The sequence below is a fragment of the Pseudochaenichthys georgianus genome, chromosome 15 (assembly GCF_902827115.2).
Source record: "Pseudochaenichthys georgianus chromosome 15, fPseGeo1.2, whole genome shotgun sequence".
In the NCBI taxonomy this organism is placed as follows: domain Eukaryota; kingdom Metazoa; phylum Chordata; class Actinopteri; order Perciformes; family Channichthyidae; genus Pseudochaenichthys; species Pseudochaenichthys georgianus.
In genome coordinates this window covers 12,036,540-12,180,718 of record NC_047517.1, presented here as the reverse complement: position 1 = coordinate 12,180,718, position 144,179 = coordinate 12,036,540, and the positions used below count along the sequence as shown (strand labels likewise).

At 42.0% G+C, this 144,179-nt stretch overlaps 4 protein-coding genes across 7 annotated transcripts in view; 3 read left to right on the top strand and 1 right to left on the bottom strand.

The window, feature by feature from the left end:
- Positions 1-37,305, top strand: part of LOC117459795 (placenta-specific protein 9-like) — a 50,817-nt gene extending 13,512 nt beyond the window's left edge. For both annotated transcript variants that reach the window (XM_034100919.2, XM_034100918.1), the window contains 2 exons: positions 35,877-35,968; positions 36,579-37,305. In XM_034100919.2, the coding sequence (XP_033956810.1) occupies positions 35,877-35,968; positions 36,579-36,722 (236 nt within the window). In that variant the 3' untranslated portion in view covers positions 36,723-37,305. The remainder of the gene's footprint in view (positions 1-35,876; positions 35,969-36,578) is intronic.
- Positions 37,306-64,340: 27,035 nt separating this feature from the next.
- nvl (nuclear VCP like) lies at positions 64,341-84,200 on the top strand. Of its 3 annotated transcripts, none has more exons than XM_034101453.1 (24): positions 64,341-64,428; positions 65,824-65,892; positions 66,255-66,325; positions 67,141-67,193; positions 67,351-67,441; positions 67,729-67,792; positions 69,352-69,561; positions 69,812-69,911; positions 70,376-70,452; positions 70,576-70,710; positions 71,073-71,174; positions 71,323-71,440; positions 73,705-73,849; positions 73,981-74,440; positions 75,194-75,415; positions 75,736-75,840; positions 79,161-79,223; positions 80,867-80,986; positions 81,173-81,272; positions 81,391-81,497; positions 82,523-82,599; positions 82,908-82,999; positions 83,678-83,775; positions 84,034-84,200. In XM_034101453.1, exons 2-24 carry the CDS (start codon positions 65,836-65,838, stop codon positions 84,076-84,078), a joined length of 2,712 nt encoding a protein of 903 aa, XP_033957344.1. In that variant the 5' UTR covers positions 64,341-64,428; positions 65,824-65,835; the 3' UTR covers positions 84,079-84,200. The 3 variants fall into 3 exon arrangements, with proteins under 3 accessions (XP_033957344.1, XP_033957345.1, XP_033957343.1); XM_034101454.1 differs by having other exon boundaries at positions 69,809-69,911; positions 75,197-75,415; XM_034101452.1 differs by having other exon boundaries at positions 69,809-69,911.
- Positions 84,201-89,611: 5,411 nt separating this feature from the next.
- degs1 (delta(4)-desaturase, sphingolipid 1) lies at positions 89,612-99,035 on the bottom strand. Its single transcript, XM_034100796.2, has 3 exons — positions 98,819-99,035; positions 94,243-94,985; positions 89,612-89,931 (listed from the first exon to the last, which is right to left on the bottom strand). The coding sequence occupies exons 1-3, from the start codon at positions 98,898-98,900 to the stop codon at positions 89,785-89,787; spliced, it is 972 nt and encodes a 323-aa protein (XP_033956687.1). The 5' UTR covers positions 98,901-99,035; the 3' UTR covers positions 89,612-89,784.
- Positions 99,036-136,070: 37,035 nt separating this feature from the next.
- ogfrl1 (opioid growth factor receptor-like 1) overlaps positions 136,071-144,179 on the top strand; it is a 13,282-nt gene continuing 5,173 nt past the window's right edge. Inside the window, 3 exon segments of the mRNA XM_034100036.2 lie at positions 136,071-136,383; positions 139,371-139,457; positions 139,573-139,651. Of these exon segments, the coding sequence (XP_033955927.2) occupies positions 136,195-136,383; positions 139,371-139,457; positions 139,573-139,651 (355 nt within the window). The 5' untranslated portion in view covers positions 136,071-136,194.

Sequence of the window (144,179 nt, the reverse complement as noted above, 5' to 3'; positions counted from 1 at the left end):
CAGGTCCAGCCATCATTCATCCTGAAGAGAAAAAAAAAACAGTTTCAGAGAGTGTAATGAAGACATGGCTCAGTACTTGCAGGAAATCCATATGTGTATAAGTAATATGTTAATGACATACTTAACAGCTCAGACGATTATGTGCCTTTTAGGGTTACCATTCGGATCCCTCCAACCATGTAGTCAGCAAGTGGATATGTATCCGCCAATTCTGCAAGCTCGATCAGGGCAACCTCTTTACTGGGTGATGGGGTCAACTGAAAAGCTCTAAAATGGTCCCTATACCATGCACATAACACCCTTACAATGAAGCTTAACTGGTCCTTAACAATACACATTTGAAGAATCTCAGCAAATTCTGGCAGCCCACCAGTAGAGCCATGAGCAACTATCATTCCGTTTCTGTAGTTTAAACCATTACTTGAGACATTTTTGGCTAGATTAACCTCTGTCACATCTGGGTATTTCCTCTTGATTGATAATGCCACTTCCTCATTAAGGACATCAACAGGCACTGTTGATACACTGGTGACCTCCAAGCAGGATTTCTTGAGACTGGATGAATGCATGTAATAGCCAACCATTAACTGATGTTTAGCTGACAGTGAGTATGTCACATTCTTAAAGCAGTTTGTGTGTCTTGCTACTTGCTTGAAGAAGCTGTGCTTGGACTCAAATCGCATGGTCCATAACCAACTAAAGGCCCAAAGCAACGGATCATTTCTGGATAATGCTCTATGTAGTGGTGTTTAGGCAAGATTCTTGCATCAGGAAAAAGTTCACAGTATCTATGCCTATGATCTGAAATCTTACCCTCTAGATATGCAATAGTTGTATCTGTGTGGACAGGGGCAACAGCAAGCTCTACAATATCTTTGAGGTCTAAGACAACCTGCCATGCCGGTTCATCTTCAGGTATCAAGTGACCTATCATAAATGGAAGTAGTCTGATCAAACTCCAGTTTTCATGAGCATTGCCACCAATTGTCTTCTTGGATGTGAAAGTGCGCTGTATTACATGGGGGCGATTAGTTTTATCTCCCCACTTGTAGGGAAATTTTAGAATTGTTGCATTCAGGCTTTCTAAAGTAAAATATTTTTTTGAGATCAAAAGACCTAAGCAGTATGCAAGCTCAACTGGGATGACACCTTCAAATAAATCGTGTGCAATATCTGGAGGATACCCTTTGGTGACGTTAAAATAGGCAAGGTGCTCTGAAAAAACACAATTTCTTTTTACTCCACAGCAGCTATTTCCATTTTCCTTTGCCGATTCAATATGCTCTTCATGGATTTCTTTGGTTCTAAGACTGAATGTGCCTGACTGAACGTGTTCACTCTGAATCTCCGACTTCTTTCCTGTACAAAACCTGCAAAAATAGTCTCCTGAGAAACTCTCCACAAAGCCACCTATTCCATGCGCTCCCAAATTGTCTGCTATTACACACTGGACTGTGCCTTTCACAAACTCACCAAGACTTGAAATGAAAACACCCTGCTTTTCCAAGGTAACCAAATCCTGTAAAAGGGGGTTTAAAACTTTTCCATAGCCATATGTCTTTATATCATCACTCTTGCACAAAAGAGCTAAGTAAATGGAAGACAGTTCTGAATGTGACCCAGGGGGTAGGTTACTTAGAATCCAGTATACACCACACAGCTTGTGTGTTTTTTCGAGATGTTCCCAAGGGATTACAAATTTCAAAGTCATCCACATACAGCGTTACAGTGATTCTTAACCTCTCCCCTGATAAAAAAAGATTTTCTTTGAAGTGCTGACCATCTCTTGTGGACTTGTACTGCTGCTGGTTATCTACAGGGCCTTCATTTACCTGTGTTCTTTGGGTTTCAATAACCTTGTCTATGACATCATTGTGATCTAGCAACTGCTGCAAAGATTTAAGTAATGGAATATACTGAAAGGACCTTTTTGTCTTTGAGTCAAGAATAAATTCAATTGGCTCTACAACATTAAAATGTTTTGTATAGTACTTCTTACGTTTATAGGCTGTTCCCAGGGGCCCGTTTTTCTCTATAGCTTTCCCCAGAGGATTACCTGTGCATACGGCAGTAGAAAGTTCTTTTATAATAGACTCATCAACTTGCAATTTATGATTCTTGAATAGATCAGATACAATATTGCTAGTCACCGGTATTGCTGCAGAGCTTATTAAGTAGTGAAGTTCACCAAGCACTTCATCAACTGCTGAGGTTGGAACATGAACTAGATTTTCTAACTTCAATAAAACAGATGCAACTTTATGTTCAATTAATTTAGGCAATTCCTCTATAGGAACAATATCACTGTCTGCATCTGTGCCCGTACAAACTTCTAAGTCATCATCTGATTCTGCATAACTACATACGTTGTCTGTAGAACTGACTGCCTCTGCCAAGGGACCACCTAATGTAACAACACCAGTTTTTAAGTCCTTTAGAGTATGGGGGTTATGTTTCCTATACTTATGCGAATTGAATGTACCAAGAATATTTGTTTGGAATGTACAACCTAGAAACATACATGTCACTGTTTCATTCCTCCTCAAATGTGTATTTATATGAATGAAATATTCTTTCTCTGTTGCAGTTGAATTACATGCGCACAACTGACAGTGAAATGTCGACAATTCTATACACTGCTGTGATGTTTGTTTGGCATGGACTCTGTAAATGTGACTTAAAAGATTGTTCCAAGTCTTAAATGTGCATGGACAAGTGGCATAGGCGCATGGATATCGAAAATTACGACCATAATGGCCATGTCTTAGTTTGAAATGCTTCAACAACAGGAACCTAGAAGACACTGACGTACCACAATCTTTGCAGTTCCTCATGTACTGTTGTAATCTGAAAATCAAAGAAAAATATTTGTATTATATGTTATGGCAACCACCATAACATAGCCTATATGCGCCTATATGTTTTAGTAATTTACTGATGTAAATCAAGCAAAGTCAAGCAGTTCTTAAGAATACAATGTGCACAAACTTCAAACTTGATAACAAAAACAAAAAAAGATGCTGATTACTTACCACCAGTAAGAAGAGGTTGCCCTGCTGCCAGCAATGTCAAGTCTATGGTTTGTTCAGAGGGCACCTGTGAATAACAGACATGATTAGGTTAATCTGAAGTAGCATGTCAACTCCAAGTGCAATATAATTTGGGCTAGAACCTATTATTTTAATTGCTAGACTAAATTAGGGTAATCCTATGCCGAATGTGAATTATGTTTAAGATTATTTTTACATGTTGAAGTTAAATGCATCAATCTGGTGCACTTTGAGAGCAAAATTAGGAACTAAATCTATGGATACATCTCTGAACAACACCCATGTGAAACAGTACTGTAAACCAGTACATCGAATATTCGTCTGTGAGTTTTTGCTTTAAGCTGTGCGGAGTGTGCGCGCTCCCGCGAGGTGCATTGGACATGCATAACACGGCGCCACAGTTCACGAGCCCGAATTCCCCCCCCCCCCCTTGTACAGACCAACGGGTAATAATGGACTTTGACGGAAATGTTAAGATCCAGCGAAAAAGTCTAGCGCCACCTGTAAACAGATGTACTTTTTCTTTATGTATCTTACTAAGTTGTTTGTTGCTGTTTCCTGGCTGCTAGTTCAGTGACTTTTGGTCGCAGTGCTGCTTCTGAAGTGCCGCTCCGACAGCACTACACCCTGCATTCCAGTAGTTATTGCTCTACTAGCCCTTACATACATCTAGTGTTGTATTATTATTTCTAATTGATATAACGTGCAGGCACTATGACATCTTTTTAAAAAAAAATGGAAATATGGCGTTAGAGTTCATGGCAGCAAGGCAACGTGCACGACATATGCCAAGAAGCTAGCTAGCTAGCTAGCTAGCCGCTAGTTGTGAAACACTTTAACATCAATTTAGCTGACTTCACGGGTCAATATTCACGGTAGGTGTATGATATTACCTATACCAACGATGTTTCATATTTGTAGACCCCGTCAATACATTAATTAATCTAGATAGGACTACTTACCATGGGGGTTGTCTCCCTCGTGTGTGCTGCGGTCTTCCCTCGTGTGTGCTGCGGTCTTCCCTCGTGTGTGCTGCGGTCTTCCTCCGTGGTGTGCCTCGCGCGATAGATTACGACGTCATGCGTCTCAAACTAGCAGGTGTCATTAAACCAATGCATTCAATTCACGTCAGGTCAAACTAAGTGAATCTTGCTCATTTAAAAGCCATGCTTTTTAGCTGGTATAATTAAATCCAATTATGTTTCCCCCCTTGCATCAACGTAAACAAATCATGTTAATTTAAAATCACATAGTAATATGTTGGTTCTATTAGATGTAAATATGTTCAGTTCAAAACATATATATTTCTCATCAAACAAACTCAAAATAGATAGACTGGAGTAACTCAGACCTATAATCGTTTTTTTGAGTGTAGTGCCTTTGTTGTTTAGTTCTTTGATGTGTTGATTAGGGCAGTCTCTTTGAAGTTATGTTGTCTGGCCCCTGTCCCCTCACACCCCTTTGTAGTCTAGTCCTTTGATGTGTGTTATAACAGGTAGGTGTGAAAATCCCCCCTGTGTAGTGCCTTTTGTTGTCTAATTCTTTGATGTGTTGATTAAGGCAGACTCTTTGAAGTTATGTTGTCTGGCCCCTGTCCCCTCACACCCCTTTGTAGTATAGTCCTTTGATGTGTGTTATAACAGGTAGGTGTGAAAAGCCCCCCTGTGTAGTGCCTTTTGTTGTCTAATTCTTTGATGTGTTGATTAAGGCAGACTCTTTGAAGTTATGTTGTCTGGCCCCTGCCCCTCAGAGCCCTTTGTTGTCTAATCTAATTAGCCTTTGATGTTTGCCCTTTGATGTGAGGTGTTATAACAGGCAGGTGTGATTTCGCACTGGTGTGTTATAAGCCTTTCATGTTAATCTAGGTGTCTCTTTGAAGTTATGCGTGAGACTGTCTACCCGCCCCCTCCCAGCCTCCCCCCTTTTCTCCACCCCTTCCTTATGGCTATGACGCCAGCAGATAGTGGGGGTGGAATTAGATGAAGATAGAAATACACTCAAACTAAATTAAAAAACACAGTCATTTCCACTTACCAAGTCACCTTTCAAAAAAGAAAAATGGCAAGAGACGCCTCGAATTGGGTTCAATCAGCCTGTGACAACTTACCGCCACCCGTCCGGAGCGCCAGTCAAGAAACGAAGTCCAGACCAAAAATCAAAAAAGATGCGTGTGAAAGGGATTACACAAACGCATCACAACCTTTTTTGATTTTTGGTCTGGTAAGCATAACTTTTAGGGATCCCCCAGATAAACCCCCATGGACAGTGGAGTCTCCCCCTGTCTTGTCACATAGATTATACGATCTGTGTCGTATTAGAAAACTCTGTGCTGTAATTTCTCCAATTCACTGTACAGTTTCAGCCAGTTTGTGATTTTGACGCTATTTCAGTGAAACAAGTCTATTTTGAACATTTGACAGATTTATGCTTAAATTCTCTGAGAAAGTTACTGAAAGATACACTTTTGTATTTAAAAGCTGAAAAGTAGATAATGAAGTATTTGTGTCCGTAGATTTTGTTAAGAATCTGACTCTTAATGGCAGTTTGTGATTTTGAGGCTATTTCAGTGAAACAAGGCTGTTTTGAAAACATTTGACAGATTTATGCTTAAATTCTCTGAGAAAGTTACTGAAAGATACACTTTTGTGTATAAAATCTGAAAAGTAGATAATGAAGTACTTTGTATTAGTAGATTTCGTAAAGCATCTGACTCTTAATGGCAGTTTGTGATTTTTAGGCTATTTCAGTGAAACAAGGCTGTTTTGAACATTTGACAGATTTATGTTTAACTCTCTCAAAAAGTTACTGAAAGATACACTTTTGTATTTAAAAAGCTGAAAAAGTAAATAATGAAGTAGACTTTGGCCCTTTCTCATTTCATCAAATCCCCCTCCTCGACTCCTCGGTCCTCCGGTAGTGACCCGGAAATGAATTTCAGCGCGCCATGTTGAAGGACATCTCATTTCTCTAAATGCACTTCGAGGACCGAGGATCGAGCGTCGAGGAGGCTCTCTGGAGGAGCTATAACCGAGGATACACTGATGGTTCCTCCACGGCTGCTTCGTGGATGCATTTCCGGCAACAGAGATGTTTCAAAGAATCGTGACGCACGGCCGGACTTATCTCAGCCAATGACAGCTCTGCATGCATCCCCTGGATATTATTTTATTAACTGCTTTCATCGCGACGCGATGTTTACAGTGAGGACAGCTGTGAGGTCCGTGCAGAAAGCAGAGCAGTGTGTATAATATGTATCACTCAGTATAACAGGCCTACTCTCTTTATTTGCTTTAGTTTAGTAGATATCTACAAACAAAGAGTCGATATTTTTCTAAACCCATTTAGTGCTTCACAATAAAATACACCACGGCTGTAGCCTGTTTTAGGAGCTGTATGTGCGTGTGTGGTGTAGGTGTGTGGTACAGTGTGTGCGTAGATGCAGCGGACAGACAGGTGTCAGTTGGTTTGGTGTCCTCTGCTTACTTTTAATACTTGTAAATAAAATCTTTGGCCCGTAATTTATTTCCCACATTGTAGCGAACAGAGGGGAGAGGGGGGGGATATATCCAGTCTCTGTGTTACGTTATTATGAGAGTGCTCTGCTTGATTCTGAAATTGTATATATTTATATAAATATATACATATCAGGGTTTCCGCTAGGATTTTTTCTCGCCGGTCAAATGTCCGGGCAGAATTTATTTTACCGGACTAATTTGAAACTTACCGGTCATATTTCAATAATAATAATAATAGTTGTGTAGCAGAGTTTCCGTTAGCAGGTAATTACCGGACTATGAGCAGATATGCTTCAGTTTAAAACTCAGTTCACGGGGCTCATTTGTATATTGCTTCAGTTTATAATCGTAACAGATCGAAAAATTCTGATTCATTTTTCAATAAATGATTCCACAAACAACAAACAACATAATTATTACATTCAAACAAACTACTTGTAGTAGATAACGTACATTATTCAGAAGTTTACATCAACTTTGGATAATAACACGGGAGAAACGGATCCTCTCTTTTCCCCTCTCTCTCTCCTGACAGCCCGTCAGTTTCTCATGCAGCTCCTGCAGCCCGCTAAACAGAGGGCGGGGCTTCAGGTGATTATGCAGAGCAGCGTGTCTCCGTCAGACTCAGCAGCTGATCTGATCTCTCTCTCGCTCCGGTTACACTTCACTCGCGTTTATGTCCATATCGATCAGATCCAGCTCTCCTGATCGGCCTTCATAGAGAGCACCGATCAAACTATTAAGAGGGAATATCGGCCGATAATGACCGGCGGCCGATCGATCGGAGCCTCCCTAATTATTACCAGACATTTTGACCGTCAGGTTTTGAATTTACCGGTTTTTTATAAATTTTACCAGCTAAAAACCGGTAATTACCGGCTAACGGAAACCCTGATACATATATATATATATATATATGTGTGTGTGTGTCCGCATCTGTAGCCATTATTGTCTCATTATACCGCACTGTGAATGAATCAAAGTAAATATATAAGTGGTCATGAACACATCTGTCCATCAGACAGAGGGCTCTGTGCCTCCTGTCATCATTAATGGACGTCTCTTTAAAATGACCGCTCAGAGGAGAGGAGTTCTCATTTCTCTAACCGCCTGCTGCTTCCCCTCCTCTCTCCTCGGTTCCCCTCCTCGGCTCCTCCGCTCGCATCTCCTGTGGGCGTGACTAAGTATCGAGGATAGGAGTCGAGGAGGGGAGTCGAGGAGAGGAGTTAGAGAAATGAGAAAGGGCCTTTGTGTCCGTAGATTTAGTTTGTGTTTTATTAGATTTCGTAAAGCATCTGACTCTTAATGGCAGTTTGTGATTTTGAGGCTATTTCAGTGAAACAAGGCTGTTTTGAAACATTTGACAGATTTATGCTTAAATTCTCTGAGAAAGTTACTGAAAAGATACACTTTTGTGTATAAAAGCTGAAAAGTAGATAATGAAGTACTTTGTTTGAGGAGATTTCGTTAGGATTCTGACTCTTAATGGTCCTCTCTAAATTTGATTCAGGGTTTGTTTAAAATGATTTGTGCTTTGTGTGTACACACAGAAAACACTGAAAAACACAACAAGAAGGACTGTAATACACATGTATCAGACACGCTCCCCTTGCTATAATGATGACAACAGTTTTTAAATGTAAAAAAACGCTTTTTTTATTTTTCACACACAAAATCAATAGTTATACTGATTGTAGCATCCCAGGACCGTCTCCAGCTTAGAATTCCCCATATTACTGGAGATATGGTGATGGAGTTTTTTCACTTCAGTCAAAATATTCACGTGTATGCTGTTTTCGACGCAAAGATGCATTACATCTACAAACAGAGCATACAATGAGAGCACATGATACACTTTTGATGTTTGTTTCATTTCTGAGGTAATGTTACAGAATGTTTCGGGAAATGAAGATTCCAGGACCACTTTGTTTCGTTTACAATCGTTTCCCAATGACCCGGAATAGTACTGCCAGAACGAACGATATCCAAAATGTCTTCCAGTTTACAAACTTCAGCCATTCTTTTTACACAGGGGTCACTACTCGTTCTGTTTTCAATCGTCCCCATCACCACACTTATTAAAAGGGTAATGACTACATTCTGATCAATATATACAAAACGTTTTGCATAGTAGTTTCCCATTTTTATTTTACTTAAAGAAAAAAGTCACTGCATTGAACAAGTCCCTGGCTTCTTCTCCATCCAACTGCTGGTTGTTAGTCTTCTTCTTCTCCATCCAACTCTGTATGGATATTTCAAGTCTCTCCTTGAGGCATCTGCATTTTACAAGCTTGTGCAGAAAAGCTTCCGAAGCTCGTCCTATCCTCAGTTCATCCTCGCAAATGCCTTTTTCAATAAGACTCTGGTCAATCACTGTAATGAAGTTGGCGAGCCAATGTCTTTTCATTAACGCTTTGTAATTGTTTCTGAAGAAGAAATCGGGCATGTCATTCCGACAATCGTGTTGCCTCTGGTCGGGGTTACTGCGTCGGCATTCTTTGCAGATGTCTTCTCTGTACCGATACATCACCATCTCCAGAATATAAAACAATTCCGATTTCACTGTGTCCCTAAACCGAGACTTCTTGACCCGAGGAGTAGCATCAGCAGCAGTAGTACTGCAAGATTCGGGTTTCCCCCATGGTGGTGTTGATGGTGGACTCTGTTCCTGGCTGCAACTCGCGGGGGGAGTCTTGGCTTTTCTCTGCTCCATGGCTAGTTTACAACGGTCGTCTTAGCGAGGTCCTTCGTTTTAGATGATTTGCTGAGTGGAGGGTGGGGCTTATTGCGTTGAATGGGGGGAGTCAATTATAGAATTGAGAGTTTTTAGAAAAAAGTTCTTTATGCGTTGTAGCTTTTTCATCTCATCTCCAGCAATAGGTCATCATTTAAGAACAAGTAATAGTTTTGTCAAGATTCTACAGAAAAAAGTCAAAAAAAGTATAGTATGTCAGAAATATGGACAAGTCATTGTGTACAAATAGTATGTTGAAAATCAAAAAAGAAAACTCAATTCAATACAAATTAATGAATATTTTACCCTGTTCTAAAGTTTTGCACCCCATAAAGAAAAACCCCTTCCTTACCAAGTACTTCATATTATACCATTTGTTAAGTGTTGCGTACATCAAGGTGTATCTCAAAGTATCTTGGTAACATAAAATAACTAAAATATGTAAGTTTATCAGAAAAGAAAAAACCTTGTTTATCTGAACAAGTGTTGCATACACCAAAGTGTGTCTAAAAGTATCTTAGTAACGCAAGAAAAAAGAGAAGAAAGCGTTGATGTTAACAAAAACTGGATTGTTCCACTGAAATAATAAATAAATAATTTCAAAAAGTGCTCTTAAAAAGAACAAATGTATTCAGATAAAAGTATTTTGTTAGACTATTAAGTCCAAGATGGTTACATTTAACCCCTAACCCCTTTGTATTATATGTTTGTTTTCCTAATAAAAACCTTTTATTTTTTACATTTTGTAACAATCTTAAAACATTTGTAGAGAACAAACACTGTGGTTAAAAATGAGTGTCTTTATGACGTCTCTCACACCGTTGTTTTTTTTCCACAAAATTCATTTTTAAACACATCTTGATACAGAGATAACACATTTTCGTAAGACAACCCCGACTCTCTTTTTACATAGGTAGAATACACAATGTTTTTCTTTGAGGGGTCCTTAGTTTAAAATGATCTGGTGAGGAGGGTGTGACTTGTTATGTTGAGTGGGAGGCGGAGTCCTCTCTAAAGGTGAGATTCTTTTTCACCAGTATAATGTCCATCGATGTCTGACTCTGTTTAAAAAGTTCTTTAAGCTTTGTAGCTTTTTCATCAATCATTTTCAGCCAAGCAGTCAGAGGCACCCGCACAGATGTCTAAAAAACCCTGCATGTAGAGTTAAAATACTCCAAAACAAAATCATCAGAGGGGTCCTTCCCCAGCGTCTCCAAACGGCTTGCACGGTAATACTATCGCCCCGATGGTCCGCTTTTAGTTTCCCAGACGGTGCTTGTCAGGACTCTTTTCACTTCTGGCAGCGGGGAAATAACTCTTTCTTCCTCCACATTGAGGGGCGGCGGTGAAATATCTTCTTTGATCTCGCATGCTGTCTGTGTTTCTTTGCAAATATCTTGTACACCGCTGGTTCCACTATGGTTTCTTGATGCACTACTTCTTCCGATACCGTGGTTGCGTGGAGATCTCTGGAAGACACCAGAGTTAACACAGCCCAATCTGTTGAGGTCAGTGTCGCTTTAACACTACGGGGTCCATACGTTTCTCCATTCTTCAGATTGTAGAAATGCAGTTCATTCGCCATATAGTTGAATACATAACCCCAAACATCGCCATTTTTCAGAGTCCATTCTTCATGAAGTTCTTCGGCTGGAGGTGTCTGAACCCGGCCCAGATACTGCATTTGTTTCTCAATTGGCGCTCCTAACGGGTGGCGGTACGTTGTCACAGGCGTCTCGCAGATTAAACCCATATCTATGCTTCTCTTGACCATTTTCTTTTTTGAAAAGTGACTTGGTGAGTGGAAATGACTGGCCTGTTATTTAGTTTGAGCGTATTTATTTTCATCTATTTCCATCCCCTTACTTTTAAATGTTCTGGTGAGGAGGGCGGGACATGTTATGTTGAGTGGAGGCGGAGCCTTGTACAAGCTGGAGGCTGCATGGAGTGAAATGGAGCAGAAACACATTCTTTATGGGTACAGCAAAATTCTAATATTATCCCTAGTACAACCTCACACAAAACGTAATATTGGGTTTCCTTATAGTGGTGTAAAGTAATTATAAAAAGACAAAGATTATGTTTTTTAAATTGTTTTATTATTTCCCCTCTTCAGAGAGACTTTTCTTATAGTTACTAAAAAGTAATTACACATTAGTTCACAGTCGTTACAATTAAAAAAGAGAATATCCTCAGGTATCACATTATACAATATTACGACTTTTTGAGATATTTTCAACACAATATACTTGTAACTTTTTTTATAGGGCTTCAGATATTTTGCATGTCTGCATAAACACGGTGTCATCTTTCTTGAAACTGTCCGTTTTACAAAAGAGTGAAAAATAATGGCTGTTTTTATTTCATTTGATCTTGTTTTATTTTTTAAAAACTAACTGCATCGCACAGATAGTGTTCTAAATCAGCATACCTTCGTCTGCACTTTTGTGTATAAAAGCTGAAAAAGCAGATAATGAAGTACTTTGTTTTATTAGATTTCGTCGAGCATCTTACTCTTAATGTCAGTTTGTGATTTTGAGGCTATTTCAGTGAAAACAAGGCTGTTTTGAACATTTGACAGATTTATGCTTAAATTATCTGAGAAAGTTACTGAAAAGATACACTTTTGTGTATAAAAGCAGACCATTACCATGAAGTACTCTGTTTGAGGAGATTTCGTCAAGCATATACACTTTTCTTTTTTTTAAAAAGCTGACCACTACCATGAAAGTACTCTGTTTTATTAGATTCCGTTAAGAATCTGGCTCTTAATGGGAGTTTGTGATTTTGAGGCTATTTCAGTGAAACAAGACTGTTTTGTTGACATCAATGCTTTATTCTCTTTTCTTGTGTTACTAAGATACTTTTAGTTACACTTTAATGGATGCAAACCTGTAATTTTGGAGAAACCATCTCGAGTCAGCTAGAATTTGAAAGTACACAACCGGGGGGAGAATCTGCCCCTTCCTTCAGACTTCCTTACAGAGCCCCTCCTCCAACACACATGAACGCTCACATGACCAAAAAAGAGGGCGCGAGATAAGTTTGCGCACAGATCTTTCGGCTGTACTCTGAACCCTGCCCAGATGCTGCATTCGTTTCTTGACTGGTGCTCTGGACGGGTGGCGGTAAGTTGTCACAGGCTGATTAAACCCAATTCGAGGCGTCTCTTGCCATTTTTCTTTTTTGAAAGGTGACTTGGTAAGTGGAAATGACTGTCTTTTTTAATTTAGTTTGAGTGTATTTCGATCTTCATCTAATTCCACCCCCACTATCTGCTGGCGTCATACCCTAGGAAGGGGTGGAGAAAAGGGGGGAGGCTGGGAGGGGGCGGGTAGACAGTCTCACGCATAACTTCAAAGAGACACCTAGATTAACATCAAAGGCTTATAACACACCAGTGTGAAATCACACCTGCCTGTTATAGCACCTCACATCAAAGGGCAAACATCAAAGGCTAATTAGATTAGACAACAAAGGGCTCTGAGGGGCAGGGGCCAGACAACATAACTTCAAAGAGTCTGCCTTAATCAACACATCAAATAATTAGACAACAAAAGGCACTACACAGGGGGGCTTTTCACACCTACCTGTTATAACACACATCAAAGGACTAGACTACAAAGGGGTGTGAGGGGACAGGGGCCAGACAACATAACTTCATAGAGACTGCCCTAATCAACACATCAAAGAACTAAACAACAAAGGCACTACACAGGGGGGCATTTCACACCTACCTGATAACACACATCAAATAATGGGAGGCGGGACTTAGCTCATTGACAAATGGAAGACGGACTTAGCTATTTGCATAAGTAGGGAGAGGTGTGACCTGTCACACCACCTGTCACTTTTTTGACGAAAGCGGTATGGTTACTACTACTAACATGACATGAACAATTTAGCAGACATGACGGGATGTTACAATATGTGTGTGTATTTCTCATATTTCTGAGGAAATAAGTGCGCATTGGAAACATTGTGTTGTTTGTAAGTGGTTGGCTACAGATGAGGTTGCAGCCCTTTAGCAGGTGAGATATCTGGGTTGAAATGTTAAAAACTGGAAATGTCAGTTGACGTTTAAGCACTGAAAGCCATTGAAAAACATCTCTTTGTGTCAGTGTGTCTCAACCAAACTTGATACTGTTAACCAACCTGAGTTATTACTTTAGAGGAATACATTTCTTAAATCTACATTTGAAAAAGATGCTCTGGCCAGACTTACGGCCGAGCTTCCAGAACCCTGGGAAAACTATTTTCATTGTGTAACCTGATGGGTTTAGATGGTGTCTTGCTGCTGTGATTACATTTTTACAAAAGTTTCAAATGAATTGTTGAAATAATTTGTGAAAAAAATTATCATGGTTCATTTAGTTAATAGGTGCAACTACAGACATGCACACATTCACATACACAGAGCCACACAAACAATTGTGGACTTGGCTGAGCTCCCTCTTTCCTGCAGAGAGAGCACATTCACTATTTCACACACACACACACACACACACACACACACACACACACACACACACACACACACACACACACACACACACACACACACACACACACACACACACACACACACACACACACACACACACACACACACACACACCTCTATCCCTGGGTGGAGTTTGTCAGTGCAACACAAACATTTTTGGAAGTTTGGAAACTCAGATTTATAATAAAACCTCACATCTGGTCCTTGCATCGAGCACAGACACTTTTCCTTCTCATAACAGCATTCATCAGGAACATCAGCATGTATACTCTCTGTTGCAGCTTTCCACATCAACACACACTGACACTCAAACTGAGGCACATTGTGCTGATGTGTTTTCTAGCAGCACATTCCGCTACAGCTGAAAAATGTGGTCGTTTTGAAATGCAACAACAGGAAACCAACACTTTAATGACTTCTAACTCCACATGCTGTGTAGGAAATCTCTTATGGAGCACTACAGCACGGAGCGCGGTTTAAGCATGCCGTACCCGACCCGTTTTTGGTTGCGTCTCTACTAGGCGTAGTTCCGGCTAGCGGGTACTTTTTCACAGTTTTTCTGGCTCTCCAAAATTGAGGTTCTTTCCGTGCCAACAACCGGGCTGAGTATGCTAAACTAGTGAGAGAATCGCTGGCAACTACAACAAAATGTTGTTACCGTGATTTAATTGTAATACACGTTTCAAAATGATGCCGAAGTAACAACATACTGATACCGGTTAGTAAAAACCATGAATTAATGCTTTGACAAGTCTGCAGACAGACGGCAGGCGAAACACCTTTTAAAATGCATGTTTTCTGAATGGATATTGGCTAAGCTAACGCAGTATATGCTCCGACCGTCCACACTCACAACAACGGCCTACAGACATAAATAAATCACCGACTGTATTCGCCATGACACAGATAGTCTGTGGTTTGTACTCGTTTAACTTTTGTCTAGTTTCTGAACAGATATGAGGAGCTGTGAGCTGTGAGCTTGAGTGCTAACAGCTAACGGCTGATGATGGTTGAGGCCTACACTGCATTACTATAGTTACTACCCCAGTTCCTAAACTGTAATGGAAACGGAGCATAAAGTGAGCCTGGCCAACCAAGGCCTAACTATACCGTACTAAGCCGTGCGAGGCCCTGCAGTGGAAATGCGCCATTAGTCACACTGCTGATAATGCATCTGCCAAAACAAAACTTTGTAATGGAGGACACACCAGGGCAGACTTCTGTGAGAAAATGTACTTACTGTACCCTAGTGATGGTGAGATGAAGCCTTATGAAGCTTTCCAGCCAATTGGTTCGCAAAAGGGTTCATCTCATGAGGCTTCCTCATGGGCTTCATTTGAACACAAACCCCCCTGTTGGTCAAAGTGTGTAAAACAGGCAGATTGGACATCTCAACAGTGTGCTCTAACTCATACCGAGTTCCCATTGAGTAAAGCCTTAGAATAACTCTAAACAACGAACATTAAATCATATTTTCATGTTAACAATATTGTATTTATTACAGTTTAATGATTGTGATTGAAAATCCTAAGGAGGCTGGTAAACATTGCAAAGAGGGATTTATATTCCTTAATAATATTTGTAAACTTAACCATGTTGTAGCCTGAGAAAGGCTAAACCATATCAAAGAATACATTTATTAACTACATTATCTCATTTAGCTGTAGCTTTTATAAACAACAAAAAATACGTATTGTTCAGTCGTTGAACCAGGAACCCTGCGGTCATGAGTCAACTGCTTTCCAGCTGAGCCACAGCACACACACTAAAGCTCCCTGAAAACACTGTAACATATGTATTCCTGTATTTATTGATGTTTTTATTCCTACATTTATTTATGCTTGTATCTATTTATAGCCCACTTATGACATGTTCCGACATCTATATGAGTGAGGGTCTGAGCTCTCTTGATTCCATCTCGTCACCGGGCCCGGATACAGGAGGGGTAATATGGTTCATAGTATACATCCATGGGTATTATGAGCGTCGTGGTTCAACGGTTCAACCGATCTGAATCGCTTCGTGAAGCAGTCACGTGGTATCGACAGGCAGCGAGGCTTCGTTTGTCATCGGTGACGTCACTGGCCCAAAACGATACAAGCCTCGAAACATGCTTCACAAAAAGCTTCGGGGATTACTCGACACACGCTCCGAAGCCTCGGTGCAATACATAACATCACTACTGTACCCTCCATCCATTTTGTTTCCCTGCCTGTAATGAAATTGGCTCAGCTCCCATCAGTGTAATGTGTGCAATTCGATTTTGACAGGATAACAACTGGTGACTTCTAGAATTGTGTGAGTAACATTCTGTCTTTAGACTTCTCTGTGTCAGTGTGTGTACTCTGTATAAATGCTCTGTAGTTGATCTGACTGAAATTGTGATTTTAAATCTCAAAACCGCTACAGTATCTGTCAGGCAGAAACTTGGGACAAGTAATTTGACTGAAACCTTGAAACTGAACTAACTGACTGCTAGGGTTAACTTTGATTTAAACATTTGTAGAATACTAAGAGCTTTAATGAGTAGGTGTAACTGTATTAAGGGTTAAACACATAACTTTATAACTTAGGGTTTAATTCAGGGGGTTTACTCTTGCCTCCTTGAGACTGTTTGGAAAGTGACCAGAAGTTAGAGAAGTGTTGATGAAATGGGTGAGAAACGGTAGAATATCAGGAGCGATAGTCTGAAGGAGGTTTGAAGGGATAGGGTCCAGAGGACAGGTGGTAGGGCGGGCAGAGGTAATGAGGGTGAGAACCTCACTTGGAGAGAGAGGGGAAAAGGAGGTCAGTGTGTGGGTGGAAGGAGGGTCTGGTGACCCAGCGGTGAGTAAAGGTGAGTCAGAAAAAGAAGAGCGAATATCATCAACCTTTTTTTCAAAGTGGTTAACAAAAAGGGAGGAGGGGGAAGGGGCTTTGGGAGGGTCCAGGAGGGAGGAGAAGATGGAAAATAGTTTTTTAGGATTGGAATAGGAAGATTGGATCTTATCTTGAAAGAAAGTGCTTTTTGCCTGAGAGATCGAAGAAGAGAAAGAGGAGAGGAGAGCCTGATAGGTTAGGAGGTCGTCACGGTGTTTGGATTTCCACCATTTCCACTCTGCTGCCCGAAGGACGGTTCTATTAGCACGCAGTGCGTCATTTAGCCAGGGAGAAGGAGGGGACTGACGAGCCTGCCGAGATGTGAGAGGACAGAGAGAATCCAGAGAGGATGAGAGAGTAGAGAGGAGAGCTTCTGCAGCAGAGTTTGGTGGCAGGAGTTGGAACGAGTCAGAGGAAGGGAGGGCTGAGAGCACCGATGAGGCAAAGGTAGAGGGGGAGAGGGAACGGAGGTTACGGCGGACAGGTGCAGGATGAGAAGAGATTAGTTTGTTATGTTTGGAAAGGGGTAGAGAGAATGAAATGAAGAAGTGATCGGATGTGTGGAGCTGGTTTACAGAGAGGTTAGAAGTAGTGCAGTTCCTTGAGAATATGAGATCAAGGACATTGCCAGCTATATGAGTTGGTGGGGACGGAGACAGTGAGAAAGCAAAGGTGGTTAACAGAGATGTTAGTTAGTCTATCTTCCCCGTCTGGAGGTTGAAGTCTCCGAGAAGTACAGCGGGAGGACCAGTTTCAGGGATGTGTTTGAGGAGATGATCTAATTCCTCCAAGAAGTCCCCCAAGGCGCCTGGTGGACGGTAGAGAACAACAATGGTTAATTGTATAGGATGGGTTACTGTGACGGCATGGAATTCAAAGGTGGAAGGAGTGAAGTTAGGTAGCTTGAAGAGGGAAAAGCTCCATTTGGGAGAGAGCAGGAGACCAGTGCCACCTCCTCTGCCAGTGGGTCTGGGTGTATGGGAGAAGGAATATGCTGTGGAGAGAGCTGCTGAGGTGGATGTGTTGGATGGAGTAATCCACGTCTCAGTGAGAGCAAGGAAATCCAGAGACTGCAGGGAAGCGTAGCCAGAGATGAAGTCAGCCTTAGGAACAGCTGACTGGCAGTTCCACAGGCCGCCTGAAACTAGATGTTGGATCTCAGTGGAGCATGTGGGATAGACGAGAGCAGGCCGGTTATATAGATTACGAGATACACGGGGCCAGTGATAATTGCGAGAAGACACATAAACATTGAGAAATTGAGAAAATACACATGATTATAGCATGAGGGGCTAAACAACCAAATAAAATAATAATAATAAAATAAGCATGTGTATTTATTTTCCTCGGCCGCCCCGTAGTTTCAGAACGCATCGAGTTTAAAATACCATCTACAAGCTGATGCTGACAGCCGCGCTCCTGCTGCCTGCTTGTGGCAGACCACACTTCCACGCTCACCGGCAGGCACCGACTGGCTATTGGGAGGACCGGGAGGGCGTGTGTATGTGTGGCCCGAGCGAGCGAGAGAGAGACCTTACGTGCATTGTTGTTGTTAGCATCTGGTGCTAGCTAGCTGCGCTAACGGATATAAGGAGCTGTTTAAATTAAAACAGAGGAGCGCTCTATCCACACAACTGCGCCGAGCACTTGACTTTATGCAGGTAGCCAGACAGCGGGACATTGTACGAGAAGTCAGCACACTCAACAACATGATTGCAGCGTCCAGACAGCTCCCGTTCGAGCACATGCATTGAGTTGCACGCGCACACACACACACACACACACACACACACACACACACACACACACCACACACACACACACACACACACACACACACACACACACACACACACACACACACACACACACACACACACACACACACACACACACACACACACACACACACACACACACACACACACACACACACACACACACACACACACACACACACACACACACACACACACACACACACACACACACACATTGTATTATTGTATGAGAGAGGTTCCAGGTTGAATTGAGGCGAATATTTTTAATGTTCAGAGGTTGTTGTGTTTAATATTCATGAGAATATGTCATTGTTCAAATGATAATAAACATTAGCATAAAGCATATTTGTCCACTCGTATGTTGATAAGAGTATTAAAAACTTGAAAAATATTCCTCTAAGGTACATTTAGAACAGATAAAAAATGTGCGATTAATTTGCGATTAATCGCGATTAACTATGGACAATCATGCGATTAAATATTTTAATCGACTAACAGCCCTAAAAATAATACAAAACACCAGCGACACTTAGCTCAATCAAAGTAGGATTTGCCTCCTCTTTGCCTCCCGCGTGACTCACGCGGGAGGCTCGTCTTACCCCCTAAACGCACCAGGTGTGTCTGCGCTGCGTTACGGCTGCGCCGCGGCGTTCGCAAAGATCGCGGCCACTCTAGTCAATGGGTGCTGTTCCACCAGACGCGGCGTGGCGCGGCGTGGCGCGGCGCGGCGTGGCGTGGCGCGGCGCGGCGTGGCGTGGCGCGGCGCGGCGTGGCGTGGCGCGGCGCGTCTGGTGGAACAGCACCCATTGCTCGGCGCGTCCCAGAAGCTCCTCGCCGCAAGGAATTTCTAAAATATAGGATGAATCCTATTTTTGAAGCAGCGCAGCACGGCGCAGGCAGGAAGTGATGAAAATCACCTTGTTGTCTGCTTTGCTGGTTGAGGGGGTGCACCGGGTGCACCCAAAACCGGCTCCTTCTCCTCCCCCCCACCACCGTCTTTCAAGTAGGAGAATACTGCAGCGTTCTCCTCCGGTTTACAGGCACTGTCAATTATATATATATACAATAATTATGATGATGAATGCATATTTTTTTACCACTAAAATACAGCAACACATCTTTGATTCATGTCGTTTATAACTGGAATATTACAATTATTATTAACTGTGTCTGTAGTCTACAACACAACAAAATAGGAAATAACAACAATAAACCCGATTTAAACAAACACAAACATAAACAATTTAACTACGTAGCCTACTTACTTGTAGAAGTACAAAATGTCCAGGAAATATTCCAAAATCAACAACAACTGCGAGGCTGCACACACGACGCTCCGCTTCCGCAACGTTTTGAAACGCGCCTGGTGTGTTAGGTCGCAGGAGGAGGTCGCAGCGTGGCGCAGACGCTCCTGGTGCGTTTAGGGGGCCTGTCTGACGCTGAAGCTGACGCTCCGGGAAAGTGCTACCTAAAATGGACACCTGATTGCTGAGTTCTCACAGCTGTGGGGCCACCTCCCTTTAATTAGTTAACTCTCTGCAGCTGGTGGCCCTCAAAAGGAAATCGAGACTGGCTTCCTCCTGACTCGTTATTGTCTTTTAAGTCAATTACATTAAACCCTAAGTTATAAACGTATGAGTTTAACCCTTAATACAGTTACACCTACTCAATAAAGCTCTCAGTATTCTACAAATGTTTAAATTAGGGCCGGGACTTTAACGCGTTAATTAAGATTAATTAATTACACAAAAATTAACGCATTTTAATCGCACTTATTTTTGCACAGCGGAACGTTTCTCACTGGATGAGTTTCAGGCGTACCGATTATACTGGAGCACCAACTAACGTTCATGACTTCAGCATGGGACTTCAAACAACAACAAACCATGGTGAACAATAGTCAAACATGAACGAACAAGCTGATGAGACCGCTTTGGTATTTGGTATTTTCTAGTATTTACCTCGGGCAATGAAGCCTCACCTGCTGGTTGCCCGATCGGGCAATCTATTATGCCAGTATCATGCAGCTCGCGGATCCAGTAATGAGTGACCCGACAGTAAAACTAAACATATCTATAACTAGTTTAGGTAGTTTGAGAGGTAATTAAAATAGCTACGTGTGATATTCTAACCTGAAGTGTGTGTTTTGTTCCGCTCACCGCTGCATGTGGTTATGCAGAGCTGCGTGTCGAGTCTCGACTCGTCAGCAGCAGCTGATCTCTCTCTCTCCCGTCAGATTAGACTTCACTCGCGTTTATGTCCATATCGATCAGATCCAGCTAGTTCTAGCTAATGATATGACTACCTGCTTATTAAAAGACAACTACACAATAAGTGTCGCTATGCAACTGGATGAGGCCACAAAGTATAGCGCAGCATTATGCATTTGTTTACATGCCCACCGGAACCCCGAGGCATTACCAACAGATCAACGCACAATCAACCCATACAGGACATCTCTTTCTCCACATTAAGTGTTAGACATTAGAGTTGACTATTCTTGTCTGTCACATACTCTTCTTGTCTGTCACATAAGTGGCGCAACTGAAGCGGTATTGCTCTAAAGGGAAATTATTTTGACCGAAGATATTTAGATTTGCCGGCTAACGGGAAATCTGACGTGTGCTTCGCGGATGCGCTCGGCTCCTCTCGACTGCTGCTCGGGTCTGCTCGGTCAGCTTCCGGATGAGGAGGCATTCGTTTGACCAACTTACAGTAGTTAACATTACAAACATTTTTAACAGGGGCCATAATAGTGTAAATAAGTTTGTTTTGGCAGTTATAACTGAATGTAATGTTTTCTACTTTTTTCCATCTGGGAAGGCATTTGCCTTCATCAGATGGAAAGTGTCTTGACCAACAACTTAAGTATTTCTTATAGCTATGCAGGGCATGCAAGCGAGCAAGAACAAACAAACAAACAAGTTAAATGAAGATTACAATTGAAATTGTACAATATAATATTGTGGTGGTTCATCTTATAATTCAGTCTAGAGAATGCACCAGACAGCATCTAAGACCTGCAAAAATCTAAATTTTCTAGGGGGACGGAGGCCCCCCAAACCCTTCGTGCCATTTCGTCCGCGTGCATTTTTCAGGGCAATCTCTATTGGGCTCAGGGCCATCTGTAAATTAGCTTAGATGGCCCAAAATCCTTAATGTCATGCACTTGGACTGTAGACCACTTGGAGTAAAATCCATGTGAAAATTGCTTCTCACTGTTCTCAGGTCAAATATGTATATTTGATTAAAAATGCGATTAATTTCGATTAATTAATTACAAAGCCTCTAATTAATTAGATTAATTTTTTTAATCGAGTCCCGGCTCTAGTTTAAATCAAAGTTAACCCTAGTAGTCAGTTAGTTCAGTTTTAAGGTTTTCAGTCAAATTACCTGTCCCAAGTTTCTGCCTGACAGATACTGTAGCGGTTTTGAGATTTAAAATCACAATTTCAGTCAGATCAACTACAGAGAATTGATACAGAGTACACACACTGAAACAGAGAAGTCTAAAAACAGAATGTTACTCACAATTCTAGAAGTGTCCAGTTGCTTTCCTGTCAAAATCGAGTTGCACACTGGCAGGTCAGTGATTAGGATGAGATTTAAATACAGTTTCTGTGGGGGGAGTGGCCTCAGATCACAGCTGATGGGCCTCAATCGAGACTGGCTTCCTCCTGACTCGTTATTGTATTTTAAGTCAATTACATTAAACCCTAAGTTATAAAGTTATGAGTTTAACCCTTAATATAGTTACACCTACTCAATAAAGCTCTTAGTATTCTACAAATGTTTAAATCAAAGTTAACCCTAGTAGTGTAGGAGCAGACACAGTTGTGGTGGCTTAAAGCCCAGCTCTGCTCCGCGCCGTCCGTTTAGATGAGCCTGGTCAGATTAATAAGAAAAGGAGTTCAAAACACCGGCATACAAGTTATAACAATAATCTGATTGTAATGGTAAAAAGACACAATACGAAAATACAGAGTGCCCTGTAACAGAGCACTCCGGGCCCCCCGCTCTACTGCCGTGCGATACAGGTATCGGGACCGGCCAGTCAGCAACAGGGGGCACCGTGCATGAATAAACAACAGTATATATGGACATTTTGGGGCGGAGAGTCACTGCTTATCTTCCACCGGACTTCACTCATTTAATTTCCCAGGGAAGGTTTCACACAAACTATTCTTTCTCAAACAATCAAACATTGTACACAGATATATTAGTATCAAACATTGGCCCCAAAAAGAACCTTGAAAAGGACGTGTGTGTGTGTGTGTGTGTGTGTGTGTGTGTGGTGTGTGTGTGTGTGTGTGTGTGTGTGTGTGTGTGTGTGTGTGTGTGTGTGTGTGTGTGTGTGTGTGTGTGTGTGTGTGTGTGTGTGTGTTGATATCTTGGTCAGGGAGTGTGTGTGTGTGTGTGTGTGTGTGTGTGTGTGTGTGTGTGTGTGTGTGTGTGTGTGTGTGTGTGTGTGGTGTGTGTGTGTGTGTGTGTGTGTGTGTGTGTGTGTGTGTGTGTCAGGGTGTCTGTGTGTGTGTTGGTATCTTGGTCAGGGAGTGTGTGTGTGTGTGTGTGTGTGTGTGTGTGTGTGTGTGTGTGTGTGTGTGTGTGTGTGTGTGTGTGTGTGTGTGTGTGTGTGTGTGTGTGTGTGTGTGTGTGTGTGTGTGTGTGTGTGTGTGTGTGTGTGTGTGTGTGTGTGTGTGTGTGTGTGTGTGTGTGTGTGTGTGTGTGTGTGTTGGTATCTTGGTCAGGGAGTGTATTGTGTGTGTGTGTCAGGGTGTCTGGGAAAGTGTATGTAAGAAGGTTTATATATATATAGGATTACTTAAAAACAGTCCCAAATACTACATGTTCACTTCAATACAGTTCAAGATAATACCTGTTTACTTTAATACAGTTTAGAACAATATCTGTTTGCTTTAATAGTCAGTTAGTTCAGTTTTAAGGTTTTCAGTCATATTACCTGTCCCAAGTTTCTGCCTGACAGATACTGTAGCGGTTTTGAGATTTAAAATCACAATTTCAGTCAGATCAACTACAGAGCATTGATACAGAGTACACACACTGAAACAGAGAAGTCTAAAAACAGAATGTTACTCACAAAATTCTAAAAGTGTCCAGTTGCTTTCCTGTCAAAATCGAGTTGCACAAATATGTTTTCGGAATAAAGGATGGCAGAAGACACTATCCTACCCAGAATCCCCAGCTATTGTTTGGACTACATCATGTGCTCTGTTTGACAAACCCCGTTTTTTTTCACCATTCATTCCAATGTCCAATTTCTCCCTGCAGAAAAAAAAAACATGGCTGAACTTCGTTTTATTCTCGGTGGAAAATGCCTATTTTAAAGTTAGTTTGGCCATTAAAATGCGTTTTGATGTCATTTGATGCGAGAAATATGAGTTGTTATTTCAGATTATGTGTGCAGTGGATGTACATGATCTTTAGTTTGCTAGTTATTATGAAGATTACTTCAGGAAATTGCGTCCATAGAACGTTTTCCTTGTTACCAAGGTGGTTGCTAGGGACGCTGCTATCGATATTATTTCTGTTATGTTGTGTAACTGTTTAATGGTGTTATCTTTATTGCTACCCCCTTCCCCGTCAATGTATAGTGTTGGTCCACAGCGCAAACATATTAGTTTAACAAAATCCGCATCTAAAGATAGCCTATGTTATTTTCCCCTGTGCAATTCCAGTCTCACATCTCACAGCACATCGTCATTAACAAATATCGGAAACATACCGAAAATATTTTTTAAAAATAAAATAATACTTTATTCCGAGTGTGCTTGCTTTTCTCTTTGAAAGTCATCACATAACGGCATTGTAATACACGGTTCGGCTGCATTAAATATTACATATCTGCCGTAGTTCTGTATTTATAGAGCCCTGATGAGAAGACTTCTAGACAAAGACAAACATGAGGAACTGAAAACGTGACGTGGATCATAAATATATCAGCCATTAAACAACATCTTACATTTATTTTCACACAATACGTCTCCTTGCAGTATCAACACTAATTCGGCTGACTTTTATATTTGATCCAATTGGTAGATATGCTCTATTTACACCATAAAGGTGCACAGCTGATATAAAGGGACACCTAGTGGTTAAAGCATGTTATTGAATTTCATTATTTTTATTATTAGATATTAATAGGTTCCCTATAAAGTATATTCATTACTCGTTATTCTCTACTAATAGTTAATTAAAGACTGTATATAATGACTATTTTGCACATCCCTTTCAAGATTTCAAGATTTTCTAAGGTTTATTGACATATCATATAGGCCTACCCAACTATGGTGTATGCATTGAATGAAAAACTTGGGTCGCAGGTTCCTCAATAGTGCATTACAAGACATCTATCAATATGTGTGCATATCTCCAGCAATGTTAACTATGTTGAAGCACTTATTTTAACCGATATTATACATAATGTATTATACTCTTATAAGATGTATGTAGATATTTCATCTCCGGCCTTGTCAGGTATTGAACAATCAATAAATAAAGAACACAGAATTGTTAAATATAAAACACAGAATTTGTGTGATTATACTAAATGATTTACAAATAAACACCACTGCATATTTACAACTGTTACACATGCTGATGTAACGCAAATGTTTCCAACTTGGGATCAATAAAGTATATCTTATCTTAAGCTGATCGATGGCTACTGCCATATTTGCAAAATGTGCCTCTGAACCTTGACAAGTGCATGTTTCAGGCTTATCAATTAATGTAATGTAATGTAATGTTATCAATTAACAACAGGGGTCACAAACATAAGACCAACTGTTAAATAAAGCTCTTCTGACCTTAGCTGGCATGTGTGTATATATATTAATGCTGCCCATCATGGGCACAAGCAATTTTCACCCATTTATTAATTATATGTTTTAAATTTGAGTGTTTCCTATCCCCTAAACCTCCAGGGATGTTCACAGTTTAAAGGTCCCATGTCATGGCCATTTCCACTGATCATAATTCCATTGTTGAGGTCTACTAGAATAGATTTATACTGTGCAATTTTCCAAACTCACATTGGTTTCTCATACAGCATCTCTGTAAAGTATGTGTATTCAGCAGTATTCACTCTCTCCACTAAACGGCTTGTTGCAGCTCTTGCCCCCCCCCCCCTCCCTGTGAGCCCAGTGTGCTCCGATTGGTCGGGACCAGTCGGGACGTTGTGAATCGCGCTGAGCTCCGTGGAGGTGTTGTTTCCTTGTTTAGCGATACACAGCCAAACTCACCCTGAGCACACACAAAGTCACAGCCGAAGTAAAAACAATAAGTGTGGCTTGATATTGAGTAAGAAAAAGGTTGATAAACGCTGTGAGAATGGGTCTGCAGAGAGAATTTTGCCGCGATCCCAACTGTCTGTTATCAGCCTGCAGCCAGGGAGGAGAAATCAGCAGAGCTGCCTGCACTGAGTGTGTGAGGAAGTCCGTGGATTGGTCAATTTGGACCAATCAGCGGGGGCTTAACGTAACGGCTCCGCGGACGTAATGTAACGGCTCCACGGATTGGTCCATTTCGTTCCGGGGACGACATGACATCATGATGTACCCGGAAGAATCAAATGGACAGTGACGTATCTCCAACAAGGCATTTTGGGGAGGGTTAGGGTTTACGTTGCCACTTCCATTCACATTTTTCATCATTGTTCCACAATGTTTATCATCATGAAATTAATATCCATATATTTTATACTATACTTGCACTGCTTACCGTTTTCATACTTTATATATCTTAGTATATTCATACACACTGTTCATACTGCTCACAGGCTGATATATAGTGTATTCATACCCCTCACTGTTTATTCATCATTCAATTCATTCTATATTTTATTCTGTCTATTGTGTACATTACTTTTCACTTTACTGCTTGTTGCACCTGGTTAGAAGCTAAACTGCATTTCGTTGTCTCTGTACCTGTAATCTGTGCAATAACAATAAAGTTGAATCTAATCTTGAGCAGGAACAAATTTACTTAGTACATAACATATCTGACATTAATGATTAAACATGGATGTGTGCATTCTTTATAAATGCAAACCGAGTCAAGCCGACTTCGGAGGTGGCGGTATGCACCTTAAAGTTGTTTGCAATCCGCCAAAAAAACGGAAGAAGAAGAAGAAGAAGAAGAAGAAGAAGAAGAAGAAGAAGAAGGAGAAGGAGAAGAAGAAGAAGAAGAAGAAGAAGAAGAAGAAGAAGAAGAAGAAGAAGAAGAAGAAGAAGAAGAAGAAGAAGAAGAAGAACAACAAGAAGAAGAAGAAGAAGAAGAAGAACAAGAAGAAGAAGCCGACTCGGAGCTGTCCGACTTCAGGCAAGCTTTTTGAGACCTCCCCCGGCTGCGATCGGGTATTCTCGTCTACTTTCGAGGTGAGCCGCAACGCGTCTCAAACAAGCCTAACCTGTTGCGAAACAGAATGACCCGTTCAAATCCAGTTTTGGACAGTCTGCCGTGGTTCCATCCCATTTCAAGTGCTGTTCGAGGCTCAGCGTAACCCTCGGAGCACACTCTCCAATAACAGAGCTTGAAGACTATCACGGGGTTTGTCAAACAGAGCACATGGTGTAGTCCAGGGGTGCCCAACCTTTTTTGAACCGAGAGCTACTTTTAAAGTTGCCAGTCTGCCGTGATCTACCAGTCCAAATAGAGAGGCGTAGCCATTACTGACAGCCTACTACCAGGTAAATACACACTTCTACTTGTATAAAACTGACCTTTGTACGATTAATACTTCATAAAATACTGCCGATCCTTTATCTTACCTCTTTCTAATCTACACACATACAAGTTTACAAATGTAACTGAAGTTACACAACAGTGTTGTTGATACAGAGTTTATTCACACGTCACACTACAGTGGGTAATGTTTTCAAGAAACATTGAACAGTGCTGCCACATATGACACAGGAATAAAAGAAAATACACTGAACCCTTTCTTTGCCATTATATACAAATAGTGTTGCTACAAAAGTATAAATTGGGCTTACTAATAAAACAACTCGGATCTGAAGCTACACAGGAATCTGCTGCCAAAGTGCAATAAAAAAGACAAAATTAATAGAATCAAACCCGATTCTTGCTACTGTAGAAAATAGAGGTATTCAAATATATACAATGTGTATAATGTTAGTGGTGTTCCCTACTGTTCCCTCCCTACCCATTAACACCAACCCACGATCAGCATTGCGGTGCTCACCTAACACGGTCAAAATGAATTATCAGATGTTTTTTCTACCTTAGTGGGACCTCTGGCACTGGGAGGAGGCTGCTAGCTTCTCGTAGTCAGGGCAGTAAGAGCTGGTTACAAGCCGTATGCAGGTCACAAGGTGGTCATCAGTCATTGTAGATCTGTACTTGGATTTGATGATCTTCATGTGAGAGAATGCAGACTCACACAAATAGGTGGACCCAAAAAGTGCTGTCAAGTTCAAGGCACATCTTCTGAGGTTGGGATACTTTTGTTCCAAGAGCAGGTTCCAGAACTGTCCACTGGTGCCAGGTGTTGTGCTGGATTTGATCTCAATATCATTTGAGAGTGTGAGTATCTCATTCTCAACAGCAGAGCTATCCAGGTCAAACAGTGAATTTACTTTGGAGACGATCTCATCCACATCAATACTTCCACCAAATGGAAAACACAGATAGCCGGCAATGGGTTCAATGGATGAAAAGTCAGTAAAACGCCTCTCAAATTCTGTCAAGATGCTCTGAACTTGCTCTTCATACCGTGTACCGTCAAGCTGCTTGACGTCTTTGCTCTGACGTTGAAGTTCTGCCTGCATGTGAGGAGAGTTGCGCAGGTCACAGCGCTGCAGCCTACTGAACAGCAGTTTTAGCTTGCTTTTAAATGTGTTCACTGAACTGATCATGTTCATTACATTTTTATCCTTACCCTGCAGCTCTGAATTAAGCTCATTGAGCAGGCCAGTGATATCTGTAAGGAACGATAAATCCAAAAGCCACTGGTGGTCATCTAGTTTTGGATATTCTGCATGTTTTGAAAGCTTCAGAAAGTCTTTGATTTCAGGCAACAGCTCAGTGAATCTTGCCAAAAAATGTCCTCTGCTTAGCCATCTAACATCTGTATGCAGCAGCAGGTCTGTGTGCTCTGCACCTGTCTCCTCCAAGTGAGCACGGAACAACCTCCTCTGTAGACTCCTGGCCCAAACAGAGCATACAATCTTCATTGCAACATCCATCACTTCTTTCATATTTAAAGTCTTCCCACACAGTGCATGCTGGTGAATTATACAATGATAATTCAGGATGCTCGGGAAAGATTCACTTTGTTTGCACAGTGCTATGAAACCTTTGGTGTGGTCCACCATCGCTGGAGCACCATCAGTTGTGATGGAGATGAGTTTAAAGAGGGGCAATTGGCTCTTCTTAACAAAATCCATGAACGCATTGAAAATATCTTCGCCTCTTGTTTGTCCTTTCAATGGCAAAATAGTGAGCAGCTCTTCTTTTGCACTCATGTCTGAAAAAACCATTCTGATAAAAACACATAATTGTGCCACATCCATCATATCAGTCGACTCGTCAAACTGGAGAAAAACACTCACAGGCGCTAATGTCTCTCTTCAGTTGCTCCTCAACGTCCTCCGACATCAACTCACACCGCCGTGTAACGGTATTCCGGGACAATTGCACGTCCTTAATAGCAGTCATGATGTCCGCCTTATTTTTACTGTCCCCAAAAAGCGCGTCGGCAGCCTCCAGGAATGCCTCTTTCACAATTTCGCCGTCTTTGAAAGACTTCATGTGTTTAGCAAGAACGTGACTGACACGGTAAGATGCTATGGTAGCAGCCTTGCTCTTGTTGTTGGGCCGGGTAAAAATGGACTGCTGTGCATTTAGCTGTCCTTTCAGTTCCCTCACCTTTTGGGAGCGTAGGGCAGAATTGGGAGGGAAATCCGTCTCGTAGCGTTTGTGCACTGTTTTAAAATGACGCTCTAAATTGCCCTTCTTCGGTAAAGCCACGCTCGCATTGCAGATGAGACAGATGGACTTTGAATTTGAATAGACAAAAAAATAATCATCCTCCCACTCGGAGTGAAAATTATATATTTGTGTCTTTTTTGCATCTGCCATAATTGCGGTCCTGTGTGTGCGGACTGTCACTCCTGTTGACACGGACAACGTCAGCGAACAGGTGCACTGCCCACCAGCCACGCCCCGACACATGGGGTCACGCCTGCCAATCACAAAGCTTTGATGCGTTCAAGTGCATTATTCTGGCACAGGAAAATTATGTTTTTAACGATAAAACAGAATATTGTTGGTCTATTTTTAGACACAACTCGCGATCGACTGGGAACCTCCCCGCGATCGACTGGGAACCTCCCCGCGATCGACTGGTCGATCGCGATCGACTGGTTGGGCACCCCTGGTGTAGTCCAAACGATAGCTGGGGATTCTGGGTTAGGGTTAGGGTTACACAGGAGGGATCTGAGCAGGGTGAAGAGGTCAGTGCGACAGTGCGACAGATTCAGTGGTTATTCCTGACCGGTATCCCGCAGTGAGTTGGTGATGGAGCAGAAAGCGGATGTCTCCCTCAGTGTAGTGTCTTCTGCCATCCTTTACTCCGAAAAAATATTTGTTTCTCCGAATCGAAAGGGAAAAGTACAAAAGCATTGCACACAATTTAAACCAATCAATGTTGTGTAATTAACAAGGATAATCTGGTGTTTTTTAGTCGATGAGTAGTGCAGATATCACTGTAAAATCAATCGACAGTAAGGGGAATACTTACTTCCGGGTGTACAATTCTCCGTTATCCAATGAGAATGGACGCTCACATTGCCTTACACGGCCCGTCCACACTACAGCGTCGACAGCTTCAATCTGCCCATTCACTTTGAATGGGGTGACGTCACGTTGCCTCGCTTTTTTGCCGAACTGAATTGTGGGTAGCATAGCGGTCCATCTCCGACGTCAGAAGTTGAACATTGTAGCCATCACCAGCCAATCAAATCCCGTTTCGGAAAATCTGACAGCTCAAGCCGTAGCCAATCAAACCGCGTCTAAGCTGGGAGAGATATCCCGCCGTTCATTTCTATATTTCAAAAACGTTGGAGGAGAATCTAATTATCGCTGTAGCAAATCACCCGGTTTTGTATGACCAGACCCTCTTCACCTACCGGGATACAAACCGGAGGAACCAGGCATGGAGGGAGGTGGCAGAGACAGTGGGTGAAACTGGTAGGTTTTCGCCTGTTTGGGGAGTTTATATATATATATTGCTCCCATAAAATCCCCGGGGGTTTTTGCTTTGTATGTCGGGGGCGGGAGATTCATGTGATTGGTTGTTGGTCGCGTTGCTTGAATAAAATCCCCAAGCTACAGACACGCCCAGCTCCAAGCTTTTTTTTAAGCTGTAGTGTGGACGCCGACACAAACGAATGCCGACACAAACGGCAGACCACACTTCCACGGTCACCGGCAGGCACCGACTGGCTATTGGGAGGACTGGGAGGGCGTGTGTATGTGTGGCCCGAGCAAGCGAGAGAGAGACCTTACGTGCATTGTTGTTGTTAGCATCTGGTGCTAGCTAGCTGCGCTAACGGATATAAGGAGCTGTTTAAATTAAAACAGAGGAGCGACATTTCGCCACAACTGCGCCGAGCATGACTTTATGCAGGTAGCCAGACAGCGGGACATTGTACGAAAAGTCAGCACACTCAGCACGGATAGTGCGCAACATGATTGCAGCGTCCAGGCAACTCCCGTTCGAGCATATGCCTTGAGTTGCACATAACTCCAACGATCCAACACACACACACACACACACACACACACACACACACACACACACACACACCATTTGTATTGTATTATTGTATGAGAGAGTTTCCAGGTTTAATTGAGGCGAATATTTGTAATGTTCAGATCTTGTTGTGTTTAATATTCATGAGAATATTTGTCATTGTTCAAATGCTAAGAAACATTAGCATAAAGCATATTTGTCCACTCATATGTTGATAAGAGTATTAAAAACTTGAAAAATATTCCTCTAAGGCAGTGGCGTAGCCACCATAGGGCCAGGGTGGGTCCAGGCCCACCCAGTTTACTCATTGGCCCACCCTGAGAAAGCTTCAGTGTCAAGTATTTTTAATTTTTTTTAATTATTTAATTATTATTATTCACCCATTGAGAATATCCAAGCATTCAAAGTGAAATTCAAGTAAACAAATATCGAGTTTAATTAATGTTGTGTTTTGTCCTCTGAACCGAACTCATTTACGGTCAAATTGATTGTTGGTTCCGGCACGCGCCATAATAACGTGAGAGAGGCAGAGAGCTGCCTGCAAAATAATTGATGAAACGAATGAATGAAACTTTGGTTTTTAAAAAAAAGCCAGACTCCAAGAAGAGCCCCCACTGCCCTCATCTAGCAGCAATCTATACGATCATTTTCTGATAACGATGAAATAGACCCGCCTCCCTCTCCCCACCTCTCCTGCTGCTGGGCTGTCAGAAGAAAAAAAAATGTTAACGGAAACTCTGCCGCACGGTTCCCTCGTCCCTGGGAAGAAGTGGAGAGGTGGGTGTTTTTCATCTGCTGGTGGACAGTCCGGAGAGATTTACACAGGGTTTGGTTGTAACGGAATACATGTAACGGCGTTACGTAATCAGAATACAAAAATCAAGTGTATTCAGCTGGCGTTACATTTGAAAAACGAGTAATCTGATTACAGTTACTTTCGTAAACCTGAAGTGAATACATTTTGGAATACTTATTGGAATTATTGGTGGAAAAGTTTCCTCACAAAATGTAATATTAATTACCGGCAGAACTGTGTGCACACTGCACAGCGCTGCAGCATGTCTGTGAGCGAGAGAGATGCAGCGTGTCTGTGAGGCCCCGCCCCCGCACGCAGATGAGAGAGATCTCTTTCAAAATATATTGAAAGTTAGAAACGGAGATGGTTAGATAAAATGTGCAAGATAACGTTTATGTAGCATTTCTTTATTGTCGAAATGATGACATTTATAACGGGATCAAATCTAAGTGAATGGCCTGCTGCTGCTGAATGCATGGGGCAAGTGACTGGAACAATTTTTAAAAACACCCAAGGACACCTTACAATTCATAACATATTCTAAGGAAAGGTTTTAAGACAGTACAAAGAATGCAGTCCGGGTGATGTTTTTTACGTGAGGTGCAGATGAGAGAGCTGTCCAGAATGACACCAAGATGTTGTGTTTGAGCTCTTGATAAGCCATTAAAACAGTAAAATAAGTGTCTCCTGTTCACCAAAACATACCCATCTGTTATGGAAAAAGAAAGTATTCCAAAAGAATTCTAAAAGTAATCTGCCACCGGTACCGGCAGGGATTGTTGTTAGCTTCTGATGTGCAGAAGAAAAATCTGGCCCGACCTATTTTTTTTGTGACGACCCCTCCACACCACGTGGGGTGCCGTCTGGTTGTGGGTGTGCTTTGTGGGTGTTCACAGGTTCATGGCTGATGAGTCACACCGGTGGGAGGATACCTGCCTGATGAGCTGCACCTGGAAAGGAAAAGGATATAGGAGGAGCCCAGCCGTTACGTCGCTATGTCTTCTCTGGGCACTTGTCCTGTGCCAGCGTCAGGGACCTGTTGCTGTTTCTTGTTGCTTGTTTGCTTGTTTGTTTGTTTTGAATAAATGAACATTATATCATACCCCTCGTCTCGCCTCCCCACTTTATGTTGCAGCCCAGGAGCCGGGTTGTAACATATGGGGGCTCGTTGCTTTGGACCTGGGAAACGTATGCGAACTGGATGTCCGTTGTGGGGACGGATTTCGCGCAGCTGCTGTTGTCATTGTGTGCAGCTGATTGGCTGGGAGTAGCGTTAAGGGGGTATGTATCGTGCAGGGAGATGGGAAGAGAAAGCTAATCCGCACGGGGGTGAGCGTGAGATGCGAGGTCCGCCACAGGGAGATTCGGAAATCTGTCATTACTGCAGGGAGAGAGGGCACTGGAAGGCTGACTGTCCAAAAGCTAAGGCTGAAAGGGAGAACTGTGTCGGCCAGTTTAACTCTTCTGCTTGTGCTGTGTCTGTGGTGCCGTTACCTGTCATCTCTCCCTGTCAGCAGATTAATGAGCCATGCGGGTGGAAGGACCCAGTGTTTTCTGCATTTGTGTCAACCGGATACGTGTCATTGGTGGGAAGTGATATCAGCGTGCCGGTAAAGATTTTGAGAGACACTGCATCCTATGACTCATACATTCTGAGCTCTGTGTTGCCGTTTTCGGACGAATCTGGAACTGGGGATTTTGTCCGGATGAGAGGTATGGGAATGAATGTTGTGCCTGTTCCTCTGCATTCTGTGGTGCTTAACTCAGGTCTGGTGCAGGGTGAGGTCGCCATGGGGGTCCGTCCTGTAATGCCAATTGGTGGTGTGGATGTTATCCTGGGTAACGGCCTTGCTGGCAGCTGTGTGTGGGCTGAGGGTCCACCGCCTACCATGCAGTCGTCTTCACCCACTGTGACTGGTAAGGCAGAGGAGAATGTCAAGTGCTCTCCTGCAGTGTTGGTGGCTTGTTCTGTGACCCGGGCTGTAAGCCGTGCACAGGAGGAATCTGAGCAGGGTGAAGAGGTCAGTGCGACAGATTCAGTGGTTATTCCTGACTGGTTGTTGTCGGTATCCCGCAGTGAGTTGGTGATGGAGCAGAAAGCGGATGTCTCCCTCAGTCCGTTTTTTGAGATGGTTCTCTCCACCGGGGATGGAAATGGTGTCACCAGGGCTTGTCAGCCGCAAGGGGGATTGCTGGTCATAAAGTGGTGGTCATGTGGGAAAGGCTTCATTGGTGGGCCAGTATATCAGATTGTGGTTCCTGTCAGATTTCGTGAGGAGGTCCTCGGAAAAGCGCATGGGCAGTCGGGACATCTGGGTGTCCATAAAACATGTGGTTACCTGTTGCGGTATGTCTTTTGGCTGAGGAGAGATGTGTCTCTGCATGTTGGGTCATGTCACGCATGTCGGACGGGTGGGGCAGTTCGGCAGCGACCTGGGGGTCAGGTCTTGGGTTTGTTGCCGGGGTCTAGGTTGCGGGTTCTGGAAGGACATTCCGGGTTCTTCCCGGTGCAGGGTCAGGGGACTGGCCAGAGTGGTCTTCTGTCCACGCCGGAATATCGGAGAAGAGCTCCTAGCTATTTGGGTACTAACGGTGTTCTTAGGGGAACTCCTTTATTATGGGGGGGGTGTGACGACCCCTCCACACCACGTGGGGTGCCGTCTGGTTGTGGGTGTGCTTTGTGGGTGTTCACAGGTTCTTGGCTGATGAGTCACACCGGTGGGAGGATACCTGCCTGATGAGCTGCACCTGGAAAGGAAAAGGATATAGGAGGAGCCCAGCCGTTACGTCGCTCTGTCTTCTCTGGGCACTTGTCCTGTGCCAGCGTCAGGGACCTTTTTTTTGATTTTTTTTTTTGATTTTGATATACTTTATTAATCCCCGTGGGGAAATTGTTTCTCTGCATTTGACCCATCCTAGTGTTAGGAGCAGTGGGCAGCCATTTTGAACAGCGCCCGGGGAGCAGTGTAGGGAACGGTGCCTTGCTCAGGGACACCTCGGTAGCACTTGGTCTTGCCGGGACTTGAACTGGTGACCTTCCAATTGCCAAGACAAGTCCCTATCGACTTCGCCACCACCGCCTGTTGCTGTTTCTTGTTGCTTGTTTGCTTGTTTGTTTGTTTTGAATAAATGAACATTATATCATACCCCTCGTCTCGCCTCCCCGCTTTATGTTGCAGCCCAGGAGCCGGGTTGTAACACAGGCCCACCCTAAAGTACATTTCTGCCTACGCTACTGCTCTAAGGTACATTTAGAACAGATCAAAAATGTGCGATTAATCGCGATTAACTATGGACAATCATGCGATTAATCGCGATTAAATATTTGTAATCGACTGACAGCCCTATGTGCTATAGAAATAAAGTTGGATTGGATTAATGTTCGATAACACTCTCGTGCACAAGCTGACGCATACACATGTTTCATTCAAATAACAGCACTAGTGCCAGACTCCAGTGAGTGAATGCTAACTCATGTATAAAGTCTTGTTCCTTTCAATGGGAGATGGCCTGCAGCCACAGAAGGTGCTAGAAAAGGAAGCACATCCTGCCAGAGACTGCTGGCTTCAAACAAATATGTTGGCTTCAAAGAGAAACAGATAATTGGAAACATTACTGTGGGGGGGGGGGGCTGGAACAATGCATGTGGCCCTAACCACCATGTTGAAGTGAAGTCACACCAAGAGCATCATGAGAAAGACATGAGGCGGAACACTCTCCTTATATTAAGTGCAAAAAGTTACTTGATTGAATGTTAGAGTTAAGCATTTCCAATTGTCCCTCATTATTTTAAAGATCTTGTTTCTAATTCCGCTCTGATATGCTTATTTTCTGTTTGCAGGACCTGAAGCTGATCTGCTGCCTCGAGTGGTGCGTTCAAGTGCCTGTCAAGAACACAACAGCCTACACACCCGCCTGGATGTAGTGGAGAAGGTGCTGTTTCCAAACCAAACTACTTTCAGCGCTCAGTGGTCGTTTAAACCATCAGGATTCTCTATGTTTATTTTTGCCAATATTTTCAGCTTTATCACATTTTTTGCTTTCTCTCCGACTGCCAGAAAATCCTCAGTATTTAAGTTATTTAAGATGTGGACAAAGCTGTGGCTCACTGCCCATTAAAACCCAAATATTTGTCTACTTTTCCAAAAACGCTGATCAGCCCACATTCATCGGACAACCCCCACGCTAACTTAGATAACTTAGCTAAACCAGATGTTTTCAGAATCAGAATACCTTTATTAGTCCCACAGAGGGGACATTTACATTGTTACAGCAGGAAAGAGCCAAACACAGCTTAATGTAACCTAAGCATGCATACAAAAGTATTAAAGATTAAAAAAAATAATAATAAAAAAAAGTTACACATTTAAAAAAACACACATCCTGTAACATTTAGCAGCCAGGTATTGGGCATCTGTATAAGTCATATGATTAAATGATTGCCTTATTCATCATGTGTGATAATTCTACTATTCACAATACAAGTAATGAATGCATTATTCATTATGTCAACCACGCAAATATGTCTTGTTCCTGCTTGCAGAAAGTGGAGGACACAGTGGAGATGTTGGAGGTTGAGCTGGCTACTCTCCTGGAAGCCATTGAAGCCCCAAAGTGGAGCTCCCTGCTGGACAATACAGGAACACCAGTGGTGGATATCCTGGAAGACCCAGAGTGGAGGTCCTAAAGCGGAACCATTTATATTCATGTTATTCCTATAGTCTAAGACATTCCGAAAACAATATGGTGAACTCTCTCCTAACGAGAGTTCGAAAAACCTAAATGTGTGCTGTTGTCAAGTTTAGGCGACTGAGGTGGTGGGGTCGTCTGAAGGTTTGGGGTTTGATCCCAGCCTATACAGTCAACATGTTGATGTTTCCTTGGGCTAGATACTTCCTCCTATGACCAACTCTGAGTATCTCTGAATGTTAGTTTCCTGAAGGTCTTTGAGGGATCATAAAGACTGGAGAAGCACCTTATAAATGCAATCCACCTATAACATTTACCATTGTACAAAGTGTGGAACTGCTCATAAGAAAATGTCTGTATTAAAAAAAGATCTCTCCTTCATTGTTGAGAGCTGATTTAGACCATACTTGATGACATCACAAGTTGAAACCTTCTTTTCAGGTGTCTGGCTTTGAGAGGGACTAGCTCATGTTCACATTCATTGATTTTACTTTCTTAGGTCATGGAAATAAATATTATGTGAATGTTTTTACTTTATGTGTTCCCTTGAAATAAATGCAAACTTGTTTGGTTCGTATTAATTCACCGTGTCTGTGTCAACATGATGTTTTGATCTTAAAATAGGGGCACATTGTAAAGCTTTTCTGCATTTTGACTTTAACTAATCCTGTGACAGCCTCATCCCCTCTGCAGTACAGTAACACAGCTCATGTGAATTCCCTTTAGATTCCTCTGCTCAATTTATACCCATCTTCATCGCCCTCTACTGTCTGCAGACACAGTGTGCATTTAGCTTTGTGTTTGAATGGAAACGACAGAGATATTTGAAATGAAAAGAAGGAGCTTTATCTCTTTATCAAAGCATTTAAAGCAGCATGTGTTAAACACAAAGATCATTTTGTAGCAGTTACAGTAACACGGCATTTTACGTTTTGATACCTCATCAGAAACCTGATTTATGGAATGCAGTGGAAATAATGGAATGCAATTCATGTCTATTTTGTGTCTTTGTTGTGATGATATATTTTACAGATGTGTGTGTACTACTAATTTTATCCAGTGATATAATCTATATTATCCCAAAAATAATTACTTTCAGTTGTGGTTCTTAACTATGTTTTGATGCTAATACTTCAGTACTTTTAAGTACATGTAGAATGCAGTTATTTTACTTATAATTGAGAATTTTCTAAACTGTTGGATTACTACTTTTACTTAACTAAAAGATCTGAGAAGTACATTTACTCATGTACTGTACCTAATACTCAAATACTTTACTTGAGTATTTCCAGTTTTTGCTACTTTGTGCTCCTACTCCACTACAATTCAGATATAAATCAAGTATTTTTACTCCACATCATTTATTTAATATACCTTTAGTGACTTTACAGATGTGGATTAATGATGTGAAATATAATCAAGTGTTAAATCAGACTTTAGTTCCACCTGGAGTAAATTCACAAGCTACCCTGCAGTATACAAAGTCATTCAGACTAGCTGCACCTTTACCAGCTTTGAGAACACTTTAATGATCAATCATTATAAAACATATAATATATATTATTCTGAAACGGACCAATCTGCACAAGGACTACTTTTTTGGTACTTTAAGTATATTTTGATGCTTAAGCTTCCATCTTAAACTGTCATTGGCTCTTTTCTGCTGTAACTGTAACAAGTCCTCCAACTCATACGACCAAATAGGTCGATTGTTCAAGGGCTTATAAAAGGGTTCGACCTCTAGTGCTCCCGTTGAATGCAAACGCTACGGAGGGTCATATATTCACAAATAACCCTCTCTGGAAAATCCTAAATTGTAGGATAGTTTGGCCATTAAAATGCTTTTTGATTAGATGTCTAGCGAGAAGTGTATGAGATTAGTTTTGTTTCATAAAGATAAAGCAACATTTTCTCAGAATCAAGCAAAACTAAGAGTCTAAGAGAAAAAAAACTGAGTCAAGCTAAATAAATTGAATTTCAAAAATAAAACTATAAGTTGCAAACAAATCATTTGTGTAATCATGTAAACTATAAGTCTCTTTTCTTTGTTTTAACATATCTTTTTGTTTGCAGTTCTCTTTGCTTCTTTCTCAATGATCAGACTTTTGCTCTCGCTCCAGCTCTCTCGTTTGCTCTCCCTCATTTTTTGTCTCCTGGGGAGTTTTCATGAAAATATCAGACTTATCTTATGGATTGCTGTGCATTAGACTTGTGTTGTGTAGTTTATACTTTATTCCAACTTTAAATATGTTAATACCTGAACACACTGCTGCTGTTAAATAATTTCCCAATTTGGGATCGATAAAATGTCTGTCTGTCTATTTATTTTATGGATAAAAAAAACACATCTATGTATTTTCAAGCTAAAGGTGATACACAATATAAACTGTATACTGTGATTTTTTCAAATACATTTCAAAAGCATAGCTTTAGGACAAACAATTAAAGACTGCTTTAATTTAACAAATTCTACAATATAAAAGTGGCAGATTTGCTTTATTAAACAGACCAGACCTAGGCTGCATACCAACAGTGTAGTTATACTGATACCCCTTTCGTCAAAAAGTGACAGGTGGTGTGACAGGTCACACCTCTCCCTGCTTATGCAAATGAGCTAAGTCCCGCCCCCCATTGCGAGACCCTTTGATGTGTTGATTAGGGCAGTCTCTTTGAAGTTATGTTGTCTGGCCCCTGTCCCCTCACACCCCTTTGTAGTCTAGTCCTTTGATGTGTGTTATAACAGGTAGGTGTGAAAAGCCCCCCTGCGTAGTGCCTTTTGTTGTCTAATTCTTTGATGTGTTGATTAAGGCAGACTCTTTGAAGTTATGTTGTCTGGCCCCTGTCCCTCAGAGCCCTTTGTTATCTAATCTAATTAGCCTTTGATGTTTTGCCCTTTGATGTGAGGTGCTATAACAGGCAGGTGTGATTTCACACTGGTGAAAGCCTTTGATGTTAATCTAGGTGTCTCTTTGAAGTTATGCGTGAGACTGTCTACCCGCCCCCTCCCAGCCTCCCCCTTTTCTCCACCCCTTCCTTATGGCTATGACGCCAGCAGATAGTGGGGGTGGAATTAGATGAAGATAGAAATAAACTCAAACTAAATTAAAAAAGACAGTCATTTCCACTTACCAAGTCACCATTCAAAAAAGAAAAATGGCAAGAGACGCCTCGAATTAGGTTTAATCAGCCTGTGACAACTTACCGTCACCCGTCCGGAGCGCCAGTCAAGAAACGAATGCAGCAGCAGTGCGGGGTTCAGAGTACAGCCGAAAGATCTGTGCGCAAACTTATCTCGCGCCCTCTTTTTTGGGTCATGTGAGCGTTCATGTGTGTTGGAGGAGGGGCTCTGTAAGAAAGTCTGAAAGAAGGGGCATATTTTCCCCCCGGTTGTGTACTTTCAAATTATAGCTCACTCGAGATGGTTTCTCCAAAATGACAGGTTTTGCATACATAAAAAGTGTATCTTACAGTTCCTTTGTGAGTGAATTACACACAAATCTGCAGAGTGTCACTAAAAAAGTTTTACGTAGTGACTGACATTCTGTATGGGAGTTCACACCCGAGCTGCTGCAGGGGTTGAGTATGTTTTGGCTCTCGGGGGATGGTGGGTTAAGAGACAGATTCTTAACGAAATCTCTACACATAAATCTGCCGAGTGTCTGTAAAAAAGTCTTTAAATCAAAAAAGTTGCCTTTTTAGAGTCAGAATCCTAACGAAATCTCATCAAACAGAGTACTTTCATGGTAATGGTCCTCTTTTATACACAAAAGTGTATCTTTTCAGTAACTTTCTCTGAGAATTTAAGCATAAATCTGTCAAATGTTCAAAACAGCCTTGTTTTCACTGAAATAGCCTCAAAATCACAAACTGACATTAAGAGTCAGATGCTCGACGAAATCTAATAAAACAAAGTACTTCATAATCTACTTTTTCAGCTTTTATACACAAAAGTGCAGAGGAAGGTATGCTGATTTAGAACACTATCCGTGCGATGAGAAGGAAGAGGGACGGGGGAGGAAAATTCAGAGGATGAAGAAGCAGAAAACAGCCATTATTCTTCACTCTTTTGTAAAACGGACAGTTTCAAGAAAGATGAAACCGTGTTTATGCAGACATGCAAAATATCTGAAGCCCTATAAAAAAGTTACAAGTATATTGTGTTGAAAATATCTCAAAAAGTCGTAATATTGTATAATGTGATACCTGAGGATATTCTCTTTTTTTAATTGTAACGACTGTGAACTAATGTGTAATTACTTTTTACTAACTATAAGAAAAGTCTCTCTGAAGAGGGGAAATAAAACAATTTTAAAAACATAATCTTTGTCTTTTTATAATTACTTTACACCACTATAAGGAAACCCAATATTAAGTTTTGTGTGAGGTTGTACTAGGGATAATTTTGCTGTACCCATAAAGAATGCGCTCCATTTCACTCCATGAAGCCTCCAGCTTGCACAAGGCTCCGCCTCCACTCAATATAACATGTCCCACCCTCCTCACCAGAACATTTAAAAGTAAGGGGATGGAAATAGATGAAAATAAATACGCTCAAACTAAATAACAGGCCAGTCATTTCCACTCACCAAGTCACTTTTCAAAAAAGAAAAATGGTCAAGAGAAGCATAGATATGGGTTTAATCTGCGAGACGCCTGTGACAACGTACCGCCACCTGTTAGGAGCGCCAATTAAGAAACGAATGCAGTATCTGGGCCGGGTTCAGACACCTCCAGCCGAAGAACTTCATGAAGAATGGACTCTGAAAAATGGCGATGTTTGGGGTTATGTATTCAACTATATGGCGAATGAACTGCATTTCTACAATCTGAAGAATGGAGAAACGTATGGACCCCGTAGTGTTAAAGCGACACTGACCTCAACAGATTGGGCTGTGTTAACTCTGGTGTCTTCCAGAGATCTCCACGCAACCACGGTATCGGAAGAAGTAGTGCATCAAGAAACCATAGTGGAACCAGCGGTGTACAAGATATTTGCAAATAAAAGCAAAGAAACACAGTGTTACGAATGGGTGAAGCAGGTAGGACTCAAATGCAGAATAACGAAAAGCGAGCTTTATTAAATAATAAAGCTGTGGCAAAAACAAGGCAGAATCCAAAATATCCAAAGCAGCACAAGGAACACAGACCGTGGAATAACATGGAGGGGAAACAATGAACCGACATGGAACACAGGGGAAGACTAGACTAAATACACAGAAGGGTAATCACAGAACAAGACACAGCTGGGCAGGGGAGGAGAAACACAAGGACAACAGGTGAACACAATCGGGTAATCAGGGAGGGAAACAGACAGAAAGCAGACAGGTAGGAAACGGGGGTGAACACTTTACACAATAAAACAAGAAACCCAAAGACAAGAAAAACACCAACACAGACAAAACTACAAACGTGACATAACATGAGAATCGTGACAGAACCCCCCCCTCAAGGGACGGATCCCAGACGTCCCAAAAAAAGGTCCAGCAGGGTGGGTGGAGGGGGACCGGAGGGAGGACACATAACTAGGGCCAAGAAAGGGTGGGTGGAGGGGGTCTGGAGGACGGGTCTCGGGCGGACGGCCCGGGGGAAAGGCAGAGACCAAGGAGGGGGTCTCGGGTGGACGGCCTGGGGGCCAGGCAAAGTTCAAAAAGGGGCGAAGGCCACAGCGGGCAAACTCAGGGGACCGAGCATGAGGGCAAAAGCAGCGGCAGGAAGAGTCAGGGGGCCGGGCCCGAGGACGAAGACCGCGGCACTCAGGGGGCCGGGCTCGAGGGAGAAGACCGCGGCTCTCAGGGTGCCGGGCTCGAGGGAGAAGACCGCGGCTCTCAGGGGGCCGGGCTCGAGGGCGAAGACCAGACAGCTCCAGAGGCCGGGCAGGACCCGGTGTCGGCCGAACAGGAACCGGAGCCAGTGGGACAGGCTTCGGCAGGATCCCCCACGGAAGAGGACCAGTAGTTGGCAGGACCCCCGGTGAGACAGGTGATGGTGGGGCCTCCAACAGAACAGGACAAGGGGTTGGCAGGACCCCCGGCAGAAGAGTTGTCGGCGGGACCCCCAGAGGAACAGGACATAGGATTGGCAGGACCCCCGGCAGGAGAGCAGTCGGCGGGACATCCAACGGCACAGGACATAGGGTTGGCAGGACCCCCGGCAGAAGAGTAGTTGGCAGGACCCCCGGCAGGAGAGTAGTCGGCGGGACCTCCAACGGGACAGGACAAGGAGCTGGCAGGACCCCCGGCAGAAGAGCAGTCGGCGGGGCCTCCAACGGCACAGGACAAAGGGTTGGCAGGACCCCCGGCAGGAGAGCAGTCGGTGGGACCTCCAACGAGATGGGACAAGGAGCTGGCAGGACCCCCGGCAGGAGAGCAGACGGCGGGACCTCCAACGGGACGGGACAAAGGGTTGGCAGGACCCCCGGCAGGAGAGTAGTCGGCGGGGCCTCCAATGGCACAGGACATAGGATTGGCAAGACCCCCGGCGGAACCTCCAACAGACCAGGACATTGGGTAGGGACTTGAGACGTGACTCGAGAGGGGAACTAGAGACGGAACTCCAGAGGGGACTAGAGGAGGAACAAGAGGAGGGACTAGAGGAGGAACTAGAGGAGGGAACTCGAGAGGGGACTTGAGAGGGGAACTAGAGAGGGGACTCGAGGAGGGACTAGAGGAGGGACCTCGAGAGGGAACTCGAGAGGGGACTGGAGAAGTGACTAGAGGAGGGACTAGAGATGGGACGAGGGAATTGACTAGAGGCGGGACTTGAGTAGGGACTAGAGATGGAACTCGAGAGGTGACTGGAGAGGGGACTCGAGAGGTAACTGGAGATGGGACTCGGGAAGGGACTTGGGAAGGGACTTGAGTAGTGACTAGAGAAGTGACTTGAGGTGGGACTTGAGGTGGGACTTGAGGTGGGCCTTGAGAAAGGAATTGAGTAGGGACTAGAGAAGGGACTAGAGAAGGGACTATGGCAGCTGGGACCAGGACTGGGGCCGGAACCATGGCTGCTGGGGCCGGAACCATGGCTGCTGGGACCGGCACTGGAGCCGGAGCCGCTGGAGTACGGGCTGGAATCCTGGCCTTGCATCTTCCAGAGACCTTTTGGAGGCTCCGTGGACCTCCAAACGCCAGACGGGTTCCTGAGAAAAGGTCTGAGGTTGGAACTGGAGCCGCTGGAACCGGAACAGAGGCCTGGACCATGTCTGTGTGGGCCAGGTAATCGAGCAAGGAAACATAGCTCTGCGGGCCGGTACTGGTGCATGGATCCATGGCTGTGGAAACAGGAACTGAAGCCGGGATCATGGCTGTTGGAGCACGGGCTGGAATCCTGGCCCTGCGTCTCCTAGAGGCTTTTTGGAGACAAGTCACACCCTCTTATTTTATTTGAAGCTTCAAATACATGATACAGATATAATATTAGACACAAGTCGAACAGAGTATAGGATAGTCTGCCCGAGTGTGCGCAGTACAATGAAAAAGCAGAGGTTATATATGAAAAGAGTGGGAATGTTATAACTCTTGTGTTCACACGGTCACATTGTTATTAGACATCTTCTGGCCTTGAGCTGCTTGTGTGACTGTGTATGAGTCTCCCAGTAGCCAAAGCAGCTGTGGCCTTGAAGCGCCTGGGAATAATACCCATAAGAGAGTAGAATAGAATAATAAAGCACATCTCAGGAAATAAGAAGCATTTGGTTTAAGCATATAAGGATATAATAAAAATGTCCACTACATTCTCCCCTTTTGATCATACTTGATCAATAAAAAAACAAATGACAGGATAGACTGATATAACACATCAATGAATACACTCCATCGCTGGTTTAAGTAAACACATCACAAATATATCATAGAAAACTGGCTGTTTTTGTGGAGGACAGACTCCAATATAATGTAAGCATAAGAAAGGAGATACACACATGATTATATTGTAGTGTCGGAATCAGACTCTTCTGATTCTAGCTGGTCTATCTCACTGTGGCGCAAAGGATTGTCGTGTAATGGAATAGTAGTGTACTGAACGAAAGCTGAGGATACCATACTGGAAACTCACTTCTTCAGTATTGGGATAATCAAACAGGTACAACTGATTAATAGGCCAAAAATGATCGCCAGGGGTGTAACTATTCTAGCCAGCCATGCTTCCCACCCGCCTGATGTAAGCCAGGACCACCAGTCCCAGCCACCTGCGTTGGATATGTCATCAGCTTTCATGTCAACTAACAGGTTGTTGAGATGCAGCACGGTGTCAGTGATGTTCTTGGTGGCGTCGGGAATGTAAGTGCAACAGGAGTCACCGATCACATGACACAGGCCACCCTTTGAGGCGAACAAAAGGTCAAGAGCAAATTGGTGCTGCATGAGCATGTTCCTAGAGGCTATTATGAATGGGGGCAATGCCTGGAAGCCTTGCGTCGTCTCGTAAGTGAGATTCTCTAGCCGGACGTGTAAGGTATCTATTTTATGGGCATTGTTTACTGTACCCCACCATGGGAACAGGCCACCCATGAATTTAGCTCCAGCGGACGTCCGATCTCTTTTTACCTTGTGGTGGTCGGGGTGTTGGAACTCTGGGTAATGATGTGTCGTGTGCATTAAGGACGTGAGTACAGTGACTGCTGGATTCAAATCCACTAGAGTGCATGTACCTATCCAGAGGGGAGCCAGAACTTGATAGAGCTTGTCGCCGCACAACCAAACGTAATCTTGTGGCGCGCTAAACCCAGCATCACTGGGCCACGCCAGTTGGAGGGAAATATGTTTAACATCAGGGAATACTACGTTAGAAAGGATTCTTTCAGGGGCACCGGATATGTGACAATACGAGATTTTGTAAGCACCGTAACTGCATGTGTTCCGTAGGATACGAGTACAACCAGTAGTGCCTAGGAAAAAATAAGGTGGTGTAAGAGACGTTTTGTGGTACACTCTCTGGATGCATAGGCTGTGTTTCATCCCTCTCAAATGACTGGGGTGCACATGGCTGACGGGTTGGTACTTTGCGTATGTGGTATCAAGCGTGGATGCACGCAAAGAGGAGTTAGACCGATTACTGCATGGTGGGGGAAGCTGCCTAGCATAACGCCACTCGGTTACGCTGTCTTCACCCTTGATGGGCCTTGTCAGAGCCATAAACGCACAGAGGTGTTCAACCTGGGTCAGAGAGCGCGGACGAACTGGCACGGACATTGATGAGTCCTGGGGGAAAAGAGTGCATGCATAACATGACCCATTTTGTCCTGCGGCCTGCAAGAATGATCTCAGAGTGTGCCACCAGACGTTACCGGTGATCCCATTACTGGTCTGACCCACATCAATGTTGCTATGGTCGTTATCGCCTATGTATAGATTAAATGTAGATGTACCTATGGATGTCAACAGTGGCGTCAAAGGTTGCTTACGCTTTTCCGGGGTCTGAGTTTTGGGCGCGATGTCTATGTAAAATGTGCCACACGGGTCGGCGCCGGATACATACATACAGACAACAAAATAACCCTTGTCTGATATCTGGGCAGCCTGTAGTTGCAACAGGATAACGGGGCTCGATGAATTGACCTTGGAGATAGACAATCTCCCTTTGATGTTTGTTTTGTCGTCCCATAAGGTATAACCCCAATCGGTGTGCGCGGTGGTCCATAAAACAAAAGTCCAGCCCCCCGAGCAGTGAGTGGCGGTGTGACTGTCACTCTCGACATAGCAAATGTAGGCGTCTGCCCCCCCCAGTTTCTTAGGGTCGGGGCAATGCATGTAGTTGCACGGGTCTAACTGCACTGTGCTATCTTCCCCATCCCTTAGAGTAATGTTACCAATCCCTGTCTTGACCAGCCCCTCGACCCATGTGGTTCGCCCTGCTTTCCCCAGCCCCTCGACCCATGTGGTTCGCCCTTCTTTCCCCATGTACCTCATAGATACCTCGATTTTGGCTGACATGTATGCTGACCCTGGATACATAAAATATAGGACTAGTCCTAACACAACTATCATGGCAAGTATGCAGAGGAACCATTCTATGATTGTCCAGGCTCTCCAGTAGTATTCACATTGCTCACGGTTGCGTTGTCTTCTCTCCAGGCGAGCCCTCATCACGAGGGGGAAATGTTCCATGGTGTGTGTGAGTGTATTCTCTCGGTCGATTTCGTGACACGGACAGTCAGACTCCGCACACCGATAACACAAACGAGGAACCAGAGAGCATATGGAACCGCTCAGCTGGCACTCGCTCGTGACACCTTGTGTGTAGTGTGTTTTGGTGTATGTAGTGCAAGTGTGGTGCTGGTGGTGACTAGGACACGTCACTTGTTGTCATCTCTGTTGGTGACTTGGACACGTCACTTGTTGTCATCTGTTGGTGACTTGGACACGTCACTTGTTGTCGTCTCTTTCTATTGGTGACTTGGACACGTCACTTGTTGTCATCTGTTGGTGACTTGGACACGTCCCTTGTTGTCATCTGTTGGTGACTTGGACACGTCACTTGTTGTCATCTCTTTCTATTGGTGACTTGGACACGTCACTTGTTGTCGTCTCCTTCTACCGTTTCTCCTTTCCTGTGACTACGACCTTGCAGTGGCTGGCGTGGACCCATGTAGCTCTCTCGGCGACCTTGACCGCTTTCTGGGTGACGAGAAGCACCTGGTAGGGACCTTGCCAACGATTGGATTTCCAGCTCTTTCTCCGGAAATCCTTGATCAGCAGGAAGTCGCCGGGTTGAAGGCGGTGAAGCGGACCAGTGGCAGGGGTAGGCAAGGCTGCGGCTACCTGACGTCGGATGTCTGCTAAAGTGGATGATAGGTTAACACAATATGACAACATAGCATCCTCACACAAAGTTGTGGAGGGAAGAGGACATCCTGGAGCCTTGAGTCCAATCTGTGGAGGAGCCCCAAAGAGGATTTCAAATGGGCTGAGTTGACTCCGTGTTCTTTTCCGCATCCGCATGTACATCAGCACAATGGGCAGAGCTTGTGTCCATGACAGACCTGTGTCTGCACAGCATTTTGCTAGTTTGTTTTTTATTGTGCCGTTCTCTCTTTCCACCCCACCCCCACTCTGTGGGTGATAAGCACAATGCTTTCTGATGTCCATGCCCAGGTATTCTCCTATCTGTGTAATGGCCTCATTAGCAAAATGTGAACCGTTGTCACTAGAAATGTTGTCTGGTAGTCCCCATCTAGGAATGATTTCCCTCAGTAGTGCCTTTGCCACAGCATTTGCTGTCTGTGCTTTTACTGGGAAAGCTTCAACCCATTTGGACCACATGTCGACCACCACCAGACAGTGCTTCTTACCCTCTGATGGGCTAAGCTCAATGAAATACAGCATTAGGTGCTCAAATGGCCTGGTGGGAGGTGGATGTGCTCCGGGTCCTGTAACCTTTACTGGTCTACCAGAATTTTGCATAATGCAGATTAGGCATGCTTCACAGTGCTTTTGAGCTGTTACTGTGAACCCCCTTGTGAACCACTCGTGATTGATAGACTCTAACATCCCTCCTTTTGACACATGATCCCACCCATGTGTCAACTTAGCGAAATGAGGGAAAAAAATTCTGGGAAGACATGGATTGGAATTTGGGCCAACCCAGATGCTGGAGGTTGGGTCAAAAACAGCCCCAGCAGCCTTCCATTGAGCCTTCTCAACTGGCGTAGCTAGCTGCTGCATGGAAGTCAGTGATGACATTTTGTCAGTGAAGGAGGAGACAGGGATTTTAACAAATGAGTGTGCGTGAGGTGCGAGAGGAATCAGGGCAGCTGCCTTTGCGGCTGAGTCAGCAGACGCATTTCCTAGGGAAACTGGGTCTGTACTGCTTGCGTGTGCGGCAAATTTACAGACTGCAACCTCAGATGGGAGCAGAATGGCGTCTAGTAAGCCTGCAACCAGTACATGGTTAAGTACTGGTTTGCCATCAGATTTCAGAAATTATCTACACTTCCAAATAGCCCCAAAATCGTGTACTACCCCGAAAGCATATCGTGAGTCAGTGTAAATAGTCACGGTTTTGCCTTCTGCAAACGTGCAGGCTTCAGTTAGTGCGATGAGCTCTGCTGCCTGTGCTGATAGGTGACATGGAAGCGGTCCAGAACGGATTACAGCAGAATCTCAAACAACAGAAAAACCCACCCGATTAGTGCCCCCTTGGTCGCGAGAGGCAGACCCATCAACATACAAAATGAGGTCAGCGTTGGTCAGAGGAACGTCTTTTAAGTCCGGTCTAGGTGTGCACACAATGGAAAGTACGGCAACACAGTCGTGTTCCTCACCGTCTTCAGGCAAAGGCATAAGAGACGCTGGATTTAGAGTGTTACATCGCTTGACATAAACATTAGGCATGTCTAACAGGCAGGTGTGATACCTGAGGTAACGTGCAGCAGAGAGGTGTGATGTTCTCTGTTCAAGGAGGATGAGTGAAACAGCATGTGGAACTAACAGGGTCAAAGGTGCATATCCCACAATGTCACGTGAGGAGTTGAGCGCTTTCTCAGCAGCAGCCACTGCACGTAGACATTTAGGCAGGCCAGCAGCTACAGGATCTAGCTTGGAGGAGAAATAGGCCACAGGCCTCTGTTTTCCTCCATGATCTTGCAGTAGAACTGAGGTCATACACCCATGTCGTTCATCCACTGCCTGAGTGAAAGGTTTAGTGTGATCAGGTAGACTTAGAGTCGGTGGGGATTGGAGAGCCAGCTTCATATTAATGAAGGCTTCGTCGGCTTCCGGTGTCCATATAAGATGATCTGTAGGTTTCAAACCAGTGACGTATGTGATAGTACGCAGTGGTAACTCGATTGGAGAATAGTTTGGAATGAATGACCTGCAGTATGAACAAAAACCCAAAAATGACATCATCTGTCGCTTAGTGATAGGTTTTGGCAGAGCAGCCAATGATGCAATACGCTTATCTGAAAGCGTTTTCCCCTCTCCTGAAATGACATGACCCAAGAATGTAACTGTTCTTTGTACATATTGGAGTTTAGACAAACTGGCCTTATGGCCTTCGGCTGCGAGGTGCATTAACACAGCAATAGTATCAGTCTCACACTGTTCTGCTGTAGGTGCGCAAATCATGAGGTCATCAACATACTGTATTAGTGCCGTGCCTTTAGAAACTTGGAGAGAGGCCAAACTTGTACACAATTCCTGGTTGTACACAGTAGGTGATTCACAATAACCTTGACACAGGCGTGTAAAAGTGTAAGGTTTACCGTCATATTCAAATGCAAACCAGAATTGGCTGTCTTTGTGTACAGGGACACTGAAAAATGTATTTGAGAGGTCGATGACAGAAAAAAATGCTGCAGAGGCTGGAACTTGGGAAAGAATCAGATACGGATTTGGGACCAGCGGTGCCCGAGCGTGAACCGCTGCGTTGACAGCTCGCAAATCCTGAACAAATCTCCACTCGTCAGGAGGTTTGTCTCTGATCTTTTTGACAGGAAACACTGGAGTGCGGACCGGGGAATCGTTACACGGAATAATGACCCCTTGTTTAAGCAGAGAGGTAAACACTGGCCGAATGCCATCAACATCTTCACGTTTCAATGGGTACTGGGGTTGATTTGGACGGAACGTGGATTTAGGAGTGATAACCACCGGCTCCGCAGAGCGGATTAAACCTACGTCATATTTGTGAGCTGCCCACAGTGTTTGAGGCACTGTTTGAGGCACTGTTTTTAGCGCGTCAGGGAGCTCAGAAAAATGACTGAAAAATGAGAACTCCGGGCCAGATGGGCTAGCAACGGGGTTAACATAGTCATCATTACCTGTCAGAGTCAGAGAACGCAGTACATGCACTGAGCAGTCAATGTTGTACTTAAACACGTCATGTGATGGGGAATACTCAATCAATGAGTCGTCTGTGATAGTCCAATCAGTACTAGATTCCCAGTCTTTAACGATTGGACCCAAATCCCTCCATTTCTCAGTGGGCCCCCTGGCCTGTGAAATGTGTGGGACCGCCCCTGGGATTTGATACAGCTGGTTTTGTGTGTGTGTTAGTCTAACAGAGATAGCGCTACACAGCGAATTCCAATACATTGTTTTAAGCATGATCTCATCATTCAAACATTGCAGAAAACTCTCATCATAGTATCTACATGCATCATCATCAACAACATTAGCAGTACAATGCAAATGAGAAGTTTCCATGAACACAGCAGGTGGAAAAACACGTTGATGAGTCAAACGCAACAACTCCTGAGAATCAGGAGTTGTTAACAGCCATTGGTACACATTTAGTAATTCTTTATCATCAAATGTGGGGTTTTGAACCATCAATGGAGTTGGTCGTCGGACTTTGAGTCCCTCATTTGTGGAAATGAGGTCTAAGCCGAACCGGAGAATCAGATCTCGTCCCAGTAAATGTATTGGGCAGACAGATCATAACAGGAAACTGATGGTTGTCATCACCGTTATCTTTACACTGAAGTGGTATCGAAAACTTCTCCTTCACCGTTACCCCCCCTGCTCCTATCGAGTGAATGAATCTTCCACTAAATTTGCAATCTGGCACATCTGCCCTTTTTAGCACAGAGTGCGTAGCCCCGGAATCAACCAGAAATGTAATATTAACCCCCATTATAGCTAAAGTCAGTGTGGGAAATTTCTCAAATGCTTTTTCCGTGTCATATTTCAAATATGTACCCTCTTTAATTACAGACATTTTCTCTAATTCTTCCAATTTCTTAATCGCGTGTATGATGTGTGTGTGTGTGTGTCACTTCCCTGGTTTGATGTGGCTGGCATGGGGTCCATCTCCCCGGACCAAATTCCCTGCTCCTCCACTCTCTCCCTCGACTGTCAGTTTGAAGAATTGTGTCTGTTATGATCCGATTTATCCGATCGAAAGTTCTTTTTCTGCTTCTCGTGTGGGCATTCAGCGATCCGATGACCTGTCTCTCCGCAGTTAAAACAGCGATTGTGGTTATTGCGGCTCTTCCTCGTCCTCTGCCTTTTCCTCCCCGGCCTCGGAAACCTCCTCGGTTCCCTCTTCCCTGGCCCTCCTTGGGTCCAGGCGGTTGTGACCGCCTGAACCATGGTCAGCTGGGCCTTGTCTTTGCGGTCCCGGCGTTTCTTTTCCTCACTGGCCTTTTCTTCTGAGAGCCGTTTCTCGGCATGCACGGCATGTCGGCGAATTTCATCCAGCCGGGCACCGTCCAGTACGCCAATGCAGGGGTTTCGCACCGATGCAGAAATAGCCGGGGATAGGCCGTTGAGGAAAGCGTTTCTGAGGTGTGTCTCCCACACTCCCACTTCTGCTGGTTGCCCGTCCTCTTGTTTGATAATGCCGCTATTCTCGATGAACACTTGTTCTAAGCGGTGGTAATAGTCATTTACTGTTTCCTCCGGGTTCTGCTTACATGCATAGATTCTTGACATGTCGACTTTGGCGGGGAACTTTGTAGTTATTGCAGTCTCTAGGCGGGCCAAAGCCTCGCGGTAGGTAGTGTTCAGGGCATGCTCCCACTCGGGTTTTTTCATGTGCTGTTGACCTCCTAATATTTCGGTGAAGTGGCTGACGTGTGTCGGACCCATTTTCAGAGTCAACAATTTCTTATCTCCGGCATGGTAGGGGAGAATTGTCTACAGAACATGAGGAGTGCTGCAGCGAATTTAGCACCTCCTATCTCAACATCTGGCAGGTGATCTCTTGATATCTCCTTCATCTCTGCTATAGTCCATGGGCGATAGACTAATGAAGGACCATCATGTCCGGCCACCTGTATCATAGGCAAGACGAGAGTATGCTCTTCGTCCTCCTGGTCGCTCTGGTGGCGGAGGTGTTCTTTTTTGTAGATTACAGCTTCCTTCGCCTTTCTTTCCTTTTTCTCTATCTTGTCCTGGATCTTTTTCAGTCTTGCTTCTTCTTCTTCATTTTCTTTTCTCTGTCTCTCTTCGCCTCTTACCCCTCTCTGTATGTCCTGCTGTGCAGCTGCTCCAGCGGCGGCTGGTATGCTGACCTCTGGTCCAGCAGCAGCAGCCTCCTCAGCAGGTAGCAGATGGGGAGGTGGAGGAGGGAATGGAAACCCCAGGTCGAGGAGAGGGTCCCGCACGCCTGAAAACAGAGGATAAAGGGAAACATGTGGTTTATATTGTGGAGGTAACACAAAACACTTTTTCTCTTCCCTTTCACCCTTATCGTCAGCCTGTATCTTTTTTATTGCCGCGGCCAATTGCCTTCTTTCACGGCACTCTGCTTCATCCTCCCAGTTTTTTAAACACTTTCTATGAGTGTCCAGTTTTTCCAAGTCTTTTACTTTAATTGTACTCTTCTTTTTCATCCCATCTCCATACTCTTGTAATTTATCTCCCAGGTTTTTGATTTTTAATTTACTCAAAGAACCTCCCTTAGGAAATCCGAACATTTCCGTCCATATATTTAATTTAGACAGACTGTCTTCACCATATTTTGCTCGCATGACATCCACAATCGGACTCTCAGGAGGGTGTACAACCCCCCCACTCTGCTTTGCTCCCATAACAAAGTCTTTAAGTGTTACCAAAACACCCGTGTTACCAAAACACAATTTTTTCATCCGTCGATGATGTGATATTTGTTTCTCAGTACAAATCACACAAAAACTGATCGTAATCCCAAATCACGACGGATATCCCAAATATCCTACTTTCGAGCAGTCCCTCTCATAAATGTCATGTCGAGTTTAATTACGTTTAACTTTAAACAATTTAGACTCTGTACATCTCACCCAGTATTGAAAGCCCCTTTTAGTTCGTTGGATCTCGTGAAGTCAATCAGTTCCACCCCTCGCGCTGGTCCTCTCGTCCCGTACGGTTTATGTCGAGGTAGAGTAGGATCCGAGGATCCCGGAGCTAGCAACCCCCAGCGTCCAGAGGTGTCCCCAATCGAACTTGCAGAGATCCTGCCGACAACGCCACTTGTTATGGAAATCTAGGACCCAACACGGCTGGAGAGAACAAGTCAAAGTGATCAAACCAAATAAATGGTGAATCGAGCAGAGCTGTCTTTTACTTATTTATTTGAAGCTTCAAATACATGATACAGATATAATATTAGACACAAGTCGAACAGAGTATAGGATAGTCTGCCCGAGTGTGCGCAGTACAATGAAAAAGCAGAGGTTATATATGAAAAGAGTGGGAATGTTATAACTCTTGTGTTCACACGGTCACATTGTTATTAGACATCTTCTGGCCTTGAGCTGCTTGTGTGACTGTGTATGAGTCTCCCAGTAGCCAAAGCAGCTGTGGCCTTGAAGCGCCTGGGAATAATACCCATAAGGGAGTAGAATAGAATAATAAAGCACATCTCAGGAAATAAGAAGCATTTGGTTTAAGCATATAAGGATATAATAAAAATGTCCACTACACTATGTAAAAAGAATGTCGGGGTTGTCTTACGAAAATGTGTTATCTCTGTATCAAGATGATGTGTTTAAAAATGAATTTTGTGAAAAATACCAACTGTGTGAGAGACGTCATAAAGACACTCATTTTAACCACAGTGTTTGTTCTCTACAAATGTTTTAAGATTGTTACAAAATGTAAAAAATAAAAGGTATGGAGACAAATTGATTGAATTTGGACGAGTAGTGACCCCTGTGTAAAAAGAATGGCTGAAGTTTGTAAACTGGAAGACATTTTGGATATAGTTCGGAATGTTTCGGAAAATGAAGATTCCAGGACCACTTTAAATGTTTCGTTTACAATCGTTTCCCAATGATCCGAAATAGTACTGCCAGAACGAACTATATCCAAAATGTCTTCCAGTTTACAAACTTCAGCCATTCTTTTTACACAGGGGTCACTACTCGTTCTGTTTTCAATCGTCCCCATCACCACACTTATTAAAAGGGTAATGACTACATTCTGATCAATATATACAGAGCGTTTTGCATAGTAGTTTCCCATTTTTATTTTACTTAAAAGAAAAAAGTCACTGCATTGAACAAGTCCCTGGCTTCTTCTCCATCCGACTACTGTTTGTTAGTCTTCTTCTTCTCCATCCAACTCTGTATGGATATTTCAAGTCTCTCCTTGAGGCATCTGCATTTTACAAGCTTGTGCAGAAAAGCTTCCGAAGCGCGTCCTATCCTCAGTTCATCCTCGCGAATGCCTTTTTCAATAAGACTCTGGTCAATCACTGTAACGAAGTTGGCGAGCCAAAGTCTTTTCATTAACGCTTTGTAATTGTTTCTGAAGAAGAAATCGGGCATGTCATTCCGACAATCGTGTTGCCTCTGGTCGGGGTTACTGCGTCGGCATTCTTTGCAGATTTATTTTCTGTACCGATACATCACCATCTCCAGAATATAAAACAATTCCGATTTCACTGTGTCCCTAAACCGAGACTTCTTGACCCGAGGAGTAGCATCAGCAGCAGTAGTACTGCAAGATTCGGGTTTCCCACATGGTGGTGTTGATGGTGGACTCTGTTCCTGGCTGCAACTCGCAGGGGGAGTCTTGGCTTTTCTCTGCTCCATGGCTAGTTTACAACGGTCATCTTAGCGAGGTCCTTCGTTTTAGATGATTTGCTGAGTGGAGGGTGGGGCTTATTGCGTTGAATGGGGGTAGTCAATTATAGAATTGAGAGTTTTTAGAAAAAAGTTCTTTAAGCATTGTAGCTTTTTCATCTCATCTCCAGCAATAGGTCATCATTTAAGAACAAGTAATAGTTTTGTCAAGATTCTACAGAAAAAAGTCAAAAAAGTATAGTATGTCAGAAATATGGAAAAGTCATTGTGTACAAATAGTATGTTGAAAATCAAAAAAGAAAAAGAAAACTCAATTCAATACAAATTAATGAATATTTAATTATCTTATTAACACAAGAAAAAAGAGAAGAAAGCGTTGATGTTAACAAAAACTGGATTGTTCCACTGAAATAATAAATAAATAATTTCAAAAAGTGCTCTTAAAAAGAACAAATGTATTCAGATAAAAGTATTTTGTTAGACTATTAAGTCCACGATGGTTACATTTAACCCCTAATCCATTTTGTATTATATGTTTGTTTTCCTAATAAAGCCAGAGCCACCTGAATTAATTTTGTCTCCATACCTTTTATTTTTATTTTTTACATTTTGTAACAATCTTAAAACATTTGTAGAGAACAAACATTGTGGTTAAAATGAGTGTCTTTATGACACAGTTGGTATTTTTCACAAAATTCATTTTTAAACACATCATCTTGATACAGAGATAACACATTTTCGTAAGACAACCCCGACATTCTTTTTACATAGGTAGAATACACAATGTTTTTCTTTGAGGGGTCCTTAGTTTAAAATGATCTGGTGAGGAGGGTGTGACTTGTTATGTTGAGTGAGAGGCGGAGTCCTCTGTAAAGGTGAGATTCTTTTTCCCCATTATAATGTCCATCGATGTCTGACTTTGTTTAAAACGTTCTTTAAGCTTTGTAGCTTTTTCATCAATCATTTTCAGCCAAGCAGTCAGCGGCACCCGCACAGATGTCTGAAAAACTCCACATGTCGAGTTAAAATACTCCAAAACAAAATCATCAGAGGGGTCCTTCCCCAGCGTTTCCAAATGGCTTGCACGGTAATACCATCGCACCGATGGTCCGCTTTTAGTTTCCCAGACGGTGCTTGTCAGGACTCTTCTCACTTCTGGCAGCGGGGAAATAACTCTTTCTTCCTCCACATTGAGGGGCGGCGGTGAAATCTCTTCTTTGATCTCGCATGCTGTCTGTGTTTCTTTGCTTTTATTTGCAAATATCTTGTACACCGCTGGTTCCACTATGGTTTCTTGATGCACTACTTCTTCCGATACCGTGGTTGCGTGGAGATCTCTGGAAGACACCAGAGTTAACACAGCCCAATCTGTTGAGGTCAGTGTCGCTTTAACACTACGGGGTCCATGCGTTTCTCCATTCTTCAGATTGTAGAAATGCAGTTCATTCGCCATATAGTTGAATACATAACCCCAAACATCGCCATTTTTCAGAGTCCATTCTTCATGAAGTTCTTCGGCTGGAGGTGTCTGAACTCGGCCCAGATACTGCATTCGTTTCTTAATTGGCGCTCCTAACGGGTGGCGGTACGTTGTCACAGGCGTCTCGCAGATTAAAAAGTGCTCTTAAAAAGAACAAATGTATTCAGATAAAAGTATTTTGTTAGACTATTAAGTCCACGATGGTTACATTTAACCCCTAACCCATTTTGTATTATATGTTTGTTTTCCTAATAAAGCCAGAGCCACCTGAATTAATTTTGTCTCCATACCTTTTATTTTCATTTTTTACATTTTGTAACAATCTTAAAACATTTGTAGAGAACAAACATTGTGGTTAAAATGAGTGTCTTAATTAATTTTTCTCGCAGATTAAACCCATATCTATGCTTCTCTTGACCATTTAACTTTTTTGAAAAGTGACTTGGTGAGTGGAAATGACTGGCCTGTTATTTAGTTTGAGCGTATTTATTTTCATCTATTTCCAGCCCCTTACTTTTAAATGTTCTGGTGAGGAGGGTGGGACATGTTATGTTGAGTGGAGGCGGAGCTTTGTACAAGCTGGAGGCTTCATGGAGTGAAATGGAGCACATTCTTTATGGGTACAGCAAAATTCTAATATTATCCCTAGTACAACCTCACACAAAACTTAATATTGGGTTTCCTTATAGTGGTGTAAAGTAATTATAAAAAGACAAAGATTATGTTTTTTAAATTGTTTTATTATTTCCCCTCTTCAGAGAGACTTTTCTTATAGTTAGTAAAAAGTAATTACACATTAGTTCACAGTCGTTACAATTAAAAAAGAGAATATCCTCAGGTATCACATTATACAATATTACGACTTTTTGAGATATTTTCAACACAATATACTTGTAACTTTTTTATAGGGCTTCAGATATTTTGCATGTCTGCATAAACACGGTTTCATCTTTCTTGAAACTGTCCGTTTTACAAAAGAGTGAAGAATAATGGCTGTTTTCTGCTTCTTCATCCTCTGAATTTTCCTCCCCCGTCCCTCTTCCTTCTCATCGCACGGATAGTGTTCTAAATCAGCATACCTTCCTCTGCACTTTTGTGTATAAAAGCTGAAAAAGTAGATTATGAAGTACTTTGTTTTATTAGATTTCGTCGAGCATCTGACTCTTAATGTCAGTTTGTGATTTTGAGGCTATTTCAGTGAAAACAAGGCTGTTTTGAACATTTGACAGATTTATGCTTAAATTCTCAGAGAAAGTTACTGAAAAGATACACTTTTGTGTATAAAAGAGGACCATTACCATGAAAGTACTCTGTTTGATGAGATTTCGTTAGGATTCTGACTCTAAAAAGGCAACTTTTTTGATTTAAAGACTTTTTTACAGACACTCGGCAGATTTATGTGTAGAGATTTCGTTAAGAATCTGTCTCTTAACCCACCATCCCCCGAGAGCCAAAACATACTCAACCCCTGCAGCAGCTCGGGTGTGAACTCCCATACAGAATGTCAGTCACTACGTAAAACACTTTTAGTGACACTCTGCAGATTTGTGTGTAATTCACTCACAAAGGAACTGTAAGATACACTTTTTATGTATGCAAAACCTGTCATTTTGGAGAAACCATCTCGAGTGAGCTATAATTTGAAAGTACACAACCGGGGGGAAAATATGCCCCTTCTTTCAGACTTTCTTACAGAGCCCCTCCTCCAACACACATGAACGCTCACATGACCCAAAAAAGAGGGCGCGAGATAAGTTTGCGCACAGATCTTTCGGCTGTACTCTGAACCCCGCACTGCTGCTGCATTCGTTTCTTGACTGGCGCTCCGGACGGGTGACGGTAAGTTGTCACAGGCTGATTAAACCTAATTCGAGGCGTCTCTTGCCATTTTTCTTTTTTGAATGGTGACTTGGTAAGTGGAAATGACTGTCTTTTTTAATTTAGTTTGAGTTTATTTCTATCTTCATCTAATTCCACCCCCACTATCTGCTGGCGTCATAGCCATAAGGAAGGGGTGGAGAAAAGGGGGAGGCTGGGAGGGGGCGGGTAGACAGTCTCACACATAACTTCAAAGAGACACCTAGATTAACATCAAAGGCTTTCACCAGTGTGAAATCACACCTGCCTGTTATAGCACCTCACATCAAAGGGCAAAACATCAAAGGCTAATTAGATTAGATAACAAAGGGCTCTGAGGGACAGGGGCCAGACAACATAACTTCAAAGAGTCTGCCTTAATCAACACATCAAAGAATTAGACAACAAAAGGCACTACGCAGGGGGGCTTTTCACACCTACCTGTTATAACACACATCAAAGGACTAGACTACAAAGGGGTGTGAGGGGACAGGGGCCAGACAACATAACTTCAAAGAGACTGCCCTAATCAACACATCAAAGAACTAAACAACAAAGGCACTACACAGGGGGGCATTTCACACCTACCTGATAACACACATCAAAGAACGGGAGGCGGGACATGGGAGGTGGGACTTAGCTCATTGACCAATGGGAGACGGACTTAGCTCATTTGCACAAGGACTAGACTACAAAGGAGTGTGAGGGGACAGGGGCCAGACAACCTAACTTCAAAGAGACTGCCTTAATCAACACATCAAAGGGTCTCGCAATGGGGGGCGGGACTTAGCTCATTTGCATAAGTCGGGAGAGGTGTGACCTGTCACACCACCTGTCACTTTTTTGACGAAAGGGGTATCAGTATAACTACTAACACAATTAGGAACATGCTCACATCTTACTATGTTGGTCTGAAGAGCTGAAGCATTCATACACAATGGATACAAACTGTGTTGTCTCATTCTATATCCTGTGCAGTGGCGAGTGGCACAGCCCCACCCGCAGAAAGTATTACAAATTATTATTATTCTTTTTTAAATATATATATAAAATATATTTTAAGATCATGTTTAATCATCTGATTCGTCTGTACATGTTTTAGTCTGTGTTCTTCTAAATAGTGTCTACAGTGTGTGCCTATTGAGCTGCTTAGAGCCATGTGGGACAAAACCCGATCATGCCCCTCCCTCTCACTGTCTAAGTGAACGGTGACTGTAAAAACTACACTGCGCATGCTCAGAGTATTTTCCTATTTAATAGCCTCATCCCAATACCCCTCCTCGACTCCTCCTTTCTCTCACTCACTTCCCTTCCTTGCGTCTTAGCTCCGCCTCCGTAAGATGCGAGTGAGAGACACGAGGAGGTGACGCGAGGACAGAGGAGTCCTCAGGTATTAATTGGGATGTCCTCGTTCACTCAAATGTCACTTTTAAACGACGTCTGTTAATGATGACATGTGCACAGCTGAATCCCCTCTCATCGGGCTTAACTGAATAACCCCTTAGAACCGGCCCATTTTTTGTTAAATATTTATTTAAATGAATGAATCTTTCTCTTGTTAGTCAAGGAATTCAATGATGGTTGGTCCTGCTTTTGTGTTCCGTTTTGCTGTAAAATGTAGCCTACATTTAAATAAAAATATAATTACAGTAGGCCTAATGTGAAAGCCTTTTAGAAATGAATTGCACATAATAATTCCCACGGAGCTGTGAGCACTTATACATTTATGTGACGCTTTTCCACTCATCTTCCAGTTGTCAGTGTTCATCTGTTGAAATCGACCAGCTGTGAAGGTGGGGGCGGGGCTTTTATACGAGACATCATAAAATTCTTAACTTACCAAAAGGAAAAGTACTACTTATGCAAAATGCACCATTTCAGAATAGTATATATTATATTTTTAAATTCTAATGATTGATGAATTCAAGTGTTTATCAAATCTGGTAAAGGTGCAGCTAGTTTTAATTACTTTGTATGCTGTGTATATCTGTTACACATCACAATATATATATTTCATTTCGATGTTTTTCAGTGGAATGAGGCAACAGAAGTAAGAATATTAAATGGAAACGTTAAAAATAAATCAACTGGGGATTGATGCTCCTCATGGAAACATGGAAGCAGTTGCTGCTCTCCTCCAGGAGGAGGCGCTGCAGGACAAACACACAGAAGTGGTTTATGAAGGTTTCCACGTGAAGAACAAAATAAATGTAGAGAGAAGGAGCTGCTGTAACATGTAAACACGTTGTTGTTGAGTGTGTGTGTTGTCCCAGGTGTGTGTTCAGAGTATACAGAGGCCCTTTCTCATTTCTCGAACTCCCCTCCTCGACTCCCCTCCTCTCCTCCTCGAGGTCAACCAATCACAGAGCTTGACGCAACGCGGAACATTAGCTGAGGATTCTGGGTAGTGTAGTGTCTTCGGCCATCCTAAACTGAACAAATATTTGTTTCTCCGAATCGAAGGGGAAAATTACAAAAGCATTACACACAATTTAAACCAATCAATGTTGTGTAATCAACAAGATAATCTGGTGTTTTTGAGTTGATCAGTAATGCAGATATCACTGTAAAATCAATCGACAGTAAAGAGGGTGTAAAATCCTGCGTTATCCAATGGGAATGGACGCTCACATTGCTCTCCGTAATACAATAAAGGGGACATGATCAAATCGGAATATAATGTTCTTTTAAAAAACGTTAACTAAAGGGAACAATCTATTGGACACAGCTGAAGCTCTGGCCTTCCTTAACAACAAACTAATGTAATAAAAATCACAGTTGTATTACACACAATGCACTGTTTTTTGAGAACAAAAATTCGTAACTAATGCACCATAATACATTCTGAAGAAAAATAAAAATGATTATGAATACAAATAAAATAAAAGAAGCCTCCCGTGAGTTACTACAAGCTATAAAGTAGATTTAAAAAACGTTGTATAGAATAAAAGCTCACTGCAGGACGTTGTAGAAATGCGTGTGTGCACCACGACAAAGGAGTCTCATTCACTTTACATTGGGGTTGTTTGCGTGGTGCCGACACGTAAATGTAACAAAGTTCGTGAGTCCACCACGCAATGCGGTGTTAAGGAGTCGTGGTGGGGTCACGCATTCTGGTGAGATCAGGTTGTGTTAGGTGGAGCATACGTCTGCAGCTTCCTGCTGTCTGCAGGTGGAGGCTGGGTATGAAGGCAGAGTTCAGATCTGCAGCTGGAAGAGGGGGGAGAAGTACTCAGATCTTGTACTTGAGTACAAGTATAAGCATAGAGTGTAATACTCTGTTACAAGTAAAAGTCCTGCATTCAAAACGTTTCTCAAGTAAAAGTACAAAAGTATTGGCATCAAAATATTCTTAAAGTACTACTCATGCAGATTGCTCTATTTCAGAAAAATATGTAGGCTATATGATTTATTATAATGATTATTTAAGCGTTATCAAATATGGTAAAGGTGCAGCTATAGTTTTAATTACGTTGTATGCTGTGTTTATCCGTTACATATCACAATATATATATTTTTAATATGTTTTGTCAGTGGAATGAGACGACAGAAGTAAGAAGATTAAATGGAACGTTAAAAAATAAATTGGGATTGATGCTCCTTGCTGCTCTCCTCCAGGGGGAGGCGCTGCAGGACAAACACACAGAAGTGGTTTGTGAAGGTTTCCACATGAAGAACAAAATAAATGTAGAGAGAAGGAGCTGCTGTAACTTGTAAACACGTTGTTGTTGAGTGTGTGTGTGTGTGTGTGTGTGTGTGTGTGTGTGTGTGTGTGTGTGTGTGTGTGTGTGTGTGTGTGTGTGTGTGTGTGTGTGTGTGTGTGTGTGTGTGTGTGTGTGTGTGTGTGTGTGTGTGTGTGTGTGTTGTCCCAGGTGTGTGTTCAGAGTATACAGAGTGTATAAAGACTGGGTCCCGCTGTATTGCTCAGGCTTCACTGCAGCGTCTATTCACAGGCGCGATCCCACTACTGAGCGGCACGGGGGCTTTGACCTGCTTCGTGTCCGACCTGAGCCGGTGCCCGCCTCCTTAGACGACCTGGTGGTCCCGGGCTCCCCCAGGAGCACCATATCGATACCGAACTTAGTGCGGACACCCGTTCGGCATAGTCCCTGCAGCTCAGAGCTCCTGAGCTCAAACGCTCCTCCAGCCTCAGCCTCCCAGTAACTGGGATTACAGGCGTGCGCCACCGCACCCGGCGAGAGGACGGCGCCTTGCCGCTTGGCGGTGGGCGTGTCTTGAGCTTGGGGAGTCAACGCGAGCAACACGACCAACAACCAATCACATGAATGTCCCGCCCTGGACATACAAAGCAAAGCATTCCTGCTACATCCATGCTGGCTAAATATACTGTCTATGCTTGCTAGCTGTCGATTCAAACGAAGTACACTGGATATAAACTCCCCAAACAAGCGAAAACCTACCAGTTTCACCCACTGTCTCTGCCACCTCCCTCCATGCCTGGTCCCTCCGGTTTGTATCCCGGTAATAGTTCTGGTCGTACTGGCTAGCAGAGATATATCAGCTGCTGTGCGGGCAGCCATGGCAGCTCCCACTACACAGGGACATACTGTCCCAAGCGGGGGGGGGGGCGATCTTTCACCTACACCCAGAGCGATTGGCTCTATGGGCCTGGCCCGTGAGTGGTACCATAATCGGGGGTGCTTTGTCATAATGACCAAGCCCCCTGTGTCCTGGGCTATCCCTTACAAGGGCAAGCCTGTTACTAAGCAACGGCTCTCCCACTGTTTGTGGAAGCAATTGCTGTGGGGCCCGTACGAGTCAGAGCTCGCAGGCACCTTCGGGTTCGCGAGCTCTCTTGACTCAGGGTCTGGCTGCATCCTGGGCTCCGTCCAGGATGTCTCCCATCCAAGACATTGGTGCAAGCGGCGAGCTGATCCTCGCTGCTCACTTTTTTCCGCCTTTTAACAGTCTGGACATTCTACTCCCAGTTTTGACTCAAGCAGTGCTGGGCACCTGGTTGAGTCGGAGACCTACCTGTTAAAGTTCTGGTCGGCTTGGTGATTTTCGAGATAAGCTCGTCTGGCAATACGGGAGCTACAATTTCCCATAGTGAGACATCGAACGGAGTGTTATGAATGAGAACTATAGGTTACTTACGTAACTCCAGTCTCAGAGTAACATGAAGTGAGATGTCTCACCAGACGGCCCTCCTTGCTATGGTGAAGCGAGAAGCGGTGCTTATTTTGAATGACGCATGCGTCGTGGCGCAAGCTACTTAAAGGGGGTGAATTCCCTGACACTGACGTCAAGATCACCAGCCAATCAGGATTGGCGTAATGAGATTGATGCTTCTGTTTGCTCCGCGATGAGGCGCATCCCATAGTGAGACATCTCACTTCATGTTACTCTGAGGATTGGGGTTACGTAAGTAACCTATAGTTTTTATCAGTAAAAACATTTATAGATTTGAATTTTTTTATATTATGTAGACTCATTCACTTCTGGTGAAGTCTGACGACTAGCATACATTTATTGCTAAAACTGAAAGTTTAACTTAAAAATGAATGCTGTTCATTAATGATTCTTAGTTTGAACATCTTGACATGTGTATAGCAATACAACAATAAGATTGTGGTTTTTTTACAGTGCACATATGTCCTAGATTATATAAATACTTCTCCCACATTTGCTGTACATTTCTTAGTTACACCTGAGTAAAGTGTATGTTAAATCAGCTACCTGAGAGAACAGTGCTGCTCTGTAGTAGCCCCCTCTCACCAGAAGAGGGCAGTGATGCTCCACTGACTGTCAGCTACAGTTAAACCTAAGAGAAGAAGAAGAAGAAAATAGCTCACCCACAGGATTGTTTCCGGGTCAGCGCGTCACGTTGCCACACTGTAAACACAACTCAGTTTAAACAGAAGAATTCAGAATAAGTGATGCACTGCGGTTTCTCTTGAAGTAGGTAACAATTTTTCACTTTAAACATGTCCGTTTCTGTCTGACATATAGTGACTTTAAATCACTGGATATGTGTTGTGTTGTAATTCATAAAAAGATGTGTAATGAAGTTGGGAGACCATGCTCGTGAGATTTTGTTGACTTGCTCATTTTTTTCAAGTGTTTTACAGTCACCATAGCTAACTGTTAGCTCGTGATAACTGCACATCACTTTTAGTGCTCATAACATTACTATGTACATCGAAGAGCTACTGCTAGTAATAGTAATTATTTCCTACATAAGCCAGCTCCAGATGTGAGCATTTGCTATAGTCTGATCAGCCTTGTTTGTTTACTTTTTTACAAAAATAATGTGGTGTAAAAAAACATTTAAAAGCATAGATTGTTCATTCTCAGTAAGAGGTAAGACAGTCTGTCATTTGTTAACTACTGCTGTAACATCACAGAGATGTGTGAGAGCTGATTTATTTGGGGCTTGATGCATTGTTGACCTGCAGGACTAACATTATGCGATCTTCAATATTCTTAACTCTAGGTTCCTTGACTTGCTTTTTCCAAGTTCTTCTTGAGATTCTTGTTGAACATATACAGTCTTTCCTGATTTGTGGATTCTTTTAAGTGTAATACATGTATGTATGTATGTATTTTAGAAGAGTTATTATGTGATAAGAGCAATGCATTGTTTTCATCACACCATTAGGCTGTTGTGAAGTTGTATTTGATTGTGTAGAACTACATATAGGTCTACACTAGGGGTATCAAACTCAAGGCCCAGGGGCCAAATCCGGCCCGCGACTTCATTTTATGTGGCCCACACCACAAGAGCTTGCAAAGAATATAATATGTTTATTATATGGTTACATGCTACTTTACAGAAGCACGTTGCCCATAAACTACTTGTCCCACAATGCATCTCAAATTTGACTTTTTTCTCAGAATTTGACTTTTTTTCTTCAAAATATGCTTTCTTTTCTGAGAATTAGATTTCTTTTTCAAAATGTTACTTTTTATTTCAAAATGTCTCTTTTTTTCAGAATTTGGCTTTTCTTTTTAAATCATTTTGTGACATTCTTACTGAAGAGACTTGCAATTATTTTCCCTAGACTTCTGCTTTCAGACGTAATCAATGATGAAGTTATTACCCTATCCGATAATCATCCAATGCAGAGGCAATCATGTAATATAATACATTATTTTATATATATTAAATATTTATATATGTATTTTTATATAGTCTTAAAGTTACAACCGGCCCTTTGAGTGCAACCATAATGCTGATGTGGCCCGTGATGAAATTGAGTTTGACACCCCTGGTCTACACCATCTGCAGTATTTAGAGATTTAGGATATATGCTGTGATTGAATTTCTCATGTTCCTTTTGTTCTTGTTGTCAGGTTGAAATAATCATGAAGAACAGAAGCGGGGGCTCTGTGGACAACCGGCTCAAACAGAGAGTGGAGCAGGTAAACACCCATGGCCTCACTGTATGATATCAGGTCTGTGGGATTCATTTAATAAACCATGACCTTGTTATTCATTAAGTAACAAATAAGCAGTATAACGCCGTTAGCTCGTCCATTCCAGTAACCAGGGATCTTACGATTGCCCATGATGAGAAGGGAGGGACACGGCTTATATCTAATTTTCTCCATTATCTGGACCCAACTCTCCTCCATCTTCCCTCTGCATCCTTTCTGAAGTGATGTCACAGAAACATCACAGCCTGGGTCCTTCTTTCATGCTGTGTCTGTGTTATTTGTGTTTTTGAATGAGAATGGCACCTGAGACCGAGTCTGATTTTCTTGATGTTGAATTGTGTTTTCAGTACATGGCGACCTGCTCCAGTGAATATGTGGACCTGTCAGTCATGGCTGTGGAGCTCCAGAGACTGCACAGGCAAGTGCATCACAATTAGGGCCTTTCACCATTTGGAAAAAGAATAATAATTAAGATTAGTTCGATTTATAGTTCAATATGATTCACGATATTGGAGGGAATTCATCCATTTTGAATCAGAATTCTCATTATCATTGAAAGATATATTAAATGATCTTGGTGTGATTTGTTTTTGATTTTGTTAAGTCATTCAAAATTATATTTAAAACATATTTAGCCATTAACAAATATTGTGTTCCTATGATTAGAATATTGCACTTGTCCATAATGAGTTTCGATAACAAATCTAAATAGAAGTTATTTAAATAAAACAAACTAATGAGCACACAGTTGAATCCTTACCTCTAATAGAGGTATTAACATTAGCACCTTCATAGCAGTGGGAGTTATTTCAGGGCAGTTGCATAAGACTGCATTTTTTTATAGCTCACCTATTATCTAACAACTTGTCCATGTCTTTTATACATAAATCTGTGTTTCCTCTGTGTAAAGAGATTCAGAAAGTTTCAGTACAAAAAGTTCTCTCACTTTTTGTCCTGATTAATTTATATAAAAACCTGTCTGAAAAGGAGCCGGTCAGATTTGGGCCACTTTGTGATGTCACCATGTATTTTGGGCTTGTACAACCATTAGCCAATACATTTAGCCAAAATAATTGGTATTTCCAGCCAAACACTTCAGAGACATGTTTTGTATATATCTGAGACCTATACTATTTTGTTAAAAAGAGTATAATAAGTAAAAAGTGGACACTGAGTGTGTATTAATGTCTATATAAACAATGAAAAACAATTCTGTTTATATTTCATCTTTAGAATGGATTACGGCAGGCGAAACAAAATAGCTTTCAGGCTTCAAGTAGAGAAAGGTAAGAGTGTATCAGTCCGTGTGTTCCTTTAACAATTATTGCACTTGTTGTGATTTTTATAACATTTGTTTAATCATGCAGCGATGGTACCAACTCATCCATGCCATTGTTCATAATAAAACTCTGATCTGTTTTTTTTTTGATCTGCCTCTCCTAGTGTATGACATATTAATGAAGGACACTGGGATAAATGATCTGGAGAACAAACACATGGCTAAGAGAGCAAAGCACGCCAACAAAGGCACGGGGTAAAGAACACCCCCTACCACTGCTTCCCTCCAATGTACTCATATTCTATATACACAACTAATGCCTGTGTGTGTGTGTGTGTGTGTGTGTGTGTGTGTGTGTGTGTGTGTGTGTGTGTGTGTGTGTGTGTGTGTGTGTGTGTGTGTGTGTGTGTGTGTGTGTGTGTGTGTGTGTGTGTGTGTGTGTGTGTGTGTGTGTGTGTGTGTGTGTGTGTGTGTGTGTGTGTGTGTGTGTGTGTGTGTGTGTGTGTGTGTGTGTGTGTGTGTGTGTGTGTGTGTGTGGACAGTGAAGGCAGCAGCAGCAACTCAGAGGAGGACGGCGACAGTGATGACGTCATTCTGGAGGACACGGTAGGAATACATGGGAAGGTTAAATCAAAAGGCTACGGGAAGATTCAGACCTAAAGAAATGTTTATGGCAGGGTTCCTACGGTCATTAAAAACCTGGAAAAGTCATGTTTTTGGTCGTGGAAAATTAGGTAAAGGTCATGGAGAAGTCAGTGAAAATCATTGGTGAAAAAGTGTATGAACCCTGTTATGGGAAGCTTGTTTAACTTATCTTAAAACACACAACTTTAGATAATGAAGTGAAATCACATGTTAAGCACTTAGAAAAACTTGAATCCACCAAGGCTGTCCTTTCTAAACAAAAGATATGGATAGATAGATGGATTTCAAAAGGATTCCTGCTCTAAAAGGGATGGCAGTTTATTTATCAAGAGCCTTTTAGGTATATGTATCAGTGGTAAAAGGCTTTTCTTATCCCACAATTTAAGACAAACTGTTTTAATATAACAATACAAGGCACACAAGGCAATCATCAAAACGTGATTTGATTGATTTAGCTAATTTATAACTTAACTTAGGCAATATACCTCACCTCTAGTGAGGGGCCCGGCCCTTGGTAGGTTTTTCTGGATGTGGCCCAGCTGATCTGGGAGGGAGTTCCAGAGGCGCGGGGCGAATGAGCAGAAGGCTCGGTCTCCCATTGTTCGGGATGTAAAGTAGAGGAGCGTGGCTGGAGCTGGTAGATGTCTGGGTACGGATGAGGTCACAGAGGTATTTTGGGCTTTGTCCATTCAGGGCTTATAGGATATCTTCTCCAATGGGAGGCCTGGCAGAATCCGTTGCAGCCAATGAGTGATGCTTGGGCTGTGAGCCTTTTTCCAAAACAATGCAATACAGGTTTTGGCGTAGAGCAAGCTGAGGTCTCCAAATGTTCGCTCCCTATATGTATGCTCTTCTGGATATAAACATAGCAGAAAACACTTTGGATCCAGTCAAATCGGCTTTGAACTGATCTTCTCTCTTGCACCTCTTCCCAGAACACTTGAATCTTTCTGCGGAGAAAGGCTTTTTGAGATCATGGAACAAAGAAGGAGACAACTAGTAGTGTCTCTTCCTGTATTTTTGGACCCGCTTGTAATGTGTTATTTATATTGTGTATTATGTTTTTATTTTGAAATGTTAAAAACGTTACCCTTAATATTTGAAGCATCTTTGAGTACCTCGAAAAGCCCTCTATAAATGAAATGTATTAGTATTGCCTTAACCTCTTGTCAATAATAATATATAACTGTTTTGAAAGAAGTATATCGACTCTTTTGATATAGCCAGGCCCATCATTTCCCTTTTCTTCTAGTTTTTCGTGATTTTATTTTTTGGATTGCTCTCACGCACGTTTCCCAAACATGGGACTGCTTCTTAAAGGTCACCTATTATGCAAAATCCATGTCTTTTCTACATAAACATGTGTCCCCTCTGTGTAAAGAGATTCTGAAAGTTTCAGGAACAAAGATTCACTCTCTTTTTGTCCTGTATATATCTGAGACCTATAATAGGGAACCTTTAAAGAGTCCTCTGACAGTGAGATCTGATTCTTCCATGTTTCTGTTTGTTGCCCTCCGCAGCCGATCAACCACATGAACAGTTCCCTAACGTCTCTGTACCGTAAAGGAGTCCCTGAGTTGGGCTGCGGCTCCCCCAGGAGAGATCCTCCTGCTGGCGGCGCAGCCAGCGCGCCCCCGACTGCAGGAACACAGGTGTCCACAGGAGGCTGGTTCATTGACAAAGGCAGAGGCCCCGAGGAGCGCAAAATCTTAATCGACCTGTGTGATGATGTAAGTTCCTCTGGAGGGGGTGTGTGTGTATTTAGAGACAGACATTGTACATAAGGAGGTAATAGCTGTTGGTTTTTGTAGTTTTCTCCTGTTTTGTGTAACTTACAATACTTGTTTGAACAATGTCTGTATATATGATTAGGATTCATTGTCATTTTCTTTTCTTTTTTTTTATTCTAGTGCCCACAAACACATGTGTATCTTTCATATTACCAAGTGAGTAATGAGCTCATATTTCTGTCCCCAGCAGATGGATGTGTCCATGCTTGAGCCGGAGAAATCGACCAAAAAGTCAAAGAAAAGGACAAAGGTCTCTGAAACTACTGTGACCCGCACCCCAAATAAGAAAGGTCAGCCTCGTCTAGCTTTACAGTATAACTATAAAGTAGAGCTGCAACTATTTTGATTATGGATTCATCTGAGAAATATTTGATTGATTCGTCGTTTTGAGAAACTGGGATAACATTTCCTCTTTCTGCCATTTTGCATGACAAATTACGTAAGGATTAACTCAATATTGGCAGATTTTTTTATTCTATCAATCGATTTATAAAGACGAATTGTTGCAGACCTTCATAAATATATGCTTGAATTAATATTGAACACCCTTCAAAAATATAATGTATATTCCCTGTATGGCTGCAACATACAATTCTTTTCATAATTAATGGACGGATGATATTTCTTTCATTATTTATTGTGTATTGACTATGGTTGTTGAATTGCTCGTTGACAGATATGTATGAACAGTATTGGCTGTGAGGTTCCACTATGTTGCATTCACAGTATTTTCTCTGTTTAAATGATTTTTCAGCCAAATCAAAATCACTCGAGCTGCAGTATCCCACTCTGAAGTTTGAAGATGTGGGAGGCAATGAAGAGACGTTAACGGTAAATATATACTTTAAACCTTTCTTCATTTATTTGACACAGAAAAAGCTATTATTATTATAGAGTTATTTCATATTATCCGTTGTGACTAGTTTGAACCTGTACTACTTTGACCTGCTGCAGGAGGTGTGTAAGCTGCTGATCCACATGCGTCATCCGGAGGTGTACCAGAGCCTGGGGATGGTTCCTCCCAGGGGCTTCCTCCTGCACGGACCCCCCGGCTGTGGAAAGACCCTGCTGGCCCAGGCTGTGGCGGGGGTGAGTGCTGGACAATGCCTGGGGAGAACATGTGGACACACTCGCCTGTCTGCTGTTTTTATTACCAGCAGATAAAGAGAGTTAGAAAGGTCCAGACATCACCTACTCCGTCTGGACCAGGTTATGTTCAGAGGTCAGGCTTTTAAGCAGAAAATACCAGTGTTCAATAACTAGTTTCTTTAACCATAGCATGACATCAATGCCACCAATCAAAATCGTGGCAGACATTAAGCGGTTAAGCAGAACTGAAATCAACCAGTAAGCAGTGTCGATCAATCGAATATACAAAAAGAAGAACGTTGAACATAGAATGGTTTGTTTTTTAGTGCTTTTTGAATAAAGTGATATATTTTGTGTGTCAGGAGCTGAAGCTGCCCTTGTTGAAGGTGTCGGCTCCAGAGCTGGTGTCTGGAGTGTCGGGGGAGTCTGAACAGAAGCTCAGAGAGCTGTTTGAACAGGCTGTGGTTAGTACTAGTTTTCCTCTTCTATAGTGATCAACACAAGTCAAGAGATTGGAGGAGGTGAAGTCCGCACACGTCTCGCTGTAGGATTAAATAAACAGGTCATTTGGATAAATGATAAATAATGTTGCGTGCGTATTCCCCCTCGCAGAGCTCTGCTCCGTGTATCATGTTCATAGATGAGATCGATGCCATCACACCAAGGAGAGAGGTGGCTTCTAAAGACATGGAGAGGAGGATCGTAGCCCAGCTGCTGACCTGCATGGACGGTAGGACACACTGACTCCAGAGCAGCATCACAATGTGTCCCCTTCTCAGAGACTTTATGTACAAGACAACCTGCCTTTCATTCAGCATATCCAGGCAGTAGCCTAGACTCCAAAAATGAAACAAACAAGCACATACTACTAGGGATGTAACGATATACCGAATATCGCGGTAAATAAACGTCCCAATACCGTCGTATTTTTACCGTCGTAAATCTTTTTTTTTTTAAACTCTTTTTTTTGGTGAATATCGCGGTATCGCGGTAAATAAACAACTGACAAAATCTACTGCGATTTAAAAATATTATTTTTTTTAAACACTTTTTTTTGTTTTAAACCTTTATTTAACCAGGTGGTCCCATTGAGATCATCGATCTCTTTTTCAAGAGACCTGTCCAACATGGCAGCAAGTAGGTTACAACATGAACATAAAACAACAGAACACAAAAGGACATCGTATTTACAGGGCTACATACAGGCTACTCTACATACACCTAGAGACATTGACAAGTACCAACAGTATATTTATATCTCGCCCTGTCAATAAGCCTCACCTTCTTGGCAACAACTGTATTGTTTTTGAAGTGGTGGAGAGACAATGCACAGTTTGACCCACTGCTGTCACCCATGGCTAAAGCATATCTCTCCGTCCCACTGAGGTGGCGTTAGACTTTTTCGTTGTCCGTCATTTTGACAGACAGGATCGTAAAATGTCCGTCATAATCCCTTATTACCCGTCGGGTCTGAACAGTTCACGAGAGAGCACGCTCGCGAACTGTCAACGGGGGGGGGAGCGGTGTGTGCATGCACCTCACGGGAGCGCGCACAGCGTAAAGCAAAACCTCATGTATTGATCTGTACGGCAAAGTACGGTTTGGAAACGATATCATTTCCTTTTGGGGGGCATGCATAACACGGCATAACACCAGAGCCTCGCTGCGGGGAAACGTTGGCGCTGTTCCGAGTTTGTTCTAATCTGTCAAAATGACTGCTTTCAGATTTTTCCGTCATTGTTAAATAAAATATTCGGTTAACGCGACCACTGCTGTCCCAGCAACATCAGTACCAAGCGAGAGAGTTTTTTCCAGAGCAGGGGATATTGTAAATGCCCAAATATCCCAGCTTATAAATACCTGGAAATGTGGACATTCTCATATTCCTAAAAACCTGTCTGATGATGCTGAGTGAGTGACTCGTGAGTTTTAGTTGAGTTACTAAAGTGAAACTTGATTTATTTTATTGCAGGGTCTGATTATTAAATGTCCTTGTTTATTTGTGAGATGCAGAGGCACAAAGAAAATGCCTACTTTGTTTAGTAGTACTATAGGTACAAAAACACTGGTTTTCTTGTTCCAGTCTGTTACTGTCACTTTGTTTTCGACACTTTAAAATACTGCTATCCTACTAAAATGCTGTACAAATCAGATTTATTATTTAATAAAGAAACATTTTTTTTTTCTTTATTATTCAATATCGCGATAAATACCGTACCGTGGACTTGTTATCGCGATATTATCGTACCGTGCGTTTTTGGTATCGTTACATCCCTACATACTACTGTTTAAAAATGCAGAAATAAAAACTGAGCTGACAGAAAATGCTCCGTTTTTGTTTAATACACACAGTTAAGCTCACACTAGGGCTGTACCCGAATATCCGAATATTCGTTCGTTGGAGTACTATTCGGGTTTCAATTTCGTTATTCGGATATTCGTTTTTTTTCCGTTTTTTTATTTATTGAAATCTCCAATATCAAGCTTGTGCCTCTTCGGGGGGTGCTAACACTTAACCATAAACGTTATTGTTTACTTTCTCCGTCTTTATATGTAGATATTTATTTTTCTCCATTAATCTCCGGCACGTTGTTTCCATAGCAACAACAACTTCCTGTCAACTGTGCTACCTCTCCTTCAAAATAAAAGCATGTCTATACAAAATAGAAAGCCAAGCCAAATTACACTTAAGACATATACAACTGCAACGAAAGTAACAAACACAATGCAATATCCTTTTCAATTTCAAAGAACACCAATTGGGTTGTATACATTAACAAATAACTATAAAACAACAATACTGTAGAATAACAAAAAGAATGCCGTGAATAAACCGAAATACGCATGTCGAAGCGGTTCGCTGCTGATTACTACGCACATCCCTAAATTAGGCTCATCAACAGCTGGTGGATATGTGATATTAAGCAAAAGGTGAAGCAACTGCCAACACTAAGAAAAGAAAATGACTTGACAGTGCTGCTCTCCTCCTGGCAGACCTGAACAGTCTGACGGTGACGGCTCAGGTGATGGTGATCGGGGCCACCAACCGGCCGGACTCCCTGGACCCCGCCCTGCGCAGAGCGGGGCGCTTCGACAGAGAGATCTGCCTGGGGATCCCTGATGAAGCAGCTCGACTCAGGTCAGACAAACGTCCATAGAGAATGAGGATGTACATTAGTATGCTGAATATTGTATTGCTTTTGCCAAACGATCGCCTCTGAGGTCGCTTTCACACTTTGAAAAGTAAAAACCAAATTCTCTGTTCTGCAGGATCTTGAAGACGCTGTGTCGGAAGCTGAAGCTGCCGGAGGACTTTGACTTCAAGCAGCTGGCCCGCATCACTCCGGGCTACGTGGGGGCCGACCTCATGGCTCTGTGCCGGGAAGCAGCCATGAGCGCCGTGCACAGAGTTCTGATGGAAAGAAGAGCATCGAGCCAAAGAAAGAGCTCCACTGAAGAGACTGTAACAGGTGGAGCTCAGACTGACGAGGCTGTGACAGACGGAGCTCAGGTGGAGGAGGCTGTGACAGACGGAGCTCAGGTGGAGGAGGCTGTGACAGACGGAGCTCAGGTGGACGAGGCTGTGACAGACGGAGCTCAGGTGGACGAAGCTGTGACTGACGGAGCTCAGGTGGAGGAGGCTGTAACAGACGGAGAGGTCACAGAGACACAGACAACAGACCTCACCCCCCCGCTGCCTCGGGAGGAGGCGGGGCACAATGACCTGCAGGTATGGGGGTCTCCAACCACACATCTGTCTCATTCCACTCAGAAGGATACTGTACTTTTATCTACACATATAAATATAAACATTGTTACCGATGTTGGCAGTGAGAGCTGTGGTCAAACCCCGACTTGGTGTTTTATTTCTTCGGGGAATTCTGGAGCATTTGCATATTACACTTTTTTCCCATTGTTTTTCTTTATGTACTATTAATAGAGGCTCAACTCAAGGTTCAAGGTTCTTTATTGTCAAACTAACATAGCTACAGAGTAGTTATGTCGTTGAAAATGTTAGATCACAGGCTTCTCCAACAATGCAACACAATAATACAGATAAGCAGACAATATTAAAGCAATATTAAAGTATATTATATTAAAAGTAATACAAAAGAAAAAAAATTCTTAGAAAATTCGTTTTTTTTATCAACTTTAGTGAACAGTGTCCTCTTGCTGCTGGAAAAACATCAAGTCTTGAAAGTCACATCTCATATTTAATCTAGGGTCCGTTTTTGTGAATGTAAACAAAAAATGAGGGCGGTTGCATATAAGTTACAAAACAACTCACCTTTAGAACTGAGAAGATCATATAAGATAATGTAGGTCTGTCGCCCTGCTGTGTTTCCAAACATTACTGAGCCTTTAATCAGAAACATTAATAATGTAATGTTAGTACCGGTCAGTTATTTTGAGAGCATTTTCTCGTTCTGTAGTTTTGTATTTCCTTGCCAGTTATTGAGGGCATCTTGTGTGCTGTGTCCAGCAGGGGGAGCTGTGGCACCTGCTGCAGCTGCTGAACAACACTGAGACTCTGTCGGAGGAGGAGCTGGCCGGCCTCTCCATCCTCATGTCAGACTTCCAGGCGTCTCTGGCCAGCGTGCAGCCCTCCGCCAAGAGGGAGGGCTTCGCCACGGTGCCCGACGTCACCTGGGAGGACGTGGGGGCATTGCAGGACATCAGGGAGGAACTGACCATGGCCATACTGGTAATCATAATCATCATTCTTCATGTTAAACATCTATGATCCACACCGAGAAGATCCATTTATACTCTGAGTTCTTTAACCATCAAGTCCCAATTATCAAGGAAGAATATTTAGCTTGGGTCAAATGGTGTCAACACAATGGGATTAAAGAGATTATATTTCATGGGGTTTCCCCTTGTGTAGGTTTGTGTGCATATCAATGGTCTGCAAAGGCTCAAATCCCAAAGTTCCCTCCAGATGGAGTTGTCATCAAAAGTAAGATAACACTTTGGTGTTTTTTATACTAAGAAACAACATCCTTCTCATTGTGTGTCCTGCAGGCTCCGGTGCGTTCTCCGGAGCAGTTCAAAGCTCTGGGGCTCAGCGCTCCATCCGGGGTGCTGCTGGCTGGACCCCCAGGTTGTGGAAAGACCCTGCTGGCAAAGGTGAACCCCCCCACACACACATTACATTTAGCTGATGCTTTTTTCCAAAGCGACTTACACTAAGTGCATTCGACCAAGAAGATACAAACTTGAAGAAAACAGAATCATATAAGTACATCAGGTTTCATAGAGACAAAACATTTCAAGTGCTACTCAACTGGCTTTAGATAAGCCAGTCCTTTATTAGTATATCAGTGCTTTGTTAATAATTCTATCGTTCGAAGTGGAGTCGAAAGAGATGAGTTTTCAGTCTGCGCCAGAAGATGTGTAAGCTTTCTGCTGTCCTGATGTCAATGGGGAGCTCATTCCACCATTTTGGAGCCAGGATAGCAAACAGACGTGTTTTTGCTGATGGGAACTTGGGTCCCGCTCGCAGTGCTGGTGCAGCGAGCCGTTTGGCTGATGCAGAGCGGAGTGCACGCGCTGGGGTGTACAGTTTAACCATGTCCTGGATGTAGGAAGGGCCAGATCCATTCGCAGCATGGTATACTAGTACCAGTATCTTGAAGTGGATTCTAGCAGTTACTGGAAGCCAGTGGAGGGAGCGGAAGAGCGGCGTGGCGTGGGAGAATGTAGGAAGGTTGAATACCAGACGAGCCGCTGCATTCTGGATGAGCTGCAGAGGTCTCATGGCACTTGCAGGTAGACCAGCCAGGAGGGAGTTGCAGTAGTCTAGGCGTGAGATGACGAGAGCCTGGACCAGAAGTTGCGTCACTTTCTGGGTCAGGAGGGGACGTATCCTCTAGGGCTGTACCCAAATATCCGAATATTCGTTCGTTGGAGTACTATTCAGGTTTCAATTTATTCGGATATTCGTTTTGTTTGTTTTTTAGTTTTTTTCCCGTTTTTTTTTCAAATAGAATTTATTGAAATCTCCAATATCAACGTAAGAGCTTGTGCCTCTTCGGGGGGTGCTAACACTTAACCATAAACGTTATCGTTTACTTTCTCCATCTTTATATGTAGATATTACTTTTCTCCGTTAATCTCCGTCACGTCAACTTCCTGTCAACTGCGCTAACTCTCCTTCAAAATAAAAGCATGTCCATAAATAGGAAGCCAAGCCAAATTACACTTAAGACATATACAACGGCAACAAAAGTAACAAACACAATGCGACATCCTTTTCAATTTCAAAGAACATAAATTGGGTTACATTAACAAATAACTATAAAACAACAATACTGTAGAATAACAAAATGAATGCCGTGAATACACCGAAATACACGTGTTGAAGCGGTTCGCTGCTGATTACTACGCCCCCCCCCACGCGGGCCGAATATTCCCTGCTGATTACTACCGAATATCCGGTGCCCGAAAAATGTTATTCGGGACAGCCCTAGTATCCTCCTGATGTTGTAAAGAGTGTATCTGCAGCAGCGGGTTGTTTGCAGTGAAGGACAGGTTGTTATCTAGGGTCACACCCAGATTCCTTGCAGTCTGAGTCGGGGAAACAACAGAGGGGCCGATGTTGATAGTCAGGTCAAGAGTGGGACAATCTTTTACCGGAAGGAAAAGCAGTTCAGTCTTGTCAAGGTTGAGCTTGAGGTGGTGAGCAGACATCCACCGAGAGATGTCTGCTAGACAAGCAGAGATGCGTGCGACGACCTGGGTCTCTGAGCGGGGAAAGGACAGAATTAATTGGGTGTCGTCAGCGTAGCAGTGGTATGAAAAACCATGTGGGCTAATGACAGATCTGAGCGAATTTGTGTACAGGGAGAAGAGGAGGGGACCAAGAACAGAGCCCTGAGGGACCCCAGTAGTTAATTGACAAGGGTCGGACTCTGACCCTCTCCAAGTTACCCTGTAGGTACGGTCTTTGAGGTATGAGGTGAGGAGGGAAAGTGCAGAGCCTGAAACTCCAAGTTCTTGGAGAGTGCGAAGGAGGATCTGATGGTTCACCGTGTCGAATGCAGCAGACAGGTCCAACAGGATGATGACAAAGGAGAGGGAGGCTGCTTTAGCAGTGTGCAGTTCCTCAGAGACAGCAAGGAGGGCAGTTTCTGTTGAGTGGCCTGCCTTGAAACCAGACTGGTGCGGATCCAGAAGGTTGTTCTGATGGAGATAACAGGAGAGTTGTTTAAAAACGCGCGTTCAAATGTTTTAGACAGGAATGAGAGTAGAGAGACAGGCCTGTAGTTTATAACATCGGACGGGTTTACTTTTTGCCTCCTTGAGACTGTTTGGAAAGTGACCAGAAGTTAGAGAAGTGTTGATTAAATGGGTGAGAAACGGTAGAATATCAGTAGCGATAGTCTGAAGGGGGTTTGAGGGGATAGGGTCCAGAGGACAGGTGGTAGGACGGGCAGAGGTAATGAGGGTAAGAACCTCACTTGGAGAGAGAGGGGGAAAGGAGGTTAGTGTGCGGGTGGAAGGAGGGTCTGGTGACCCAGCGGTGAGTAAAGGTGGGTCAGAAAAAGAAGAGTGAATATCATCAACCTTTTTTTCAAAGTGGTTAACAAAGTCGCGTGGGGGAAGGGAGGAGGGGGAAGGGGCTTTGGGGGTTCGAGGAGGGTGGAGAAGATGGAAAATAGTTTTTTAGGATTGGAATAGGAAAAATTGATCTTATCTTGAAAGAAAGTGCTTTTTGCCTGAGAGATCGAAGCAGAGAAAGAGGAGAGGAGAGCCTGATAGGTTAGGAGGTCGTCACGGTGTTTGGATTTCCACCGTTTCCGCTCTGCTGCCCGAAGGATGGTTCTATTAGCACGCAGTGCGTCATTTAGCCAGGGAGAAGGAGGGGACTGACGAGCCTGCCGAGATGTGAGAGGACAGAGAGAGTCCAGAGAGGATGAGAGAGTAGAGAGGAGAGCTTCCGCAGCAGAGTTTGGAGGCAGAAGATGGAACGAGTCAGAGGAAGGGAGGGCTGAGAGCACCGATGAGGCAGGGGGAGAGGGAACAAAGGTTACGGTGGACAGGTGCAGAGTTAGAAGAGATTAGTTTGTTATGTTTGGAAAGGGGTAGAGAGAATGAAATGAAAAAGTGATCCGAGGTGTGGAGCGGGTTTACAGAGAGGTTAGTAACAGCAATAATAGTGTTTTAGTGCAATTGATCTACTTTTCTTTGGTATTCCATCAGCTAACCACACATTTTTAGAAATTATTTGTAATCAAAATAGATACTCAATGACTCATAAAGGGTGATTTTCTTTACTTTTTTCTGGCTAATTGACAATTATTTGTTGTTGTTTTTAAATGTACAGAGAAAATGACTTTATGTTTAAGAATCAGACCTATAAAATGTAATATAACATTTTTACTACATAATGAATAGTCGGGGGTGTACTGTGTCTCACTGTGTGTTTCTGTGTTGTCTCCTGACAGGCAGTGGCCAATGAGTCAGGCCTCAACTTCATCTCTGTCAAAGGTCCAGAGCTGCTCAACATGGTAAGTCACTAGGGATGTAACGATATATCGCGGTATCGCGGTAAATAAACGTCCCAATACCGTCGTGAGACTGACAAAATCTACTGCGATTTAAAAAATATAATTTTTTTTAAACACTTTTTTTTGTTTTAAACCTTTATTTAACCAGGTGGTCCCATTGAGATCATCGATCTCTTTTTCAAGAGACCTGTCCAACATGGCAGCAAGTAGGTTACAACATGAACATAAAACAACAGAACACAAAAGGACATCGTATTTACAGGGCTACATTTACACACCTAGAGACATTGACAAGTACCAACAGTTATATCTCGCCCTGTCAATAAGCCTCACCTTCTTGGCAAAAACTGTATTGTTTTTGAAGTGGTGGAGAGACAATGCACAGTTTGACCCACTGCTGTCACCCATGGCCAAAGCATATCTCTCCGTCCCACTGAGGTGGCGTTAGACTTTTTCGCTGTCCGTCATTTTGACAGACAAGATCGTAAAAATATCCGTCATAATCCCTTATTACCCGTCGGGTCTGAACAGAGAGAGAGAGCACGCTCGTGAACTGTCAACGGGGGGGGGCGGTGTTATGCGGTGTGTGCATGCACCTCGCGGGAGCGCACACAGCGTAAAGCAAAACCTCCCAGACATGTATTGATCTCTACGCAAAGTACGGTTTGGAAACGATATCATTTCCTTTTGGGGGGCATGCATAACACGGCATAACACCAGAGCCTCGCTGCGGGGAAACGTTGGCGCTGTTCCGAGTTTGTTCTAATCTGTCAAAATGACTGCTTTCAGATTTTTCCGTCATTGTTAAATAAAATATTCGGTTAACGCGACCACTGCTGTCCCAGCAACATCAGTACCAAGCGAGAACGTTTTTTCCAGAGCAGGGGATATTGTAAATGCCCAAACATCCCAGTTTATAAATACCTGGATATGTGGACATTCTCATATTCCTAAAAACCTGTCTGATGATGCTGAGTGAGTGACTCGTGAGTTTGAGTTGAGTTACTAAAGTGAAACTTGATTTATTTTATTGCAGGGTCTGATTATTAAATGTCCTTGTTTATTTGTGAGATGCAGAGGCACAAAGAAAATGCCTACTTTGTTTAGTAGTACTATAGGTACAACAACACTGGTTTTCTTGTTCCAGTCTGTTACTGTCACTTTGTTTTCGACACTTTAAAATACTGCTATTCTACTAAAATGCTGTACAAATCAGACATTTTCCGAGTAAATCACATTTTTATTGTTTTTATGTTTATTTATTATTCAATATCGCGATAAATACCGTACCGTGGACTTGTTATGGCGATATTATCGTACCGTGAGTTTTTGGTATCGTGACATCCCTATAAGTCACCGAGCTGCAGGAAGATGGAAATGTGGCCGAGGCTGCCTGTGCATTATTTCGATGTAGGGTCATAGTACAGCCAACAGAGTGTCACTTATTAACCTTCAACCACGTCTCTGAGAGGCTCATTCAGTGTGTTCTGCTAGCATCACATCCCGTCTTTCTGTGTATTTAGCTCAGACTCTGATTTTCATGATGACCTGTGTCATTCATTTCACACCCTTGCTCTAAATATTGTAAAAGAAAGGGTTGATGTTAAACTCCTGGTTGTGTTAATTGATGCCTGTGTGTGCAGTATGTTGGTGAGAGTGAGCGGGCTGTCAGACAGGTCTTTCAGAGAGGACGCAACTCAGCTCCGTGCGTCATCTTCTTCGATGAAATTGACGCTCTGTGTCCGCGCCGCTCAGGACACGAGGTGAGAAACATGGACTTCATGATTTAGGAGAAATTCTATGAGCATCATGTTTAAAATGTTATGCATTGGAACACACCAGCCACGCCGTAGAAAGTCATGTCAGCTGGTGCAATTAATGTTCTACAGCTTTTCTTCTAAGACACCTTATGACATGTGTGTGTATGAGCATTGTTTGTGTGTGTCCAGTCAGGAGCCAGCGTGCGGGTGGTCAACCAGCTGCTCACAGAGATGGACGGCTTGGAGACCAGACGGCAGGTCTTCATCATGGCTGCCACCAACAGACCAGGTAACCACAGTGACATGGCAAAATGTAGTGGGTTCGGAAATGAAGATTAAGCCTATTTCTTCTATTGCCTTTTCTCAACCTTTTTCTAAAACAATATGACTGTCTTGTCCCCTGCCAGATATCATCGACCCTGCCATACTGAGGCCAGGCCGGCTGGATAAGACCTTGTATGTGGGTCTGCCTCCTCCAGCAGACCGCCACGCCATCCTGCTCACCATCACCAAGGTACAGGCTCACCACAGAAAGAGGAGAGACGGAGACAATCATATTACTCAACATGTGATCTAGCGTAGGCGGATGTTTTATGTTGAAAACCAGTACAGAGATAAATTGAACTGCTGCCACGTGAATGACTTGTTAGATATTTATGTTATATTGCCATTTGTACTCCTATTGTATTTAATGTAATTTGTCTAGCACATTATTAGTTTAACTTTTGTTCATATGAATATTTCTTCTTTTTTTCATTTATTTATTTCATTTTAATACAGAAACTGTTGGAAACCCCAATTTTCAGTGGGGAATAAAATATTCTGACTGAGGATTCTAATAATCTTATACACTGGGAATTCCTGAAATTATAAATCTTCTTTACCTGCAATTAACAATATGTCATTTATATTCAAAGCCGTTACTTGTAGTAGCAGTGATAGTATATATATATATATATTTTTTTTTTCTTCCCATCATTGTGGAAGCAATAGACAATCATAGAACACATGATTTCATATTACACAGGTTCTTCAAAATGAAGTATTTCCCTAGAAATGTCTTCTATGCCCGCCAACATTTTAAAGACCCTTTTTCCGTTCCACCTAAATTACCTCGTTATCCAGAAATAACTCTGAGATATTTCTATGACATCGATGTGATTTATTACAGTTAGATGCCTGAGTCTATCTTATCAAAGCCCTCCCTTTTTTCCTTTATTGTTATCTCTAGTAAAAAAAAAAAATGGTCCGGCTGTTTTCTTTACATCCTAAACGTTTTTTGTGATCCTCCTGTGAAAATATTTCATTTGATTGATTATTAACATTGCCAGAATTAATAGTTTGGAATGTAAAGATCTCCTTTCTCATTGCATAGCTCATCAGTCTTCAACATGATCCCATTGCTAGGTTTATAACTGTGTGCTTCATAGTCATTGTTGAGGTTTTTGTGACCAGAAAAATGAAGGACCTTTGTCACTGGGAGGTGTAAGGCATCCTTTGAAGAGTCTTTGATACAACTGTGCTGCTGATCTTCTGTAGGGAGGGACCAAACCCCACCTGGAGCAGGATGTTAGTCTGGAGGAGATCGCCTTCAACGAGCGCTGCGATTGCTTCAGGTGAGTCTTACTGAACATTTCACACTGTTTCTGCCGCTTTCAGTCTGATTAATTAACTGGATTTAAACAGTGATAAGAACCACTGATACACTGTGTGTGTGGCGCGCAGTGGGTTGTGCATTGGTGTTCAGATCATGGGGTCACAGGTTCAAACCCCACTGCAGTCAGCATGTCGTTGTGTCCCTGAGCAAGACACTTCACCCCAAATTGTTCCTGTGGGGATTGTCCACAGTATTGAGTATGTAAGTCGCTTTGGATAAAAGCGTCAAACAAGTAACTGTAATGTAATGTGTGTGTGTTTGATGCAGTGGAGCTGACCTGAATGCGTTGGTGAGGGAAGCCTCTGTGAACGCTCTGAGGGAATACCTGAAGTCCCAGCCCACTACCACTGCTACACCAGGTAACCTGACTCCTACCTCAAATACCTGTATTCAGTATTTCAAGGGGCCCTGTTATGCTTTTTGGGGTTTTCCCCTTCCTGTAGTGTCTTCTATAGGTGTTGGTGCATGTAAATGGTCTGCAAAGGCTAACAAGCTCCCTCCAGAGGGTGTTTCTCTCCCACACATTTCCCCACCCTGACTGAAACGCCTCCATTGGACTGCTTTGTTTACATGCGTAACGTAGTGACATCACTATGTAACACTCTTGCTGCTATTGGCTAACGCTTCTACACATTGCACGTTATAGGCTAGGGCGCGACATCTCTAAGCAGTTGACCAATCGCCACAGAGCCAGCCAGCTAACCAATCAGAGCAGACTGGGGTGTCAATGTTGTTATTACAGGAACAAGCCTTACAGTTCTAGACTACACCCTCAATATGCTAATATGCTAACCGAGTGACAAGAACTACTGTAATTAGCACATGGATGCTGACATTAACATCATATCTTTTTTTTGTTATCTTACATTGGACACTAAAACGGAGCAATTTCATTGCAAAAACGAAATAAAGTGTTCGAATTCTGATCATTGGAAATTGCTATATTGAAAATGGTAACTTTCTCATGAAACACAACAAAAACATAACAGGACTGAATTCCTGCCTATTGTTTATTTTGTTTTCATTGTTACACACAGGACACACGTTCACTGCTGGCCCAGTTGTTGACATCAGAGTGAGCAAACTGAACTTTGAGGATGCCTTCAAGAAAGTTCGTCCATCTGTGTCCAAAAAAGTAAGTGCACATTTTGTTGTAGCTCTAATAATAAATGATTGCACAGGTGACTGCTGTTATCATACCTGAGTTTCATTACTGACTTCAAAATGATACAATTGTAATAGCTTTAAACTGGGAAAATATGAATATGAATCAGACTCTTATCAGCCTATTTCACAGAAGAAGAAGAAGAAATGCATTTATGAGAACCTTTACACCTATGAATTATATTTATATTCCCTATACATTGTGACTGTTCCTGTGTTCCCTGTGCAGGAGCAGATAATGTACGAGCTGCTCAGAGAGTCCCTCATCAGATAACTACTGGACCAGAACCACAGTTCAACTTTAATTAATCATTTTATGTAATGTATGTATACACATTTTATTATGTTGAATCATAACTGATTCCTGCTTTTGTAATAAAAAGTGTAGAAACCAAATATGTCTGTGTGTTTGTTATAGGTTTGGTTAAAAAAAAAAATCCCAGCAGTAACTGCTATACCATTGTTTTAAAGACTAATAAAAAAAGTACATTTAAAAGATAGGCTACATGGTATCATGTATGTTTACACCATATGTTTTTGGAAATGTAGCACTAAGGCCTTATGGTCTTATTTAATAATTAATTTAAGATCCAGATGGGCTGAGGATAGGAGCCCGACAAGAGCCTGTCTTTGCTGACCTGGGTGACACTAGAAGCCTCTACAGCGAGGACCTGTTGATAGTAAGGGGTAGTTATATTCCTGCTTCTTCCCAAAGTCCACTATCAGCTCTTTGTTTGCTGTCGTTCAAGAGTAGGTTGTAAAGTAAACCAGTAAAGTCCCCCACACCCCCGGAGTGGAGCAACGAAACTGAAATTAAGAAGCAGTTTCGGCGCGCTATGCATGTACTTTGGTCAGGAGGTTTTAAAGTGCTATATAAATAAAGTTGGATTGGATTAATCTACCTTATTTGGGGGCCCCCTTCTGGTCCAAGGACTTGCCTGTCGGTAAACGGCGCCCCTGTATACACACATTCAATACATACATACATACATACATGCATACGAGCGATATAATTACTAACAAAGCACTTATATACTAATAAAGGACTGGCTTATCTAAAGCCAGTTGAGCAGCACTTGAAATGTTTTGGCTCTATGAAACCTGATGTACTTATATGATTCTGTTTTCTTCAAGGTTGTATTTTGTTGGTCGAACGCACTTATTGTAAGTTGCTTTGGATAAAAGCGTCAGCTAAATGCAATGTAATGTAATACATACATACAGTATCATGGCTTGAACTAGTGGGAGAAATGGCACTGTTTGTCTGTAGCCAATGCCTTGAACCTCGGCAAAAATGGCATTAGAAGCATTAGAAAGTCAAGGTAAACTTGTGGTTAACTTAAATGCGCGTGACACTCGCGCACACAAGTAAATATATGCACGTTCATTCTCAGAATGCGTCAGACACAAGACAATATACATTAAAGGGGACCTATCATGCAAAATGCACTTTGTGATGTCTTTTATACATAAATTAAATATGTGTCCCCGGTGCGTCGGGGAACTCACGCAGCGTCAGAAAATAAAACCCGCTCTCTTTTCCTCCGTAGGCTACCCAAATCTTTTAAAAACAGGGGTACAACGAGCGGATACAGATTTGCTGCCAATCTGACGTCAAATCGGCAGCGGACCCACAGAAAGAAGTTATCAGAAACAATGCCTGACGCGTTTTGAACGTGTTTTGGACGTAATCTCGTCTTTGTTCACATTAGCAAGCCTCGCTAACACTCAGAGCTAACCTGTACTGGAGAGCACATGTGTTTTAAAAAGCAGGAAATCAAAAAAGGAACTCACCTTGTGATAAACCCGCAAGAGAAAAAGCATTTGAGATCCATACTGTTTCAGAGATAATCCTTGATGTGGATAAGAACAGGATGGCGTTTTATTACAACAGAATTTAACTTTATCTCCGGTAGAATTCTGATCAGGCATTAGCTCCGCCTCCTCTTTTTTTTTTTCACGCTAAGGACCCAAAATCCGCATTTCTCTAAAGGCCCTGTCACACTGTCCCGAAATTGACACCCGATGGACACACGATAAAGGAAATGTTCAAATTCGGCTCTGATCGTAGCAACATCGGGCCATTCGTGAGGGCATCTTTAGCCATCGTATGACCGCCGGTGGAGTTTCTCAGGCTCCGGCAGCAACTTCATGAGCGGCAACTTCGTAAGGCACTCGTGAGGGCATCTTGTCAAATCGTGTCATCTTCGTGTTATCATCGGTGCATTCACCCTCACTCTGATCGGGGCGAATGCCCGATGGCACCGATGATAACAAGATGCCCTCACGATGGCCTTACGAAGGGCAAAATGGACACACGAATTCAACACGAAAATGAACCTTCGCAAGGTCCTTCGGCAATTTTTTGGCATGCCAAAGATTTTGCCACCGCTCACGAAGTTGCTGCCGGAGCCTGAGAAACTCCACCGGCGGTCATACGATGGCTTAAGATGCCCTCACGAATGGCCCGATGTTGCTACGATCACAGCCGAATTTGAACATTTCCTTTATCGTGTGTCCATCGGGTTGTTTTATTGCACAACAAAATCATGTAAACATATTATGTAAATAACCCAATTTGTGTTAGTGAAACTAAAAAGGATATAATATATTATTTTGAAGGAGAGTTGACAGGAAGTTGTTGTTGCTATGGAAACAACATTACGGAGAAAACGTAATATTTTCTACATATAAAGACGGAGAAAGTAAAGAACAAAGTCTAAAAATATCAGTACAGTATCATAGTACTGTAACATAATTGTTTTTGGTACTTTCATTGCAGTTGTATGTCTTAAATGTAATGTAAATGTTGCCTTCGTGTGTGGTTCGGGGCCATCTTCGTGCGAAATTCACAATTCCATAATCGTGTGTCCATCGGGTGTCAACTTCGGGACAGTATGACAGGGCCTTTACAGGGCTGCACAAGAGGGGTATGAGCAGTATGAGGCATGGCTAAAATGGGTGAACTGTTTGGTATTTTAAGCAAAAAACTTCACAGACCTATATTTGTATAGGTATGGCCCTACAATAAAAATGTTCCAATATAGGATAATAGGTCCACTTTAATTTACATCAGAATCAGATTTTTTTTTAATTATTATTTTTTTAAATGGGACACAGGGTTCGGTCCGGATTGATTTGCAGTTCGGTCCGGATCCGGACCTTGGTCTGGAGTTTGAGAAGCCCTGCGGTATACTGTATGTGTCGACATGGTGTTTCTTCCTTTGTTGTATATTGGTAGGGGTCTACAGGGGAAACAGCAGGGGGCTAAGAATGCTGCCCTGGGGTGCTCCAGTGTTGATGTTGGAAGAGGTGTTTCCTTCTCCAAACTGCTTCATGTGTCATTGCTATCACACAAGGCAAGTACAAGTGTAGCAGTATATGTGTATTTATGTATCTTGTATGTCTCCTTAGCCTCCCCAATCTGGCTCTATGACTGCTGTAGCGCTTTACTGTGGACAGTTCAAAGAGGCCATTGTTCGGATAGCTCCAATCCTTCATGATTCCAGCAGCCTTGGTCCTGCACTGCCTGGTGTTATTGTCTTTAGGCAGCAGTGCATTCTGCAGACCGTACCAGACTGATCCTTGGTTTTTCTGACATTTAGTGAGAGCCAGTTGTCTCCACCTCCCCTCTCCGCAACAGGCTGGCGCTACCTAATTACATTCTTAATGATTAGACCACTAACATCCAGTCTATGGCTTACTGTATAAATAATACAGTTCTTCTTGTACTGTTGGAGATGGAGATAAAGATTGCCTAGCAAATTTTGATAGTTGCAGTTAACATGTCTCGTACTGGAAGGATGGGAAACAAAAGAAACTCAGAAAATTATTGTATCAGGCTGTGGACATTTGGAGAACATTAGGAGGATCTATAAATATATATATAATTGTACGTTGGAGAAATCTAAGCTGCCAGGGATGTTGAGGTTTCTTCAGTCAAGACGCATGTAATAACAAGTCTCAAAAACAAGTTTTGAAAAGCAAGACATGATAGATTACACAGCTGCTTATGAATGATGTCGGAGCATATTGTGTATTTGCTGATGTCTTTCAAGATGTTTAACATACGACAGATAAGATTAATAAAAAGGTTTGGTAAGATAGTTTAATGAGGCATCATTGCAAATAAATGGTGCTTTTATGTTGTACACTAGACCTTGTTAAAATGTAAATGTGACCTTTGTACATTAACATTTTTGTACAACAAATATTCTCAGGTTCCTTCAAAGATAATTCAAATGATGATAATGCAGGACCATTCTTGGTACTTCTGAGGATTTAAGTGAACTCCAGTACCCAGCAACAGTTAATGTTGTATGGCATTGTCTAATAAACTCACTGTTCTGGAGAAAAGAACAAAAAAACATTCAAACAATGGTAAGGAAATACTTTGCAGGAGATAAAGGAATTTCCTAAAAGAAACACCTGGCAATAACAAGAAAGGGGAGGCTGGAGTTTCGCTTTGAATTACTTTTTTTTTTTCTGTAGGGAGGAATTATGTTAATATTGTTGTCATTTTTATTATCAGTAATTTTTTATATCCACTAAATGTCTTCTTGATTTATATGGTTTCCCATTTAAACATTTATACAACTACAGTCTCTTTACAACTGGGACAAATCCATCTGCTGATTATGAGAATTGAAAGCTACTCAATGTGCCTTGTAGTGAAATAGTTTTGCCAACTGCTTTAAACTATGGAACATTGAAAAACGCAAAGAAATCCAGTTTTTTTCATTCATTCTTTTATTGGCTTTAGAGTAACAATATATTATATGGAAAATGTTGGAATCCGCCAATTCAATAGCAACCATAATTAATGTGTTCTTGGTTGCTTGATAAAACAGAGGACAGGGCCTCAACTGTACAGGCATTGATTTTAACATTAAAAACTATTCTTGGCAGATTCTTCATCAAAATGAATACATAGTAAACATTGAAATTAAGACCACAAATTGAAATAAAAGCTGTGAGGCACTGATGAGTGCATGCTCATCTCCCATACAACAGCACCTTTTGTCAATCACTGTGTGTGGACAGCAGGTTGCACAATGTTGTGTTAACATTTAGGGGTTGCATGTTAAAGAGCAGTTTTAAAAATGTGTCACAGGCCACAAAAGGTTTTCCAATGCATTTAAAATATTAAAAGCAACCAAGCGAGACTGAATTCATATTCTATCACATATTATGCAACCAACGCATTTCATATGGAGGGATATTAATGATGAGTGGATTCACTCAGAGGCAACTTTGGTCCAATCGCGACCAGATGTCAACCATAGCATAGCTGCTTTTATGCTGCTGACCTCTGACCAACTTCGATATGGTTTGAAAACTGTTTGGGCAGTTTTTTAGTTTGCTGTGTTTGGCTTATTTCTGGGGCTGATTGCACAAAGACATGTTTTGTTTCGCTCTTACTAGCTAAATGCTAACCTTTAAACATGAATGAAGTACTGACTTATTCAGGATCTAATATACAAGTAGAGGGAAAGTGCATAATTTGATTGTTTGGTTAAACATCAACTGGAGGCAGAGCAGTCTGTTGTTGTATGGACAACTTTGGTTCCTCATGACTAAACAGTGTGGCACCACACTTTGAGGCCTCAGAGATGATGCAAGTATTCCCAGAGCATTCAGTGCACATTAGCACACCAGCTAGTTTCAGAACATCTACAACAGTAGCATTTTGTGGTACTTTGAAACCGATGCCTTGGAAAAAGGAGTTATTACAATTCTACATGAAAGACTTTGTGCAACCAGCCCTATGTACTGACTCTAAACACACTCCTAGATTTTCAGTCACATTTGAACAGACAATGTTGTTTTTGTCTGACAAAATAACAATAAACTGTAGAGAAAAAGGCGGTTTCAAAGTGTCAACCCTCCTTTTCTAAGCTGTATGTATTAAAATGTAAAAGCTACTAAGTTTATGGGATAGTGAGACAGTGCAGTGTAATTCCAGAAGCTTCCAGTGAAGTTACTCCTGTTTGACGTCCCCCTTCAGCTTCCTCTTGACTCTGGAGTAAGGGCTCAGGGTTTCCTCCATGATGAAGTCATACAGCACCTTGACCCACGATGAGTACTGAGGAAGGTCGTCATAATACTCTGCTGCAATTTTCTTCACCTGGAGCACAAGAACGAGAAGAATACACAGGGGTGAGTGCGCTTAAATCACATTTCAATGGGAATTCAAGTCATATTTATCAAACGCTGAAGTGGCTTCTGGGAAAGAGAATTGTTCACTATTTTTGGTATTTTCTAAGCCAAAAAACCACATACAACAAGGAGTCTTACTTATTCCTAGTAATAGGAGTAGCATTATTTAAACACGTTAGAATTTTTGTTTTAAAGATAATCTCATAAACTATAAATGGAAGGATCTTGTAAATTAAATATATGAAATGATACAAACTAACCATGAGAATTAGATATCAAGTGAAAAGATAGTCTGTCCGAGTAGTTGTTGACAATGAATGTATATGAGAATTAATAACGTCCTTTAGCTGTTAACTATATACTATACATTGATGTTCATCATTGCCTTTATCCCTCGTTATCTCTTCTGATTGGTTGATGGTTATTTGATCTATGATAGTTATGACTGTTTTTCATTTTGTTGTGTAATATTTAAAAAATGTTTTACAGTTTACAAAGCCTATGAATGCATTCAATGTTTAAATGTATGTTGTCGAGTGACTTTGTTAACACACAGGTGTAACAGCAGGGTTAGTTGCTGCTCATGTGATTCCCTTTGGGTGGACAGCTGATAAAGCCTGTGGACGGCAAACAGGAAGTACTGCTAGGACATTCCTCGAGAACATGAGTAAAGGCTATTGAGAAGAGTACTGTGAAATGGAACAATAGACGGTGACTAATTGGTCCACTTCCAATGAATTGGTAGTGTAACCGAGAATGATGTTTACTCGTACCTACCTTGGTTTAAAAGAAGTCTTTCTAAATTCCTCCAAATAGAACCACCTTATAGTGAGTGAGATCCTGATACGTCACACTGTAGGATTGTAGCTTCCAACAACTCGACCTTGTGCCGACTAGTCCGGAGTTTCTAGTGAATAAACTACCGTATCTGAGTTTGACCTTTTGTACTGCCTTTTTCTCACATCGTAACACTCCGGTGATGCTTTACAGCTCATTGGCCTAATAGTTGATTATAACGTGTCTTATCTTTACGGCTTAAGATTCTGAGCAGTTCAGTTTCTCTGCTTGTATTGTGTTAGACGGGTAACAGAGAGGCCATGACTGTGGTTGGAGTTGTATTTAACCAAATTGGATCAGCTTATCAAATCCTTTGAAATGTGTATAGGTAATAATATAAACATTAAGCATTTCGCATGCTAGGCTTAAATAAATAAGCATGTGAAGATGCTGACATGTAAAGTCTATCATGTTAGGAATGTTAGGTTAGTATAAAATATTAGCATTCATCTCAAAAGACAGACAGGACAGCTGTATTTGTATACATTTAGGATAAACTCCACTGTGAGGTCCAATCAGGTCGGCCTGCAGATCAGTTTAATTATTTATTTTTGATGTACTTCAACATTCCACAGATTCCACAAACAATAGCGATGTGCAGTCAGAAAATGAAATTGAAACCGTGAGAAGCTGAGTCATCAGGGGGTTCACAGTGCTAGCATGTTTGTATTCATGGAACAAGTTAGTAAGTATTGACTAAAATAAACATTTAAAGAAAGGGAATTATTTTTGGACAAACTGAAACCATGAGCTAATCATCTCATTGATAACACCTACACAAATATTTTAAATATTTGTAGACTTTTCTCGCAAATACTGATTTAGTTAGTGTTATCTCAATCCCAAACGCTTCCTGGTTGTCATGTTTTGTGCACGCTCTGTTCTCATCAGTTATCTTGCAGTGAGATCAAGTCAAATACAGTCTTTGGCATACTGTGGACAGTCTCAGGCTGCGGCCCCACGAGGACGAAAACGGCTAAACGCATAGGATTCACGCAAACGCAATCGCAAACAAGCTTCCGTCCACATGCAATAATTATCCGGATAGTGTCTGCCCACACGAGACCGCTCCGTTTAGCTCCAACCGCTGGAGAAGCTGCAGTACATATGCAGGAGCCTGTACGTGGCGCTGTAACTTCCTCCACAAAAGCAGCGAAGAAGCATGGTTGTCATGGTTGCCCTTCTGTTTATTCTCCGCGGTGGGGGCCGAGGGAACCGGGCAGAGTTTTTCGCCAGTCAGCGTGTATTAAAGTTGAAATCTTCGGGACAAAATTCTAAAAGTGCCGGTCAAAGGTCTTCTTTGTTATTTATTGAGCTTTAAAACAAATGAATAACGACTCTATATAATATAATGATAAAATACATGGAGCCTCTCTTTTTCCTCCCTCTCTTCGGACAGCGTCAGTGTGTGTCTCATGCAGCAGCTGATCCAGTAATCAGTGACCCGGCCGACTGTAAAAATAAACATATTTATAACTAGTTTAGGGAGTTTGAGAGGTCATTAAAATAGCTAAGGGTGATGATCTGACTTGAAGTGTGTGTTTTGCTGCAGCGGGAGGAGCTGCAGGTGAGCACAGCTGCGTGTCTCCGTCCTGTCAGATTAGACTTCACTCGCGAGAGAAAGATAAATAATCTGAATTCAGGGTGCAGTTTACTTTGACGTGGGGGTGAGCAGCAGAGGTGGGGAGAGGCGGGGAGAGGCGGGGCTATTGCCTCATCATTATTGCTGTAGATGTTGCACAAACAACTGTAGCATGGTCAATAGCGTCCGGAGCACGATAGCAACTCTGCGATCCGCCATTGTTGTTGTTGTTGGTGGCGAAACACTTCAGCACTGGCGCGGGGTAAGCGGAGGTGAGCAGAAGAGGCGGGGAGAGGCGGGGCTATTGCGCAATCACTATCAGTGATCTGAAAATGTCCGTATAGGGCGCACACACGGAGCCGTTTGACCCCCCAGAGAGTGGCGTATGCATTTCTATCCACCTTGGGACCCGTTGTCGTTTCCTCAGTCGTTTAGTGCCATATTCGGTCGTCCTCGTGTGGCCGAACGGTCTATATGACACTAAACAGTAACGCAAACGACCAAATTCGTCCTCGTGGGGCCGCAGCCTCAACCAACAGCCCTAGTGGGTTTGATGTTTGCTTACCAAAATAACGAGGCAAAATGATATTAATGTAACAGTTCCCACAGGCGGAATGTTTGAAAAAAGACCCAGCAGTCTCACAGTAACACGGCTGCACCTTCTTTGTTTAGCTTAGCTGCCTGCCTAGACAGATTAGTCACCACCCAAATCATTTCTTCCTTTCTAACCTCATGGCGGTGTATTCTGAGCAGTGTTGGGACTAACGCGTTACAAAGTAACGCGTTAGTTACTAACGCGTTACAAAGTAACGCGTTACTGTAACGCCATTATTTTTGGCAGTAACTAGTACTCTAACGCATTACTTTTTAAATTCAGTAACTCAGTTACCGTTACTACATGGTGCGTTACTCCGTTACTGCGTTAGTTTTTTTATATAGTCAACAGCCAGGTGAACAGAGATGAGAACTATATTTAAGTACAGTACTTGAGTAAATGTACTTAAATACTTCCTGTGTCACATGCGGAGACGGGCTGTGGGCGTGTTTGTGTTGTTTACTAACAAGACTATCATGGCAGCGGCGGAGCTCAAGTCTAGTTTCTCCACCTGGAGATATTCTCACTATTTCACTTTTGTCGAGCACAAAGAAAAGAACGTTTTAGTTAAATGTAAGTTGTGTCCTGGCGGGTCAAAGAGCCTATCTACTGCCCAAACCAGTCATTCAAATCTCTTAAAACATCTGCAAAAACAACATGCTGGGACGAAGCTAGTAGCTAAGACCACAGAGACTCAGCCGACGCCACTCCACCTCCACCTGCACCTAAGCAGCAGCAGCTGGATTTTAACCAAGGGACTGCTAGCCAGGGAAAAGTCGATAAAGCCATTGCACGGTATGTTGTAGAACACATGCAGGCTATTGCTACAGTCGAGTCACCCACTTTCAGGGAGCTAGTTAGCATGATAGCATGTCCGGGCGGCACACGGCATATGGGACGGAAAACGTTTTCCAACTACCTGGAGAAAGAATATACAAAAATGTAAAGCCAGCTAATATCGATGCTATCCAGATTGCATATAATGCATGTCAAGTTGATCAACATATTGTATTATTCTCCAATGCAATACCAGTACTGAAATGAAGGCTAAGGGCATTAATATAATGGGAGCCCTTTTTTAAGTAACTAAAACGTTACTTTTCACAGTAACGCATTACTTTTTGGTGTAAGTAATCAGTAAAGTAACTGAGTTACTTTTGAAATGAAGTAACTAGTAATGGTAACTAGTTACTGGTTTTCAGTAACTAGCACAACACTGATTCTGAGCCAACTGTGTGTACCAAGGACCTCCAAGCTGTACTCACCATGGGCAGCCTGCAGCCGGGGATGCTGGGAAAGTCGTGGTGCTCGTTGTGGTAGCCCACGTTGAAGGTGAGCAGGTTGAGGGAGCCGTAGTAGGAGTAGGTCTCGTGGCCCTTGAGGAACATGTAGTGCTCGGCTATGAAGTGTCCAGAGATGGGGTGCAAGCCCATCCCCAGCAAGGACCCAGCCATCATGTAGACCACAGGTTTCCCCCCCCACAGCCAGTAGAGCAGGATGTTGAAGGTGAGCTGCACGGCCACGTTGGTCACCTCCAGCTGAGTGATGGGTTTGGGGTTGATGCAGAGGGGCCGGATGGCGTAGAACAGCGGCTGCAGAATAATCCAGATGAATTTGCGGAAGGGTGTGCAGAAGAACCAGCCCTCAAAGTCAGTGGGGATGTCTACGTCCACCCCGTCTCCACCCAGGTAGCGGTGGTGGTCCAGGTGGTAGCGTTTGAAGGAGGCGGAGTAAGGCAGGCCGATGGGTAGGTTGGCAAACATGGCAAAGTAGCGGTTCCACATGGCCTTATTGTTTCCGAAGGCCGCGTTGTGGGAGATCTCGTGAATAGCGAGCGTCATTGAGTGGTTGATACAGCTGCCAAAGGCGTAAGTCCAAAACAAAACCCACTTCCAGTCCAAGTCTTTGACCAAGTAGAAAGCTAGAAACTGTATCACCACCATCATGCAAACAATCCATTTCAGCCTTGGGTCAGGACCCATCAACGACTTGATTTCTGGGTACTTGGCTGTGGGGGAGAACACAACAGAATTCAGTTAAACTCAGAGAACATTGTTATCTGATTCCACCAGGAAACAAACATGTAAATGAAGGCATTTAGCTAATGATTAGAGTCAAACAATGATACATATGCGTTATTTAGGTTAAGAGAATGTAACAATCAGACGTTGGCACAAATGTGTAATGTGTAATTACTGATTTGCAGCTTGTGAGATGTATTGCACCATCCCCCAATTCTCTGATAAGCCAGAAGGCTTTAGCACAAATCAGCTGCAGTGCATGGTGACTCCCAAACAGCCTCAAGCACCTCTTTTTAACCTACTTTTAAGATGTGTATTAACCTCAAGTAATAACCAGCAGCACAGGTTGGGTTTAACACACACCATCAAGTCATTTAGTCATCAGATTAATGAAAGGTTTATTCTATTAATGTTTTCATTTGATTAAAAAAAGTGTCTCATACTTAACCGTATAACGAAGATGAAACAAATTAAGCCTAACTGACTCATCTATTCATATTTTCCAATCTTAAAAATATATTCATCTTAAGGCACAACGCAACAACTCAGCTCGGACTGTGACATTACAAATACAAGTTATCACTGTATGTTAACACCATTTCAAACCCATATGCATATGTCGGGCCGTGTTCGTGTATATGCCGCCCTTGTAATTGTTTTAAATGCTACTGCATTTTTCTTGTCATGCTGTGTGCAGATACGTTGTGACTTTGACCTCCCCTCTTTGTATGCAGCAGTAATGGAGACCTGGGCTTTACATTGTAAATCCTTTTATCACATCTTTGTTATCTTAATCACCGACGGGAACCAAAGAACAGTAAACATGGAAGGGCATTAAGGGGACAAAGTCCTTCAGCCCATTGAGTCATCAGCAGACTGAAATGTCTTCAAGACAGTGCAAGCTGTTACTAGCCAGTATGTAGACATGCAGCAAATCAGATTGGAACATGTCAGACCCTTGGTCGGCCTTGACTCATCGTCAGCAGTAACACAATGTGCTGTTCCCATATACCAACCAACCAATCAGTGAACCTGTAGCTTTGCTTAATACAACAATGTACTGTGGAAGCAGAGACTGCACAGGGGTTGGAGTTAAAGCTGACTTCACAACCTCCCACATGACTCTTGAGTTCTCTCTGTGGAGATTTGAATACATGTGAAAGCACTGCAGTGGTGGAAAAGGTACTCAGATCTTTGACTTTAGTCAAAATAGCAATAATACAGTGTAAAAACACGCATTTACAAGTAAACATGCTGCATTCAAAGTTATAATCAAAAATATTCTTGAAGTACAAAAAGGGGCGCTTTATGCAGTATATTTCAGAATCATATATGTTTAATTATTTTACTTCACTTATTGAAGCATTAATGCCAAAGTTGGACTTGGTAAATGTGGAGTTTGTTGTCAATTACCTTATATGCTGCTGGGTAGCCTAACCTATACTAATATATCGTAAGTTACGTGTTGATTGATTTATACTTTGTATTTATAATCTAAATCTGCAAAGTAACTTTTAACTTAAGTTGTAAAACAAATATAGTGGAGTAAAAGTGATATGAAGTGAAAATACTCAAGCCAAGTACAAGTATCTGCATTTAAGTGACATGGTTTCAGCCTGGATATAAATAATTGCATGTTGAAGAGAATGTATTAGTGAAAAGCATTTTCTGTGTTGGAAGTTCACTAGTAATTGATTTCAGTCTAACACATTTCCAATTGTCAATAGTCAATTAATTCAAACCTGCACTCACAGTTCAAGATGAACAATAAAAAGGCCAAATAACACAATGGTCTATCCATGATAAAAGATACAAGTCACAGAAGGCTTCCCTTTCAAAGCCATTAAATATTCATTTGCATTACAGAAGTTGCACACAGCAAACAAAGAGGGCTTTCAGGTTACATGTTTGCGTTCTATCAGGGAGGTTGCAGCAGAGCGAGAGACAAGTCTCAGCAAACACCACCTCCTGTGTGTTGCCCCCCCACCCCCACAACCGAGGCCTGAGGCATGTGACTGAATACTGCAAAGCTCTTCTCAAGATACAAAAAGAAACAAAACCAATGTTTCTTAGTGTGTGTTCTCCCCCGGCATTATCTAACAAGGAAACAAATGAACCCAGTCTGGAACCGACCCAGCGTTTGCTGAGGTTTGGAGGATTCATTTCAAGCTATCAGTGAAGCATGGCAGTAAAACATGGTAATACAGTTGACAATTATCAAACCTTATGCATTTTATATCAACTGGATAACACTGACATGAATGAGTGTGTGGCAGTTATACCGTGATATTTACCTAGATGGTTATCGTACAACGGAATAACCTCATACTGTTACACTCTAGTGGAAACACACAACCTTCCTCGCGTGTAGTGAAGCAGTGTGTCTCCTGATCGCTCAGTAAATGAATAGTTCAACCCAGGAGGCAGCTGGCTGTGTGTGAATGTCATTATCCACAGCACTGGTCTCACCCCCGCCTCACAATGGCAGTACTTTTTGTTTGACAAATTGACTTTTATGCAATGTGTGAAAAGACTAAAGAGATACAAAGCGGTACATAAAACCTACACATCCTCAACCATCCAAAACGGGCTCCATTTCCAAAGGGATTGAAGAGGACTGCCCTTTTTGATAAATGGGAACACAATGCAGGATTAGTGTTGCCGTTTTACCTCTGTGATGAGATCTTGTGTGGAGGAAGGAAATGCTATTTGACTCGGACATTGGAAATATAATTATTGTTGAAGTAGTTTTCTGCAATGAATTTGATTATGTATTACTTACTTTAATGAAATACCCTAATATGTTGGATGACAGACACCTACTACTTTTTAGCATTACAAGTGTATGCAATCCAAAATAGAAATCATCAGTTTAGTCATTTCAAATATTGGTATAACAAGATTACGCATATGAATGCATTTCCTCAAATGTGCGTAAAACCCTCCAAAATGGGCCCATGCCAGAGATTATAATATGAAATTGAGTAGTAAGGTAGATGCATGTTGATATAAAGTGGGAAACATGTATATGCATCGGTTGTCATTTTTTACAAAGGCAAATATAGTATAAAGTAATGTATTACTTAGAAAATGATGGGCACATTACTTGATTATCATAATGATCATTAACTAGAGCCCTAAAATGAAACTAGGGCATTACCAATAAAGCTAATTAAATATCTACACTTGATAAGACTAATGCAGCAATAGAAAAGGTCTTGAACCTGATTTCTTATTAAACAGCATCATGTTACGTCAAGGTTAGGTATTAAACACGTCTGAACTAAAAGGCTTGTTACAGCTTCCCTTCTGGCATGGTGTTTCCTTTCATGACTGTATCTAACGCTGAACCGTTACTGCTACTTCCCGCTAGCAGCACCTCAGAGACTTGGTGTCATGTCACTTCAGGGAGTGGCAAATTGACTAAATTACTGTGGCTGTTGGGTTAACGTTACATTGCTAACATGGTTATGTTTCATTAAGCTAACTAGCTACAACTAGCTTGTATAAACATAACTACTTTGATAACAGCCGTGTTGGTTGCTGTCAGTCATTAAAGGTTGTAATGTATTCACCAACCCAACCTGTGTCAGTTAGCTAGTCTGTTACTCGCGAGTGCACAGCAGAATATGAAACCGTTAGCTAGCTTGCATACGTTAGCAAAGCGAGTCAGCTGATATGGAGGAGGCATTTATGCCAAACTGCACGGTTAACTAACGTTAGTCATCAACATACTAAACCAGTCGAGTAAACATAGTTTTATCGAAATAAAGTTCACTATGGGTTTTTCTAAAACTTTCAGACGGATCAGCAAGCTCACCCAGGATCTCTTTCCTCCTGTCGGCGTGCGGCTGGTCTGTGTACACCCACTCGTAGTCCTCACGGGCGACCCGGTTCCCCATTTGTTACTGTAATAAACGACTTTCTTGTACAAAAAAACAAACAAAATATCAACCGATCGTTTCAGAAGGGAACTTCTGTGGTTCTGGTCCTCCTCCTCTCCTCTCTCCTCAGCCTATTGGGCGGATTGAGTCAGCTCTGTCCGGCTGCAGCTCCTCCTACAGCCTCTCAGACAGCAGGCAAGCATATTGAATGACGCAGTTTTTATAAACTATAAAATAATATTTATAAACCTGTCAGAAATAGCAGCTGGTCAGAGATGACAAGTACAGTAGGAGATTTTAGTTTAGATATTGCAAGAAAACCCATTGTCTTCTTTCAACTTTATAATACCATGCCAAGATAAGAAAACTAGTGATGTTATCAGTGGCGACTGGTCATTAGGGGCAGAGCCCCACCTAGTGTCAGCAGAAAGTATTAAAAATAATGATTACAACAAAATGCAAAACAAATATATATAAAATACATTTTAAGATCATGTTTAATCATCTGATTCGTCTGTACATTGCTGTTTTAGTCTGTGCTCTTCTAATTAGTGTCTACAGTGTGCCTATTAAGCTGTTTAGAGCCATGTGGGACAAAACCCGATCCTGCCCCTCCCTCTCCCTGTTTAAGTCAATGGTGACTGTAAAAACTACACTGCGCATGCTCAGAGTATTGTCCTATTTAATGTGTGTGGCAAAAAAATAATGACCAGAGAGGCTTCTCAATACTCAAATTTCCCCTCCTCGACTCCCCTCCTCGACTCCCCTCCTCGAGACTTAGACCCGCCCACAGGAGATGCGAGCGGAGGACCGAGGAGGGGAACCGAGGAGAGAGGAGGGGAAGCAGCAGACGTTTAAAGAAATGAGAACTCCTCTCCTCTGAGCGGTCATATTAAAGCGACGTCCGTTCATTATTACGTGGCAACAGCTGCATCAGCTGTCGAGTGTTTTGTCATATTTTATAATCTCTGTTAGATCAGCTGAACATTGTTCCCCCACATATTTACTTTGAACTCATTGAGAGTGCGGTATAATGACACAATAACAGGCTACAGATGCGGACACACACACACAAATATATTTATATAAATATATACAATTTAAAGTATGAGAGCACTCTCATAATAACGTAACACAATCAGAGACTGGATATATATCCCCCCCCCTCCTCTCTGGTCGCTGAAATGGGGAATTGAAATTACGGGCCAAAAGTTGTATTTGCAAGTATTAAAAGTAAGGGCATCAAACCAACTGAGACCCGTCTGTCCGCGGCATCTGCGCACTGTACAACACACACCTACACACTGTACAACACACACACCTACACACTGTACAACACACACCTACACACTGTACAACACACACCTACATACTGTACCACACACACCTACAGCTGCTAAAGCATAATCAGGCTACAGCCGTTGTGTATTTTATTGTGAAGCACTAAATGGTTTTAGAAAAATATGGACTCTTTGTAGATATCTACTAAACTAAAGCAAATAAAGAGAGTAGGTCTGTTATACTGAGTGATATATATTTTACACACTGCTCTGCTTTCTGCAGGACCTCACAGCTGTTCTCACTGTAAACATCGCGTTGCGATGAGAGCAGGTTCTCAAATAATATCCAGGGGATGCATGCAGAGCTGTCATTGGCTGAGATAAGTCCGGCCGTGCGTCACGGAACCATCAGTGTATCCTCGGTTATAGCTCCTCCAGAGAGCCTCCTCGATGCTCGATCCTCGGTCCTCGGTGTGCATTTAGAGAAATGAGACGTCCTTCAAAATGGCGCGCTGAAATTCATTTCCGGGTCACTACCGGAGGACCGAGGAGTCGAGGAGGGGAAATTTGAGTATTGAGAAGCCTCTCAGGTCCCTTTCTCATTTCTCGAACTCCCCTCCTCGACTCCTATCCTCGATACTTAGTCCCGCCCACAGGAGATGCGAGCGGAGGAGCCGAGGAGGGGAACCGAGGAGAGAGGAGGGGAAGCAGCAGGCGGTTAGAGAAATGAGAACTCCTCTCCTCTGAGTGGTCATTTTAAAGAGACGTCCATTAATGATGACAGGAGGCAGCAGCCCTCTGTCTGATGGACAGATGTGTTCATGACGACTTATAAATTTACTTTGATTCATTCACAGTGCGGTATAATGAGACAATAATGGCTACAGATGCGGACACACACACACATATATAAATATGTATATATTTATATAAATATATACAATTTCAGAATCAAGCAGAGCACTCTCATAATAACGTAACACTATCAGAGACTGGATATATCCCCCCCCCCCTCTCTGGTCGCTACAATGTGGAAAATAAATTACGGGCCAAACGTTTTATTTACAAGTATTAAAAGTAAGCAGAGGACACCAAACCAACTGACACCTGTCTGTCTGCTGCATCGACGCACACACTTACCACACACACCTACACCACACACACGCATATACAGCTCATAAAACAGGCTACAGCCGTAGTGTATTTTATTGTGAAGCACTAATGGTTTTAGAAAAATATCGACTCTTTGTTTGTAGATATCTACTAAACTAAAGCAAACATAGTAGGCAGGGGCGGACTGGGACTACAAATCAGCCCGGGACTCTCGACCGGCCCACTTCGGTACCGCCGGCCCACCGCGGTACCGCAAGTAAATACCGCTAGTAAATTGTCGACGGGGACGGGGACGGGTAAACAATTTACTAGCGGTAGACATTAAGGGTAAATAATGTCTACCTCTGGGCCGGTGGACTTGTATTATCACCGGCCCCACCATTGTAACCTCTGGCCCGGAGCATTCGTCCAAAAAAAAAATCGACTAATAATGAAGAAAGATTAACACATTTCTTGTAATAGTAATGTATGCACTAACTACATTACTACTTGTACTACAACATTTTAATCATCAGTTCTTCCTCATTTTCTTCAATTGTTCATATTTGGTTTATTAAAATAATGATATTGTGGTCATTGTTAAAAAAATGCTGCTATTATTATTATTATTTGTATAATGCACTTTCTGCCTTCCTGTCATTAGGAGTTAGACATGTAATGGCTATGTAATAGATTTGATTATAACCTTCATTATCCTAAACTGCTGGGACATTTAGCTAATTTCTTTATATTGTCTACTCTTCACTTACTTGTCAGCATAGGTCGGCATTGATGTACAGAGCCGACAGAAGACCTTGTTTATATTGGCATCATATGGAGAGGTGCAGCCAGTGACGCGTCCTCAAACCAGGAAGTAAGCTGCTGGTTCCCTCGACAAGGGTTTTGGAAAATAGCTGGAAATAAGGTCTGTGGAAAACAAACCCGTTTGATAAATGCACGTTTTGTTCAGCCGGATAATCTCCACATGTCTACCCTACTTTTATAATTTTCGAATCATAAATCTAATCGATAGATTATAAAAGGGTTTTAGGACGCGTCACTGCAGCCAACTCCATCGATCAAGCTGGCTGAAACTTCTCTCCCTCTTCTTCTCATGCTCCCCGTCACTCTCCTTTAACTCCTCCGGTGACTTTCTTTTATTTGAAGATTGTTTTTTGCCCGGCGCTTGGCCGGTTACCGCTGGTATTAAAAACATTTGGCGAATGGTTAGGTGGCACGATAGTCTGTAGTGAAGCAGCGCGCTCCCGCTCACGGGAGCCTGCTCCCGCTGCGCTCCGCAGCAAACAGCTGTTTGCTTTTCACCCAACAACAACGACAACCGACTCACGGAACGCTATGTTGTAGCGTTGATAAACGAAACAATTTGCTAGTAAAGTAAAGTAAATTGCTAGTCAAAATACCAATACCACAGGACCATTTTTTTAAAGCAATATTTTTAGTGGCCCGAGCGGGCAAGTGGAAAGTACGTTATGCTGGCCCGGGGTGTCTAAATAGTGCTTCCGGGCCAGCGGGCCATTTAATGTCGAGCCCTGCCGGATACCGGCCGGCCCACATCGTCCGACCGGCCCACTTCAGTACCGGCCCATCGGGATTCGTCCCGAACGTCCCGATGGCCAGTCCGCCCCTGATAGTAGGCCTGTTCTACTGAGTGATATATATTATACACACTGCTCTGCTTTCTGCACGGACCTCACATCTGTTCTCACTGTAAACATCGCGTCGCGATGAAAGCAGTTAATACAATAATATCCAGGGGATGCATGCAGAGCTGTCATTGGCTGAGATAAGTCCGGCCGTGCGTCACGAGTCTTTGAAACATCTCTGTTGCCGGAAATGCATCCACGAAGCAGCCATGGACGACCGTGGAGGACCCATCAGTGTATCCTCGGTTATAGCTCCTCCAGAGAGCCTCCTCGACGCTCGATCCTCGGTCCTCGAAATGCATTTAGAGAAATGAGATGTCCTTCAACATGGCGCGCTGAAATTCATTTCCGGGTCACTACCGGAGGACCGAGGAGCAGGGCCGGATTAGTACCTGCAGGGGCCCCTGGGCACTGAGCGCTCATGGCCCCCCCCCCCCAACCCAACAAGTAACACCACGCCTACCCAATCCTACCAACATGACCAATATTTAGAATGTTCAGTCAAATCGCACACCTATTTGTCAAAAGCAGGGACGCAGCCACATAGTTCAACCAAAGTAGGTCTAGCCTTTTGCCCTTTTAGTCAAACATCACAAGACAAAATACAATAGATAAGATTCGAAGACAGTGTATGGCTCAGGAATACCTAGGTAATATCACTCAAAACCTCAGAGTAGCACCCGACTTAATGCCAAAATATGACTGGCTGGCTGTACACGTACACGAGGAGTTTTATTAGTTACAAACATTGAGAGTTACAAAAGTATAATATGTAGTGAAATGGTGTGGTTGCTCAACTAAGTGATCAGTATATGTGATGGAAGATAGTGTGTGTGTGTGTGTGTGTGTGTGTGTGTGTGTGTGTGTGTGTGTGTGTGTGTGTGTGTGTGTGTGTGTGTGTGTGTGTGTGTGTGTGTGTGTGTGTGTGTGTGTGTGTGTGTGTGTGTGTGTGTGTGTGTGTGTGTGTGTGTGTGTGTGTGTGTGCGCGTGCGCGTGCGTGCTCACCACTCGTATTATGTTCCGTTATCCTCTCGGGATGCTTCCAATCACTAAAGCCGAGAACAAATGCATTACTGTGGCTGTGAGTGGATACAAGTTTGCAGGCAAAACAATAAATTGCTCCGGTAGATGGAGAATAAATAATCCAATCGCGTTGAACGATTTCTCCATTGTGAAGCTATCTGGTCAGCATATCATTGGTCAGTGAGCGTGTCCGTCCGCTAGCATCGGTCTCCCTCCGAGATGCTGGATACTTCGTTGCCCGATTATGAAAGTGAACCCTCTTTCATCAAAGTCTCCTCCCGGACATTTCCAGCAATTAATCCCCATTGTGCGGGGTCCTGAGAGACACAGGGAACTTCCGATGAACTCGAACCTTCACCCTGCTCTGTGACGTCCTCGTCAGGCTCGTTTTCATCTTTATCTTCCTCTTCTACTCACTGCTGCGTTAGCAAGCTAGGTTCAAGGCTAACATTGCTCGCTAGCTCAACAACATCCTCCGTGACCGCCGCCACTGTTCCTTGTGGTTGTTGCTGGCCTATTTCGTCACTTTTTGCTTTTTTGAAAAAGCTATTTATTGTTGGCACATTTTTTAATGCAGCCGCCACTCTCTCTTCTTTTTCTTTCTTTTTCTTTCTTTTTGCAGCCCCGCTGGGCGTTTGGCTACCGGCACCATCCATTTTTTCTGCTCACGTGACAAAATGTGACATGAGTGAGGGTGGGGCTGTGATTCGGCGATACACTGCCGCCGCGTAGTAATACGTTTGAGCGCATACATAGTGAGACCTACAGTACAGAGACGGTTTAGAAAATATATTAATTTGACCCTATAGAAAAGCTGTGTTATTTATAGCGAAGAGTGAGTGTCATTTAAAAACAATGTATGATGCCCGAAAAAAATAAAATAATAAAAAAACTTTTTTTTTTTTTTTATCTTGTCACTGAGGGCCCTCTTTGCTCAAGGGCCCCTGGGCACTTGCCCAGGTTGCCCATATGGTTAATCCGGCCCTGCCGAGGAGTCGAGGAGGGGGATTTGATGAAATGAGAAAGGGCCCAGAGGGGCATAGAGCTGCCATCCCCACCATACGTCATCTCAGATCATTCAGAGCTGATTGGCTGTAAGTACGTGTGCCGCGAAAAGTGTGGTGTGTGAAGAGGAGACGAGAGAGCTGCAGTGAGGCGTCCTAAAACCCGGAAGTAAACTGCGCATGGCTTCCCTCGACCTAAAAGCAATGAGATATCTCCATAGGATTTTAGAAAATAGCTCAAAATAAGATCTGTGGGAAACAAACCTGTTAGATAAATGCACGTTTTGTTCAGCCGGTTAATATCCACATGTCTACCCTACTTTTATAATTTTCGAATAATAAATATATTGATTAGATAAGATTTATGATAGACTTTTGAAACTACAAAAAGATAAGGAAGACTTTTACAAAAAAGTAATAGATTAAGAGATTTTTGTCCAGAAGGATAGGCAAATGGACTTCATCTTCATGTCAAGGTAAGACTGCAATTTTATTGAAAATGGGATCTTACTAAGAGAGAACAATTACAACAATTACATGTTTTGGGTATCCTTTTGTTAAACTGTCTGTTTAAAATTCATTGAAGCATCAGACAAAAAAAGCTTTTGAAAATAATATTATATTTTGATTTAGGTCAAAATATAATATTTGTAAACCTGAAGAGTCAGTGCCAGTGCCTCACCAACCATGAACCTCACTGCAGAAGCTTATATATAAACATCTACGTTTTTTGTGCCCCACCACTTTTGTACATATAGAAACGCCACTGGATGTTATGTATTTCGCCGAGGCTTCGGAGCGTGTGTCGAGTAATCTCCGAAGCTTTTTGTGAATAATGTATCGAGGCATGCTTGTGTCGTTTTTGGCCAGTGACGTCATCGATGACAAACGAAGCCTCGCTGCCTGTCGATACCACGTGACTGCTTCAGGAAGCGATTCCGATCGGTTGAACCCATAGGTTGAACCCATGGATGTATAATAAGAACTGGATACAGCGGCTGAAGTCGAATAGTCCATTTAGCTTAGGAACCTTCCTAAAGGAGTGAAATGACCCGGAAGTCCCTCAGTGGCAGCCATGATACTGTAAGTGCCGTTTGAATTCTCTAGAATGATGAGAATGATAGGAAAGGAGGTTTCAAACTTCCTTTATAACCTCCTTTAGTTTAGGAACCACTGGACCTCCCTAACCGACAGGAGAAGCGAAAATGCTGCCCCACAATGCCTTGCAGCCGCAGCATTTGCCGTCACTCAACAGTCAGCCGGTCACGGAAACAACCGATTATGACCGAGAAATGATATCATGAAAGTTACGGTGCTTATTAAGCGATAATTATCGGTCCGATATTAGGAATTATGACGTCATCCCGATAAACCCGATACCAGTATTAATAGCCCCGATAATATACAATATATTTTTTGGGTAAAAAAAAAAGGAAAAAATACTGCGGTGTGGGTGGATTGGGATGAGGGGCGCTTGTTTTTCACTCGGCTCCTCCCGTTTTGCCAGTACTGTGGTATTAGTGGTTTAGGAAGAGGGGGCTTCTTCACAAATCCAGCGCTCCCTAATACTTCGAACCTGATCAGTCACCTGAAACATCGCCATCGCTACAATGGTGTGTTAAAAGCGTACGAAGACAATAATATAATACAATACAAAGTGTGTGTGTGTGTGTGTGTGTGTGTGTGTGTGTGTGTGTGTGTGTGTGTGTGTGTGTGTGTGTGTGTGTGTGTGTGTGTGTGTGTGTGTGTGTGTGTGTGTGTGTGTGTGTGTGTGTGTGTGTGTGTGTGTGTGTGTGTGTGTGCGTGCGCGAGCGTGTGTGTGTGCGCGTGCGCGCTGGAGCTATGTGCAACTCAAGGCATATGCTCGAACCGGAGCTGCCTGGACGCTGCAATCATGTTGTCCACTATCCGTGCTGATTGTTCGTACAATGTCCCGCTGTCCGGCTTCCTGCATAGTGTCAAGTGCTCGGCGCAGTTGTGGCGAAATGTCGCTCCTCTGTTTTCATTTAAACAGCTCCTTATATCCGTTAGCGCAGCTAGCTAGCACCAGATGCTAACAACAACAATGCACGTAAGGTCTCTCTCTCGCTCGCTCGGGCCACACACACACACCCACCCGGTCCTCCCATGGCCAGTCGGTGCCTGCCGGTGAGCGTGGAAGTGTGGTCTGCCACAAGCGGGCGGCAGGAGCGGGCTGTCAGCATCAGCTTGTAGATGGCATTTTAAACTCGATGCGCTCTGAAACAACGGGGCGGCCAAGGTAAAAAAATACACATGCGTTAATCGCGTTAAAATAATTAGTGGCGTAAATCTTTTTTTATCGGTTATCGGTATCGGTCTTGAGAAGCAGGAAGTTATCGGTATCGGTATCGGTTTCAAAAACCCAATATCGTGCATCCCTATTATTAAGCATTTTAAAACATAGGTGGTAAGTTGCCAAAGTGCTTTGTTTTGAACGTTCATCAGTATTATAATCAAAAAGAGAAATATGTATGTTAGTTTTTACTGAAATTATCAAATAAAGTCAACATTTCACAGTCTTTACTGAGCTGTGTGGAGTTTGTTCAACTTTTAAAAGATGTTTGAATGGTGATATACACAGTGATAGATGTTAAGGACTAACGTTTATAATAAATACATTTGTATTGATTTTAAGATCTTTAGTTCATACAATCATACGTATTGGGATCATTGGTATTAATGTGGACCGGAGGGAGAGGGTGACGAGCATAAGTTTCACTTTCCTTTTTTATTTCAATTCCGACGTCCGCTGGCGCATCATAAACACGTCGGATAGTGAAAGTGCATTCGGATTCTCTAAAGTACCGCAGTCTCTTCTCCTAAGTCCTTTTGAATTCTCCTGTCCACTATCCCTTAACCCTGTGACGTTTCACTCAGAGGTCAAGGAATAGACAATAGGGTTAGAATTTAGGAGCTGATCTTTGGACTATTCGACTGCAGCCAGCGTGTAAGCGGGGCCTCATTCATTCCTATGAGAGTTGCTCATGATGAGCGCATGATGATAAAATGCATATATATATAAACACTAGATGTCTCACCCGCGCTGCTGGCCAATGGAGACCGACGTTGCCACTTGGCCGCCATCTTGCTACAGGGAGTTCTCTCATTCATAACATTATGGTTTACTATTTAAATAACCATAGCTTGCTCAATTTTCAACCAATTTTCAACCAATTTTCAGACGGTTTGGTTTTTTATAAACATCAAAGATGTAGTTATGATACTGCATACTTATAATCATGGACTTTCATATGAAAATAACATTAATCAGATAAAGCAATAGCTATACACACACACACAAGGTATTTATATTAAATATTTGCCGGTGTATATATTTCCATTTATTTTATCATATTGTTAATATTTAAAATAAATGATAAAATTAAAATACATTTATATTTTATATATAAAAATCGGTCTCATGTTACCACTCTGTAAGCCAAGAGTTGTTAATTTAGCAATGCCTTAGCTTTAAGAACAGGGACACAACTAATGACAATAGCATATGTTGGTATATAATTTAGATATTCACACCTTTATCAGAAGAACCAAACCAACATAAAATGTGCTCACAGACAGGCCAGTTCTGTCTAATTTATCACAATTATTTTTGACATGAGATCTTCATATCATCCTAGTTTTGTATTTAGTTTCTAGATTTGTAAACAAATCCAGAACCTTTGAAATATGTTATTGAAAAAAGACCAAGAATAATATAAACTGTACCATGTGTCCTTCTGTGGTCCATTTGTGGTTTGTCTTGTCTCACCCCGGCTGATATATCACAAAATCCACTGTTTAAATTGTTCCCGATATTGCCCCTATGCAATATAGGGAACAATTTAAACATAAACTATGTGTCCTTGGGTGTTATGAAAGGCGGCCCCCCAAAATAAATGTATTATTATTATTAAGAAGAACAACTTGGTGTGGTGTGGAGGGGATGTAGGAAGCAGGAGCAGGTGGGGAGAGATGGGACTTCAAGGTTATTTGTTTTAAATGTGTCTTGGAGATAAGGACCAGCTGCACACAATAAAATACAGTATAACACAAAACCAATAAGACACACGGTGACACATGGCACACCAACAATCAATCATCGTCCAGCCTCAGCTTTGGTATTCTTTCACAACCATGTTATGGGTTTATTAGACTGAGCAAACATAAACATATGTGGTGATCCCACGGGTTCTTGTTTGCAGACAGTGGCGATTGGAGCATCCGTAGGCTGCACAAAAGTCCGGCATAGTCAGGTACTTCTGTAAACACAAAGCCAGCAAATTCCTGTATCATAATGCAAGATGTTTTTAACAAGCCAAACCACTTGGAATAAATCATGTGTAACTTAAGTTGTGTTGAAAAGAAAGAGCAGTTCTGCCTCTCCCACTGGTGTAAAGTTTCTGGGTCAACTTTGTAATACTAGGTCTCACTGACAGCCTCTTGTTATTAGCCAGCTAATAAATACAACCACATACACAAAGAAAAGCTGCAAATTCAACATGTCCAAGCATCCTGTATCATAGCCATGCTAATCATGTTTATAATAAACCAAACCGTTTGTAAATCAGTCAAGATTTCAGTGAGTTAAGAGTATTTTTGTGCAGATCACTCACCTTACAACAGCTACCATAACGCGAATCAGAGTAACTGTTAACTGTAGCAAGATGGCGGCCGGTCAGCTACGCTGGAAAATCTCCCATGAGCCATCTAGTGTTTATATATATCTATGATAAAATGGCCCAACTTTTGAGAGAGTGAAACGTCACAGATTACCCAGCATGCCTGAGAAGTACCCGTATGTGCGCTCATAGCGCATGCGCAGCTTTAACCAAAATGCTCGTTCACATCAAGCACGTCAATGTGCGTACACGTAAGAGCACCGCGCGTTCATGACAGCATGGTAATGGTTTGTTGTTATCATGGAATTGATATTAACGAGGCGGCAGTTAGCAGCTAGCAGCTAGCTAGTAGTGATGCTAATGTACACATCAATCGTTATGTACTTATTACGTTGTAACAGGATCGAGTGATATCCAAGCAACAGAGCTTCATTTAGCATGAAATAATTATTGCACTGTATATATATACACACACACAGTGCAATAAGCTTCTTCGTGCAATAAGAAGCTACGGGGACGTTAATCTAACGTCGGTAATATTAACTTTATTTAATACAACATTTACGGTACAAGATTTAATCATACAGCCCATGTAGTATAATATTTTACAAATGATGAATTACAGCAAACATGTGCAATATATCCATTATTACAGCTCCGTGGGATGTCATTAAGGCGATATGGGTCCGTTGTTATTGTGCATCCATGGGTAAAGATAAACGCATGTAGTGCTGAACACGTAACATGAACGTGCCGGGCGGCGCGGTCCCGTGGGTTAGATGCGCGTTCATAATGCAGATATATTCATTATTAGCACATTTTTACAACTGGAGGAACGAATGTTTTTAATAAGGGCTATACAAGTATTCATACTGGGTAGTTTATTTAGTTTAAAAAAAATTATCCAACGAGTTACAGACCACTCTTTCCCAATGTAAGTCAATGGGAAAAAGTGTTTCCGGGCCTGGCAACCAAACGGATGTGCAGTACCGCCGTTTGGCCACCACGAATATTTTCATCTGAGTCCGGCGCACTTCCTGGGGGCTTGGTTGAACCCAGTTGAACCAAGCCCCCAGGAAGTGCACAAACATTAGTTCCTCAAGTTGTAAAAATGTGCTAATAACGTTATTCTGAGAGTTATTTCCCTCGGCATTATGAACACGCATCTAACCCACGGGACCGCGCTGCCCGGCACATAGTATGGAAAGCCTAAAGTGCCACTATTCACCCGTTTAAAACGCGTTTTCGCGCGTTCTTGACGCGTATAAAACGCGCGTTTTTTAATATGATAATGAGCCCCACCTTCTGTTTTGCATAGCCAGTACATTTAAAGTGTGTGCAACCAATCAGTGAAGAGTTAAGCCAGACTAAAGCAATCTGTTGATGAAAAGTTCCTGTAACCTACCCCATTGTGAGATTTAGATCGATTTAGATAGAAAGAATAATCACTATAATTAAATCTAAATTAAACATTTACAGTAAATAATATAAAGTATAAACATATCTACAGTCACAATTTCATTATTGTTATTCATACTTTCTGTTATGTAGTTTATTAATGTTCCCGTGCTTTCAGTTTCCATCCAGTAATATAATCACAATGCTATTTTGAAGGTGGGTTCAAAACAATCTATGTAATGCAACTTGCTGTACGTACTGCGCAGCCTGTCCTCCTACAAAAAACGACCAAATAGGTCGATTGTTTAAGCACCAGATTACGACCCATAGCCACGTTTTAAAGTGTAGCACCTCTAGTGGTCGTGTAAGAAACAACATGCTCCCGTTTATTTACAAATAACCCTCTCTGGAAAATCCTAAATTGTAGAACAGTTTGGCCATTAAAATGCTTTTTGATTAGATTTCTAGCGAGAAGTGTATATTGTACTTTTATAATCCACGTCCAGTGGAAGTGTAGGATCTATAGTTTGATAGATATTACGAAGATGATTTGAGGTCTCGCCAGGATAACGTGTATATGCGGCAGCTTCCATGTAAAGTTAGCGTGGGTGAAAACAGTATTTCCGGTCTCGAAGTTTTCATAATAAAACCGGATATATTCCCCTCACTGTCAAATGATTACACAGTGATATCTGCATTACTCATCCACTAAAAAACATCAGTTTATCCTTGTTAATTACACAATATTGATTGGTTTAAATGGTGTACAATGCTTTTGTGTTTTTAACCTTCGAGTCAGAGAAACAAATAGTTTTTTAGGAGTTTAGACACTACAGTTTCCGAAGACACTACACTACCCAGAATCCCCAGCTATCGTTTGGGACTACAACATCCGCCTTGCTTTACAAACCCCGTGATTAGTCATCAAGCCCTGTGATTGGATGTTGGAGTGGCAGTGCGACAAGGTTACGCTGTCAAACAGCTCTTTGAAATGGAATGGAACCACGGCAGACTTTCCAAAACTGGAATTGGACGGGTCCAGCCCCCGGCTCCAGCTTCCCCCCCCCCCCAACCCTGGAGGTTTAGGGGATACGAAACACAGTGGTGTTATCAATTGTAAAACATATAATTAATAAATGGTGAAATAATATACCCACATGACACCTAAGGTCAGAAGAGCTTTATTTAACAGATGGTTTTATGTCTACCCATCCTGTTGTTCATTGATAAGCCGGAAACATGCACTTGTCAAGGTTCAGAGGCAAATTTTGCAAATATGACAGTAGCCATCGATCATCTTAAGATAAGATAAGATATACTTTATTGATCCCAAGTTGGGAAATGTTTTTGTTACAGCAGCATGTACTACTTTGTTCTACTCCACTACAATTCAGAGGTTAACCTGGTATTTTTACTCTACTACATTTATTTTTGTTACTTTGCAGATTCTGATTAATGATGTGAAATATAAACAACCCTTAAATCAGACTTTAGTTACACCTGAGTAAAATTCAGCCTTATCAGTTTGTCTGTTTTGCACATCCTCCTGTTAATATCTTTGGACGTCCTGCACTAAACTGTTTTATTGTAGAGATCACTACAGTATCTTCTAGATATTTTCCATTCTATATTTCTAACATTGACCCCTATTTTGTATGTAGGCTACTCTTAATATTTAAATGTTTTCATCAATAACTAAATAAATATAACTTATTCAACAACTACATTCAATAACGTGCTTTAACCACTAGGAGGTGCGGTTTAGACCAGTGGTCTAGTTAATAAAACATAATAATATCGTACATAATATGATTATTCACTTTATTGTGAGTTTAAAACAGAACGGTAAAGGAAAATACAGTTTCAGTCTCTCGATGTGAAGCTTATGCATTGTACCATGAACCTGTATAGACCTGTAACAGTCAACTGCATGAGGAGTTGGAAAGGTAGTTCAGAAAATCAGTAATATCTTTAAAAAGCTGTGCACCGTTATGGTGTAAATACAGACTATCTACTAATTGGATCAAATATAAAAGTCAGCCGAATTAGTGTTGATACTGCAAGGAGACGTATTGTGTGAAAAGAAATGGAAGATGTTGTTTAATTGTTGATATATTTATGGTTCACGTCACGTATTCAGTTTTGGCTGCATCTCTTCCAGTTTGTCAAAAGGTCTTCTGATCAGGGCTCTATAAATACATATCTAGGGCAGATATGTAATATTTAATGCAGCCGAACCGTATATTACAATGCCGTTATGTGATGACTTTCAAAGAGAAAAGCAAGAACACTCGGAATAAAGTATTATTATTATTATTTTTAATGTTTTCCGATTTCATATCACATAAACACCATATCCCGACGTGCATTGCGGCGTGATTTTAGCCTATCAAAACCTCTGAAAAAAGAAATGTGTCTCTCAGAATCGAAAGAGAAAAACCTATGGGAAAAACACAAAAGCATTGTACACAATTTAAACCAATTAATGTCGTATAATTAACTAGGATAAACTGATGTTTTTTTAGTGGATGAGTAGTGCAGATATCACTGTTAAATCATTTGATCATTGGTTTTATTATGAAAACGGCGAGACCGGAAATACTGTTTTCAACCCGTAACTTTACATGGAAGCTTGCCGCATATACACGTTCTCCTGACGAAATCTCAAATCATCTTCGTAATATCTATCAAACTATAGATCCTACATATCGACTGGACGTGGATTCTAAAAGTACAATATATACTTCTCGCTAGAAATCTAACCATAAAGCGTTTTAATGGCCAAACTATCCTACAATTTAGGATTTTCCAGAGAGGGTTATTTGTAAATAAACGGGAGCATGTTGTTTCTTACACGACCACTAGAAGTGCTACACTTTAAAACGTGGCTATGGGTCGTAATCTGGTGCTTAAACAATCGACCCATTTGGTCGTATGAGTTGGAGGACTTGTTGCAGCTGCGACACCTACTATTGCGGAATCTGATGTATGTTGTAATGTTTGTGCCGGAGCCGCTTCATCCAAAACAGTACTCCGGTTAGAGAGATGACACCTGATGGGAAATACAGTCTCAATTGGTACACACTGTGAATATGAGTGGGAAAAATGAGTGTAATAAATGCTTTTTAGACCATAAGAAATATAAAGTTAACTCAAATAGTTGCTCAGTATTTTTGTATTGTCCATACTATTACTGCATAACTAATATCTCACATCTGAAGGTTTAAAGAAAAGGCACCTTAAAATAAAGATTGGTCTTTCAATACATTAGCTGGTTGATTTTGTCTTTTCAATTGTTTATCTAAAATCAAGTAGCTATAACTGGTACTTATCGTTTGAAGATACAGTCTGGTTATAATGCTGTTTGAAGGAGGCACACAGTTAAGAGCACTAACTAGCTAATGTATCTTAGCTTGAATTAAATGTATTTAACGTATAATGAAGTGACTGCAAATAAATGTATCACAAACTTTATAAAAACTTTTATTTCAGTCCACAAATACACAGAATACATTCAGGTCAATGTAGAAAAATAAGAAATACTTTAGTCCCCTCTGTCTTCCTCTCATCAGTAGAGGAAAAGTGTGTTTGTGTGTACAAGATAGATATTAACTTTACTCCACAATTTCCTACCGTATTATTAAATAAGTCTGCACAGCTGAGGGGACACCTGTAACTCAATTCATGTGATTTTTGGGTGATTTATTCAATAAAAACCTCTGTATTTTCAGAGTTAATCAAATGACAGCCACATTCAGTATCGGTCATACTGTAAGTGCAACTTCTGAACACAACACTTTTTGTTCACGCAAATGTTTTACAATGCATAATTATTATAAAACCTTGTTTTTAGAAACCTTACCATGTAACAATGGTAACTGTGAGTGAGTGCAACAAAGTGTCTACTCTGGGATGAACAGCTGGGTTCTCAGTCTATTCACTTTTGGGCTCATCTTTTTCCCCTCAAGCTCCATCAGGACTTTTTGCACAACTTCAAAAGTGGATTGCAGTTATTTCTGATATCTTAAGTTCAGTCAGACAACTCACGTGTTTCTTTAACATGTTTATTAGAAGCAGCATATAGTTGAGTTTGGCGACTAGGCTCGGGCATCATCACTCCATAGATATACATAGCACGATGAGTGATGATCAAATAACTAACCCCCGAGCCTACAGGTGGAAGCTGGGGTGGTGGTGGAGCAGCAAGCAGCAGCGACGTAGAGGTAGCTGCAGCAAGCAATGCAGCAAGCAATGCATGGAGAGAAATCTGGCAGGTTAAATAGAGCGGCATATTAAGGAGACTCTGTTTGGTTGGTTGTAGAGTGGCAAGGGGGCGTTATGTATGAATGCAGCATAAGTGCTCGAGTTGACTGCCTGAACTAGCTCGCAGGCTTCGCCCCATTTCAGTGCGTATATGAGCCCGAAGAGCATGGCAAAAGCTGTCGCAACCGAGGGCAAGGCGCTGAGGACCTCTGTTCCTTCGATGAGAACCTTGACGTCTTTGGGTCGATGAAACTGATCCTCTTTCCCAGTGACAAAGGTTTCCATTGTTGCCTGCCTCAGCGTCCTGCATATCATGCAAAAAAAAGGGGAATGGATGAGGACCACAGAGTGTAGTTCAACAGGCCTGAGGCGCAAATGTTTCCCCAAGTTTGCAGCTACCTTTTAAAAATACAAGATTAGAGTGGATAGATGAAAAGGAAAGTTCTCAGTTCAGTCGGCCCATGAGGTCATCACAAATGACTATCTTTCTAACCAAGCAGTTCTTTGCATGCAGTACAAATATGTTTTCTTTTATGAACAAACTTCTTGTGAGTGAGTGGGAGGTCTTACCTGGAATTCTTTGATGAGATGGTCAACAGGTTCACCCAGGTAGATCATTAGAGATTTGAGGATGCATTCTCTTCTGATGGCGATGTGCACAGTCTGAGTAAGAACAGAGAGATATATATAATAAATCAAATGCCAAAAAAAGGACGATTCAGCCACTGATCCCACAGATAAAAAACTCATTCATAGATACCTCATCCAAAACCTGCAAGATCCCGGTGGTCTTCTGTTTCACAACTCCAACTGCGCCAAGAACTTTGTCTCCAATGGAAATGTTGTTATGCGCATGAACTCAGCATTTACCTAGAAAATATAAGCAGCATAGAAAACAAAAAATACTGAGAATTTAAAATACACATATTTTTTATAAAGAGCCAACGGTTTGATTAAAAGTACTCCAAGTCAGCTTGTATGAATGTAACTTTTAAATTAATGAATCCACATATTTATTGAAAACCACCACCTGTGGCGAAGGTGGCTTCGTCACTATGGACTGACGGCTTCAGGCCGGGTGATATGGCACTTTGTTAGCGTGATTGCACAGTATAGGTTGTCTGTGGCTGATGATTGTGTGCACCTGGTGTCCTGTGGTGTCTCCTCCCCCCTCACCTGTGTCTTGTTGTGATGATTGGAGGGTGGGTATTTAGGCTCTGTTGCCCTGTCTGTTGAGAGGGCTGGGTGTGTGTGTGAGATCCTTGTGGCTGCAGGATGGGTGAAAGGAGAACCGCATATTGAGGCGGTGAACTTTGTGCCCATGTTTTTAATAAATGCCCACGCCGGGTTATATTTTTGGACGTTCTGCCTCTGCCTCCTTGCTTGGTCGGGCCGCTCAATTGTCAGCTTCACAAGTGGTGTCAGAAGTGGGATTTGACCAAGTGAGGAGGTGAAAATTGCGAGAGGGAAGAGGAGGGACCAAGGAGAGGAACCGCGGCTGGGGGTGGCTGTGCCTGGAACGGACCAGGGGGCCACGGCTGTTGGGGCAGCAGGAGGCGAGAGACGAGAGACCGGCAGGAGGAGCAGCGTTTGCGGGTCGAGGAGGCGGACCCGGACCCACGAGACTGTACAGACACTGTGCTTCCGGGGGAGAGGGGGAAGGAAATGTGGCGAAGGTGGCTTCGTCACTATGGACTGACGGCTTCAGGCCGGGTGATATGGCACTTTGTTAGCGTGATTGCACAGTATAGGTTGTCTGTGGCTGATGATTGTGCGCACCTGGTGTCCTGTGGTGTCTCCTCCCCCCTCACCTGTGTCTTGTTGTGATGATTGGAGGGTGGGTATTTAGGCTCTGTTGCCCTGTCTGTTGAGAGGGCTGGGTGTGTGTGTGAGATCCTTGTGGCTGCAGGATGGGTGAACTTTGTGCCCATGTTTTTAATAAATGCCCACGCCGGGTTATATTTTTGGACGTTCTGCCTCTGCCTCCTTGCTTGGTCGGGCCGCTCAATTGTCAGCTTCACACCACCAAATAAAGACACTAAGAGTAATAGATGTAAAGCTTATATTGTGATATATATTAAAAAATAAACGTCAACATATTTGCCTTGGCTGTCTATAGTTGTTAGTTAGTTGGGCCATCATTTCTTCTCCACTACAGGCTTACAATCAAGGGTTTCATCCAGATAATTACCTCTTCCATGTGAAAAAGTGCAGGCCACCGCTCCAAGAGGCCTTCAATGCTTGGCCTCTGATGCACTATTTCTTGTCTTCGGTATCCAAACGCCTTCGCCATCTTTTCTTTTATTGATTGCCGTTTTTTTCTTTTCTGTTGTTCTGCCAAAAGGGAAATTGTCTCTTGCTCCATGCTTTCTGAAGTCTCACCAATCGGCAAGGATGCAAAATGGTTGGCCTCAGCTCGCCTGGCTCTCTATAAATTCTTCGCAGGGTAGGACTCTTCTTGAGACTTGGTCTTCAACGAGTTCACAGCAAGCTCTGCAGATGATTTGAGCTTGGTGTCAGTCTAGATTGGTTCTTTGTGTACTCTGCATTTCTTCTTGAAATTGACGTTTAACACCAGAATTTCTACTCTGGTAATAAATACAAATTCATAGTCTTATCTATTTATTTATTTATAATAGAAAACACGCAGCCCGCCTGTTCATAGGCCACCAAGCCTCAGTTAAGAAAAGGTAAAGTTAATATACCTAATGTTTGTCTGAGTATATTTACCTTTGAATCTGGCCATGACTCATGCTGGTAGACCGCTAACGCTAGCATGCTTTATTCAGACATTAACTTTAGCCTGTAGTCGAATTGGAGTCATGGGTGGGTAGTGTGTTTACAGTCCACTAGCTCAGTTAAGAACTTTTAACGTTACAGTTAATGTTGTGTTGAGAAATATATGCTCTGCTGAGTGTTCTTCACTGGATAATGCGTGGTCTGAATAAAGAATGCTAAACGTTAGCGCATGCTAAACATTAGCACAAGCTAAACGTTAGCGCATGCTAAACATTAGCGCAAGCTTTTACGGCCTACTCAGTCAGAGTCACGGTCAGACACACGTAGGCTAACGTTTCCCATAAATAACGTTACATTTTCTTTACTGAGCTACCGGACTGTAGTAACGTTCACCCATAACTCCAAGCGGGCTAAAGGCTAAAGCTAATGTCTGAATAAAGCATTCTAGCGTTAGCTTATAAGGGCTATCAACAGCCGGTAAGACCCACAGCCAGAGTTAACGGAAGATATACTCTGACAAGCGTTAACGTTTCGGTATGTGAAATTATATTAATATATTGTTGGAGTAGATATCTCTTCTCCGCGCTAATCCTATGAGTTTGCTTTAAAAGAAGGAAAACTCAAAACAACCAGGACGAGGGTTAAACAATAATTTGTTTTAATTATAAAAGGTAATAATGCAATACAATATAATACATTACCATACAATATAATATAAAGTAATGTATGGAGTACTCCTGCCCTGGTTCACGTGCTGCTTAGACCCTTCGGTCTTGGCAGCCCGAGAAGAGAGTGCGAACCCAAGGCCAAACAGGCTTTCATACCAAAACAAACAGGAGGGGTTGGGTCAGCTGGTCATCTTTTCAGGTCATCTCATTGGGAGATACAAAAGATGCTGTCTCACAGTGAATCAGCGCGTGCCAGCAGAGAACCAAACAGTTTCAGTTTGAAGCAAAACACATCTTATCATGTAGCTTATCACACAATAGTCCATATGTTTTTCTTTATGAAAGCCATACTTGTTGGGAATTTACCAGTCATCATCTCATGACCTCCTCAGGACCAGCTAACCAACAGAGCTTAACTGTCCTCATACCCCCAGGCCCTCTCTGAACTTTCATCCACCCGAAGTCAGCTTACCCAGAATCAGAAGGACCATTGTCTCTCTAATTGTGTGTGACCCAATCGTCTCCTGCTCTTTAGGAGTCTTCAAATGAACGCACATACATTTCTCTCATTAACTAACACTTAACATCCCATATATCAGGTGACATAAAAATGAATATACCAGAATTACGCTGTATTAAACTTTTTGCCATAATACTTTACATCAATTTCCACAATATATACATTAGTTTATCCTTACCAGTATCACATGTGCTCGTTTTCCAAGTGTCAAAGACTGGATAGAGGCGGATGAAGTCTGCTGGTTACGACGATTACCTCTGTCACTACCATGGTCACTACCGATCTGCCCACATGATCTGCCCGATCTGTACTGCGCATGTGCGAGATGGTCTGCTACATACGGCAACCCAAATGGGACACTTGACACAGTGGCCTTTGGCAAAGCAGAAAAAGAACACCCGACAATATTAATCTGAACGAGAGAGATTAGTTAGATTAGTTATTGTTATTACAACGTGACTTCATATTACAACGTGACTTCTCTATTATTTAACAACTCTTTTTATTGGGTTCTTTTATTTTGGGTTAAGTAGATTGTCAGAATAAGTGAGAAATGGATTTAACTTCTGTTAGACAGCTATCATACTGAATATATATTTACTGTGAATGTATGCAAAAATATATGGCATTAATAATGTATAATCTAATTACATTAACTGTGAATGTTTCATTTTATTTAAAATGAAATCAAATTACATGAAAAAGTTGATTCAAGAACAAATCTCTGTTATTAGATCAATACTTTTCTTATATGACTAGTATTGCTACATTTGAAAGGTCTTTACCAGCTTTGGAATTATATATATATAGCACCTTCTGCCATCCCATCTCTACTGACAATCATTAACACTTAGATTTTATATTTATATTCACTGTTGGATGCTGGACCTAAGATTTTCAACGACATAATTACTCTGTTGCTCTGTTAGTTTGACAATAAAGAACCTTGAACCTTATGATATCGTCACCCTTTTCAGTGATTGACTTGAACACTGAGAATGACTTCAGACATTTTCATATACAAATGTGATCATACACCAACACACTTTTTAGGGATATACATTTTTCACACACAACACACAACCATTTACTAAATTACACCAAATCCCATCATAATATGAGCAAATAAAAAGGCACAATAAATATATTGTGTGTGTGTGTGTGTGTGTGTGTGTGTGTGTGTGTGTGTGTGTGTGTGTGTGTGTGTGTGTGTGTGTGTGTGTGTGTGTGTGTGTGTGGGGGGGGGGGGGGGGTGGGGGGGGGAGAGGTGGGTTCAGCATCCTACAGGAAATGTCATTTGCATGTAATATTATTTATTAATATGGAATTATATAACTGGAGTTTGTTATCCTTTAATTTTGCTTGATTCATTATATTGCAGGTTGTGGGCCAGTCCATGGTAGCAGCACGGGGACAGCTTAATTCTCTGAACTTGTGTGCTTTCCGTTCAAAAACTGCAGGAACCCTGAACACAGACAAAACCCCCTTCCCTTTGTGGTGCATCACAATGCACAATCTCAACTATTGTAACACGATAATAAGTAGAGCAATCCTTCCTAAAAGTAAATCGGGATGAGTCTAGGTCTAGTGGTTTTAGATCAGGACCTGGTCTAATGTGGTCAGGATGCGAAAAAAGCACTGAAATCTCCCTTGTTTGTATTTTCATAAATAGAATAAAGGTTTCACAAATCTGAAACTGTGTTATAAAGAATCTTTAGACCCTCTGGGATAATCTAGTCCAGATTTGATGAGTCTAGGTATAGTGGTTTTAGATCAGGACCTGGTCTAATGTGGTGAAGATGTGAAAAAAGCACTGAAATCTCCCTTTTTTTAATTTTCACAAATAGAATAAAGGTTTCACAAATCTCAAACTGTGTTATAAAGAATCTTTAGACTCTCTGGGATAATCCAGTCCAAATAAATCTGCTATGCAGCGATTTAAGAGGTTCAAACACGGAGGATTGTTCGCTCAGCGCTGTAAATTAAATGTCCCTTAACTTTCCCCTTAACTGCCGAATCGGATGCTCTGAATCGGAAGCCAACTTCAGCGTCGTTCAGTAAGTTACATACATTCTTCTTCTTCTTCTTCTTCTTCTTCTTCTTCTTCTTCTTCTTCTTCTTCTTCTTCTTCTTCTTCTTCTTCTTCTTCTTCTTCTTCTTCTTCTTCTTCTTCTTCTTCTTCTTCTGCCCCGCCCATTTCTTTAGCTTCCGGTTTAGTAGACAACGAAAAAAGTAAACAATGAATTATATTTAGCCTTTAGGAACAGTGCTTTGTAATAACTCTTAGTACCAGATTAATTACCTAACCTAAACACATTTACTACCCAATAGCATAGTTCCATCCCCTGAAGACAAGGAATGTGTCATAGTAGAAATGTGCAGCCCAATGAAAGAAGGAAGCATAAAGCTTGTACATTTCTATAACCCGTGTAAAAATCTTCACATTGAAACTTTACAGACAATAGCAGTAATGGTGATGTTAGAGGAAAGAGCATTGTTTTGCCTTAATGATGGACAAAAAACAAGAATAGACGTGAATAGGGGGACACAATCATGTTTGGACCACACACTTGTGACGGATAGTTTAGTTAAATTGTGTGAATGGAATGTAAACGTGACTGTACGTTATCATTACCCAGTTTTCTCTATCATCAACACAAATAGGAAGTGAATATATTTTCCAGGTGGTGCTTTGGTAAAGCAGACTGGGAGAAATGTAGAATTTGCTGTAAGGAGTCAGCACAATGGTTAGCATTAGAAGGGAGTATAGAGGAGTGCTCAAATCAAATCACAATGCACATTAAAGAAGCAGCAAATAAAACTATACCAAAAAGAACAACAGAGGGTAGGAAGAAAGTGGTGCCGTGGTGGAATAAGGAATGTAGCAGAGCTATTAAAGAACAAAACAAGGTATTCAGTAACTACAGACATAGCATTAACATCACACTTGTGTAAATGGATGGAGAAGATGACATATAGACATGTCTTAGAACAAAGAGGGTTGCTGAGTAATTTCCAGACTGGTTTTTATGGCCCACATACACTAAGTACATCACTGAAAATTCACATAAATGTCCAAGAGAAAAATAAAATGTTATAAGACATGACTTTTGACTGATGTTTATTTTACATACAAATCACAGAATGTAGATAAAAAGGTATGAACAATATTCTTATAAAAATAGTACATACCCAAAAGGTTTAGCCGAGGGGTCTCCAACCTTTCTTCATCTGATAGCTACATTTATTCACATAGCACTCATCGGTTGAATTAAGCTACTTTTGTAAACTTGTGAAATTGCAATACCCAAAGCTTATCAAAATAAAATGTGAGTGTGTGCTGTCACCTGGGCTGCTGTGCTGTGTGTGCAGAGACAGCTGTGCTAAACATTCATCAGGGTTTGGTCGCTCTCTCTTTGGATGTGTTATGAACTATTTAGTGCTAACCTCAGCTTTGTCATTACATTTGTGCTGGGTAAGGGCACAGTACATGAGTTATTTTCCTTCACTTTGATTTATGTCAGTATTATATATCCTAACTTCTTTCTAAAGATAAATATGAATAAAATAAATGGTGTGCCTTGCTCCAGCTTGACAGACACATTTATTTTCAATAACACAGGTAACGATTTCATTTAGCATAATTTTGTTTAAAGAATGCAGGGCAGAATCAGACTTAGCATACGAGTAGTTCATCAGTGTTTAAGTTAAATAACGCTATAGTGTGGCAACACAATGATAATGGTAACATGCTGATGTTTAGCAAGTATAATACTACCACTGTTTTAGTTCAGTGTTTTATCATAGTGATATTAGCTAGTTTGCAGTGGATCACTGACAAAATAAAATGTAATAAGACATGACTTATGTTTATTTTACATACAAATGTATGTATGGACAATATTCGTACTGTATATAATATAAATAAAGTGAATTTAAAAAAGAATGTATACAAAGTATTCACAAAAAAGTGTGGATAACATACTGTATATACTATAATTAAGTGTATTTAAAAAAGAATGTACACAAAGTATTCACAAAAAAGTGTGGAGAACATACTGTATATACTATAACTATAAAGTCATTGTTTGCTGTTGGTCTCCATCACCTTCACCATTCTGTCTAACAAGCCAAGCATTTGGCTGTTCTGCTCGTCCTTCGCGATTCTGTTGATCCTGTTCTGCTCGATTCTGCTCTGTTAAAGCAGTTATGTTGAAAACCCGTAGGAACTCAGCATTGGTCTCCTGCACCTCCTGAAACATCGCCCGGGTCTGCTCCAGTAGCTCTTCGTCCCTAGCGTCACTCTTCTCCATTAACAAGACAAGGCCAGATGACGAATCCCGCTTCCTTTTAACTACAAAGGGAACAATAATAATGAAGTCAACACCGTATTCATAGAATTCTATGAGGTGTAAATAATATACTGTGTAATGAAATGTGTTATTGTTATTATGGCTGCAGTTGCATAACTTGAACAACTACTACAATGACAATGCCATGATAAATGGCAACAGGGAACAGTATTACCATTATGACCACTGTAAACCTTACCCTGTTTGTTTCGGCCCACTGGCTGGGTTAGGGTCACCAGAGATTCCTGGGAAGAGCTGCTTGTGGCAAGAGGAGACCCAAGCATGTGCACGGGCGAGCTACATGCCGACGGTAGTGGTGGTTCCGACACAGTACACTCCAAAGGAGATATGTCTGTAAACACAATATAAACGTCTATATATAAGCTTCTGCAGTGAGGTTCATGGCTAGTGACGCACTGGCACTCTCAGGTTTACAAATATTATATTGTGACCTAAATCAAAATATAATATTATTTTCAAAAGCTTTTTTTGTCTGATGCTTCAATTAATTTTAAACAGACATTTCAACAGAAGGATACCCAAAAAATGTAATTTTATCATTTAAATATTGAATTGTTCTCTCTTAGTAAGATCCCATTTTCAATAAAATTGCGGTTTTACCTTGACTTGAAGATTAAGTCAATTTGCCTATCCTTCTGGACAAAAATCACTATTACTTTTTTGTAAAAGTCCTCCTTATGTTCTTGTAGTTTCAAAAGTCTATCATAAATCTAATCTAATCAATAGATTTATGATTCGAAAATTATAAAAGTAGGGTAGACATGTGGATATTATCCGGCTGAACAAAATGTTCATTTATCTAACAGGTTTGTTTCCCACAGATCTTATTTGGAGCTATTTTCTAAAATCCTATGGAGAAATCTCGTTGCTTTTTTGTCGAGGGAAGCCATGCGCAGCTTACTTCCGGGTTTTAGGACGCCTCACTGCAGCTCTCTCGTCTCTTCTTCACACACCACACTTTTCGCGGCACACGTACTTACAGCCAATCAGCTCTGAATGATGTGAGATGGTGGGGATGGCAGCACTTTGCCCCTAGGGTCATTATTTTTTTGCCACACACATTAAATAGGAAAATATTCTGAGCATGCGCAGAGTAGTTTTTACAGTCACCATTGACTCTTAGACAGTAACGGAGCGTCCACACCACAGCTTCAAAAAAAGCTTGGAGCTGGGCGTGTCTGGAGCTTGGGGATTTTATTCAAGCAACACGACCAACAACCAATCACATGAATCTCCCGCCCCCGACATACAAAGCAAAAAACCCCGGGGATTTTATGGGAGCAATATATATATAAACTCCCCAAACAGGCGAAAACCTACCAGTTTCACCCACTGTCTCTGCCACCTCCCTCCATGCCTGGTTCCTCCGGTTTGTATCCCGGTAGGTGAAGAGGGTCTGGTCATACAAAACCGGGTGATTGCTACGGCGGTAGTTAGTTTCTCCTCCAACTTTTTTTGAAATATAGAAATGAACGGCGGGATATCTCTCCCAGCTTAGACGCGGTTTGATTGGCTACGGCTTCAGCTGTCAGATTTTCAGAAACGGTATTTGATTGGCTTGCGCTGGCTACTCCGGCGGAGACGGACCGCTCTGCTACCCACAATTCAGTTCGGCGAAAAAGCGAGGCAACGTGACGTCACCCCATTGAAAGTGAATGGGCAGATTGGAGTTTTCGACGCTGTCGACGCTGTAGTGTAGACGGCCGTAAGAGGGAGGGGCAGGATCGGGTTTTGTCCCACATGGCTCTAAACAGCTCAATAGGCACACACTGTAGACACTAATTAGAAGAACACAGACTAAAACAGCAATGTACAGACGAATCAGATGATTAAACATGATCTTAAAATATATTTAATATATTTTTTAATTAATTTTTTGCATTTTTTTGTAATCATTATTTTTAATACTTTCTGCTGACACTAGGTGGGGCTGTGCACCTGCCCCTAATGACCAGTCGCCACTGGGTATAATTCCACAAGTGCTGATAGGATGATATGTTGATACACGCTCTTGTACAGTAGGGGGCGGTATGCACCTTAAAGTTGTTTGCAATCTGCCAAAAAACCGAAGAGGCTTCTCAAATCTTAAATTTCCCCTCCTCGACTCCCCTCCTCGACTCCCCTCCACGACTCCCCTCTTCGACTCCCCTCCTCGAGACTTAGTCCCGCCCACAGGAGATGCGAGCGGAGGACCGAGGAGGGGAACCGAGGAGAGAGGAGGGGAAGCAGCAGACGTTTAAAGAAATGAGAACTCCTCTCCTCTGAGCGGTCATATTAAAGCGACGTCCGGTCATTATTACGTGGCAACAGCTGCATCAGCTGTCGAGTGTTTTGTCATATTTTATAATCTCTGTTAGATCAGCTGAACATTGTTCCCCCATATATTTACTTTGAATTCATTGACAGTGCGGTATAATGAGACAATAACAGGATACAGATGCATGCGGTCACACACACACATATATTTATATAAATATATGCAATTTAAAGTATGAGAGCACTCTCATAATAACGTAACACAATCAGAGACTGGATATATCCCCCCTCCCCCTCTCTCTCTGGTCGCTGAAATGGGGAATTGAAATTACGGGCCAAAAGTTGTATTTACAAGTATTAAAAGTAAGCAGAGGACACCAAACCAACTGAGACCTGTCTGTCCGCCGCATCTACACACTGTACAACACACACCTACACACTGTACAACACGCACCTACACACTGTACCACACACACACCTACACACTGTACCACACACACTTACAGCTCCTAAAGCATAATCAGGCTACAGCCGTTGTGTATTTTATTATGTGAAGCACTAAAAGGTCTTAGAAAAATATCGACTCTTTGTTTGTAGATATCTACTAAACTAAAACAAATAAAGAGAGTAGGCCTGTTATACTGAGTGATATATATTTTACACACTGCTCTGCTTTCTGCACGGACCTCACAGATGTTCTCACTGTAAACATCACGTTGCGATGAGAGCAGGTTCTAAAATAATATCCAGGGGATGCATGCAGAGCTGTCATTGGCTGAGATAAGTCCGGCCGTGCGTCACGTCTCCACCGTTCCCGGAAATGCATCCGCGGAGGAGCCGTGGAGGAACCATCAATGTATCCTCGGTTATAGCTCCTCCAGAGAGCCTCCTCGACGCTCGATCCTCGGTCCTAGAGAAATGAGACGTCCTTCAAAATGGCGCGCTGAAATTCATTTCCGGGTCACTACCGGAGGACCGAGGAGTCGAGGAGTCGAGGAGGGGAAATTTGAGTATTGAGAAGCCTCTCGAGATAATAATAAGAAGAAGAAGAAGAAGAAGAAGAAGAAGAAGAAGAAGAAGAAGAAGAAGAAGAAGAAGAAGAAGAAGAAGAAGAAGAAGAAGAAGAAGAAGGATTATACATCCATGGAACGACCAGACACATGGCAGCAACATTCCCTCTGCTTAATTAATTTCTCCTGTTCAACAGGTTAGTAGTGTGGATCTGCCGGTCCTTGGCACAATAAAGGTTGGGAACCCCTGATATATAGCACAGTTTTAACGGCATATATTGCACATATAGCACATAGTTGGTTGGTATTTAACAGCAAGGGGTGTTATAAACCCTAGCCCAGGGGTCTGCAACCTTTTTGACCAAAAGAGCCATTTTGCTCCTTTTTCCAAAAACATTTTTTGTCTGGAGCCGCAAAACATATTTCATAGTTTTTTATTGTTATATCAGACAAAAAATACAGTTTTTTTGCATTTATTAGGCTATTTATTACATGATATAAAACTGTTAACCTCTAATAAGAAACAAAGAACTCTTATAAGGAGAATTAAATACACAGGACTACTTTAAAATAAATTAAACACAGCACTTGGGGAGTCCTCTGCACATTTGAAGGGAAAAAAAATATTATTAAAATGGGCCCACTTTGAAATAAATAAAACATATAGCTGCACCCTAAAAAGAGTTAAAGGTAGAAACCAGCTCGAGTGCGCTAGAATTTGAAAGTACACAACCGGAGAAAATATGCCTCTTCCTTCAGACTTTCTTACAGAGTCCCTCCTCCAACACACTGTTCTTATTATACATCCATGCAACACACACGAACGCGCACATGACCAATGAGGGCACGAGATAAGTTTGTGCACAGATGGAAGGCTGACAGGCAGGCAGGCCATCCAGTTACTTTAGCCGGGCCGGCTCAGATGATTGGTCGTGCTTTTTACAGTACTACAGCTTCCAGAAATTAATTTTTGTATGTATTTATTGTCAAAGCATTTAATATATTCATTGCTATCGGGACGTTAAGAGCATTCCATGGAATATAACAAAAAGTGTTTTCTGAAATAAATGACATACCCCATTGAATTATGACTGAAGATCTTCAGCTGTCTTCCTCTCCCGTGTTGTTCCTCGATACGTAAAGGCTGCACCACCGTTTGTAAGATAAACTTCTGTTGCAATGGAAATCAGGACACGGGAGGAGCAGGAATTCTGAATGTCAAATCCAACGGCCGGGAGCATTGGCAAGGTTTTCACACAACTCCTCATGTCAATCCCAAGCCAACACTAAAGGTTACACAGAAAACACAGCGCAAATCTACCCAGAGAATATAGGAGGCGCCTATATTCGCGCTCTTTTCCATCGTAATCGATCGCACATGTTTAGAGACAAAGAAAGTCTGTTAAAGTCATCTGCGCAGTTGGCCACACTCCTCCAACAGGAAGGCAGGACCTTTGACCTGTGCCCTGCTCTAAGTTGCAGGCAAGACACATGGGAAAACACTAAAATTCTCCCCTGCACAGATATCATTAAAATATTATCTAACACCGTTGACAACTTCTCTCTACATATCAAACATACCGGTACACCAGCATCGTTTGCTGTGAAAGCATATAACTCTGTCCACGCAGAATTAAATCCTGTGTTCCTCCGGTACTTTTCTTTGATTTATCCATAGTTCGCTCATCGAGCCGGGGGTCAGGTTATTCGCCTGCAGGAAAAGGTGCTCGCGCGGGACCGTAGCAGGATGTGACGCATATTTTAGTTGACCTAATTAAAACCGTTTTGTTTTTTATTTATGTGTCACAGTATCACCTCAAAATACAAGATACGAAACATTTTCAACCATGCAACAAAATATAAATAGTCCTACAAATACTTTTATTTTATTTCCTTCTTATTTTTGTCTAAGCTCAAGGGAGCCAGAGCAGAGGGCTTAAAGGGCCGCATGCGGCCCGTGGGCCGCGGGTTGCCGACCCCTGCCCTAGCCACACGGAGACAGTAACGGAAACGAACCAAATTCGATATCAAAAAAGTCACACGCAACCGGCACCAGAAACGTGTCCGTCCACACGAGACCGCTCGACCTGCTGGAGACGCTGTAGTAGATATGCTGGGCCTGTAAGTGGCGCTTTACTTCCGCCCCAAAATACACCGAAAGCAGCGAGGAAGACTTCACGAGCATGCATGGTTGCCCTTCTGTTTATTCTCCGCGGTGGATTTAGCAGCAGAGGTGGGGGCCAGGGCTCTGGCTCTTTTTCTCCCTCCCCGAGGCAAGCGTGTGCTCCTGTTGTAAATCTCCCCGGTAGTCCACCAGCAGATGAAAAACACCCACATTCTTTCACACACACATACGGGTATTGGGCCGAGCGCGACACCGTACTTCCGGTATCCGCCGTTTTACGCGAGGTGCAAGCAGCCGTACACCGTCTAGGTGTTGCTAAGTTTCCTGTACTGACTATCATAGTCTATTGCCTTAATCAATATCTAGTCAACTCTAAAATACCACATATATGCAATGGCATGATAATATTATTGTGACAAGTGGGGTATTCACCTGGTGTTTCCAGAAATTATAGATGCAGCCAAAATCGACGAAGGCCACTGTCGTTTTTCCATACATCTGCAGGCAGTCTGTAAGGGCAATCCGACAACCCACACAACTCTAGTTTACGCTGGTAATGACCTAAAGCACACCCCTCAAATCCAGAGATGTAATCCGAAGACATGCAGCTATTTCTTCGGTCGTTAATTCAGAAAAAAAACCTAGTGCGCTCTGTCTGGCTACGTTAGCTAGCTGTTTATATTTGCACTTCCAGGATATTAGCACCTCCAGGAAAATGGCGTATTTATATATATATATATATGGCGCGTGTTGGATTGTGGGTAGCTCGTGACGTCACTGTGTGTGAAAGAATCTCTGCCTCTTCCAAGGGACGAGGGAACCGTGCGGCAGACTTTCCGATATAATTTTTTTCCGCCGGTCAACATGTCCGTTAACGTTGAAATCTTCCGGACAACATTTGAAAAGTGCCGGTCAAAGGTCTTCTTTGTTATTTAATGAATAACGACTTTATAATAATATAAGAATAATATACAGAGTCTCTATTTTCTTCCCCCTCTCCTGACAGCCCGTCAGCATTTTCGTTATCAGGAAATGATTGTATAGGGCAGGGGTGCCCAACCTTTTTTGAACCGAGAGCTACTTTTAAAGTTGCCAGTCTGCCGAGATCTACCAGTCCAAATAGAGAGGCGTAGCCATTACTGACAGCCTACTACCAGGTAAATACACACTTCTACTTGTATAAAACTGACCTTTGTACGATTAATACCTCGTAAAATACTGCAGATCCTTTATCTTACCTCTTTCTAATCGACACACATACAAGTATTTAACTGAAGTTACACAACAGTGTTGTTGATACAGAGTTGGAGTTTATTCACACGTCACATACTACAGTGGGTAATGTTTTCAAGAAACATTGAACAGTGCTGCCACATATGACACAGGAAAAAAGAAAAGACGCTGAACCCTTTCTTTGCCATTATATACAAATAGTGTTGCTACAAAAGTATAAATTAGGCTTACTAATAAGACAACTCAGATCTGAAGCTACTCAGGAATCTGCTGCCAAAGTGCAATAAATAAGACTAAATTAATAGAATCAAACCCTTTTTTGTTGCATTTTAGTAGAGTATAAAAAAAAATGCCTTTTAATAGGATGCAAGCAAGTTTCTTAACCTGAATTGATAATAGACTATAATCAATTTAAGTTTGCATTCTTATACCATTTTGTACAATAATTATAATGACTAAGTTCAAATAAACTAAAACTCACCGCTGATTAATAACGGTATCCAACTTAAGTTTTTATTATATCAAAAACCTGTTGAAATGCTACTGTTATTGTTGTTGTTTACTGTCCCCAAAAGCGCGTCGGCAGCGATGGTCGGCAGCCTCCAGGAATGCTTCTTTCACAACTTCGCCATCTTTGAAAGACTTCATGTATTTTGCAAGAACGTGACTGACACGATAAGATGCTATGGTAGCAGCCTTGCTCTTATTGTTGGGCCTGGTGAAAATGGACTGCTGTGCATTTAGCTGTCCTTTCAGGCCCCTCCCCTTTTGGGAGCGTAGGGCAGAATTAGGAGGGAATTCCGTCTCGTAGCGTTTGTGCACTGTTTTGAAATGCCGCTCCTAAATTACCCTTCTTTGATAAAGCCACGCTCGCATAGCAGATGAGACAGATGGACTTTGAATTGGAATATATACAAATAATCATCCTCCCACTCGGAGTGAAAATTATATATTTTGGGCTCTTTTGCTTCTGCCGTAATTGCGGTCTTGTGTGTGTGCGGACTGTCACTCCTGTTGACACGGACAACGTCAGCGAAATACTGCCCACCAGCCACGCCCCGACACATGGGGTCACGCCGGCCAATCACAAAGCTTTGATGCGTTCAAGTGCATTATTCTGGCACAGGAAGATTATGTTATAGGACATTAACGATAAAACAGAATATTGTTGTTCTATTTTTAGACACATCTCGCGATCAACCGGTCGATCGCGATCGACTGGTTGAGCACCCCTGGTATAGGGCGTAATCACGGCGTCGTTTAGCCCCCCAGAGCGTTGCGTCTGCAGATCTACCCACCTTGGGACCAAGCGGCAAACTCTGGGCAAGAGCCGGGACGCCAATACGGAAGTGCCACACACTGCAGTTCATATATTGGCCGATAGGCGATGACTGCAGAAAGGAGCAATTTCCATAGACCCCAATGTTAAAATGCCCAACTTTACAGCAGAAAAAAACATGTTTCTACCCATGGATGCAATAAATATTATTATGAATATAGTTAGATTCCACCTTCATGACTATGGATCTGTGAGTGAATTGTTTTCTAACACGACTCTTTTATTTATATTAGGTCTTAAAGTTTTTGTATAAATTAGGGCGTGGTCACATTGAGTGACAGCTCTGTCAAGTGACTGCTGCTGCTAGCTTCTTGTCTCTCTGCTAGCTGCTCCGTGAAGCTAGCTACAGGGACTCTGCCTGCTTAGTTCATCCAGGGAACACAACTTGACCCCGGCCGTGTTTGTTTGTTCTTCATGCTTATATATCGGACTATTGTGACTCGCTCTGCGGTTGAAACAGACGGTGCATGCATGCAGTTTTGCGGTAAGTGAAAATCGAGTACTTATTTATGTGTTAATGATTTTAATCAGCTACGTAATTAATTTTAAGGGTTAGCGTGTAAGCGAGTGGTAGCTACATCGGTGCTAACGATGCTAATCGTAGCCTCCAAGTTAAAATCATAGACTGTATATATAAAGGTTCAAACGAAATAGACAAGTGTTAAGCGTTAAGTGGGATAATACTGTAGAACAAACGGCTTCTGTTTGAGGTTGATAAAATAAGGTCATCCTTGTAACTTAGAGAGATATTTTATTATGTAGGTAGAAACTGTATGCATCGCTAAGGTTAAATTGGCTATGCTCAAGTATGTAGACAAGCTAATGTTGAAGTAGTGTATGTGAAATCAACCTCACAATAAGGTGTGTATATTACAATTATTAATTAAATATTTCAAGATGATTACTTAGATATGACAATATGGTTGGTTGAGCTGGAGTTCATTATTGAGCTTACACGTTAACATCACAGTCATCTGAAGAACGAACCCAAACCTTGTTGTTTTTATTAATTGCATTACCAAATGGGTATCAAATAAACAGTAAGCATTGGTAACACAACTTCCAAAGTTACAGTAAAATAAAAAGGACCCTGACTCGGACAATACACAATCCAACATGTTCAACAGAAGAGAATCAGTTATATTGTTTGTACACATGGTACTTTACATATATATATCTGTTTGTTTAAAGTGTCCAGGTGATGCAGACAGGCTGGACCAGAGAGTGAGAGACAGAACTGGACTCCTCACAGCAGTGAACTTCAGCACAGGTACAACGACTCTATTTTTCATACTGTACAAAGAATCAAGAAAGATATTGGTTTAAATAAATGAAGTATTGACTTTAATACACTGATATACATTCCATTAAACAATACTAAATACTAGATCACCTACACATCAGTTAAGTTGAGGAGTTTTTCCATGCAAAAAGTTACATTTAGATATTTAGCAATATGACTTTGTCAGCTTTCTAATTTAATGTATTGAAGGCAAAGATATTTAGCACATATTGAGAACTGCTACTATTTATCTCAATATTGTCTGTAAAAAACGTGGTAAAAGTTATTCTTTCTGTGAGACAGAGCAAGCTTCTACAGTTGCACTACGTTTTGATAACAGTTCATCATGATTTTGATAATAACATATATTTCAATGTTGATGAGCTTCATACTGTTCATTCATAATCTGATTGTGTTTGTAGCTCACTGTTGAAATAAATAAAAAAACATAACAATTACAAAATAATTATATCTACAGCCCCAAAACACACAAACACACCGCTTTCATAAATAACACACTTGTTCTGCAATAATATGTTTTATGTTTCCTGTCATTTTTGTTAGGAAAGGACATGCCTGAAAGACACGACATGTTCTCCTTCTCTGAGGGTCAAGAAGAACATCCAAGAGGAACATTAAAAGCTGATGTTATGAGATTTTAAGACCAGTACAGGAAATTCACTAAGAAACTACTTTTATTGTGAAAACACAGTCAGCTGATCGAATGCAGCTATTTCCACATCTCCATCAGCTGATTATTTCTATTTGCCTCGCTTTACATCACATCACCTGTGCCTTGTACTGCAGAGTTTGCAACGTCACAAATAAATGGGGCCAATCTTCAGTCAGATGTGAATGTGTAATCTAACATTTTCAGTGAGAATAATGGACAAAAGCAGTGCAAATACAAATACAATTTATTGAAATGTGAACCAAAAGTTAATCAAAAATGTTTTAAATAAAAAGCACATATGGACAGAAGGTGTAAACCTATTAAATGTATAAGTAAACACATTTAGTCAAATAACGTGACAGACTAGGCCTGTGCAGTTGGTATCAGCTTTGCCCAGCATGGGCTCCTCCATCAGGCCTGGCCCTCCTCGCTGAGGAAAGACCCTCAGTCCTCTCCAAACCAACAGACAGGACGTCCATCACATGGAGGTTTCTCCCTGAAGTCTCTGCTGCTCTCTGGACACCACGCTGTCTCAATCCGTCCGCACTGAATATGAGAGGGGAAAAATGAAAATAATAAATGCTTTAGACAATAAGAAACATAAAGTTGACTGTTGAGTTGCTCAGTTTTTTTAGATTGTCAATACTATTACTGTATAACTGCTATCTCAGATTAAGAGGCACATTCAAATAAAGATTGGTCTTTAAATACATTTTGTCTTTTGAATTGTTTGTCTAAAGTCAAGGATCTAGAACTTAGTTTTAATGATACAGTCTGGTTATTATGCTGTTTGGAGGAGGCCTCACAGGTAAGAGCACTAACTAGCTACCATCACATGTACCTTAGCTTGACTTAAATGTATTAAACGTGTATAGTTAAGTGATATCAACATATAAATAACTAATGTCATGGGGGGGGGGTGGTGGTGCTAGTGGATCACCGGAGCTGTATTCGATTAACATTAACTAACATGCTTATTGTAGTTGATTTGTGTAGATTTTGTCAGAAATCGGGAGTCTCCCGCGAAAATCGGGAGGGTTGGCAAGTATGGTGTGTGTGTGTGTGTGTGTGTGTGTGTGTGTGTGTGTGTGTGTGTGTGTGTGTGTGTGTGTGTGTGTGTGTGTGTGTGTGTGTGTGTGTGTGTGTGTGTGTGTGTGTGTGTGTGTGTGTGTGTGTGTGTGTGTGTGTGGGGGGGGGGGGGTTTCAATTAAATTCTTCGATTTCAGACTCCCGTGAACAATAAAAAAAAAATATATATAAGTAAAACTGAGAACCTATACGATTTAAAGTACTTAATGCATAGGTTAAAATATTTTTGTTTGGGATAAAATATACATATAAAATATAATAGGATTAAAAACCAACCCGTGAAACAGGATTTATTTTCTCTCAATTGTTATTTTTTGGGAATATTGATGAGTTTCGACATATTACAATGAAACTATATCAGAAGCTAAGAGGGAAAAATCCCTTTTTGATTAGACATTTGAAATGTGTCACAAAAAAAAAAATGGAAATACTTGTCAGTTAATAATGCGTTGTAGCCAATGTTATACATGATCACATGCTTTTTTATGTAAAACCATGACCTGAAAAATTACTAGTAACTATAGCTACTATAATAAATGTAATTTTAATGTATGTATATTTTATCTATCTCTAAATAAGTGATCAATGATCAGTAGTATCTTTACACAATTTCTCAATTTATCAAATATGTGAGGCGAGGTTAAGTGAATTGAGACAAAAGCGAAATATTCTAATATGTATTATGTTTAGTTTAAACAATAAAACTGTTAAATAAAAACAAAGTTTGTATTGCCCACAACCTTACAGTACCAGCATTCCTCTTGAGATTGTTAATCTTATGGGGGGTGTAGCGTAACCTCCTCCTGTCCTGGTGTCACCTGGTCCTGATGCTGCTGTTACCGGGATTCTGTATGGGGAGTGATTAATGCCACTGAGCAACAGGATCGGAGCAGCAGGAGCTCTGTCAGCAACATTGTGAACCATAACATTGTGTGTTACAAATGGTATACGAGGAGATATACAATTTACACCCTACATATCATTTTTGGAAAACAATTTCTAATTGTGATTTAGATGATGAAATGTGTTTGTCGTCTCACCTGTGTTGTAAATTTAAAATGTGTTTGCTTGCTTTTCATTGTCATCATAAAATGCAGCTGAGGTGCTAAGAACAGTATTTTTTCTCTTAACATGGATATACGTCTACTTTTCAGCTAGACCAAAAACCAGACCTGCAGCATTCTGGATGGGCCCCAGGTGTACAGGCCTGAAACAAATAAAATAAACCTATAGCTTCTTGAAACATATAGTCACTTCGAGCTAGTTTAGTGACATCAGTTAGTTGTTTATGCTAATAACTGTAATAACCTAAGAAATCATGGCTGTAACAATAAAATAGTATTTTGGTTATTTAGATAGGCTATAGGCCATTATCATGTAATCAGTTCACAATCCACGTTTTGTAGCTTTAAGACCTTCCTCTCGCTGCTTTGGGGCACTAATCACCCCCCATACAGAAACACGCATCATCGGTGCTGATGTGAAATTCCCTTTCTGCCATTTAAAAGCTCCGCTCTGAGGGCAATGTGAGCTCAACGCGCTGCGGACACAAATACCAGGTTATGAACCAAAATATGTAGGATAGCAGCTTGTGTAAAGAGAGGGACAACAGAAGAGAGCAGGTGTTGCATGTTTTTTTAAATGGGAAATCTGTTGGGCAGCTGGCGTTTCAAGGAGCCGAGCACCGTTGAGGAATGCGACTCGACGTGGGGGTCGGACTCCGAGGGCGACGAGCCGGCGGCGGCTGGAGATGACAGCGGCGTGTCGGGCTCCGTCAGCCCGGCGGACAGCGAGCGGGCCGCCGGAGAGCCCGGGGAGAGGTCCCCGCAGGTACAGTGAGGGTTATCTGGGCTATGTATGTGATGACTCAACGGGGGGCAACCCAGGGGACACTTTAACATGTGTGCCCCGGCAGCACGTATTGTCGAGGCCAGGACACAGAGAGGGCGACCGAGCATGCTGCTGGGCGAGGAGGCTTCATTCGGAAATATATCAATTTAATACTAAATGGAAAGACATTCACTCACATGGTGTGAACTGTAGGCTTCTTTACGGTGGCTGAGAGGTGCAATCGACAATTACAAAGTGTGAAACACTTTGTAATGGATTGTAATAACAAAGCTTGAGACAAATTTACATTTTATAAAACAAATTTACACTATCAAAACACTTTTACCAATGAAAAAACTATTTAACATTAAACGTGGGGTAGGTACGTTTCAGAAACCGGCTCGAGATACACTTTTTGTTATATTCCATGGAATGCTCTTAACATCCCGATAGCAATGAATATCTTAAGTGCTTTGACAAAAAATCCATTAAAAAATGTCATCTGTAGAAGCCGTAATACTGTAAAAAGTACAACCAATCAATTGGTTGGCCTACCTGCCTGTCAGCCTTCCATCGGGGCACAAACTTATCTCGTGCCCTCATTGGTCATGTGCGCGTTCGTGTGTGTTGGAGGAGGGGCTCTATAAGAAAGTGGCAGATTTTCTCCGGTTGTGTATTTTCAAATTCTAGCGATCTCGAGCCGGTTTCTCAAACTTACCTACCCCACCTTTAACAAAAACAAATTAACAAGATGCGAAACACTTTTACAAAGCTAGAGACACATTTACAAGTGTCGAAACACTTTAACATTTCCCGAACCACTTTAACATTTGCCGAAACACTTTAACAAACTAGAGAATCAAACCGGAAAGGGAATGCCCATCATACCAGAAGTGACGTGCAAGTGATTGACACAAACTTAAGTTTGTTTTGGCGGATAGACCGACGGTACCTATGGACCTTTATGGTCGTTAAACATGTTTTGTCCGTTCTGTAGAAACCACCTGGGCCAAGTGACATGGTTTTGCTCATCACGATATACTTTCTCTTGCAAAAGAGATACGTTCTAAAGTAAAATTACAGGTTCACCAAGTAGGAAGTGGAGCTGTGCCTTTTACACACAGCCTTCGCTGTGTTTACCTTCATTAGACAGCTAAAGAGCGACTGCAGGCTGCTTCGTTATAGCCACACACACACACACACACACACACACACACCTCTACACACATCGAACTGCCCAATTATTACGCCTTATTATTCTATTTATGAAGGAGATGTCCGGTCAGGGGGTGTGTGTGTGTGTGTGTGTGTGTGTGTGTGTGTGTGTGTGTGTGTGTGTGTGTGTGTGTGTGTGTGTGTGTGTGTGTGTGTGTGTGTGTGTGTGTGTGTGTGTGTGTAAATGTGTCTCTAGCTTTGTAAAAGTGTTTCGCATCTTGTTAATTTGTTTTTGTTGATGTTAAATCGTTTTTTCTTTGGTAAAAGTGTTTTGCTAATGTCATTTTGTTTTATAAAATGTAAATTAGTCTCAAGCTTTGTTAAAGTGTTTCACACTTTGTAATTGTCGATTGCACCTCTCAGCCACCGTACTACTTACTACTCCTCATGGCATCTAATCCACCCAGCTGCACTTCACTGTCACTGTCACTTTCTCCATACACTAAAAAACCGAAATGTTGACTTTAATTAAGTGTATTATGTCAACAAATGTCCCATAACTGTAATAGTTTAGTTGAACACAATAATATTACGTTTTTATTTAAACTTAACATTATTGCTTTCAACTAACCTAACACAGTAATGTGAACATCTGTTGACATAAAATACATGTCATCAAAGACGTGGTACAGTGAGTTTACACCCCCACTTAAGGTTCGTAATGTGGGAGTATTATATTGATGTCAAATAATACTGCATGCATCTTTTTGGTAATTATATGGAATATGCAAACTTAGTGTTTATTTCCTACTTACACACACAGGCGATATTTAATGATCAAATAAGTTGGTTATTCACAGTTGCTTATTGGTTTCCTCTTTATTTTACACTGTTAAACTTTAATCTCCTTTTCTAAGATTTTGGTCAAATCTGACTTTTTTCAATGATTGCTATTAGAAATGTGCCTTAAAACGTTTCTCAAAAGTCAGGGTGCAGTTTGTAGAAAGAAAGGTAATTTCTGTATAATTTAAGAATCACAAAAGCCTCTACATAAAATCAAAAATCAGGGAACTTTACATTTTCATAGCTTCAAGGTGTTTGGTGAAGACTTTAAAGGAATATAATGCCTGAGTTTTGGTAGTCTGTCTTAAAGGGGCCTTATTCTGCTAATTTTCAGGTTCATATTTGTATTGTGTGCCTCTACTGTGACATGTTCTGCTTGGTTAGCTGGCTGGCTCTGTTGTGATTGGTCAACCGCTTAGATATATCACACCCCTTAGCCTATCACGTGTGTTGGAGATCTAGCAAATAGAAGCGCAACTGTTACATAATGGTGTCATTCTTTTACGGTAATAGACAAAGGAGCCCACTTTATAATATAAAACAAAAAAGAAGATACATACAATTATATAAATACACAAGTGGAAGGAAAAAAACTGAGGGACTTTAAAAAGAACCCAAAAAAATTACAAATAGCTGTATATGCATAATAACTTTACATAAAAAAATGAATACAATTTCCGTACGACAAGGTTAAAAAAAAAAGAAGTATATGGGAAAGTTACTTTGGAGTATCGAAGGTGGAAGTTAGCGTGGCCCAGATTTAATTTGTGAATCAGATCTAGTTTATAGCTTCCTTTTGTAAAATTGTACGACAGCCCTGATGTGAATTGTCCTCCTTTGCTGACAGAAATGGATGATTGACCTCAAAAGAGAAGTCAGTGCTTTATTCAGCTGAATGCCAGCTGAATGCTGTACTGCATATGTTAAAACATGGGATGTTTTTCTTTCCGATGTGCATTTAAACTGAGTCTCTTTCTTTCCTTTGTCAGCTTACAGATTCTCCAGATTCCGTTCCAAAGATGAAGAGGAGTTTCTACGCTGCCAGGGACCTCTACAAATACCGTCACAGCTACCCGGTACATGCACGGGAAAATAAAGACGGGTGGCATGCAAAAAATTCAAATGTAGAAATGGGATGCACGGTACTTACCTTATTGTTCACACCCAGCTTTGTTCTGTGTGCATTTGCAGAACTACCGAAAGTCACGGCAACCCAACGAGTACCGTAACCTGCGCTTCTACTTGAACAAGATCCCTCTAGTGCCTGATGGTAAGATCAGAAACACACACACACACACACACACACACACACACACACACACACACACACACACACACACACACACACACACACACACACACACACACACACACACACACACACACACACACACACACACACACACACACACACACACACACACACACACACACACCAACACGTTCTCACTCTCATCCCGTCACATATTGACGGACGGTCAGGGCCCCTCCCCGTCGCTATATTACGTACAGGGTACCCCTTTCCCGTCATTTTCTACGGGCAGGGCGTCCCATAGACCTTCATTGCGGACACAGGGTACCCCTTTCCCGTCATTTTCTACGGGCAGGGCGTCCCATAGACCTTCATTGCGGACACAGCGGACCCCTTGCCCGTCAGGCTTCTACGGGCAGGGCGTCCCATGGACCTTCATAATGCCTATTTTAAGGTTCATTTGGCCATTAAAATGCGTTTTGATGTCATTTTATGCGAGTAATGAGTTTTTATTTCTGATTATTTGTGCAGTACATGATGTTTAGTTTGCTAGTTATGACGAAGATTACTTCATGAATGTGTACACATTCATGGTTGCTAAGGTGGTTGCTATGGACGCTGCAACAGCTCCCAGACCACGTGATCAACAACAATGGCTGTCCTTCGTGTTATTCTCGGTGAAAATGCCTATTTTAAGGTTAATTTGGCCATTAAAATGCGTTTTGATGTCATTGTATGCGAGTAATGAGTTTTTATTTCTGATTATTTGTGCAGTACATGTACATGATGTTTAGTTTGCTAGTTATGACGAAGATTACCTTACGTCTGTGAGGAAAATACACGGGGCTCAGAGCCTCGTATTTTTAAAATCTTTTTTTCCTTCTAATTTATTATTCTTTTCAAAATAACACACTGTTATTTACTCACCAATAACATACAATTATCCTTGCTTTTATTTATTGGTTTAATTCCATAATCTCGGTCTTTTTTGGTGTCCGTCAGGAACTGAATTTCAAAATAAAAATAACCGGAAACAGACGTAGGCCTATAAGGGACATTTCGAGCATCATTGCGATTGTCAAAATGTTTGAGTTTAGGACGGCCGAAGACACTACACTACCCAGAATCCCCAGCTATCGTTGAGGACTACAGTCCCCGTGATTACTCTTCTAGGTCTGGGATTGGATGTTGGAGTGGCAGTGCGCCAAGGTTACAGCGTCAAACAGCTGTTTGAAATGGAACGAAACCACGCCAGACTATCCAAAACTGGAATCGAACGCCCCCCCAGAACTACACACTACACTATTGTGTTTCGCAAAATGTTCTATGGGACGTCTCTACTGAACTTTTTAGTTTTCCCACAATTAGAAGTTGCCAGTATTAAACACATTGGTGTTATCAAATGTAAAACATATAATTAATAAATGGATACAAATCGCTGTCCATAATGCGCAGCATCAATACATAGCATTAATATACCCACATGACAGCTCATTGCTACTTTGTAATTCTACTCCACTACAATTCAGAGGTTAACCTGGTATTTTTACTCCACTGCATTTATTTGAGTTACTTTGCAGATTCTGATTAATGATGTGAAATATAAACAACCCTTAAATCAGACTTTAGTTACACCTGAGTAAAATTCAGGTAAGGTGATTGTCAAGTGCCAACAATCAGGAGAGATATTTGATACTTGTGCTTGAGAAGACTAAACATGTATCTGCAATTGACATTAATGGAAACGAGTAATAAAGTATATTAATTACTCGTTATTCTCTACTAATAGTTAATTAAAGACTATATATTATGGCTATTTTGCACATCCCTTTCAAGATTTCAAGATTTTAAAGGTGTATTGACATATCATACACAACTTATGGTGTAGTTATGAAATGAATGAAAAACTTGGGTCACAGGTCCCTCAACAGTGCAGTACAAGACATCTATCAATATGTGTGTACCTCCACCATTAAACTGTCATATTCTGCACATTTCTTATTCTATCTACATACATAAGAGTATAATCCATATGTATAATATCAGTTAAAATAAAGTGCTTCAACATAGTTAACATTGCAGGAAAGCAATATATTAGACGTTAAGTACTTTGTATTTATCTGTAGATAGATACCCCCAACGTTTTTTTCTTATATAAAAGAAGACCGTAATCTGTTATTTAATGTTTAAATAAAGGTTAATTCGTTTTTCTGTTTTGCACCTCCTCCTATTAATATCTTTGTACATCCTGCACTAAACTGTTTTATTGAAGAGATCACTTATAGTATCTTCTTGATTTTTTATATTCTATATTTCTATCACAGACCTTCTACTTTCCCCCTATGAAAGTATATGTACTCTTAATATTTTTTTAATCAAATATAACACATAAAAACAATAATTCAATAACGTGCTTTAACCACTAGGCACACAAGGTACACACAGACACTTGTATGTACAACATCTGAAGATGTGTAGTTTTATTCATGCTTTCACATAATTTTACAGCATATTGCTATACTATTTCAGAATCAGTATTTACATTCTTACATTCAAAATGCAATCCAATTCAAATCAGTAATATCTTTAAAAACTACAGTCCTTTTTTATCAGCTGTGCACCGTTATGGTGTAAATATAACCTATCTATGAATTACATCAAATGTAAAAGTCAGCCGAATTAGTGTTGATACTGCAAGGAGACGTATTGTGTGAAGAGAAATTGAGAAGTTTTTTAATTGTTGATATATTTATGATCCACGTCAAGTATTCAGTTTCAGCAGCATTTCTTCAGTTTTTCCATAGGTCTCATCATCAGGGCTCTATAAATAAAGAACTACGGCAGATCTGTAATATTTACAGCCGAACCGTGTATTACAATGCCGTTATGTGATAACTTTCAAAGAGAAAAGCAAGAGCACTCGGAATTAAGTATTATTTTAGTCTTTTCAAATGTTTTCCGGATTTCATATAATATAAACACCAAATCCCAGCATGCATTGCGGCTAAAACATCCAATCAGCGTAGCTGAGAATCTTGGGTAATCGCTCGAAATGCCCACGTCTGTTTCCGGTTATTTTTATTTTTAAATTCAGTTCCTGACGAACGCCAAAAAAGACCGAGATTATGGAATTAAACCAATAAATAAAAGCAAGGATAATTGTATGTTATTGGTGAGTAAATAACAGTGTGTTATTTTGAAAAGAATAACAAATTAGAAGGAAAAAAAGATTTTAAAAATACGAGGCTCTGAGCCCCGTGCATTTTCCTCACAGACGTAAGGTAATCTTCGTCATAACTAGCAAACTAAACATCATGTACATGTACTGCACAAATAATCAGAAATAAAAACTCATTACTCGCATAAAATGACATCAAAACGCATTTTAATGGCCAAATTAACCTTAAAATAGGCATTTTCACCGAGAATAACACGAAGGACAGCCATTGTTGTTGATCACGTGGTCTGGGAGCTGTTGCAGCGTCCATAGCAACCACCTTAGCAACCATGAATGTGTACACATTCATGAAGTAATCTTCGTCATAACTAGCAAACTAAACATCATGTACATGTACTGCACAAATAATCAGAAATAAAAACTCATTACTCGCATAAAATGAGATCAAAACGCATTTTAATGGCCAAATGAACCTTAAAATAGGCATTATGAAGGTCTATGGGACGCCCTGCCCGTAGAAGCCTGACGGTCAAGGGGTCCGCTGTCCGCAATGAAGGTCCTATGGGACGCCCTGCCCGTAGAAAATGACGGGAAAGGGGTACCCTGTACGTAATATAGCGACGGGGAGGGGCCCTGACCGTCCGTCAATATGTGACGGGATGGGAGTGAGAACGTGTTGCGCGCACACACACACACACACACACACACACTGAAGAATTGTTGGCTTCTTAAGGAGAACCCAAATGCAGCACTCGAGAAACCAAGGAGAATTGGTAATAAACTTTATTGGAGATTCCACTGGATCCGAGGAATACCAACCGGGCAGTTTAACGCACCGGAGGACAGCGGGCAGAAGGTGAGTCAGGGACAGGCAGAGTCGGATAACAGGCCAGACAGGATAGTCGAGGGACAGGCAGGATCAGGGAACAGGCAGAGCAGGCAGGTCGGGGACAGGCAGGGTCGGAACCAGGTAGGCAATCTGGTATCAAACGCGGGAAAGACAAGCATGAGGCAAAGTACAATCTGGCAAAGAGTGTGTGTCAGGTGCGGGTTTAAATACTGGCAGAAGCTAATGGGTGCAGAAGAGAAAGAGAGTGAGCTAACGAGTGGGGTGTGGAAAACAGGTGTGACAGGTGAATGGAAAACTACTGGTGAATGATGGAGCAGACTATGACAGCTTTAGGTTTAGTGAGGTTTTATTTGACTTGAAAAGATAAAAAGATTAGTGACTGATCCCATGTTCAAACACACTGACACACACACACATGGGCACACACATGCGCACACAAACACACATGCGCACGCACGCACACACATGTGCGCACACACACACATTCGCACACGTGCACACACACAGACACACACACA

Coding starts and splice junctions, on each gene's coding strand:
- nvl (XM_034101452.1), top strand. CDS start 65,836: ATGAAGAACAGAAGCGGGGGCTCTGTGGACAACCGGCTCAAACAGAGA. Junction 66,326..67,140: donor GAGCTCCAGAGACTGCACAG/GCAAGTGCATCA, acceptor TTTCATCTTTAG/AATGGATTACGGCAGGCGAA. Junction 83,000..83,677: donor CACTACCACTGCTACACCAG/GTAACCTGACTC, acceptor TGTTACACACAG/GACACACGTTCACTGCTGGC.
- degs1 (XM_034100796.2), bottom strand. CDS start 98,900: ATGGGGAACCGGGTCGCCCGTGAGGACTACGAGTGGGTGTACACAGAC. Junction 94,986..98,818: donor CAGGAGGAAAGAGATCCTGG/GTGAGCTTGCTG, acceptor TCTCCCCCACAG/CCAAGTACCCAGAAATCAAG. Junction 89,932..94,242: donor CCGGCTGCAGGCTGCCCATG/GTGAGTACAGCT, acceptor CTTGTGCTCCAG/GTGAAGAAAATTGCAGCAGA.